The sequence below is a fragment of the Malus sylvestris genome, chromosome 8 (genome assembly GCF_916048215.2).
Source record: "Malus sylvestris chromosome 8, drMalSylv7.2, whole genome shotgun sequence".
NCBI classification, from domain to species: domain Eukaryota; kingdom Viridiplantae; phylum Streptophyta; class Magnoliopsida; order Rosales; family Rosaceae; genus Malus; species Malus sylvestris.
Genome location: NC_062267.1, coordinates 21383374 through 21527552, shown reverse-complemented (window position 1 = coordinate 21527552; position 144179 = coordinate 21383374). Strand labels below are relative to the sequence as shown.

The 144179-nt window shown below is 37.4% G+C and overlaps 9 protein-coding genes and 1 long non-coding RNA gene across 23 annotated transcripts; 6 read left to right on the top strand and 4 right to left on the bottom strand.

Moving 5' to 3' along the window:
* Positions 1-8127: 8127 nt before the first annotated feature.
* LOC126633377 (uncharacterized WD repeat-containing protein C2A9.03-like) lies at positions 8128-13276 on the bottom strand. Of its 7 annotated transcripts, XM_050303956.1 has the most exons (10): positions 12755-13269; positions 12519-12671; positions 12271-12436; positions 11748-11836; positions 9522-9656; positions 9324-9434; positions 9132-9223; positions 8954-9059; positions 8776-8862; positions 8128-8682 (listed from the first exon to the last, which is right to left on the bottom strand). In XM_050303956.1, the coding sequence occupies exons 2-10, from the start codon at positions 12663-12665 to the stop codon at positions 8269-8271; spliced, it is 1347 nt and encodes a 448-aa protein (XP_050159913.1). In that variant the 5' UTR covers positions 12666-12671; positions 12755-13269; the 3' UTR covers positions 8128-8268. The 7 variants fall into 7 exon arrangements, with proteins under 7 accessions (XP_050159913.1, XP_050159914.1, XP_050159919.1 ...); XM_050303957.1 differs by lacking the exon at positions 12519-12671 and having other exon boundaries at positions 12755-13276; XM_050303962.1 differs by lacking the exons at positions 12271-12436; positions 12519-12671; positions 12755-13269 and adding an exon at positions 10572-10622 and having other exon boundaries at positions 9522-9691.
* A 2475-nt stretch (positions 13277-15751) lies between these two features.
* LOC126631596 (probable beta-D-xylosidase 7) lies at positions 15752-21423 on the top strand. The gene is made up of 6 exons (XM_050301718.1): positions 15752-16210; positions 16399-16710; positions 17198-17367; positions 18379-18476; positions 19563-20327; positions 20667-21423. The coding sequence occupies exons 1-6, from the start codon at positions 15794-15796 to the stop codon at positions 21257-21259; spliced, it is 2355 nt and encodes a 784-aa protein (XP_050157675.1). The 5' UTR covers positions 15752-15793; the 3' UTR covers positions 21260-21423.
* Positions 21424-31851: 10428 nt separating this feature from the next.
* Positions 31852-39659, top strand: LOC126631925 (uncharacterized ATP-dependent helicase C29A10.10c-like). 5 transcript variants are annotated; one of them, XM_050302130.1, is made up of 10 exons: positions 31852-32022; positions 32832-34263; positions 34878-34916; positions 35403-35591; positions 35767-35862; positions 35956-36115; positions 36231-36363; positions 36441-38201; positions 38315-39022; positions 39160-39659. In XM_050302130.1, exons 2-9 carry the CDS (start codon positions 32904-32906, stop codon positions 38741-38743), a joined length of 4167 nt encoding a protein of 1388 aa, XP_050158087.1. In that variant the 5' UTR covers positions 31852-32022; positions 32832-32903; the 3' UTR covers positions 38744-39022; positions 39160-39659. The 5 variants fall into 5 exon arrangements, with proteins under 5 accessions (XP_050158087.1, XP_050158086.1, XP_050158085.1 ...); XM_050302129.1 differs by having other exon boundaries at positions 35953-36115; positions 39180-39659; XM_050302128.1 differs by having other exon boundaries at positions 35953-36115.
* A 7134-nt stretch (positions 39660-46793) lies between these two features.
* On the top strand, positions 46794-52482 carry LOC126632820 (uncharacterized). Of its 2 annotated transcripts, none has more exons than XM_050303316.1 (6): positions 46794-47097; positions 48796-48887; positions 49003-49179; positions 50728-50826; positions 51233-51475; positions 51899-52482. In XM_050303316.1, exons 1-6 carry the CDS (start codon positions 46809-46811, stop codon positions 52313-52315), a joined length of 1317 nt encoding a protein of 438 aa, XP_050159273.1. In that variant the 5' UTR covers positions 46794-46808; the 3' UTR covers positions 52316-52482. The 2 variants fall into 2 exon arrangements, with proteins under 2 accessions (XP_050159273.1, XP_050159274.1); XM_050303317.1 differs by having other exon boundaries at positions 46949-47097; positions 48807-48887.
* Positions 52483-53794: 1312 nt separating this feature from the next.
* On the bottom strand, positions 53795-57571 carry LOC126633403 (2,3-bisphosphoglycerate-dependent phosphoglycerate mutase 1-like). 3 transcript variants are annotated; one of them, XM_050303991.1, is made up of 9 exons: positions 57214-57571; positions 56282-56556; positions 55838-56061; positions 55391-55509; positions 55149-55305; positions 54901-55002; positions 54684-54803; positions 54297-54361; positions 53795-54193 (listed from the first exon to the last, which is right to left on the bottom strand). In XM_050303991.1, the coding sequence occupies exons 2-8, from the start codon at positions 56553-56555 to the stop codon at positions 54302-54304; spliced, it is 1056 nt and encodes a 351-aa protein (XP_050159948.1). In that variant the 5' UTR covers position 56556; positions 57214-57571; the 3' UTR covers positions 53795-54193; positions 54297-54301. The 3 variants fall into 3 exon arrangements, with proteins under 3 accessions (XP_050159948.1, XP_050159950.1, XP_050159949.1); XM_050303993.1 differs by having other exon boundaries at positions 57333-57571; XM_050303992.1 differs by lacking the exon at positions 57214-57571 and adding an exon at positions 56744-56802.
* A 10382-nt stretch (positions 57572-67953) lies between these two features.
* Positions 67954-73600, top strand: LOC126631618 (MDIS1-interacting receptor like kinase 2-like). The gene is made up of 3 exons (XM_050301740.1): positions 67954-68251; positions 69767-71323; positions 72995-73600. The coding sequence occupies exons 1-3, from the start codon at positions 67957-67959 to the stop codon at positions 73393-73395; spliced, it is 2253 nt and encodes a 750-aa protein (XP_050157697.1). The 5' UTR covers positions 67954-67956; the 3' UTR covers positions 73396-73600.
* On the bottom strand, positions 68853-69810 carry LOC126631619 (uncharacterized). Its single transcript, XR_007626418.1, has 3 exons — positions 69667-69810; positions 69235-69378; positions 68853-68946 (listed from the first exon to the last, which is right to left on the bottom strand). It is a non-coding gene; the product is annotated as an uncharacterized LOC126631619 (long non-coding RNA).
* A 23272-nt stretch (positions 73601-96872) lies between the features above and the next one.
* Positions 96873-97772, top strand: LOC126631437 (L10-interacting MYB domain-containing protein-like). The gene is made up of 2 exons (XM_050301565.1): positions 96873-97205; positions 97281-97772. Exons 1-2 carry the CDS (start codon positions 96873-96875, stop codon positions 97770-97772), a joined length of 825 nt encoding a protein of 274 aa, XP_050157522.1.
* Positions 97773-118029: 20257 nt separating this feature from the next.
* Positions 118030-119887, bottom strand: LOC126633291 (protein DOWNSTREAM OF FLC-like). Its single transcript, XM_050303868.1, has 2 exons — positions 119591-119887; positions 118030-118469 (listed from the first exon to the last, which is right to left on the bottom strand). Exons 1-2 carry the CDS (start codon positions 119742-119744, stop codon positions 118144-118146), a joined length of 480 nt encoding a protein of 159 aa, XP_050159825.1. The 5' UTR covers positions 119745-119887; the 3' UTR covers positions 118030-118143.
* Positions 119888-128800: 8913 nt separating this feature from the next.
* Positions 128801-132513, top strand: LOC126631112 (probable glucan 1,3-beta-glucosidase A). The gene is made up of 8 exons (XM_050301265.1): positions 128801-129142; positions 129253-129372; positions 129457-129654; positions 129738-129896; positions 130140-130309; positions 130656-130811; positions 131664-132016; positions 132139-132513. The coding sequence occupies exons 1-8, from the start codon at positions 128924-128926 to the stop codon at positions 132321-132323; spliced, it is 1560 nt and encodes a 519-aa protein (XP_050157222.1). The 5' UTR covers positions 128801-128923; the 3' UTR covers positions 132324-132513.
* The last annotated feature ends 11666 nt before the right edge of the window (positions 132514-144179 follow it).

Below are 144179 nucleotides of genomic sequence, written 5' to 3'. Positions count from 1 at the left end.
ACCTTTTGGATAATCGTCTACCAAAATCATTCTTTTTAGTGTCTAATTCACGCTTCTTTAGGTAATTAAATAGTTATACTCATACTCATAACCATTTATAAACGGTTAACCATACCCATAACCGTGTAACTATTTAATCGTAACCGTTTATCCTTTTTTTAACCCGTTTATCTCCTTTTTTTTACCAATTTACCTATTTTTTCATCCGTTCACATGTTTTTTTAACAACTTGAAAATTAAAAAAGAAAATTTGTTATAAAGTTCTTTTTCTAACAATTACACTGTTAACTTATAGATACATTTAGCATGCATTTCTGTATTTTAGTCTTTTAAGTTCTCATGTCATTCCAATAATCAAGTTAGTCATTATCTTGAATACTAGATAATTTCAAAGTTCCAAAATACTTCAAAACTAGACTTTCAAGTATGCTTTAGATTTTTTTTTTTAATTTTAATTTTACATATATTATGATAAATGGGAAAATGGGTACTCGTTATAACCACGAGTAACACCCATAACCACCTATTTAAATTTCACGGGTAAATGGTTATACCAATAACCGTTTATTTATCTAAACAGTTACTCGTAACAGTAAATGTGAATAGTTATCTAAACAGTTATCCATGACAATAAACATGAATTTTAAACGGGCAGGTAACCACGGTTACTCATACCCGTAGGTATTTTTAAATACAGAAAACTGAAAGTCGTTCCAGATGAAATTGAGAGGGAAATGGAGTTCAGAAAATTCTCGTGTTGTTATTTTCCCCACACATTGCCTCATATTTATATTGCTTTATCTAGGATTTAAGAGTTCTTTAGGGTTATCCATGACAATAAACATGAATTTTAAACAGGCAGGTAACCACGATTACTCATACCCATAGGTATTTTTAAATACAGAAAACTGAAAGTTGTTCCAAATGAAATTGAGAGGGAAAATGGAGTTCAGAAAATTCTCGTGTTGTTATTTTCCCCCACACATTGCCTCATATTTATATTGCTTTATCTAGGATTTAAGAGTTCTTTAATGATTACAGTAAGTACATAAGCTTGGAGCAGTTCCACCATGGGCAACAGCCCGGTGGACTGGTTCTTAAACAGAGCCAGAAAGCCCGAGCAACTTGGTCCAACGTGTGCTGGAGATGGAGCCCAAGCAGGCTCGAGGGAGAGGCCCAGCAAGAGTTGCCAGCCCGAAGGGCATGTGACCCAAAGCTGACGTCTGGGCGACATCAGGCACATGGTGGACGGACCTAGGCAAAGTCGAAGAGCGGCAAAACCCTGATGCGGTTGTGGATCAGCCTGGACAACTTTTCATAGAGGTCGATCTCAACGCCGGTGATGTCGATATCCCGGAGACGGAGGGCAAGCTTCTCGTTGACGCGAGAGGCAACCTTGGCGTCTTAGAAGGTTTGGGAGCGAGGGAAGCAGTTGAGATTGGATCGATAACGGGCGACGAACTCTTGCTCGAAGGAGGAGGCCATGGTTATGATTGAGGAGCTGCTGAGGCTCGTCACCTGTGCTGTGATTTTGCGGCATGAAAGCACCAAGCAGAGGACATGGTGGTTTTCGGACATTGCAATTTGTAAAGAGTGATAGAAACAGAGAGAGACAGAGCTGGGAACTATTCGATTCTATTCTGTTCAATTCTATTGAGTCATCACTGGGTGGCGTTTGGGTTTCTGTTTTACTTTTCTTAAAATAATTATTTTGTATTATTTTATAAATAAAAAATACTATTATTTTATTGCCTATTGCCAGAGTTATTCAGTGTAAGGGTGGAGATGCAAAAGGCAGTTAATGTTCACTGAGTGGATTAAATAGTGAATAGCCCTAGAGGGCCTTAGCAACAGTGGAGTTGCTCTTAGAGAAATGCTAAGGAGACTCTCAAAGTGGAACTCTATATGAACTCTCCGATAACTCATAATATAACGTCAATTTCTATACCAACATTACAAAACATTATGCAAAAAAATGAGATGATAAAGAGTTTATAGAGAGTCTCACTTTTGAAACAGTCTCCTTAACATTTCTCCATGAGCCTCATACAACAAACCATGTTAAACCCATACTTTAGTTTACACAATCAAAACTTAAACACTAGTAATGCTTACAACATAAGATGCTATTTTGAGTTTTCAAAATTTGGCTTCTTGTCTTTATTTATCTGAAAATTAAAAACTAAAAGTAGTTATCAAAGGAACTTTTAATTTTCAGTTACCAAACCAAATAATTATCAATTGGCCCCTTAGTATTTGCAATTATATTTTTTCTTAATATTGGAATCATAATATTAGATAGCAAGTGAGTCTTTATCGTAGTAACATATAATGTCTATACATTATGGTGCATGTTCAATCATCACTGATCCTCTATTCTTAACAACTAACAATTTAACACACTAACATTATCATTTGTAAAAATAAAAAAGAAAATCATAATATTAGATAAAAAGATAACACCAATTGCTATTTTATTCCTTTTTAGTATTGGATGGATCCAAATTTACATCATATCAACCATTTATCTAATTAATCTACTCCACTATGAAAGTTACTTTCCCATTTGGACATATGACTCCAAAGTCTCCAATATTATCCCTCAGCTTGAATAACACAAGCTCCAAATATTTTCCACACATTTAGTTATAGGTTTGTCACTTAGTGTTACAGTCTAATGACATTCTTCTTCATTTGTAAATAAAAAGTCTTAGGTTCTAAGTCTCGTCAACAATGAATTTAAATCCTATTATTACTAGCTTATTGTGAGAAAAAGTCTACCATTTTTAATGTTGTTTGTTTAAAAAAGAAAAAAAAAATAGGTTTAATTCCTCAAAAAAGAAGAAAAAAAAGAAAAAAAGAAAAAACCTAAAGAGTAACTGAAAAGAGAGACGCGTGAGAGTAGTAGGCCCCTCCCCCAGTGGGAGCGTTTTTAACGCGGTTTCGCGGGTCTTCTCTCTCACACAACGGTTCCTGCACTCAATGCAGCAGCCGTTAACACGATTTATTAATTCAATAATCAATTTGTTTTTTTTGGTCAAGTCAATAATCTATTAATTATTCTCAATGTCTTGTGAGCACCGTTTCTTCACTAAAATTCCTGGCAAATTTCGGTCCAACAAAGGATTACATGAAAAGGTTCCATGCATATCACGTGATAACATATAACCCTATTTCGAGATAAGATGAATGCTAACAACCTTATTATTTGAACTTTTTAAAAATACTTTCTTTTTATTTTAATGTTGTAAGATAATTAGAATCGTTTATTATTTGAGTCACTTTTAAACATCATTTATGCCAAAAAAAAAAAATTAGAAATTTGAAGTCATTTAATAGACGAACCAAGTTTTTAATTAGGTACTGAAATTATGGTAGCATTAATCGAATGAGTAACTAATTTTTTATTTGGACGATTTTGTGTAGAACCAATTTTTGAAGATTGACTAGAAAAATAGACGGTTTTGATCATCATGCAACATTATAAATGTATAAGATCGTAAAAGAAAACGAAAAATAGAAGGAGAAGTCCAAATAACAAAGCTAGTAGCATTCTTGTAATATAATTGGGGTTTTTTTTCCCTTCTCCATCTCTTCAATTTCATATTTTATAAAATCTTTTATTTTTAGTTTTTATTGATAAAAGAATATAGTAATTTTGAGATTTATGGGCACAAAATACTTTGCACAAAAAAAAAAACCAAAAACACCATATTCCTTGTTTGAGAAACACTAAGGGGATTCTCTCAAAAGTGAGACTCTTCATAAACTCTTTGCCTGTTTTATAATGTTCATGAGAATTGATGTTAAAATGTAAGATAACAGAAAATCCATAAAAAGTCTCACTAAGGGCGCGTTTACGTATCCGCACTCGGAATGAAAATATAGAATTGAATTCTAATTACGGAGTACTCCGGTGTTTACTAAATATCGAGGAATCAAAAAAGCAGTGGGGCCTACACAAATTTTGGAATTAAATTCCTTGTATTGGTGGAATTTGATTCCTTAGATGTAAGTGGTAATCCACTTCCTAATTGTTTGGGCAATCATAATGACATTGTTTGGGTCATCAGAATGACAGTTTTGTTCCCATTATGCACTCACTTACTTTTTTTTTTTTTCCAAGACTATCCTTTATAAACCCATTAACCCTAGTTTAATTATGCACAACTCCTTACTTTTTTTTTATTTCCATGCTCATTCACATTATGCACAACTCCATGCATATGTTGAAGAGAAGAAACTACAATTTGAGTGAGAAAATTTAAATAGTAAAGTAAATACTTAAATTTATAAAAAAAAATAAACAAAAGCATTTTAGTGTGTCTATAAAATAAAAAAGCAATTTAATTTTTTTCTTACTAATATATATTATATCAAATTTTATTAAAAAAAAGTATATAAAATATTTGATTTGGGACAAGGGCATTTTAGTAATCATACTTGTTTATATTTCGATTCTGCTGAATTAGTAAACAGCTTTATGAAATTAGTGTTATTTCTATTCCAATTCTAGAACATTTAAGTAAACAGTTTCAACATGAATCCGATTCTGACTTCTCCTCATTCCAACTTCTTCTCAATTCAATTCCTTCTAAATTCAATTCCCTCATTACGGTTACGTAAACGTGCTATAAGAATCTCTTAAGCATTTCTCTCTTTATTTTCACTAGAAGGGAAGGGGTGTATTTGATTACTTGAAGTAATAGCTAATGATTAATAAAATGAGAGTTTGTGCTTGTATATATGTAACCAAATTCCAAGTGGAGAAAAGATGCTTCTTTGGAGTTCAATTAGGTCGTCCGAATCACTTGCATCAATTAGGTCGTCCGAATCTATTGACCTTGTTCAAACTAAGCTGCCTCAAAATAGAATGAAATTTAAGGTTTCAATTTAGCCACCTGAGCCACAAAGAATTCCAACAAAAGATTTGGTTCACACTTACACAACTTTCCACTACATTAAGTCCTAAAGAAAAGTACAAGTGCAACCACCACCTCCTTTTGTCACAAATTTCAACCTAATCAAACCCATGATAGCTTCTTCTCGCAATTTCATGTATTATGCATAATGGTTTTCTGAACAGAATTAGTGTCGATTGTTTATGCATATATTTAAATTTTAACTGTTAATACATGTGACGTTTATAATGTATTGCTGATCAACATGCATGTACGAAGACGATTGTCGGTAACATCTTTGGGATTTCTTTGAAACTAGAAGCATAGAAGAATGGGGGAATGTAAGGGCCATCGAATTTGAATTTGTTTTGCGACTAAGCAAAGCAAAGTAATAGATAGTGGGATATATATGTTGTCATTTTCAAAGTGGTTTTCATGTCATTATAGCCAAAGATATTAGAAAGGATTTGGTGGGAGTCCTCCAATTTAACTTTTTCACGACAGTATTTGATCGTGACTCTTGACTCCTACATTGCTTATTTCTTGTAGTTTCTTTTTTGTTATACATGCTTTCAAAGTGTGAATTGCCCAACCTTGCGGGTACAAAATTGTGCTGAGTTTGGATTTTTAATTTTATAGTACGTATCATTGAGTGGTTCAAAAAATTAACAGTTAAATTTACATATAGAAATTTGATGAATTTTGCAATGATTACTTATTTCTTGAAGCCTCTTTTTTTATAATACATGCTTTTAAAGTGTGAATTGCCCAATCTTGGGGTACAAAATAGTACTAAGTTTGGATTTTTATTCTTCATGGTACGTATCACTCAGTGATTCAGAAAATCAACAGTTATATTTACACATAGAAATTTAATAAATTTTGCAATGATTGGATCTTATATAAATTTTGTACAACTAAGTAAGACGTAGTATTATAACTCAACTCCGAAGTTTGAATATGTATAGTGAGCATGAAAATTTATGAGTTATGATGGCTAGCATATCAAAAATGTTAAAACTATGAATGGTTTTAGTGCCATGGTTGGAATGTTGCCTAAAAGTGAGCATATGGAATTCCCCAGAAGTCTTGTATTTTCTTCATGCTTTCTCTTTCTCCTTTCCTTCTCGTTCTTCATTTTTTTCCTTCACCCCACTTGGACTTGGACTTGGATTTTAATTGAGCATGGCGTGCAATACACGGTAATAGTACTAAGCTATCAATTCTGTTTACTAAATACCGTATGAATACATGTATATGTTTTTAATGTCGAACCATAGAAAGTCATAAGGGTTTATAGTTGGTCCAAATTTAAATAAATAAAACACTGTTACGTATTGAACAAATTTGGTAGCTTTTGCAAGATTGAAAACCCATTGTTGTAGAAAGATTGTCCACGAGCTTATGCTTGTATCTATATGAATGAATAAAACTTTCTCTAAAACATTCATAAGCTTGTTAAACATGAATCTGTTTTATATAACATTTTGGGCTTGGGGTAATTATACCATATGACTGTGTTTTAGTACCTGACAATAATACTAGGCCAAATTTGTCATGCTGAACTGGATTGTTATACACAATTTGGGTTTACTTTAGTGCCATACAATAATTTCTCCCCGTCAAATTTGTGGTTTTGAATTAGATCATTAAATAGGTGCTTGAAATATATCCCCTTGAGGTTGGATTGGCACATACCCCTTCAGGTTTTATGTTGGGTGGTGTTATCCAAACATTTTTTTTCAACCTTACAGACACCTCTTGTTAATTCCTACTTTTTGATTATCTTCAAATCATTAGATCTGACGATTGGAAATTGAAAGAGGTGCGTGAAAGATAAAAAAGGGTGTGGGATAACACCACCCTTTATTTTATGTTTATATACTCTTTTGGATTAGGGAATCGTCTTTGTGTCCAGTTTTTAATTAAGCACTCATGTTCTACATCAAGTTAATGAGATTAAAAACAAAACAAAAAAAAAACCACTAACCCATGTTTCTTATCACCTATTTAGGTTAAAAAAAAAAAAGAAGATACAGATTACAGACAAAGAACAAGACATGAACAGTAAAATAAAATAAAATTGTTTTTACCTTTTTTTTAATCTAAAAATGTATGCATCTTCTTTTTTTTTTTTTTTTCTTATACGAGTGACTCATCTCTCTTGTTTGTTTTAGAGAGAGAAAAATTAAATACTAAAGCATCAGCACCAAAATTATTCTCCTGATACGTCCAATTCTTTATTTTTTTTGGTAATTGAAAATTCTTTTTTCTAATATTTAAACTATGTACTTGTAAAAAAAGGTCCTAACTACGCATCACACCCTTGAGATTTGACTTGGTTGGTGTGAAATGTTGTTAGTGGCCCAACTAAAACAAGAGGGCCAGACTCTTGGCCCAACCAAACTCAATTTAGGCCGCAACTCCGTTTTATGAAAAATAGAAAAGTTTTTTAGTACAATAATATATTTTACACTAAAGAAACGGGAGAGGTCGGCTAAGTTACATAATGGCCAAAGTAATTTGATATCGAATTCGCAAACCACGAGATTTGAATCTAAAACTTCTCAAAATAAAGAGGAATAACATCAAACCGTAGTACTGAGTGACCTTACGGGTTTTAACTTATAAAACTCAATTTAGTTTTTCCTAAAGGATATCTAAACAGAAAAGCCGCAGCAGCCTTAACATCATATATTTGAATAAGGACCAAATTATTTTGCTTGCTAGTTTAGAATGACTAGAATTGCTTTAAGAAGCACTTTGGATTTTCAGTAAAAATTTCGACGCTTTTGTATTAGAGACGCTTACACAAGAGTGCTTTCAAGTTACGATCAAAAGTTAATTCAGAATCAGTCTCAAACATGCTCTAATTAAACTTTGGACTTTTCCTTCCTCCATTCGACACTTTTTCCCGAATTCTAAATCAAATTTTATTAAATTTGTGGAGTATTTCTGTCGCTTCGGATAATCCACATGTTTTGAAATTGTTCTACTTTGTTCAACGCATCATCAAAGTTTCAAAATCCGACATATTACACATTCCAACTACTCAAACGTATCTCTTTTTTATCAATTGAAAGACCGAAACTTGGAAATCTTATGCATGAAACGCTGTGGTACGTCGAACATAAAGTTGAAAGGCTCGGCCTAGAACGATCGTGTTTGGTCCCGTGCAGCCAAAAACAAAAATATTATGCAACACTTAGAGATCAATGGCCCAGGATTTACAGGAACGAAAGATTGAATAAACTAGGAACCGTTTATAAATCCACATTTTGAGATTGAAATGTGCTTTACAAAAGCCGGAAGTTACTTTTCTTCCGTTTCTGCTTGCTCAAGAAACAACTTCATGGAGGCACTCTTACTAGAAGACTGCTTCCAGATACTGGTTACGATGCCTCTTGTCCAACTCCAACACGCTACCATATGTCCGATCAGCGATCCCAACAAACAGAGCTTCTGTGTCCGGGCTAAAGGATATTCCGGCGATTTCACCGAACAGGTCAATCTCTTGTTCCTTGACATACCCACACTGGGTATCCAGGATGTGAACAAAGTCTGCCGGCTCAGCCATGGCCATGAACCGACCGTCTGAAGTGAACTTTATGGCTCGTATTGCTCCCATTCTTCCCTTTAACACGGCTACGGACTCTGAGAGGTTCCTTATGTCCCATAACCTGCAAGTGGTGTCTTGATTCCCGGTGGCCAAAATTTGTCCGTTCGGATGCCACGCCGAGGAAAAGCAATAGTCCAAATGGCCTTTGAGGCTTCCGACAGCCTGTGCCAAGTAGGTAGGTAAACCATCAGATCTTTGCTTATGACTTGCATAAATCACAAAATGAATACGCCGCACCGCGACAATGCAACTTACTTTTCCAGACTGAGCATCAGCAATCAAGCAGTCCGTGCTATCACCGAGTACTGCAACCAGTTTACCATCCGGACTAACAGAGGTGTTCTGCCAAGAATCATAAACAAGAAAAGCTAAGATTGAGAAATATAAAATGACAAATCACTCGTAAGGAACAGTTTCAGAAGAGGGTTCTCACATTCACGGACCAATCGAACGAGAAGCAGTTGAGGCAAGTGAAATTCTGGACATCAAAAACTCTAACTTGAGCATCATTGTTTGCAGTCATTACCCTCATTGAACCGCTGCACAAAGAAAGTTCAGTTATAGGTCTTCAAGGCAAACAACCTATATCAGATAATGGCGGGATGACTTACGCGGGGTTTTGGAAAATGTCCACTGCATTTGTGATGGCATTGTCATCTGTTGTTAATTTTGAGCAGAAAGCAACTCCAGGTTGATTAATGTGCTGGCCGCACAAACGAAAAAGAAGAAGTTAGTAATAGAGAAACAATGGCTATGATGGATTCAGTAGTCTCAAAGGAATATTTGTTTGAGCACTTCCATACCTTGCAGATTAGTTCACCTTGGAATCCCCCAGCTACCAATAAATTTTCCTTCACAGCCATAGTGCTTATTTGCACTCTAGAGAGTGGACGAACCACCAACCCAGGTCTTTTCTGAGAGAACATACAACGTTAACATTAGAATGGCCTTTTGGCCCTTTTTCCAATAAAGCGTGAACGATCAATCAAGCCTTTACATACCTCAGTAGGCACAACTGGTTTCGCTACGTTCAGTACTTCTTTGCCTCTCCTGAGTAGAGAAGACCAATGCATTACTGAAAAGTTTTGCATAACGTATACATCGTGCTTTGATGTAGCCCATAACAGATTCCTCAGCTGCCGGGGGAGAAACAAATCAAGTTGAGAGGTACCTTAGTAACAACATTCAACAATCCAAAACAAAAACTAAGATTATAACAAATATATGTCTGCTTATGCTATATGACAATTATGAACTAACAGTTAAAATACTGCGACAGATATAAGGTTTAACCAGCCATAAGACAATAGAGAATTATAAAATCAAAATCGTTAAGGTCAGTGACCAGTATGTAAAAACCATGCAATATAGTCTTTGCTTTTCATGGACCGGGAAAACCACCAACCAAGAAATCCAAAATAAAAAATGTTTCGTACCAGACCGTTGCAAGAGGATTATATGAAAAAATTAGACGCACATGCAGTGAAAAAGTTGACTCTAGTGCCCTGAATAGATGAAGAGATTATTTATGCTATGCAATTTTTTAGATACATGATGAAGGAATTTGGTCAGTATTCCGCTTTGCTAAGACTACATCCATCCCCTTCATTAGGCACAGAAATTGGAGATTAAAATGATAACGCCAGTACATGACAAATGCATCCAACCAGGAATAAAGCACATATAAATGGAACAACATGACGACTCTTCGATGTTCAAAGCAAAGCAAAGAGCACACATAAGGCTGAACAATAAAATGATCATGACCAATCCAATGGCATTTCAAGGTCACAAAAAGACAGACAGTATCATGAACAAATATCCATAAGTAAAAGAGCAGATGTGTATGTAACCACACCACCATATACTTCAGGTGACAGTTAAAAAAATATGTCAAAAACATGCAAATTTGAAGGCCCTGGATGCCTAAAAAAATTCTAATAAAATTCGAAGTCTAAGAAAGCAAGAACTGTGTTAATCGGCCCCCTCATGACCAGAACGCATTGACTTATTAAGAGGCCGCTTAATGCTCAAATATCTTCCTATCATACCATATTAACAATGTCGCGCCAGCAGCTCTAATGTCCACCCTGCTGTAAAAGCTGAAATAAAGAGAGAAATAGCAGTCCTAAATGCAACAGATGGGTTAATGTGATATATTATATTCAACAGTCAACAGAAGCAATATATTTACCACCATAAATCAAAATGCGACTGATAGGCAAAAGAAATGGCATACTGGAAAATTCAGAAGGTACAAAATTAAAGTGAACCGATTACAAAAATACGTGAAAGATTATGTGTAACCGTGGTTAACGATGTAAAATCCAGCAATTTAAGAGGCCTAGTTTAGCTAAAGCTGAAACACAAGCCTCAAAATGTATGCGACTTGTAGGTGCAAGTGTTCACAACTACTCTTAATCTTACAGAAATTAAGGGTTAGTTATTGATTCAACTGTTATTCTAGCTCGTGTAAAACCGGTATATACAACTTAATTTCTAGTATAGTGTTTGCCTAACAAGAACCCATGACAACTGTAAATGGAAAAAACACAGCAAATTTGTGAACAAGATGGTGACATATTGCCTACAGTATTAGTGGGAAGCTTAATCAACTACAGGTTACGCAAATAAGTTCAGCGTTACATCTCAGATGGTACATACAAGATCTACAATATGAAATCCATACCTTCCAGTGAATGGTTGAGCACATAACGACAATCATAAATTAAAATATCCTTCATAGAGGATAAATAAATTAAGATATCCTTCATAAAGGATAAAACATATTTGTGTAAGACCTGCAAAACTACAAATTAATGATATGCATATAACTAAAAGTAAAATACAGCTATTATAAAGCTTATATCTAGCAACAAGGCACAAAATTCATAAGGATCATAAGTTTTATGCACACAACATGCCATCTATCTTCAGTGACAAAAATGAGGAAATTATCTTGACGAGCAATAACCTTTGGAAGATCGAATGAACTACATGAAACAATGAATACTGATAGGAGCGAACGGCCTAAATTATGCATATGATTGCGTAGTGGATGAAAGTTACGTAAATATTTCAACACCACATATGGATGAAGTTTTGAGAAAATACTTAAACAAAGTCAACAACAAAAGACTCTTATGTACTGGCGTCCAACAAACTCACAAACAAATTTCTTGAAAAACTATTTCCAAAGAGTTTACAAGCAAGAACAAAATCTCTACCTGGAAATGCACAATTGTGGACTTCACAATCCTTGTATTATAGTGAAAGTCATAGAAGGTCTTCCCCGTCTCTACTGGCAAGCACTCCTGTCAAGGCAGAAGATTCACAAACATGAAGGGAAGCATCAAAACAGAAGTAAAGATGAATTCTTTAAGACCAACAAGGCATTCTTTATATATGTTTATTCGAGCGATATTCTAATTAATCTAATAGAAGGATCACGCTAATCTAGCCAACTTGGTTACACCGGCCAATTAATCAGAACCTAGAGCAAAAACATAGAGGATAGTATCCATGTTATGATGGGTAACAATCATTTTGGTACATATTGCAAAAGGTGAAGTCTTTAAGACCAAAAAGGAATTCTTTATATTATTCGAGCATAATCTAATTAATCTAATCGGAGTACACTGCTCCAGCCAACTTGATTACACCACCCGCAATGCAATCCTGATGCATTAGAGCAAAAAAACATATGCAAATTCCACAAAAAACAGAGTGAATGGCACAAAATCGACTCCTTTTCAAGGTCCTGGCGCGGCCGAGAGAGGTTCTCGTAGTTCTTGTACTGCTTCAATCGGGTCTCACGGTACCTATCTCTGGTAAAATTAAGCCTCTCCCACGGAATCCCTTGGATGTCCTTCCCATTTCGAGCTTCCATTGCTGAAGTGTCTGTCTTCGCCTTGCTCTGCAAAAACCCCAAATTTTTTAATTCTTCTGGAAAAAAAAAAAACATTACCAAAGTTTTACAAAGAAACAGAGCAGACGACCTCATCGAAGTCGTCGTCGTCAAAGTCCGAGTCGGCATCGTGGCCTCCCGGGAGCTGGTTATCGGCAAAAGCGTCGGTGTCATCAAAGTCGACGACATCGTAATAGTCGTCGACGTACTCCAGCTCGTCGTTCTGAAACTGCGCCATTTCCGACTGCGGAAAAGTCACAGATAAACTGAAATCCGCATTGGGCACTGAATCGAAACCGAAAGTGAGAGAGGTAGCGAAGGGATTACCTGGAATTGGGGGAGGAATTCAGCTGGGCGGTTAAGAAAAACAGAGTGTGTAGAATTTTCCCGAAAACAAACAGAAAAAGCGAGCGTTTTTTATTAGGTGGGGGAGAGAAATGCGATGGAATGAGAAGAGGAGAAGGATCTTGTGCAGCTTATAGACTTATCCAGAGAGACGGGGAGTGCATGGATAGCGACAGCAAGTAGATTATTATTGCCTTATTTTTAGTTTCCCCCTGTTTACGTTATTTTGATTTTACTTTGCTATCTATCATTTTAAAATTATCATTTTACTTTTCAAATTTCAAAATTCATTTCATTTTTATTTGTGAACTCCTGTTTGTAACCGTTAGATTATTGTCGCCTTCTAAAACATATGTGGAACCTAACACAAATAAAACTACCACATGTGCATAAATTTGACTATAAATCTCTATTATGTGTTAATATTGAACAATCAAAGAATAATAAATTTAAAATAGTCTATGACATCCAAATTAAATCCACATAAGAAATTAATAGATTTATGGTAATGTAGAGCGAAGTTTTAGTTTATAGATCTGACTTTGAAGTTTTAGGGGGTAAGGGATCAAAATCAAATTTTAGAGGGCAAATGGAGCAAATTTTGAGTTTCAAAAAATATACTTTTGAGTTAAAGAGAACAAAATAAGATTAAAATTGAGTTCTAGAGACATGGCTATTTTTTTTTTTTTTAATGGATTTTATTTGTTCATAAACTCCCCTGTTTTGCAGTTAGTTGGACAAAGTGTAAACAGCAGAACGTCATAACAGAAGCTCCCACTCGACTTGTCCGAGGACTCTGAAACGGAATTGGATCCTTTCCGAGGCAAAGTCTCGGGATCCTCTTACCAGACAACACAGACCGTTGAATTTTAATCAAACGGCTACAATTATTATAATTTTAGAGGAACCTTATATTTGTAGCCGTTGGATCAAAATCCAACGGTCCATATTGTCCGGTCAAGAGGATCCCGAGGCATTGCCCCAGAGAGGATCCAATTCCCTCTCAAACACCCACAACTGTCAGGTACTTGCCGTGTTTTTATGTTAGTGGTGGAAAATTTTAATTTTTAAGTTATTAACATTTTAACACACATATATCACAATTTATGTAAAGACACGTGATGTATCATCTCATGTGACATTCACACTCATAAATCTCTTATACTAAAAATGCATGTGGGTCCCCTGCCACTAAATGCCTACAAAATGAGGTGCACTCCACGTGGTGAGCTCCTGGTGCGAGCTTCATGCTTTTGGCAGCCAACACGTGATTTGCTCAAGCTGACGGGTTCCCCATACCTCGATATCCTCGACACATACGATAAGGTCCGCTGAAGGCGTTGTTCCAAAACGGTTGTCGTAGTGTCCATCGCGATCAGTAGATAGACTTTGGATTTTTAGTTGGTTAGCTTAAAGCAACTCCACCGTGTGGAGTAGCCCCATGGACCGGTGATCAAACAGGGCCAAATCGCCCCAGCAAGCAAGTCCAGCCCATGCTGGGTATTGAGCCTGAGGGGGCTTGAGGGAGAGGCCCGGCACGAGTAGCTGGCTCGAGAGCCCGATGACCAGATGACACAAGGCTGATGTTAGGGAGACGTTAGCCACATTTCTGCCTTTTTTGTGTTAGGAGCGTGCACTTCAAGCCCGCGTGGTGGCGTCTCTCCGACACGTTTTCAGACGTGGGGCCCAACAACGCAATTTTTGAAACTTGCTGTTGGGGAGGCCACGTGGCTTCTTCATGTTCGTTGGATTTCAACGGTTACGTTTTATGGACGGTTGGATTTCCAATGGTAAAAAAAAAATTCAAACCTTCATTAATTTCAACCGTTGGATTTGAGATCAACGGTCCATGTTATTCTTTTGCAGCAATGATCTTTAAATTTTAACTTAATTAAATAATAGTTTTTTAATTTTAACTAATTTAGGTCTCTCAACTTTAACTAACTTATAGTGTTAGTCTCTTGATTTTAACTCAATTATAGCAATGATCTTGCTAACATGACTCATTTCGACCATAACTACACGTTTTGATGAGTTAAGGTACCAATGGTTACAAATTTTTTATTGATGAACCATTACTCTAATTAGATTAAAATTGAAGAACCATTACTACAATTTTCTCTCTAATTCAATGGGCGGTGGCAATGGGTCCCACTCCAAACTCGACTTAGATGGGGCCCACCATGGGACCTTCTCGTTGGCAGGAAAGGTAAATAATCACTAATCGCTAGGATAGGGTTATCTTAATATTGCTTCCAGATTTGAGGTCGTTTTCCATGTTTTGGGTTTTCAGATAATATACATTTCTCACTTTTTTTGTAGAAAGCTGCAATCAATAAGATTTTTCTAATCCTCCATTCCCGAAAGGAAGAACGTGAAATTCTTTTTCTTTATAAGTTATGTATAAGTTTCGGAATGACTAACTTGAAGTTTATTGTTGGTTTTCATATGGATAGTTTTAATTTTACATTTCTTTTGTCTGAAGCTTTGGTATATGTCTTGTAACTTAATTTCAACTTTGCATGGTTGAAACATCATAAATATATAGTCTCCAAGTTGTTTGCTTAAACTTTTGTGTGGATGATGACATATAAATGAAATTTTAACTAGTATTGACGTTGTTTAGTTCAAAATTTGAAAAATTATGTAAAATAAGATGTTATAAGATTGAACTCGATAAAGTTGAGCAAACCCAAACCAACCTATATAAACCCAAACCTGACTAAACCCGTATGAACCTGAATCCAACTCAAACCCAAATTCTAAAGGTTGGGTTAAAATTGGGTTGACCATCTAACCCATCCAACCCACTCGTGTTGCAACCGGCATGACTAGCCACCAAGAGGGATTGTCAAACCAACAGTCCATTTTTCAACAAAAAAAAAAAAAAAGAGTGGGTTCAGTCATGACTCATGAGTGAAAGAAACCTTTTTTGCCCATGCCCAGCTGCTACCCTATAAACTCTTACCCTCTTTCAGTCCATCTGCATTCAGTTCTCCATCTAACCAAACCACTCACACAATGAAACTCCATTCGCACACTCCTGCTCCCTCAGCCCTTATCTTCTTCTTCACCACCGCCCTTCTCCTCCTCCGCCCTACCGAGTCAACTCAGCCTCCATATTCCTGTGACTCGTCCCCACCCTCAACCAGCTCCTACCCTTTTTGCAAAACGACCCTCCCCATCTACAAAAGAGTCCGGGACCTCGTCTCCCGCCTCACATTGGACGAGAAAATCTCCCAACTCGTCAACTCAGCCCCTCCGATTCCCCGACTAGGCATCCCGAGTTACGAGTGGTGGTCCGAGGCTTTACATGGCGTCGCGGACGTCGGCAAAGGTATTAAACTTTACCCCACCATTAACAACGCCACAAGCTTCCCTCAAGTCATCCTCACCGCGGCTTCTTTCAACGACCATCTCTGGTACCGCATTGGCCAGGTGAGTCCAACTCACAGAGTAAAAAAACCCCAACTCGGCTTCGATCAGTTACCATTTTTGGTCGAAATAATTACAACCCATTACGGTTTTTTTGGTGGCAGATCAAAACCCAAATAGTAGTTATTGGGTTACTGTTAAAATCATTCAAATATAAATAAAGTTGTGTTTTTTTTCCTTCCATTTTTTAGGTGATTGGGACTGAAGCTCGAGCAGTGTACAATGCCGGACAAGCAACAGGGATGACATTTTGGGCACCAAATATCAACATTTTCAGAGACCCGAGATGGGGGAGAGGGCAAGAGACACCTGGCGAAGATCCAACGGTCGCCGGAAGATACGCGGTGTCGTATGTTAGAGGGGTTCAGGGCGACTCGTTTTTTGGAGGGAAGCATAAACTTGGTGCTGGTGGTCGTCTTCAAGCTTCAGCTTGCTGCAAGCATTTCACAGCTTATGATTTGGACAGTTGGAACAATGTCACTCGTTTTCGCTTCGATGCTCGTGTGAGTTCTTCTCCTTTTTTTTGTTTTTTTTCATCTATTGGTCAATTAATTTTCGAATATGTTTTCGAATTTGGAAGGGTATAAAAATGTTCGGGTAATAGGAAGATTAAAATTGTAGACAAAATTTTTCAAACTAAATGATATGAAAGTTGATGATTGAGTTATTACTTCAACGTTGATTAACATGTTTATTATTTATTGATGACGTATTATTTGATTTGTAAATTGAGCCTACACATTTAATCTACCTAGGTTTTGAATGAAAACATAGATGACAGGCAGTCCATCATATCTTATCTTGGTGTCATGTTCTTGGATAAAATAATGAGGAAAAATGAATTTAAGTTCTACACTCTTGTTTTTAATGCATTCTTTTCTCCATTTAAATTGAATAAATGAAAGGAAATTTGACTTAACTAGTAAATGTTCTTTTTATTGTACTTTTCTTAGATTTGTTTGTATAACTTTACGTGTTTGTTGCATGCAGGTGACACAGCAAGACCTAGCAGACACATACCACCCTCCGTTCCAAAAATGCGTGCAGGAAGGCCAAGCCAGCGGCATAATGTGTGCCTATAACCGCGTCAATGGGGTTCCAAGCTGTGCAGATTATAATCTCCTCACCAAGGTTGCAAGAGGACAATGGGACTTTCATGGGTACTTAACTATCACTATAAACTGCCACTTAGTACTACGGTCTAGTGATATTTTTTTTCACTTGTAAGTAAAATGTTTTAGGTTCGATTTTCGTCAAAGGCAAATTCGAATCACATTATTACTATCATATTGTAAGGTTAAGCCCACCCCCTTCTTATTATTATAGATAATATCATTTGTTCAAAAAACTATTACTACAAACTCATTTTTTCATCATCCTTTTCCTTTAACTATAACCTTTTTGCACTCTTTTCATTTAATTATGAACTTTTTCTGTCAATTATCGTTGGGATAGATATGCTAATACAGTTCATTCATGTAATAGTGGACGACTGTGAGTGGTTGATTGGTAGATTATAAATTGTAAGGCACGATTTAATCTGGGAACTTTAACGAAAAGCACCCGGTACTGTTCACTTTAACGAAAAACCATATTTTTACACTAAAAAGTCAATCATGGTACTATTCACTTTACCCTTTATTTTGTCCTTATCATTAAAACTCAAAGTTTTCAAGCCCTTTTCATTAGTTTTCTTTTAATCAATCGTCGATAATTGTGTCTATGTGAATGTGACGTGAGTCAGTTAATGACGAATCTCACATAATGTGTCTAGTCATTAGGGTTTTAGATGACTAATAGCTAAACTTTCATAACCATAATTTGAGGTCAGAGATTTGGTAGAAATGGTTTACCAAATATATGAAGAACCATGGTGCTAATTTTAGCATGAATTAACGAAATGCTAATAGAAGCAAAATCATAATAAAAGATTCATATCCATTAATACATGATCGATAGACACTTGATATTACGGTTTAGTGATATTCATGTTTACTTGTGTAAGTAAGAGGTCTTATATTTGATTTTCATTAAAGATGAATTTGAACCACATTATTGCTAACCTGGTGTGAGATTTATCCCACTTTTCCATTTTTTTAGGGCATATAATATCGTTTTTTTTTTTAAATCCAAATTTATTTATTTATTGACCGAATTGGGGGAATGATCAGGTACATCACGTCGGACTGCGATGCTGTGTCCATCATCCACGATATGCAAGGATACGCTAAAAAGCCCGAGGATGCAGTCGCAGATGTCCTCAAAGCAGGTATGGTGGGACCAATCCCCTTATCTATTATCCTTTCCTTTTTGCCTTTTTCTATATCTTGTTTACTATGTTCCTCACTTTTGTCTTTTTGTTGGGTAATTGTGCAATCTATTCCTTGTTGTCATGGCCCATTTATGAACTCACATGGGCCCCAACCAATTAAATCCACTTTTTGGGGTATTTTTTCTTTTTCAAAATTTTCCATCATCCACTTAGAACAACTCCGAATCTTATGTCGATAATTGCTTAGGTAATTGAATAATAGGCGATTATTAACTTAGTGAATAGTAATTGTTTGAGTATATTTCACCATCCCGTAAAGGAATTGTCTAAGCAATTGACTTTAAAAAGTTATTATAAAAAAAAAATAATAAAATGATAATATTATGCTTAATCTCGAATATAATTTTTAACAAGTTTCGTCACACCACATGTCACTATCCGAAATTACAACTTTTGTCAATAGATTTTCGATTAGTTTTTTAACTAATCTCGTAGCTTTACGTGATCGTGTAAGAATTTCTATATTTAAAAAAAAAATCTTTTTCTAATTGAATTAAAACTGTCGGATTATTATTATTATTATTTTTGCAATGAAGTGTCGGATTACTTTTTTTTTTTTGCAATCCCAACAACCTAGATTGTGTCACGTGAGCACAACGGATAGATTTAGATTTTTTCTGAATTTTTAACCTAAAAATATTGGCTAAATCGGAACGGTAATATGATATAGCCGTTACAAATCTAACGGCCTACATCGCGCTCGCCCTCATCAACCAACCATCCCGGATCGACAGGCATGCCCCTCGCCGTTGGGTTTAGTAATATTTATTTGGCCTATAAGGCAAACTGTCTAGAGCCAAGGACTATACATGAAAAAAAATCTTGGATTATGGAGTCTAATTAGTCAAAATTTGATACATTAGGCCTATAATAACATCTGAGATACGTACAAAATAAACCCAGTTGAAAACTTATAATAAAAATGAACTAGAGAGACACTGAGCAGAAAACGATCTTATTTTCAATATTAATCCAAGTTTGATTAAGAAACATAAAATTTGATATTTTATACAAATGTTGCAGGCATGGATGTGAACTGTGGATCCTACTTGAAGGATCACATTAAATCAGCAGTGGAGCAGAAAAAGCTAAATGCATCAAAAATAGACAAAGCACTCCACAACCTCTTCTCAGTGAGGATGAGGCTTGGCCTGTTTGATGGAAATCCACTGAAACAACCCTATGGAACCATTGGTCCATACCAAGTGTGCTCCAAACTGCACCAGGCTTTAGCCCTAGAAGCTGCTCAGGATGGAATAGTGCTTTTGAAAAACTCTGGCAGGCTTCTCCCACTCCCAAAAGCAAAAGCCATTTCACTGGCTGTCATTGGTCCCCTTGCTAATGCTTCAGAAGCACTTCTGGGAAACTACCATGGTCCTCCATGCAAATCTGTCACCCCATTAGAAGCACTTCAGGACTATGCTAAAGACATGATCTCTAACCCGGGCTGTGATTCGGTTCAGTGTCCCCAAGCTTCTTTTGATGAAGCTGTTGGAAAGGCAAAAGAAGCAGATTATTTGGTTTTGATTGTGGGATTGGACCAAAGTCAAGAGAGAGAGGGACATGATAGATTGCACTTGGAATTGCCTGGGAAGCAGCAACAGCTAATTACTAGTGTGGCTAAAGTTGCTAAGAAACCTGTTGTTCTTGTGATTCTTAGTGGGGGTCCAGTTGACATTTCTTTTGCTAAATTGGACAAAAAAGTTGGAAGCATCTTGTGGGCTGGATATCCTGGTGAAGCTGGTGGAATTGCCCTTGCTGAAATCATCTTTGGTGATCACAACCCAGGTAAAATTTGATGTCACTGCTTAGAAGAACCAATTGACAAAGTTCAATAGCGTTGGCTTATTTAATACAATTAACAATCAAATAACATAACATGTACGGGAGAGTTAATCTTGCACACAAAATGTTTGACAAAGTTCGATAGCGTCTTATTTTAGCTTTAGAAGAACCATTTGACAAAGTTTGGTACCGTTTTCTAGCTACTTGATATGTTGTTAGACTATTAATATGGATCACGTACTTAACACAAAACGATTTGATTGACAGTCGGATAACCTAATATGTTAGTTACAGATAATTTTACTAACAAAAAGTTTTACTTATTTAATGTTTCCTGTGCAGGTGGAAGATTGCCAATGGCTTGGTACACACAAGATTATGTCAAAATGCCAATGACGGATATGAGAATTAGGCCTGACCCAAAAACAGGCTACGTTGGTCGCACTTACAGATTCTATACAGGCAGAAAACTTTTTGACTTTGGCTATGGCCTCAGCTACTCAAACTATGTTTATGAGTTTGCCTCTGCAGAATCCCATAACAAGCTCTACTTAAATGAATCATCAATTAGTCCCACAGCTAGGTCATCGGACTCTGGCAGGTACCAGTTAGTCCAAGACCTAGGTGAAGAATTTTGCGAGAAAAAGAAGTTACCGGTCAAAGTTGGGGTTCAAAATCATGGCGAGATGGCCGGGAAGCATCCGGTGCTGCTTTTTGTGGGTGAGAAGAATCCCAAAAATGGAAGGCCAATGAAGCAGTTGGTTGGATTCCAGAGTGTGATATTGAATGCTGGGGAAAGAGCAGAAGTTGAATTTGTTTTGAGCCCTTGTGAGCACTTGAGCCATCCAAATGAGGAAGGTTTGATGGTGGTTGAAGAAGGTTCTTATTTCTTGGGTGTTGGAGATGTAGAGTACCCTCTTGATATCATAGTCTGATATATAAAGTAAGGGTTGCTTCTTGCAACAACCATATTCATTGGTTGCGAAATTATGAATGCAAATCTTAAATATGGAAGAGCCAACTTTGAGCTGTTTCTGGTAGTCTTGTGTTCCTTCGTTGCTACCGTCAAATCAACATTATAATTTTCGTGATCGATTCATTTAAGTTTATTCATCAAATGATGTGGTTATATACATATTGATGTTTTATTAAAACTGGACAAAACTACAAACTTATGTCTTTGACAATATATAATGATCAAGACTGAACCGATATTTTGAAACATGCGTTGACTCTTATGGTTACCAACTAATGGAGGAGCAACTGAGTTTGATGGCTTATGATTCCGTGCTCTTTTATTTTTTATTCCTATGATTTTTTATGTTTTAAAGGTGAGCATGTGTGTTAGATGAATATTAAACCGGGTGCCACTAACCTGATGTAATTAAGAACACGCGTATCTATATGAGATTGTAGCAAATAGAAAATCGGGAATATATTTACTCACCACCCTTGTGATGGTGATGTTCATTATCTTATTTATCATCGTAGGATTAGTTAAAATTTCGAGATCCGTGTAGTGGATATACACAAATTTTAAAATTTAAACTCATCCAATAATAATAAGTAGGGTAATGAACAAAAATGCACCCTAGAAAATCCTGGTTCTGATAATCCAGAAAGAAACACCTAGCATTAGACCTTTTTTTTTTTTTTGAAAAACGATAACATTAGGGGTTCAATTGTTACTTATTAGTTGTTACTTGTTACAAGTTGACAAACAGTCTGTGGGATGCCGAATCTATGAATGATATTCTCTTTCAGGACCTTAATGACTATTTCCTGAGTCACATTCTTCAAGGGTATGGCTTCAATCGAACGCATACAAGAGTTTATTGACATTATTGCTAACATGACAAGTTTTCTTCTTTTTGGGTCACTCAAACTTTTTTTTGGGTAGAAAAATAGATTCCATTGCATTGATAAATAGGTGCCAAATATAAAGATTTAGACCAAATTCAAGCACTCCAAACTGAGGAGGGTTCTAGTAATTTCACAATTATCAACTAATAAACAAATAGATTACATAGAACCAGTTTGCACTATAAAATTTTGAAAAGAAATTCCCTCACTAGAAGTCCAAAACGAATCGACCTGCCACAAACATGAATGATCAGTACCATTGGAGACCAAGATAGCAGAAAGCAAGATCAATCTGACAGACAGCTCTCGAAGGAAGACGAATGGGGTATTCGACAACTTAACAATTTGGAGCAGGCATATTTTCATTAGACAACTTAAACCGGATCATACAATACCAAATTGTTTCGGTTTAGTGGAGACTACAGTACCATTTCGGAATCAAAGTATTTTGAGCCAAAAATGTGAAAGCTCTAATTTAGTTAGAAATATGATTGTATAAATCCTTGTAGATTATGAATAGAAAGAGACGGCTACAACACCAGCATCCACCGTGGCCCCTTATCCCCTTGGCCTACCTATAAAGAATTGCTCCGAGAGGAAGAGACGGTTGGGCCTGCGGAATGCATGAGGAGAGCTACGCCTGAATTAAAAGGAGAAGAAGACCTTGAATTTTGCTGCTTGAAAGTGTGATGAAGGTCGACGAATGTAGTAAGATAGCCGTTGATGATTGCCGTATTGGACATCTGATATTTGAAACCAAGGCCACGAAGAACAACAAGAACAATATCTTTGTCCACGACCGGCTGATTGATGGAAGCAAGTTTATTTGTAATGGACTTGACATGTTGCAGGTAAACATCAAGAGATTGGGAGCCTTTGGACATGGCAAGAAGTTGGAAGTGGAGGCTGGCCTCGCTAGAAAGAGAACTCTTAAGAAAAATGAGTGAAGACACTTCCAGGCATCCTGCGCAGCATCATGGCCAATGGTGTGATGTAAAATGGAATCTAAGATAGCACTGGTAAGGTAAAGGTAACAAAAGGATAAAAAAGGAAAACCAAGGCCGATAAGGGACTGGGAAGCGTTGGTGAGACAAACCCTAGGACCTAGTTAGGCAGATACCATGTAAAAATAGGAGGCATATTATCTGCCCTTTTGTTTGGGTGCCCTTCCCATCCCCTCACCTATTTTGTGCGGTCACGATTAAGCCACATCAACATTTTATATTAATTTTTTTTATAGAGATAATAAGATAAAAAGCAATAAGAATATAAAATGTTGACGTTGCTTAACCGTGACCACACAAATATGAGGGGATGTGAAGGGCAACCAAATAGGAGGGCAGACAATCTGCCTATGTAAAAATATTATTTCTTGATCACATCGATACTGTGGATTGACACCAATTATCTCAATTTTTTTGTTTAAAAAAGATACATGTACTTATGCTACAAATGGAAATGAATAATTATATTCATAAGACTTGACCCTTGCTATGTCTAATTCAAGTTCGTCGTATTTGACTTGCAGCATAAAAAAACATAAATTAAAGAAAAGAATCCGGAGATGATTAACAATGGATTATATATTACTCTTACTTTGAGACCTCTATGAGACGAATTAGTTGTCTATATCTTGAACCATGCACTTTAGTAATTTATTATCTTTTCTTTTTTGGTATTTTTTAAGCTTGTGGTGTGGATATTGCATATGCAAGGAAAAGAATATATATTCATGCCAACCTAATGATAAACCAGCTACAGTAATATAGATATGGTTTGCAAAGGCAACTGAGAAAAAAAATGCAATTGTTTTAACCAAAAAAAGAAGAAGATGCAAATTCCAGCAGCCCATGGAGAGGACAAATATGAGGTTATGCTTTTAGTCTGAATGCAAGCAAACATTGTTTTGTAGCCACCAATATTGTTTGGATATTTAGGATTGAATTGGATTAAATTACTCACTACATTCAGTGAATGTTTAATATTTAAACAAATGTCAACTTGCAGACTTTGTCCATATTGAAGATATAAATTACATAGTTACGAGAGAAGCTTACTATTCTAATTCTCACAAAAATAGTAGGATGGGAGGGAAAACTTTTCTTCATGACCATTACATTTTCTTCTTTCAACCTGAACAAAATATGCAATTTGTTGATGCACAAAACCGGATGGTCTTGGAACAACGTAAATCTGACCGTGAATCTGTAAGAAATGTAAATGACACAAGATGTATCGTGGTTCACCCCAAGGTTTGGGCTACGTCCACCCCAAGGTTTGGGCTATGTCCACACTGATTGTATTATATTTCTCTGTTGAAGAGGGAGAGAGAGCTTAGAGCTTAGGGGATGTGAGGAGGTTTTTTTGTTTGTAAGGGTGAGGATGCCCTTTTATAGAATAAGGGCTCCTCCCCTAATTACATATTTGCCCCTTCCTTTATTACATAATTACATTTAAGTCCCTCAAGTATTTATACGAGGTCTAAATACGAGACCCTAAATATGGTATAAACAGTAGTCCCCCAAGTCTTCAGTCAAGAGAGTCTTTTGGCTGGAGACTTGAAATTCAGTCCATGTGTGGGCTGAAGTAACTAGATGTCGTCTAGAACTGGTACTTGACATGTGGCGATGCTCAACATGAAGTGATGGAGGTGAGGCTATTCAGCTAGAGGTGAGGGAGTCCCTTTTATAGACTAAGGGCTCGCTCCTCAATACATGAATAATGGGCTAGAGATGATGTTCGCGGTAAGGTGGTTGCTTAGTAGGCGGCGATGCTCTCTAATGAAGGTGAGGGAGTCCCTTTTATAGAAGAAGGGTTCTCTCCTCAATACATGAATAATGGGCTAAGTCCCCCAAATGCTTTCATGAGGCCCAAATGCAAAGGCCCAATGTGTGGTACTAAATGTGATGCATGTGGCGAGGCGGTTGCTCGGCTGGCAGCGGTGAAGGTGATGGAGTCCCTTTTATAAAACAAGGGCTCGCTCTTCAATACATAAATAGTGGGTGGTGCTCTCTCTAATGAAAGTGATGGAGTCCCTTTTATAGAATAAGGGTTCGTTCCTCAATACATAAGTAATGGGCTAAGTCCCCCAAGTATTTTTCATGAGGTCCAGTTGAGGCCCAATATATGGTACATAATGTAGTCCCCCAAGTCTTCAGTCAATATAGTCTGTTGGCTGGAGACTTCAAATTGAATCCATGTATGGGCCGAAATGGCGGTTGTTCAGATGCGGTATTTGTATACCCTGCACTGAAGCTTTGTAGGTGAAGCTTTGCAAGTGAAGCTTTGTAGCTAGAGCTCTGTAAATGAAGCTTTTGAAGCTAGAGCTTTTGTAAATGAAGCTTTTGAAGTTGGAGCTCTGTAAATGAAGCTTTTGAAGCTAGAGCTTTTGTAAATGACGCTTTTGAAGCTAAGGCTTTGTAAATGAAACTTTTGAAGCTGATTGTCATGAGTGATGCTCATGAATGTTTAATTGACATGAGTGGTGCTCATGATTGTCTTATTGACATGAGTGATGCTCATGGATGTTGACATGAGTGATGCTCATGAATGTTGACATGAGTGATGCTCATGAATGATGGTCATGAATGATTTATGTATGATTGTCATGAGTGATGCTCATGAATGTTTATGTATGAATGACATGAGTAGTGCTCATGTATAATTTGGAGTACTAGGCGTACTTTTGATCACCTGGTTGGTGGCATGAAGGAGAGTACGGGTTGTACATTTCATCACCTGGTTGGTTGCATGAATGACTAGTTGTCAAATTAGAGTACGGGTTGTACATCTCATCACCTGGTTGGTGGCATGAATGGTTAGTTGCCAAATTAGAGTACGGGTTGTACATCTCATCACTTGGTTGGTGGCATGAATAGCTAGTTGCCAACTGATATTAGAGTCCAGTTGTACATTTCATCACCTGGTTGGTGGTAATAGCGACAGGTTGCTGAATAATTGTGGAGTACTGGGCGTACCTTTGGTCACCTGGTTGGTGATAATAGTGGCAGGTTGTTGAATAATTGTGGAGTACTTGACGTACTTTTGATCGCCTGGTTGGAGCTAATTTGGGTTTTTGGGCCTTCGCCCTCTACACAACATTCCAGCCCATTTATTTTGGGCTTTGCCTTTTTTTTTTTTTTTTTTTTTTTACCCTCTGATGGGGTTTATACAGATGTCTCCGAAAGATAATAAAAATTACATCATTCTGGTGGAGTGTTTATTTCTTACTTTTGCAGTGTTTCCATGTGCCTCTCTTTTGCTTTCTCTTTATTTATTTATTTATTTGCGTTGTCCGAGGGCCTTTCTTTTTGTTGGATAAGACCGAATCTTAAAGCTTTTTCTAGATGGACGAAATGTTGGAATCCTTCTTTTCGGATTTGGACTCCAGTTTCTTAATTGTGGCGGGCAGATGGTAGACAGTCATCATATCATTAATAATAAAGAAAATTTATTATTAACTTATCTTCTGCCTGTCTTCCACTACTGTCTTCCTCATGTGCGCTCATCTTGAATGCCCGTTTCTTTTGTGGAGGATGAACAAAGTTTGATGCGGCAAATACTGTAGTTTTAACATTTTGCAAAGTATCATTCAAAAGCTCAGCATTCCCCAAATCCAAGCTCAATCTACGATCAAAAGAAGCTATTCTGCTCTCATCAATCATGGGTTGCTGCAATGCTCGACCCACAATCCCAGATCCAATCTCTCTGAGCTTCCTGTTGTCCGAGCTGCAATCCATGCTCGTGACCCACAAGTCACGTGCTCAACGCTTCCCTACAGTTTGAGCATTGGCATCTCCGCCTCTGAGAGTCTCGCCACTCCAGCCCCTTCGCAACTGAAGTTGTTCTTGTAGGGACGAGTAGGATAGGAAGTCAGTTAAGACGGTGCAGTCGCAGAAAAATGAAGAAGAAGAAGAACATAGAGACCAAGGTCACAGACTCGAACGCCGTCACCAGCGGCGAACAACGTCGTCCACGATCGACAGGCTCAGCTCCGGGAACCACTCCAGAAGCCTCCGAGACCGGAATGCTGATGTGGACCACCACCAAGACATTCTCTCTTGCGTCCACGTGTTTAGCGTCCTCACCCTTGTACTTGTCTGTCGTCACCCACTCGTACGACATGTACAGAACACCGGGCTTCAGACCCGGAAGGTCTCGGCATACACCTCATCCAGCTTCAGTGCGTGACATGTGTCGGTGCGTGACATGCATAAACTCTTGTACGAGTCTCTCAAGCTCATGGGAGGGCTCTGACCCTCGTACACCATGGCCGAGAAAAGATAGCTAGGTGTCGGTGCCGTCTAGGACTTCGTTCCCGGAGGTGATGAAAACCCACGGAGCCCTTCCGCCAGCGAAGGCGCTCGGGCAGAACAGTGCAGAAGATAGTCAATTGAGCATGACTGGACAGCTTCGCGGGTGATTTACTACGAAAAAGCTTCTAAGCTCGCCAATGGCGGTTTTGTGATGGCACCCGCTTGTTGGGACATGGGAGAAGTAGACATTAGAGCGGAGAGGGAAGAGAGATGGAAAACATAGCTCTGGATAAGGTGCGGCCGCACTGGGCTTATCACGGCCTGTCGTCATCCCCCATGTGCGCGTAATCTTCATGCTCCTGCTAGCCGCGATTGGGGACTTTGAAAAGCGTGTAAATCAGTGCCATGTCGGTGGTAATGGTAATACAAACGATGAAGAAGCAGGTTCTGTTGAGGAGTCATGTCGCTCATTCCCTCGCGATTTGAAATCAGGATGGAAGTTTATGGCACCCAAGCGGAGATCCTCATGGCCGTGAACTGTGGGATGTGCTAGAATTTGAATCTGCTTCTTTGAAAGACTTTGCATCGGGGGAATTTGGTGGCAGATTCAATATACTTGGGCACTCAGAGATTTTGCCATCAACGTCACAAGCTGAAGGCATCTGGAGAACTAAAGTGGTTTTTGTAGATTTTGCAGATTCGTGGAGGTGAAAAAATGAAAGAGAACCGACATAACTTTTTGTATCGATTCCCACAGACGGCGCCAAATGTTGATGCACAAAACCGGATGGTCTTGGAACAACGTAAATCCGACCGTGAATTTGTAAGAAATGTCGTGGTTCACCCCAAGGTTTGGGCTACGTCCACACTGATTGTATTATATTTCTCTGTTGAAGAGGGAGAGAGAGCTTAGAACTTAGGGGATGTGAGGAGGCTCTTTTGTTTGTAAGGGTGAGGATGCCCTTTTATAGAATAAGGGCTCCTCCCCTAATTACATATTTGCCCCTTCCTTTATTACATAATTACATTTAAGTCCCTCGAGTATTTATACGAGGTCTAAATACGAGGCCCTAAATATGGTATAAACACAATTTAACATTAATTTTTTATTTTACATTCATTGAATCTGATGATCTATCCAACTCCTAGATACCAAACAAGACCTAAAGATCTAGGTATATGGTTAGACAATATATAGGACACCCTTATTTAGACAACATTGTTGGAATTGTAACATTTTATTCTTTCTATAATTTGTAAGTAGTATACAGCCAAAGTGTATGGTTTTCATTGAAAAAATGAGCTGCAAGAGGTCACTTCATCAGCTTATTGTCAAAGTGGAATGTTCTATGATCAGTTATTCAAGTATTTATTGAAGTTCGGCTAAACTGCATATTTTATTTACAAGTCCTTATAGTTTTGATACCGATTCGACTTACTTATATTTTCACAAATATAGTTGAAGCTGCTGAACTTGGTTCATAAGATCCTGAATGTAGTAGTGATTTGCATCATCTTGTTTTTGAGTTATAGAACCCTAGACTGAGAACGTTCTTTTCTCGGCCGAAGTCGGTCGGTGTAGTAGTCAACAACGCGTTTCACATAACCACATTCATCTTATTCGCCCAATCGAGCTTGGTAGCGAGTTGGCATGCCCACATCAGCAATCAACCACTGAAGAACATAGTTAGCTCATTAGTTACTTGGCTTGCACGCCATTTAGGCATTCTAATTTTTAGGGTCGACACAAGCACATAAGGAAAAATCAAATGTCTCATTGAATCAATGTGCGAGATAAGTTATATATCTTTTTCTTGAGTGATTATGGAGTTAGCGAGTGATGATTGCCTTTCTCTTAAAGAGGTTTTCAATTTCAAGAATACATTTTCTCAATATATTCTCTGAACTTCTCATCATATATTTATGTTAACATGTCATTAACAACAATATATCAAAATAATAAGAAAATCACCCACCAACTTTTGATTCAACGCAAATCAATAAAATTTTGTAACCTAAAAAGAAAAGAAAACCAATTTTTTTCTCTTGAAAGTCAACATCATCTAACAATAGCTTTGACAACATTAAAATTTCAAGGCTAAATCGCGAAAATGGTCATTGGGATTTGCATAACTCCTCATTTTGGTCCCTGAGATTTCAAATCAATAGAAGTGGTCCCTGAGATTGTCCATCCTCTATCATTTTGGTCATTCCATTAAAAACTCCTAGAGCTCTTGGTTGAAGTTTCGGCAATTTTCAAAGCTTCGTAACTCAATTGTTTCTTAACCAAATTCGACCTATAATATATCAAAATGAAAATTGGAAAGCGTAGAATAAGATAATACCCATTTGGAAGCCCAATGGTTGCCAGAGATAGTCGTAAAATAGCCTCAAAGTTGACTGGTCCAAGGAAAAACTGGAAAACTCGCCCAAAACTGGATAAATTGTAAATGTTCATAACTTCTTCGATACTCAACGAAATCAAGTGATTCAAAAACGAAAATCATACTTCTCGACGAGACGAAGAGAATGTACCTTTTTCAGTGGTGAACTCGCTGTGGTTTGGCTGAAAATGGCTCTAAAGTGGCTGTCTTGATCTCGAGTTAGCCACTTTCGAGCCATTTTTCAGTCAAACCACAGCGAGTTAGCCATAAAAAAAAAAAAAGGTACCATTCTCTTTGTATCATCAAGAAGTATGATTTTTGTTTTTGAATCACTTGATTTCGTTGAGTATTGAAGAAGTTATGAATGTTTAAAGTTTAACCAGTTTTCGGTGAGTTTTTCAGTTTTCTCTCGGACCAGTCAATTTTGAGGCTATTTTCCGACCATCTCCGGCAACCATTGGGCTTCTAAATAGGTATAATCTTATTCTACACTTTCCTATCTTTATTTTGATATATTATGGGTCAAATTTGGTTAAGAAACGATTAAGTTACGAAACTTTGAAAATTGTCCAAACTTCCGGCCAAGAGTTTCGGGACATTTAATGAAGTTTTTAAATAAACGATGAAAATGATGGATGATGGACAATCTCATGGACCACTTATATGGATTTGAAATCTCATGGACCAAAGCGATGTGTTATATAATCTCAGGAACTATTTTCGCGATTTAGCCAAATTTCAATGACATACACATTAGAGTTTTGGTCACTACCAAAATAAATGAATATGTAACCATCCTCAACGAATGCCATCATGAAATGTAAGGCTATAATTGTCTTTCACAATAGACTTTTCCTCCTAATTTAGATTCTTTCCATAATTTCTTATTTCCATAATTAAAATATAAGTAATATTTTATGGCCTTGGGCCTCTAGTCATGATTCATGGCATTTTACACACGTTATCAAGTGACCTTAAGTAATTGCCAACAAACGAAGAATATAGGGGAATAGGTTCGGGATCATTTCATCGTATATGTTTATCTGTAATTTTGCAGTAAAAAGTTATTTTGTATTTTTTTATTTAAATTAAACATAAATAATATCTGATAAAAACTGTCTACACGATGCATAATAAATGAATACGATGAAGTAATCTTCAGAATTTTCACAAAAAGGATCTGGCTCCTCGTCCAAATACACGAGGTGGTTTTCTATTTCTAATTTCAACTAAAATTTAAAACAGTGACCGCATGCCCCACGCGCCTCGAGTTTGCGTGCCCCAAACGCATTCCCACAGCGTTGTTGTACCACCATGGTACTGTGTTCTTCCTCTGCTTTGAAAGCACGTGAGATCGTACCCACCCCTTTGTCCAAATGACGTTTCTACCCTAAGCATTTTGAAAGTATTACACCCGTTCCAAGCGCCACCACTAAAAAAAAAGGGAACTTTAACGAAAAGCACCCGGTACTGTTCACTTTAACGAAAAACCACATTTTTACACTAAAAAGTTAATCCTGGTACTATTCACTTTACCCTTTATTTTGTCCTTATCATTAAAACTCAAAGTTTTCAAGCTATTTTCATTAGTTTTCCTAAAAAAAAACCTTCATAAAATCCAATTAAGGAATCATTGATCGATCAGAAATCCTGTCCGTACACGTGGCCGTTTAGTGGCCCAGAGCCGAACCCGAGAGAACTGCCCATGGAGCATAAGATTCTCACTGTGAGCGTACTACACACAAAATTTCCCCACCAGATTGCCCTGATCCGCCGCTGCCAAAATCCCGAATTTACCCTCGTCCTTATTCCGGAAGCCATGCCTAGTCAAATTCAAACCCGGAAAACAGAGTCGGTTAAAAGCAGGAGGACGGGAGGGCGGTTTGGGAATTTCACAACCTCGAGAGGATAAATAAACTAAAATAATGGATAGAAATTAAATTCGCCGGGAATAAAATAACGGTGGCCGGAGATAAAACCGGCCGGCGAAGCCTTTGATATTTCCTATATAAACCCGTCAACACGCCTTGTTTTCTCTCATATTTTCCTCTCTCTCTCAAGCTTCGCTCGCCCTCTCGCTCTAACCCTCACCCTACAGCGAGTCCTCCGTCTCCCAAATTTATTTAATTTTGGTTAAATTAAATAATTATTATTTTTCCATCTGATAAATACACCACACGAAAGCTCTGAAAAGAGGTAATAATTCTGCCCAATATATTTTAAAATTTAATTTAATTTTTCCGAATTTAATTTTTGTTGATGCGGAGGATCAGTAGCATGAATAATGGGATTTGATTAGAGACTAAATCTTTAGGTGGGAGTAATTTGATGAATGCATGAACATTTGGGTGAAGGAATTGTGGATCTGTTTGGATGGGAGTGGGATTTGGGATTTTGAGATTTCGGATTTGTGTTGGGATTTGGAGTGTTTGGTTATTGATGATGAAACCCTAGAAACGAAAAGCTAGGTCAGCTGGTTGGGATTGGGATTGGGATTTCAATCTGAGTAGGCAATTTTGAATTTAATTGGATCAGGAACTGCGTTTTCAAATTTGGGGTTTTTTGTTTCCTTCTATTTTTTGTTAGGGTTTCGTGTATGCTTATTCTGCTAGGTTGTATATATGTAAATTATGCTTATTTGATTATGTGCTGTTTGGAAAACCAATTTATGCATTCTGAAGTAGTAATAATTTTGTGAAATTAATGTGTTGTATGATTTTGTTTCATGTTCTCGAAATCGTTCCAGCTTGATAACTGTTAATTTGAGCATGCTGTGTGTGTTGTGTGTGTGTTTTGTGGTTTAGTTATTATTATTTGATACTGGATTGCTTCTTGTAACGTTGTCGATTGATTGGTTTCCTTGATCTGGCATGTAGAATTGGCTGAACTTTTATAACTCTTTGATTAATGTTTTAATACCAATTTGTTCCATTTAATGCGAGCGTTTATCCTGTGATGTTTTCTTGTTTCCTAACTGTATGCATTTCGTTTGAATTTTTCCTTAGGAGGGAATCACGAAATTGACCAGTTCAACCTTTTTGGAAATACGGTTTAATTTGTATGTATTTACATATGAGATGGGTTCTCGAGGAAGGTTGTTATTTGATCTCAATGAACCCCCTACCGAGGATAATGAAGAGAGTGATGGCGCCGTCAGCTTCCAGCCACAAAAGGCACTTCCTTCTTCAAACCCCCACACTTCAGAAGTGCTTGCAGTAGCAGCCGTTGCACCAAGAATTGTTAATAATCATGCTTTTTCACATGCATCGTCTGTGTCAGGTTTTCAACCTTTTGTTCGGCCAAAAAATGCTCATGGCTTTGAAGGTGATGCTGACGAGAAATCAAGAGATAGTAATCCCAAATATACATCAGTATCTAAATCAAGTAATGATGAGGACATGAAACCTGTACCATGTTTAGCTTCTGCTTCTGCAAATGGTCCATCTGTGGAAAGAGAAGAAGGAGAGTGGTCTGATGATGCCGAGGGATCTGCTGAAGCAGGTGGAACTGGCAGTTTGCATGAACAGGGTACAAGTTTACAAGGACAATCGGGAGGGATTGTTGAATGTGCTTCTGGTGTTGCTCCAGATATTAGTTCTTGTGATATTAAAACTTCAGAAGGTCTCAAGGATAAGAACACCAGTCATACTTCTTTAGGAGTAGATGATCAGAATAGTACTAGTAGCCGCATTTCAGACAGCAATGTTAAAGGTCAGGCAGCCATGGATGGTCAGGATGAACACGGATTGGTTTTGAAACAAGAAAAAGTTAAAGGCATTGAAGCCAGCCATGCACTCAAGTGTGCAAATAATCCAATGAAGAGGAAGCTGAGCCAACAGAATGAAGCAAAGCTGGGAAAGAAACGTAATAGACAGACAATGTTCCTTAATTTGGATGATGTTAAGCAAGCTGGCACTATCAAAAGTTCAACACCAAGAAGACAGACCTTTCCCTCACCTGTTACAACTCGCACTTTGAAGGACGTTCGTACCATTACTCTGCCTGCAGATTGTGTTGGGGAAAAGCAGTCACAATCAATGATTAAGGACCAGAAACAAGTTGATGTTTTATGTAATGATGGAGGAACTGCCGCAGAGTCTAGTGATTCCAAGTCTGAAACTAACGGGGATGTTAGTTATGGATCACTGTCTAGGACCAGAAGGCAAAATGGTGACAATGATCCTTCCACAGAGGTCTTACCGCCAATTCCAAGGCAGAGTTCATGGAAGCAGCCCACGGATACAAGGCAGCTGAAGAATTCACATGTTGCTAATAGGAAGCCAGCTCTGATCACTCAAAGCTCCATGGATTCCAAATCTGGAAACAAGAAACTTCTTCCTGCCAAGAAGCAAACGGCAATCAGTAACACATACCAAGACACATCAGTTGAGCGTCTTATAAGGGAGGTTACAAATGAGAAGTTTTGGCATCACCCAGGTATAAAGTAATGTTGTATTTCTGTTTATGTTCATTACTGTTGAATAGTTGTAACATGTATCCCAGTTTTTTTTTTCTTTCTTTCTTTCTTTCTTTCTTTTTACTCTTGGGAACTTTAGGCCATGTGTGTTAACAGCTTTCCGAATTTTCTTATGCCAGTGATCCATGCCCCTCCAATTGTTACATTATGAGATTCATAGCACACAAAGATTGGAAGGTGATGACAATTATATTGTGAAATCGAGATTCCATGTTAACATATTTCATTGATTTTCTCAATTTCACTTTGTAATCCGTATCATCATCACATACCCTCTTGTGTGCAAATGTTCTCATAGTGTAATGTTCCTACTATCTTCAATCTCTTTAGTTAGTTTTTTTTTTTTTTTTTGGAGGGGCGGTGGTTGGGGGTGTGTAAATATTTCAATTGAAGTTTTACATGCTTTGATATATTTCTGCCCCAGAGCAGCAGCCGCCGGACAAGCTTTAGAAAAACACACACACACAACAGACCAGCATGCATTATTTGGTTTTTATTTTCTAATAAATAAGGAATTGGTAACTGTGATTCTCTATAGCTTGTAAATTGTAAAAGTTGATATTTTATTGCTCAGGCCCCCAAACAGTGGACAAGATCTCAACAGCTCCATTTGGTGGGTGTGCAATTATCAGGAGGGCCTATTGGGAGGATTTTCCTTCATAGTATTAATTGTTATTGAGCCAACATAATATAGTTAATCTGTAGCTAATACTAAGAGCAGCCTTCAAGTTTACATTTTCTGTCTGGAATTTTAACTGGTTATTGTAGGTTTCTTGTTTGTTTAAGTACTTGAAGTTTCAACTGTAACCTGTAATTTTGTTTTGGTAACCTATATTTCTGTGATTATTTGTTTATTTATTTTCTAAACCTTATATTTGCTGAAAGCTTGTACAGCTTCTAGTTCATGTGGAAGTTCTCTTTGGTTGGTAGGCTGCGACCAGGGTACATGTAAATGGTTCTTATATCGTTGCTTTTTATGTTATGTGTTCTCATAGCCTAGCAAATATACGTTTATCCTTTATTCCTTGTGGTTTTACCTTTGTCTTCCCCCTCAAAATCATTTTTCTTTCCACTGAATTTTTATTTTTTGTTGCAACAGGGGAGACTGACCTCCAATGTGTTCCTGAAAAGTTTGAATCTGTTGAGGAGTATGTTAGAGTATTTGAACCGCTTCTGTTTGAAGAATGCCGTGCACAACTTTACAGCACCTGGGAGGAATTAACAGAGGCTGTTTCTAGAGATGCTCATATAACTGTTCGTGTAAGAAGCATTGAAAGGAGAGAGAGAGGTACATGTCCAATTTGTTTCCTCCTACTTTAGTGATACATCAGGGTACAGATTTTAGAAATAACGAAAATAAAATAGGCTAGCCATTTATTTAGGGTTGGCCAGTATAGCTTACAGTACCTGTGCTTTTTTCGTGGTTCTGTGAACTGACTAAGGTGTAACTTTTGGTGGCTTAGGGTGGTATGATGTAATAGTCCTTCCAGTTAGTGAATGCAAGTGGACATTTAAAGAGGGGGATGTTGCAGTTCTTTCAACTCCTCGGCCTGGATCAGGTCTGATATGTGAATACTTTTCTGTGAAATCATTTCATTCGATATTGATGCTTTTGATATGTTCCTTACATTCACTCTTATTATGTCAAGCAGTCAGATCCAAAAGGAACAACTCTTCAGCTGAGGGCGATGAGGAGCCTGAAATCAGTGGGCGTGTGGCTGGTACTGTCCGGCGACATATTCCTATCGATACTCGTGATCCCCCAGGGGCAATCCTTCATTTTTATGTTGGGGACTCCTATGATTCTAACAGGTGGTATATTTTTTTCCTATGATTTTGGATTATTAGTTTGATTTCCTTTAGTATTTTTGTAGCAAATATGCTTACATTTTTTTTCTTTCCTCTCTCTCCGATATTATTTTTCCAGCTTGGTTGATGATGATCATGTTCTAAGAAAGCTACAGCCCAAAGGAATTTGGTATTTAACTGTGCTTGGTTCTCTAGCAACCACCCAGCGCGAGTATATTGCACTGCATGCATTTCGTCGTCTGAATATGCAGGTGACAAATTTTTGCATCAGTAATGACTATGTTCTTTTTTTTCCTGTGAATAATAATTTGAGTGAACAATTTAACAGATGCAAGCAGCAATTCTACGGCCCAGTCCTGAACACTTTCCAAAATACGAGCAGCAGTCCCCTGCTATGCCAGAATGCTTCACACCGAATTTCATTGATCATTTGCATAGGACCTTTAATGGGCCCCAGCTATCAGCAATCCAATGGGCTGCAATGCATACAGCTGCAGGTACAAGTGGTGGAAAGAGGCAAGATCCATGGCCTTTTACGCTTGTTCAAGGACCTCCAGGAACAGGTAAGACACATACGGTCTGGGGAATGCTAAACGTCATCCATCTGGTTCAGTATCAGCAGTACTACACTTCTTTGCTGAAGAAACTAGCACCTGAAAGCTATAAGCAAAATAGTGAGACCAACTTTGATAATGTTGCTACGGGATCAATAGATGAGGTTCTTCAGAACATGGACCAGAATCTCCTTCGTACACTACCCAAGCTCTGTCCAAAGCCTAGAATGTTGGTTTGCGCCCCTTCTAATGCTGCAACAGATGAGCTTCTTTCCCGTGTTCTTGACCGTGGATTCATTGATGGCGAGATGAAAGTTTATCGACCTGATGTAGCCCGAGTAGGTGTGGATTCACAGACACGTGCTGCCCAGGCTGTATCCGTTGAGCGGAGAACTGAACAGCTTCTGGTTAAGAACCGTGAGGAAGTTTTAGGGTGGATGCATCAGTTGAGAAATCGTGAAGCTCAGTTGTCCGTGCAGATATCTAATCTTCAAAGAGACCTTACTGTTGCAGCTGCTGCTGTTCGTTCCCAAGGATCAGTTGGTGTTGATCCTGATGTTTTGGTGGCTCGGGACCAGAATCGAGATGCATTGCTGCAGATTCTTGCAGCTGTTGTTGAAAACAGGGATAAAACTCTAGTTGAGCTATCTCGCCTGTTTATTTTAGAAAGCAAGTTTCGTGCTGGTGGCAATTTTAACTTGGAAGAAGCTCGAGCTAATCTTGAGGCAAGTTTTGCCAATGAGGCTGAGATTGTTTTCACTACTGTTTCAAGCAGTGGTCGCAAGCTGTTCTCTCGTCTTTCTCATGGGTTTGATATGGTTGTGATTGATGAGGCAGCGCAAGCCAGTGAAGTGGGAGTTCTTCCTCCCCTTTCTCTTGGTGCTGCACGATGTGTTCTTGTTGGGGATCCTCAGCAGCTTCCCGCAACAGTTATTAGCAAGGCTGCTGGGACCTTGTTATACAGTAGAAGTCTTTTCGAAAGATTCCAGCAAGCAAAATGTCCAACAATGTTGTTATCTGTGCAGTATAGGATGCATCCCCAAATACGTGATTTTCCTTCAAGGTACTTCTACCAAGGACGCCTCACTGACAGTGAAAGTGTTGCTAATTTACCTGATGAAACCTATTACAAGGACCCTTTACTTAGACCTTATGTATTTTTTGACATTTCCCATGGACGGGAGTCCCACAGAGGGGGATCTGTCTCTTATCAGAACATACACGAAGCACAGTTTTGTGTGCGCTTGTATGAGCATCTCCAGAAGTCCTTGAAAGCATTGGGTTTGGGGAAAGTTTCTGTCGGCATAATCACACCATATAAATTGCAACTCAAATGCCTCCAACGTGAGTTTGAGGATATTTTAAATTCAGAGGAAGGGAAGGATATATATATCAACACAGTAGATGCTTTTCAAGGCCAAGAGCGTGATGTAATTATCATGTCCTGTGTGCGAGCTTCAACTCATGGGGTTGGTTTTGTAGCAGATATCCGCCGTATGAATGTAGCTCTCACTCGTGCAAGAAGGGCTCTTTGGGTATGGATTTCTTCTATTTTGTCCTCCTTTTATACTAATTACAGACAAGTTTGCACCTTCTACCTGCACGTACATAGTTTGCATTTTTAATTTCAATCTGGATATTTTAACAGGTCATGGGGAATGCAAGTGCCTTAATGCAGTGTGACGACTGGGCTGCATTGATTACCGATGCCAAAGCCAGGAACTGTTTTATGGACATAGAAACTCTTCCCAAAGAATTTCGGGTACCAAAGGTACCTTCTTATGCTCCATTACCAGGAAAGCCTTCCTCTAATATAAGGGGTTTCAGGTCTGGTGGACCAAGGCATAGATCAATGGATGTGCACATGGAATCAAGGTCAGGAACACCGTCAGAAGATGATGAGAAGTTGGGTGTATCAGTTATTTCTAGGAATGGAAGTTACCGGCCTATGAAACCTCCATATGAGAATTCCTTGGACGACTTTGATCAATCAGGTGATAAATCTAGAGATGCCTGGCAGTATGGTATACAGAAGAAGCATGGTCCTGCTGGGGTTGTGGGAAGGAGAGACATCTAGCTATTGTTTCTGAATCCTCTTTTTGCGTCATTGGAGCTTTTTGGCATTCTATATTTTCCCTATTGTGCAGCTCTTGCTCGTCTGCCATAAGGCTTCTGGAGGACTAGCTTCCTGTGCCGATTTCTGAAGTTGATGCCTTAAATCTGAAAGGCTGAGCCTTGTGCTGCATATTCTTTCACTTACTTGAGGAGTTTGGCAGTAAGGGGGACTTGGCAGGGGCTGTCGGCCTGTGCATAAAGTTGCTTTTGCCGACGATTCACCACCTCACAATCTTCAGAGGTAAAACGATAAATCATTTGATGTGCTGAAACCCTGAAACATGTATTTGTAATTTGACCAATGCTTTATAGCTCTGTAGTTTTCCTTTTCCCTTCTAGTGTCATACCTTCTCATGTATGGGATACCAAATAACTCAGGAATCATATGGTGGTCACAGCAACGCTTTTCCTGTTACGGTAATGTCGCTCCTGTTTTGATTCAATTGACGACTTCAGCTACAGAGATACAAAGGGGAAAGCTTCTGGATGACTCAAAAGCTCTGTTCGCGGAAGCATACTCACCGACTCCTCCATTCTTGGCGCCGGTGGCAAGTTAAACGGTTTAATGTAGGAAGTTCCCATTTGAATGATGCTATGGACATTTTCGGACGTGCACGGTGACCAGATAGTAGACGAAAGGTGAATGTAAATTCGTGGTCTGGATACGCAAGAATATGTTGTTTTGTCCTCCTGTTGTTTGAAGGTTAGTTAGTGACATACATACATGCCAAAAGGTGGCATTTACAACAATCTTCTGTATAGAAATGGTGGAAGTACAGAAATTGCATTAGAAAGAAAAATCGATTTGTAGTGTCAACTAACATGTACATAACATCTTTCAGTTGTGGAATCGAGTATAAATTTACCTTTTATGCTTTTGCCTTTTGTTCCGTTGTTTGTCCTTAATTTTGGAATTTGACAGGCAGGGGAATTCCAACTTGGGACGTATTTTAACATGATGAGGAGTACTACTATTAGATTTAGAGCTAATGGCGAGTTGGTTGTTTGTTGTTGCTTCTCGAGTAATAGGACCAAAAACAATGGTGATCTTGGTCGCATAATCACATGTGAGGAGCTAACTAGGATAATGATGAAGCACTCATACAAATTCTAGTTCCATTGTTTCTCCTCAATTTTGGGGTTTGACAGGGGGAGAAATTCAAACTTGGGACGTATTTTAACATTAGAAAAACTAGTATTACTACTACTAGACTAAGGGTTGGTTTGACATTTTTGAAATTATTTTAAAGGTAATATTTAAAAAAGTTGGGCTAAATTTTTGTTTGGTAAATAAAAAAAAAGGTTATTTGTCAAAATTACAAGTTCAAAACAGCATAAAGCAGAGGTAGCTTTACTCCCGCTACTTTTAAAAACATTTTTTTTTTCACAACACAATCCAAAAACAGTGGTGATTTGATTACATCACAAGATGTGATGACCTAACTAGGATCACACCCTTGTTTTGTAAAGGACAGGAAATGTCACATGGCACATGCAAATGATTGCCAGAGTAGCAACATGCAGAGGTCATGAATGATCTCTACTTTGAATTTTTTTATTTTTTTGGGGACGTGTACTTTGAATCCTCTGGCTGCCTTTTGCTGAATAATCAAATCTCTGAGTTGTACATTGTGGGCAATTTGGGCATGGTGGCAATTGTGCAACTCCAACCAAAGCTATTTGACCAATATTACCTCCAAAATGATACAGATCAGTCTCCAACCAAAAGTTTTTCTTGCAAATGGGCATATTTTAGGCCTCAACTCAGCCGTCGGAAGGGTTTAAGAACAATTCTTCAGTTGCTTATTGTCTTGGGGATAGGCAATCCAATTCACTCTCACCCCTTCCCTAAACACTCCAGCCCACTCGGGCAATTGGATCTAAGGCGAGCCTGATGGAGAAGTCAGACAATAATCATCTAGCCTAACGCATTGCCTATGTGACATAAGGCTGACGAAGTCAGCCACCATTTGAATTATTAAAAATTATAAAAAAACAATTAAAAATATAAAAAATTATAATTTTTTTTCTATGAATATGTAACAATGTTCTTCTACTTTGCACTACATTTCAATATTTTCGAATACTTTCAACTAATCTTTTACTATTATTCAAAATTAAAAATAAAGTTAACTTTTACTATTTTATAACATAAAACTAATATTTTAGTATAAATTTGGGCAATTACTGTTCATTACAGGTAATTACTATTTATTTAAGAGGATTGAGTTGCCTATTATCTGAGAAGGCATTCCTACACTGGAAATGCTCTTCAAAGTGCCAGCCCCGACACTTGGCTTTTCCTTTTTGGGAAGCCCAACTAATGAGTGACTATATATATAGTTTCTCTTATTTTATTTTATTTTATTTTTAAGAGAAATATATTATTATTAAGGGGAAATGAAGGGTTTGAAAGTATTACAGTAATTTCAGAGAGAAAACAGTTTTAAATGTGGAATGTATGGGTATGAACCCAACACTCTATCATAGTTCTCTCAATATACTAAAAAGTAATAAAATAAAGGGTGTGATATCCACATATCCGTTTTTACTTCTCACACATCATTTTTTAATCTTTGTCATTTTATATTCTTCAATTCATTTGATTCGATGGTTAGAAATTAAGTGGGTGTGTGAGAAGTAAAAAATGATGCGTGGATAGCACATCCTTAAAATAAAAGGGGCTAATAAATAACATTCCATGGCTACAATGGAAAAAAATACCCTGAAACAATTGTTTAAAATATTATCCCTTTTACAACTATTAAATAGATCTGGATTAAAATTAGCCTTCCATGATTGAAGATGGACCTCAAGGCCTTTTCAATGGTTGGTGGGAAAAGTAACTGAAAATGGGATTTTTGTGTTTGAATTAGATAAATTATTGAGAAAGTAACAGAAGGAAAAAAAAAAAAAACTGTGATTGTATCTAGTATTTTTTTGTCAAACAATAGAAATTATTTTATTTTGAATATGGAGATCAGTGTTGATATTTTGTTTTACCACATATGATATTATTTACATTAAGGAGTTGAGTAGATCAAGCTTCACAATAAGTTACCCATAATAATTTGGTTCGATTTCGTCTTTGCTGAAAATCGAACCTTAGAGCTTTCTTTTACAAGTGAAAATAAATACAACAAAAGAATATCACTAAACCGTATTATTAAATTACATATCCTTAGTCACAATATTAAACTACCACTCAGGTTGAACACAATTCCGCCTATTTCCCTATAGGACAATACTTGGGTGTTGGCTAGGCAGTGTCTAATTTACTCACCATATTATGTGGTCCAATAAGATTGTAACACCTGTCTATTTAATTCTTTCTCAAACTCTTTGCTATGTTGACAAACAAACACCCACCTTCTCCTACCTTTACTCCTGCTATGGCCAATCTGCATATTCGAAGCCCTTGATCGGATCCCATCCCAACTCCTCCTCCTCCAACCTCCCCCCTCCGTCGAACCACCCTTGTCCGCTCCAACTTATCTTTTCCCTCGTTGCCCTTCCTTTGCAAATTTGACTTCTTCCTCTGCAAATCCGATCAAATCAACACCCGACTCTCGATTAAACATGATCTTCAATTAAATTTGGAAATTGAGTCACAGAGGATAAGTCTAGAAAATACTAGGGCACTGAGATTTGCTGCATAGATAGGTTGGTGGTGATAAGGTCACAGGACCATGAGAATTTGGGGCCCTAGGCAAACCTTCAAATTGGAGCCCTAATATTCTATGAATATCTTTAGTTCTTTAGACATTGATATGTATAAGAGGAATTCACTAAATACATAAAAAATTCTATTTCCACGTCAATTATCATTAAAATTAATATCAAAACTCAAAAGAAGATAAATATACAAATATTACACGTCTCATGTTTTTAGATGCAAATGTACTAAATGTTTGCAGCCAAGAGTCTAAGATTGAGAGTGAAAAATAATAAAACTTGATTGACGAGTATAATAACTTCAACAACACCAATTGTTTCTCTTTGTTTTTTTTTTTCTTTCGAAAATCAACATCACATTTGTCACATCCCAGATCGACTACATTATAGCATGATATTGTCTGCTTTGGGCCACGCCCTCATGGTTTTGTTTCTGGGAACTCACACGAGAACTTCCCAGTGGATCTGATGCCTCTACGAGGTATACCAGAGTTAGAACCCCCGTTGGTTGATCCAAGGCTATTTCCGCTTCTCTTAAAGTTCTGAGTCCTTCGTGGACCAAATGAGGATTGCCTCATGATACTGTTTCTTTGAGCATTCATGTCATCATCCTCATCCTCATCATCAAGAGCATTCTCTGAATCTTCAACCCAAAGTAAAACCTCAAAGAACTCTTAATAGGTAGCACAGGGAGTAGTGGTTGCCATAGAACGCAGTTTCTAGCGAGTTCCCCTCTTAAACAAACGAAGCATCTCCTGGGGATTAACAACAGTCTCGAGACAGTAACGGGATAAATTCGTGAACCTTTGATGATACTCAGTGGCTGACAGAATGGTATCAAAGCCACTCTGCCATTCGGTACGGATGTGCTGGCGAGAAAGCTGGGTTCCCCTTAAGTGGGGTGGATTGTAAGATCCCACATCGACCAATGGAGAGAGGGTGAAGTGTCTTATATGTACATATTCCCCTCCATATAGCATGAGGCTTTTTGGGAGCTCATGGCTTCAGATTCCATCAGAACTATGAAATTAAGCGAGTTTGGGCGAGAGCATTCCTAGGATGGGTGATCCATTGAGAAATTCTCGTCTAAGTTCCTAGAAACAAAACCGTGAGGGAATGGTAAGCCTAAAGCGGACAATATCGTGCTACGGCGAAGCTAGTCTGGGATGTGTCAACATTAACGAATCGACTATTAAAATAATCCATTGACTAAAAAATTAATGAAAAGCAACATATAAATTCATAGTTTTCATTACCTTAAAGTACAATCTTCAAGACCATGTGATAGTTGATTTAAACATTTGATGGAAATGGAGAGTATGGAAAGTTGAAAGAAAAAAAAAGATTGCAAGCGGACTTGAGTAAATTGGGAGTTGGACAGATGAATTAAGAGTAAATTTGAAAAACAAGAAAAAACTAGTGACTAAAAAGGTAGTTCCATGTTTCGAACTCAAGGCCCCCCCCCAAAAAAAAGAGCCGAACATTTCCACTACACCAACAAATTTCTGTATTTATATGTTAATTGCAGGACGTAAAAAAAATTTGGGGGCCTTAGGCTGGCGCTTACTTGGGCTACCCTTAGGGCCAGCCCTGTAAGGTCATATTCGATTTGGCCTTAATCAATGGAAACGTTGGAGGAAGAAGTGTGTGTGCTTGATGGAGGAGAAAGGGGGCTAGGGCTGAGATCTTTGATGTTGGCAGGAAGGGAGGAAGAAGAAAGGTTATCTTTGGTCACATGTTTAAAGGGAAAGTTTGTGTTTGGTTACATTGATTTGAGAAAGTATAAATGGACAGATGTTACAATCTTATTGGGCCACATAATATAGTGACTAAATTGGGCACCGAATAGGCAATACCTAAGTATTGTCCTTCCCCGCATTTAGAAGTACAAGATGCAACATGATGCGCTGCTCAATAGTATCATTCGATTAAGGTGAAACAAGTGATATTCTTTGTTGATTAAGGCATCTGTTAATTAGGTGAATCAAAACTAGAAAACTAGAAAATTTATAAAGAGAGATATACTTATTATTTAAAAAAAATGTGGTGTTATCAACACATTTGCTTTTACCTTCCACACATTCTCTTAAATTTCCGGTCATTGAATCAAATAAATTAAATAAAATCAAATAACATAAATTAACAGAGAGTGCAAGAGAGGTACAAAAAATGTGTGGATAGCCGTACCCTTAAGAGAACTCCCTTCATCAATATAAAATCTAAAAAGGTAAAAATGTCTAGTATGCTAACTTTTCAATTTCCATCATTAAATTTGTTTTTTTTTAAATGCAAAGGTATGATATTCATTAAATTTGTTAAGTGATATAAAATTCTAAACATATTTAAAAAAAGAAAAAGAAGAAGTAATCACTTTTAAAAAAGGGACCAAGAAACATGTGTATGCCAACACAAGAGTAACTGACTGATTGTTTGCCAACACAAGAAACACATGTTTTGCATTTGCCAATGATACAAGCATGTGATTTTGTTTTAGCAAATTGCTCATTGCTTAATATATAGTAAGTAGCATAACAAATTCTTTTGAAAAGTTGAAACCCTTTTTAAAAGTGACACCAAAGTTTTATTAGCAAATGATATTGGTGATTTGGCCTATCAGAGAGATTATATTTATTCATACTACATTAAACCCTATTTTTAACAAATATCTGATATATTATTATTAGTTGACGCTTCATCTTTTAAAATAGGGGTGTGATATCCACACACTCTTTTTTACTTCTCACACACCTCTTTAATTTTTGGCAGTCGGATCGGATGAATTGAAGAAGATCAACGGACATAAATTAACAAAGGATGTGTGAGAAGTAAAATGGGGCATGTGGATGACACATCCCTTAAAATATTAGCACACATGGTGGTACAATATAATAAGGGTAAATTACATAGTAGCCCTTTAGGTTTGAGGTCTATTACAACCTCATACAACATCTTTAAAGCATTTCACTTTCATACCTCACGTTCTATTTTATTTCAAAATAATACCTCCGTTACATTTTCTATCCATTGATCCGTTAAGTGCTGACGTGGCTGCCACATTTGTGCCAAGTGGCAAAAAAAATAATTTTTAATTTTTTTAAACCTTAATCTTCTAAATTAAATAAATAAAAAATAATAATAATAAAAACGTTAGAGACACCTCCCTGCAACCCCTACCCCCGCAAACCAAAACCCAGAAACTTTCCCACCTTTCCCCCCACCCCCCCCCCACCACGCGACCCCGCAAACAAAAACCCATAAACTTTCCCACCCTTCCCCCCAACCTACCTTAACCATCATCCCCCCACCGGCTCGACCCACCACCACCCTAGCCCAACTGGAAAAAAATTCACTGTCTTCTTCCCTCCCTAAATCCACCACCATGAACCCGAGCTCTCCGACCTCGTGCACTGGAAGCTTGCCCACACAAATGGCTACCCCCAAGGCTGCATCTTTTGAACCCCCTTCCTCTCGATCCGGTCACAGCATCCGACCCACTGCTCCTAATTTACTGAAGCTCGTAGGCCCCGATCCGAATAGACTGTGTTCTCGACTGGCTTGGGTTTAATTGGCGTTTCTGAATTTTTTTGTAAAGATGTGAAATTGGTGTTGCTTTTGTTTTGTTTGATGGATTTGGATAAACAAAGCAGGGGATTTGAGGAGGAAGACGGCATCGGCGGGACACAGGTGAACTAGAGAAGAAGGGTGAGGGTGACGGTTTGTAAGGGATGGGAGGTGTGGGTCTGGGGAGAGAGAAGGGATGGGAGGGTGAAGAGGGAGGAGATGGAGAAGTGGGTCGGGGGGTTTCTGGGTTTGTATGGTTTTTTTTTTTAAATTTATTTTTTTGGCCACGTGGCACACATTTGGCATAAATGTGGTAGCCACGTTAGCGTTTAACATATCAATGGATAGAAAATGACAGAAGTATTATTTTGAAATAAAATAGAACATGAGGTATGAAAGTAAAATGTTTTAAAGATGTTGTATGAGATTATAATAGACCTCAAATCAAGAGGCTACTATATAATTTACCTATATAATAATGATATTTACGAAAACTATAATGTACATCTCTGAATAAGCTAAATATGATATTTCTAAAAATTTCGAGTTTCTTACTGGAAGAAAACCACAAATATTTAATAATAAAATAATGTGATATCCTTCAGACACCGGCATTTGCTTAAACGTCTCACCCACCATTTCGGTCGTTTTTCACTTGTAAGAATTATACGTCTGCTACGATCCACACATAAATGACAAATGGGTTACGGCAATGAAAAATCCAGATCATATGTGCCTTCCAAGCCACAAATACATATATACATATATATATATATATATATATATATTATATGTATATATGTACAGTGTATGTATTGAAAGAGCACGTGTTTTTGGAAATTCAACCAGATGTCAGCGACACCCCTGATTCGATCCAAGTAATATTCTTCATATATAATCCAAAGTCCAAACCCGCTACATCTCCGCCCTCTCTCTCTCAGTGTCTGTTTTTACACGAAATAATACTGCCTTGTTTTTCACAGTTGATCAGTTTGGGACAACTGAGGAGCTCCGGAATAGCAGCTCCGATCATCACTTCCTGGGAAGCTCCGCCAAAATTCCTCAATCTGTTTGGTCAAGGTGCGATCTTGTCTTTTGTTTCCTAGATTTATGCTCCTAATATTTCTGGGGCGGTTTCGATTTGCAATTCTATTACTTGAAAAGGTTGTCTTTTTACCATGATGTTTGTGATTTGGTGTCTTGGGCTGGGTTGCATACTAAATTACTTATGTTAGTTAAAATGCGATTTTGTGATATTTAGTTGAATATAAAGATAACCCATGGGATTGAATTTTGATTGTTTTATGAATTATTTCACATGTAATTTGCTAAAATAATTGAGAAGTTGAATTGAGTACAAAAACCCACATGGTGTTTTATGTCGGCAGATTTCCCATTTGTTTGGGGTGTCGGTTGAATGTCGGTCGAAACATTATGGTTTAAGGTAGATTTGGATGATACTATGAGGAGAGTGGTGATTCCAATGTTGTCATGTAAAAGCTGTAACAGAAGGGATTATTAAGTTGATTAGTTGAGTAGATATAGTAGTAATTTGGATGGCAACAGATATAGTCTGAATGGCGGGATAGTTGCGAACAATTGCATTTTTAAGTCTGAATTACTAGGACTTAATAATTTGAAAACGAGGGTTTGGAATCAGACTGGTGGTTCCGAGTTAGATTTCGATGATTTGGAATGGTTAGGCAAACTGTTGTTAGGCTTCCCTGGTAATAGCGAGGGGTGTGCATATGCTGTTAAGAATGTCAGCGTAATCTCGTTAGTAGTGATTGCATATGTTGCTTGGTAAAGTTCTCGCACATCAATGTTAGGTTATACAATTGATTTGTGGACTGCCATAATTGGTGGAATCGTGAAAATGTCAAATGACAGAGGTTCAGTTTGTTTTGCTGATAAAACAATGTTTGATCCAAAAATGAGATGAAGATGAGGCATTCTATTTGAACTAACTTATGATCCCATGTACATCTCCTCAAAGGTGGGAAATAGAGGATAATCTCGGGAGAAGATATCCAAGGAATTTTGTGATCCTGTCAGCTAAAGATCCATGCTAAGTGACATAATCTTGTAGCAATCCAGAAGAAGTTTTATTTTTGAACAATTTGAAAGCAATTATTGGGGGCACAGAGTGAATTGTAAATCCGATAACTTGAGAGCAGAGAATCTAACTTTCAATAATGCAGCCACTGACATTATTGAGATCTTTAAAATAGGTACCTGAAATAAATTTTTCTCAAACTGTGGATGAATTCAAAAGCATTCATTTCCGTTGTGTCTTTTTCATTATGTAGTACTTGGATTAGCAGTTTTTTCCTGCTAAAAATGGTTGATTAATTAACAGAGGTAACATACCTCGTGATAAAACGAAAACATTTATTTAGTACTTGTAAGATGCAATACCTCCTGACAAAATTAAAACTTTGTGTAGTACTTGGATCAGTAATTTCTCCCCTATAAAAATGATTGAGTAATTGATGTAACTAGCTTGTAAAATGTAATATACCTCCTGACAAATTAAAACATAATATAAATGAGTTAGATCTCATACATGGGCAAATTTCTGTCAGAGTAGATACACGTGAGATGTGCTAGTCATTCTTGAAGCATGCATTCGTTTTGCTTTTCATAGGATAGAGAACAAGCTTTTTATTACAGATTTTGCTTGTTTATTCTATATGTTAAAGGATTGGGGAGAGGGGACTGAAATGGGTACATGACAGTGACACTAGTACTTACAGAGTCTTTATTTTTGATTTACCAAGTCTTCTCAGAAAACTATGAGTGCGGGAATAAAGAAATCCCCGTCAAATGGCTCTGAGAAGAAATTATCATGTGAAGAGCAGCAGGCAAAGGTATCTCCATTAAAAGTTCTCCTTTCAGCATTTTATAAGTGCTTTCTTTAATTTGTTTGAATCCTATAAGTCGGGGCATGATGATTCTACCCTGCAACACTCTTCATGTTTGCAGATTAACGAAGTGAAAAAGCTGATAGGACCATTGCCTGATAAGTTGTCCATCTATTGTTCGGATGCATGCATCTCAAGGTATCTAAGGGCGAGAAATTGGAATGTCAAGAAGGCAACTAAAATGTTAAAGGCTACCTTAAAGTGGAGGTCAGAATACAAACCGGAGGAGATTCGTTGGGTATGCTTCTTTCATAGCCTTATAGTCAGAATTCATCCAGATTGTACCTTTTCATTCTTCTTAGAACAGTATCCATCACTCCTTAGGTTTCTGTAACGTGATTATTCGCCACTCTGATGGGGGTACTAGTTGTCAAATAAAGCCTGATATAAAATTCTGAAGGTTGTTCCTTGACCCTATGTTTGGATGAGGGAATTTAAAGTTCCATGAAATTTAGGCTAAATTTATTAGGAATGCACTGCAAAAATTAGATAGAGGAACATGAAATTGACTAGATGCAGTACATTCAAGAGAACTTTCAGATGACACCTTTCAGGTTGTCATTTGAAAGTCCCTTGTTTCTTATGTATTGTTTTTGTAGTGCATTTGTAGTGTTTTATTAGTAGTTTTGTAGTGCTTGAGTAGTTCAATGGTGGTGTCCATGTAGTGTATTTTTAACCAACAACAACAACAACAAAGCCTTTTCTCACTAAGTGGGGTCGGCTGTATGAATTCTAGAATGCCATTGCACTCAGTTCTGTGCCACGTCTTCCGTTAGATCCAAGTATTCTTCAGTCTTTTCTTAGAGTTTCTTCCTAGGTCTTCCTCTACCCTTTCGGCCTTGAACCTCTGTCCCGTAATCGCATCTTCTAACTGGAACGTCAGTAGGCCTTTGTTTCACATGTCCAAATCACCGTAACCAATTTTCTCTCATCTTTCCTTCAATTTCGGCTACTCCTACTTTACCTCGGATATCCTCATTCCTAATCCTATCCTTTCTCGTGTGCCCACACATCCAATAAAGCATTCTCATCTCCGCTACACCAATTTTATGTACGTGTTGATGCTTCACCGCCCAACATTCTGTGCCACAAAGCATTGCTGGCCTTATTGCTGTCCTATAAAATTTTCCCATGAGCTTCAGTGGCATACGACGATCACACAACACACCGGATGCACTCTTCCACTTCATCTATCCAGCTTGTATTCTATGGTTGAGGTCTCCATCCAACTCTCTGTTCTTTTGCAAGATAGATCCTAGGTAAGCGGTCGCTCTTTGGTACTTCCTGATCTCCAATCCTCACCCCTAACTCATTTGAGCCTCCATTTGCAATGAACTTGCACTCAAAATACTCTATCTTTTACCGACTTAGGCGAAGACCTTTAAATTCCAAGTGTATTTTTAACCATTGAGTCTAAATTTCCTTGGCACTTTGAAAGTCCCTCATGCAAACATAAGGTTTTTATCTTTGTTCTGCAATGCATCTTGAGATGGCTTATTTGGTTCTTGTTCAATGCACGCAATGAGGGCCAGTTGACATCTCTGTATTTTGTAATAGTTCATCCTAGGCCCATCAGCAGTCCTTTCTGAATCCAACCCCACATATCATGTAACTGAAATAATTAATAGACCAATTATCAGACTCCAGCAGCTATAATTACTTCAAACCCAGATACTGCAATGGTCAACTGGAGTCTTCATGGTTGAGGCCGGTTCTTGCAGTATATGGTATTGGTTACTGAAGAGACTATGTTCTTACAAATTCATCATTTTCATTTCTAATACAGGAAGATATAGCTCGTGAAGCAGTAACAGGGAAGATTTACAGAACGAATTATTTCGACAAGCATGGGAGACCAGTTCTCGTCATGAGACCACGTTGTCAGGTTTTATCTTCTAAACTCTTCTGATACCTCCATGAATATTCTGTATTTCATAAATTAGGCTATTATTCTAGATTAGAATATTTTGTTGGTCTCTGAGTAGCTACGTCTGGGATCTTATCCTGCTGTAAAACTGTTTTTATCGTCAACTTATTTCATCTCACCTAAACAAAAATTCATGTATTGGAGCTGATACTTTTTGCAAAAATAACTTGTTTGACATTCCGATAATAAGCATATTGACGACGGTGCACCATTATTGGCAAAATCATTGGTTATATTCATCTTTTTGAAATCCTTTTTATGGGATCTGCTGTTTTATAATTTATAGGCATATCCAATGCTCTGGAGATCCTAGTTTCAGAAGAAAACTAATTTGCCTTGTTAACTTTTTGTATTTTTCTTGTAGAACTCAAAGTCAACGAAGGGCCAGATTAAATATTTGGTATATTGCATGGAGAACGCTGTTTTAAATCTTCCTCCAGGTCAGGAGCAGATGGTTTGGATGATAGACTTCGAAGGTTTCAATTTGTCAAATATTTCTGTGAAGGTGACACGGGAAACTGCACATGTTTTACAAGACCGTTATCCAGAACACCTAGGACTTGCAATACTGTACAATCCACCCAAGTTTTTTGAACCATTCTTTTCGGTAAGTCCCTTTGATGCTTTTTGTCTTGTTTTAACTTTTTCGCTACATCTATTATACTCCTACAGGATCATTTATAATGAAGCTGCAACACTTTCAGTTTGTCATTATACAGCTTTGGCCTTGTCATTGACAGTGTCTTGTTTTGGGAATATGAACTGCAAATAGCCACCTAACTTTGGCTACCGGAAGAGTGCCAATTTTTTTAGCCTGATAAATTATTAGTAATAAGCGGTTTCTTTGTATCTTATGCCATTCCAGTTTCCAAGGAGCTGGCCATTTGCTTTTCCCGGTTTAGAAAAGTTCCAAATAGAGAGGATCCTAGTCGCTTAGTACTTGTAGGTTTCCATTAACATGGGTGAAATCTACAGCCAAAATGTATCAGCTGGGTTCTTCTGATGCTAATAATATCTTTCTTTGTTGCAGATGGTAAAGCCTTTTCTAGAGCCAAAGACTTACAACAAAGGGAAGTTTGTTTACTCGGATGACGACAACGCCAAGAAGATAATGGAGGATCTGTTTGATATGGATAAACTGGAGGCTGCATTCGGGGGAAACGATACTTCTGGTTTCGATATAAATAAATATGCCGAAAGGATGAAAGAGGATGACAAGAAGATGTCCACAATTTGGACAAGAGGAAACCCTTCTTTGGCGGCCTCAGAACCTGGTGTTACCAGTGCTGCTCTTTCATTAGATTCTCTCAAGTTAGACTCAGATTCTGATGCTTCTGATGACGAGAAAACAGACATCTCTTCATCCCATGGGATAGAACCGGAAGTCTCAGACAATGATGAGACGGTGGCTGCTAGTACCGGAAATGCTACCGAAGGTGTACATTGAGTATAAGAATGGCTAAAGGTAGATGATGGTGACTTAACTGATGTATCGTCAACTCTACTTGTCAATTTATTTTGAGAAATTTTTGGAGACTCAATGAATGAATTCGCCTTTTGAAGTTAGTTGGAACTCGTGAAGTACACAATTCAAATAAGAGATTTTTGCATTTAGCAGTTCTTTGTTTCGTGTGCTTCATTCTGCAGAACAATATTCCAATTCCAGAGCGCATGAAGAATGGTGGTGTTTAAGAGCAGACAGGCGAAAGGTCGGTTTTCGAGTCGAACTCGTTTCCTAAAAATGCCCGTCGAGTTTGACTCTAACCAAGGTTCTAAACGACGTTAGGTGCTAGTTGGGCGGCGGGCTGGGGTCTAGAGCCTAGGCGGCTAGACAAGGCCTAGGTGGGCGCCTAGGTAGATGGATTTAAGTCTATTATGTTTCATGTAAATAAGTATCTGCTTGTACATAAAATATATGTAATTTCATAAAAAAAAACTACAAAATACATTAACATATATATTATGAAGTATTGAACCATTGAAAACAAGGGAACATAATGTAATGTGTGTTCATTTAAGTCTGCAACAATCTCTTACAATTTATTGAAAAAAATACAATGCAAAATGAAATTTATCTATTTTTTTGTTTAAGTGAGTCGTGACTTAGGCAGGTGCCTAGGCCGGTCTGGACGGGCTAGGCGGGCCTGGGAGGGCTAGACGGGTGCGTCGGTGGTTTAGATAGGTGTCTCAGCAGGTCTAGGGGTCATTTCTTAATTTTCAAACACTTAGACATTAATCGGGCCGGTGAGCAGCTGCCTAGCCTAGGTGGTGCAAGATGATAATTTTTAGAATAGTGACTCTAACCCGACGTGTGCGTCTCATACGATACGATCAATCGGTTTTAGAGTCGACCTAATTTCCTCCAAAATGCTCTACATATTCAACAGATAAACTCATTTTGCGCATCATGACATTTAAATCTTTCACATCGAAAAAGGGTTATAGGCATTTTCTCACAGCCAAAAGAGCTTATTCGAAAGACAGCTTTAGAAACGAAAGTAAAAAAAAAAAAAGTCACTAAATTAGGGTATGGTTTAAAATTGCTTCATGGAGGGCTAAAAGCGTTTTTTTGACAGCACATGTGGTGCTCAGTTATAGTCCATGAAGGTGCCACATCACAAGTTAACTGCTATTCTAACAAAAAACTTAACGGATGTATAAAACAGTCCAAGAATGATCACTTTAGGTACCAGACTGGGATGAAAAAAAACTTGATATATGAAATGTTGAAAACCTAAAAACTTCAAGGTAGTAAACTGAGATTTATTCTAGTTTTTAATTATTTTATTTTTATTTTTTATGTCCACGTCATCAGGTAACAGAGGTTTTAACGGAAAACATAATGGATATATAAAAGTATCCCAAAATTATGACTTTAAGTACCAGACTAAGACAAAAAATACTTGATGCGGGAAATGCAAGAGACTTTTAAGATAATAAAATGAGATTAACCCTAAAAATAAATTATACAATTTGAATGGTGTTGATAATTTGGCTTACAAAAATAATAATTCTATGAACAAAGATCACATGATGAACTACATATTCTATACGGGAGGGATGTTCCTCCATCTAAAATGTTTTTGTTTATTTCAATCTATCATTACACGATTACAAACTGGGAGGAAAAAACAACATACACAACTTTCACTCTCATATAAGACATTGACTTTAACCAACTTTGCTTGCTAAACACATACAGAAAGTACACAGAAACGAGTAACCAGGTCTGCGAGCTTGAGAACCGTACCAATATATTTCATATACACGTAAAAACTTGAACGAAAGCAAGCAACCGGTACAAGACTGCCGAAAGATAAGCTCCCTGAGAAGAGCAAATGAATGTGCACAAGCAGATTTAAGAATTCGAAAGCAGCAGAAAACCCGCAATTTAGGTTCCCTACTTGAGAAAATATTTATGGGGTTACCTATACTAGGAAGGAGCACACCAATGAACCATCTCATCTAACTTCTGCCTGTAAAGAGCCAAACTCTGCAACAAAATTCAAATAGCGGACAGATTAGATCCTTGACAGAAGAACTATATTGAATGCCAATTTGAGATGATTAGGGTCTAATCAAAGCTCTGTATATAAGTTACAGCCTTCCTTGACAGAAGAAGTTGAATCTTTTAAGGGAAGAGCGGGGTTCCAGTTGCTATGACTTGGAAGCTCCCTTTCTTTCCTCACCAAGGGAAGAGCGGGCACATTATTTTTCCCGGCTGAAATACTAGGAAATTTTTCAAAATGCACCTAACTATCGATACCATAGAATTGAACTATGGAAAAGTTGCAAGTATACAAGAAGTTGCATACCTTAGTGTGGGCATAAACCCCAGCCTCAGCAGGCCCCGCAGGACATCCCCTCCGAATGAATTTTCCCTCTTTGGAAATGTAAAGCATGGGTATTCCAGTTGATAGTTCTAAACTGATAACCTGCCGAAATATAACAAGACAACACACTAATTTTATCCTTTTCCTGCTCCGTTCCGACAAATTTAGTGCATATCTCAATAATAAAATGGTCTGTTACCTCTTGAGAAGTCAGTTTGTCAAGATACATGATTATGGATCTCAACGAATTCCCGTGGGCAGCAATCATAATATTCTTTCCAGCTAACAGTTGGGGTTCAATCTGCAGTGTTATATATATGCAGTCAGATATTCAGAATGCCGTACTCTCACTTAAGACTTCAAAAACGACACAAAACCCTTGCATATTGGATGTAGTACAAACAGTTAAGAGGACAAAGGGATAGGTAGGCACATGGTCATTCTTACTTGATCTTTGAAATAAGCAACAGCTCTTTGAGCACACATTTCCAAACTCTCCCCATTGGGAGGGGGAATGTCATAACTCCGACGCCACTCGTGAACTTGTTCCTTCCCATATCTGTCTGCTGTTTCCTGCTTATTAAGACCCTGTAATTCCCCATACCTAAAAACAAGATCCATGTCATGCAAGTACAGGGAAAAATAAATAAAAGAATAATAATTCAAAAATGCAGAGATGGAATGGTTACATTCTTTCATTCAATCGCCAATCTGCAACGACAGGAATGGTTTGCTTTATTGTGTCTTCACTGAAAATCTGACTCCATGCCCTAGCCTGGTCACTCTCGTTATGCATTATAACTGGGACCTGCAGGAAAACTGATATAAAAAGGCTGCCAAATGGATATAAAACCAGAAGAGAGTGAATGGGAAATATGGAAAACTAAAGGATTTCAGACATTAAAACAGTTTTGAAAATGCAGCTCAAATTAATAGCGTAATATTTATTTTTCCTTTTAGGGTACGAACACTTGTTTTGTCTGCGTATCCCTGCTTAAATACGATGAATGGTATAAAACCAATTCAATCGTCTATGAATATCATTTTCTAGTTTCCAGTGCCACTGCGTAAAGCCTCCAAATAGCTATTCAAGTGGTTCCTACTAACACTCAACAAGATGTTTTGCTCCAAATTACCTTCTTACGACGGTGCTGTGTCATGGCAAGCATGGCAGTCATCTGTGCACGAATCAGTGCAGATGTATAGATCATGTCGACAGGTATGTTGCTGATTCTCTTGCCAGCTTCAATTGCCTCTTCTACACCCTTCTTGCTCAGAGGGACATCAACACAGCCTGTGAACAAGTTCTTTTCGTTCCACAATGACTCGCCATGCCTAATCAAAATCAAAGCTGCTTCATCTGCAATGCAGGTGGAAACAACAGTTGGAAATTTTACAAATACAAATTTAAACTTCAAACTCATATGGATACGGCATATCAATTGTATAAAGAATAAAGTTCAACCATTTTGTTTCTAGGAAAAGGAATTATATGACCATTTTATGGGTTAAGCAACAACAAACAATTAACATGAGCATATTTACTAATCACGGATCGTTGAATGGTTAAAGATGCTTACTAGATTTCTTTCGAGAATCATTGGCTTTGGTATGCGATGGGGATGAAACCATATCAATCACTGAAGCCTGGGAAGCCGAGGCTCGACTTACACTAAGGTTTCTCTGGGAAGAGTTATATCCTCCTGTTTTTGATAGTCCAACATCAACCTCAAAACCCTTTGAAATCAATCTCACTGAGCTTTTCGCAAACTCTTGATGCAAGCCGGAATTATTGACATGGCCAAGGGAGTGAGGAGTCCCAATGCTTTGGTGAAATGCAGTAGCAGCAGCCATTCTGAAAATTCGTAACATAGCAGGTCAAGACACAAGTACACAAATTATACAAATTAGAGGACAAAAATATCTTAAAATACAAATTATCAAAGATTTTGGGACAAAAACAGGGATGCAAAATGAAGGAAAAAAACGTTATAAACAAATGACAAAATCGATATCGGGGAATGAGAATTTGAACTCAGGACCTCGGGTGTAGGAGCAACCACTCTTAACCTCTTGAGCTACAGTCCCCTTGCAACAAAAACGTAGTTGAACTTTTGTAACTTGACATGCTTACAAACAAATGGCAAATATCATTTTGCATTCCAATATCAGATCAATCCTCACATTAGATGAACCGTTATAAGGTTGACGGAGCTCAGGAAAACATGTTAATCCCATCATAATCCACCCCATTTGACTACGTGGAAATTAATTACCAGAAAACAATTAGAATTGATTATGTAACCAAAAAAAAAAAAAAACTCTATACAGAAAAAAAAGATGTAAATCCAATGCTGTTGCTCAAATCAACTATTTCCCAATGAAAACTAGATCCAAAAAACACAGAAAGGAATGCTTTTTTGTTTTTATATTTTTCCATATTTTCTCGGATATTCAAACACAATCTAACCAAAATCTAAAAAACAAAAAAAAAAGTAAAAAAAGCACAGACCTTTGCAGAGATTAGGAGTATCAGAGAGAAACCCAGAAGCCAAAATCCCCCGATGGAAATGCAGAACCAATCAAATTTGAAAAATACAGAAAGGGTAGTGGGTGCATTTAGCAATCTACCTGGTTAAATACAGGAAAAGGCGACAAAACCGAGGCAGAGAGAGAGAGAGCAAAACAGAGTTTATTACGAGAGAGGTTGACGGAGAAGAAGATGGCTGATGAGTTGTTTGCAGAAAGAGAAAGCTAATACCTACAACATAATATCAATGTCTCTCCATCCCATAAAACATTTCATCTCCCATCAAGTTTCAGGAGGAGGGGGAAAGAAATAAACTTGAGTTTTATTTTACGTGTATATATAATATAATCACTATATATATAAAATCAATATTTATATTTATAGAAGAAATGTTGTAGTTTGTCGTCGTCAATAAAATCGTTCTAAAGCAACAGTGTATTGACAAAGGGTTTGCCAAAGTTGTCAGCAGATTGGTGGGCGTTTGTAGAGAAATTTTTAATTGTGACGGGAATACAAGTGGTATACCACGTGTTTTAATAGAAGTGGTGATAAATTTTATTTTTTAAGTTATTAACTTTTTAGTACATGTATCCCACAATTTATATAATGACACGTGGTGTACCATCTCATGTACTGATCACACTGAAAAATCTCTCAGTGTTTGTGCCTCTGACTATGTTGTGTAGGTTTGACTTCAATCCTCAATTCTCATCATTTTATAGTAATAGTTGTTGCAGTCCTAACTAAGTTAGAAATATAACAGTGTAAATTTTAGAAAATTCTTATGAGATTCTATCATATCTTAATTTTTAGATAGTATCCTAAAAATAATATCCTGTTAAAAATGTAGTACCTGTTGGGTCAAGATTTTATGTTTCTTACTATTATAAATAGATGCACAATATGAATTACATCAAACTCTCTCTTCTCCTTGCCAACGCGCCATCTATTTCCCTCACTATATTCGTCAGTTAAATAGACTCTACAACACAATTTTAATTTTTCTTTTTGGTACAAATGTTAGTTTGGATGATAGAAGTTGATTACATGGTTTTTGACTAGGATAAGAAGATTTGAATAATAATTTGGATAAGGGTTTTTATCACAAATGGTCCCTGACATTGATCAAACACATCATTTTGGTCTCTGACATTGAAAATCAATAGAAATGGTCCCTGACATTGATCAAACACATCACAAATGGTCCTTCCGTTAAAAACTTTTTGGGCAATTTTCAAAGCTTCGTAACTCAAAGCTTCCACGGGACAAGTTTTGGATGATTTTTCGTTCCACCTTCCCCCCCCGGAACAAACTCGTTCCACATCCGTGGAACACAAAATTATAACATTTCTGTCTCCTTCTTCTTCCTCCTCACTTCCATCCGAGGGCATGGGGAGCTATAGGAACCTTCGTCCCGTCCCGTCCCATCCCATCCCGTCTGCGTACCAAACGCACCCTGTAGGATGACCAATTTAGGTTGGCCTCATTTACCACTAGAGGGTTTAATTTTCATGGGGCCATACTTGAAAGAGCCAGATTATGGATGGGTTAATCTATTTTTATTTATTTATTTATAAGACAAAAATGATTTTGTCTTTTGAGTAGGTAGAAGGGCCATAATATGGGCTCTAATTAAATATTTTGCTAAAAAGATTTAAGTAATAAGAATATACCAAACAAAGCAACTCTTCTTCGAAATCACCAAATTTATATTAAGTCTTTTTCTAAAAGGTTTAATTAATAAAAATACATTAGTCATTTATTTATATGATTTAGTAGTATTGCTGCTTACTTGTAAGAAATTTTAAGTTTAAATCTCAAAAATTTTAAGTTGGAAATTAATTTATACACCAAACAAAGCAAACCCTTCAAAGTCACCAAATTATACTACCTACCTCCAATGCTACCAATTCCACACCACCTCCCTTGTGTGAATATTTTTTATAGAACACGTGCTTGTTTATGCATTGTTTGTTGCATACCAAATACATGCATCCATTTGACACCTAACTCCTCCCTCTACATTTCTTTTTGGTCAAACAAACTCCTCCCTCTGCATTCAAATGTTTCAATATTGAACGTTCAGATTTTTCCACATGGAAAATCAACGAGGAAGGAAAGGGAGGGAGAATACTAATAATTGTAAGGGTAAACTGTTATTTGGCCTCTTGAACTATTACCTAAGTTGAAATTGACCACTTGAATTTTTTTTTTGGTAAATTAATCCCCTGAACTATTTGAAATTAGCCAATTAATCCCTTCTAGGTAGATTGGATCCACTATTTCGTCAAATTTAAGGGCAATTAGTCTTTCCATCATCAATTCTTACTTGTCAACTATAATCACCAATAAAATTATGACACGTGGACACAAAATAATGTGTAATGATAATTTGAAATGGTCTGTTATGTAAACGTTCAGTTTATTTATTTATTTATGTTTTCTTATTATGCTATATGTTTTACACATTATTTTGTGTCCATGTGTCATAGTTTTATTAGTGGTTATTATTGACAAGTAAAAACTGATGATGAAATGACTAATTTGCCCTTGAATTTGATGGAATGGTTGACGAAATCTAACAGCAAGGGATTAATTGGATGATTTTAATTAGTTCAGATGATCAATTTCGACTAGGATGATAGTTCAGGGGGGTTAAACCGCAGTTCACAACTACCCCGCACCCTTGATTCCCAGATCTACACCTGCGCCACTCTCTGATCATATCCTCTCTCTTTTGGTTCTCGTCCAGTTTCGAATAGAAAAACTTCTCCTAATTTAGGTGACTTCACTTAAAGCTATGCACTTGTGTTAGGCTTAGTTGGCTTTTGCAGTACGCTACTTTTTGAATCCAAATTTGAAATTTTCTCACAATAAATTATTATAATTTAGAACAGGATAACGTTTTGTAAAAGAAATATATTAAAAACTATTATAGACGAGGTCATAATGCTTAAGCTCCTTTTAGGTGGGTGGAACTCAAAGGCCCTTATTGATGCTTCTAATAGGACCATTACCAGTACCACCCCCTAGTATTTGAGCGCCTTGATGTTTACGTTCAGAAACTTATTTGTAGATTTCAAGACATCTTGTTTTGTCATATTTGTCAGAAAGTTAATTTTGTGACGGATGTGGGTCACCCTTCTCTCACTATTGTTATTTGCTTGCAAAGCGAAAACCCAAATTGCCTTGTCTTCTTCATATCTGTTAGCGCCTATATGATGTAAGAGCTGATGATTATAATCCACTTAGCCTAACTCAAATGAGATTAGGATCTTGATAATCTCCGTAACCAGCAGAGTGGCATCATACATAACTCAAGTCCAATGGACTATCTTGATTTGGTTTGGCCCGTTGTTATAAAATGGTCTGGGCTTGAAGCTTTAAGAAAAAACTTTTCCTTTCATAATTTGGGGCTTTGATAATTTTAGCACCTTCATGATAAAACCCAAACATTGATGATTCTGCTTAATAACGCTTCTCTTATTTTGATATAAAGATATATTTATACAGAAGAATGAAATTTCTTCATTTGAGTCCGAAAACAGTACAAAGGAGAAGAAAGACCCTGCAACCTCAATCCAACTTTCAAAATGAACACAAATAACACAAAAAATGTTCTTTTTCTGTTAAACATAAAATTAAAAATAATTAGAAGTAGTGTTTTCAACAAGAAAATCAACGTAAAATTTCACAGTCCTGCTCCTAAGTCCTAAATAGGGATAGACAATGGTTATGTCGGTGAGTAACCGCAGTTATTTACCCACAATCGTTTATGCATACCCACATAAACGTTTATCCGTTGTGTAATAATTGTCATAATTTTCTTTTTTGATAATTGAATGCATGTTTTTTTTTTTGTTAAACGATAGATTTTGTTAGATTAGCCACCTATGGGATTTGAACCCACGCCGTTATGCAAGAACTCAACACATTTCCACCCCTGTGATAAATGACCACTTGCATAATTGAACGCAGTTATAAGTACATATATATTATGCATTTCTCTATTCCAATCGTCTAAGTCCTCAAATCACTTTGGAAATTAAAATAATAATGGAAATTAAAATAATAATGTATGGACAATATTTTTAGAGGAAAACTAATAAAAATGACTTCAATTTTTTGCATTTTAATGAAAAACCATATACTAACTTTATTTAATGATAAGGACAAAAAAAAAAAACATTAAAAAAAAAAATTCGCCACCCAAGTTCCAACCACCCAATACTCTATCAGACAACTTCGCTTCTGCAAGTTGCATGTTTACTTTACATGGTCTTGTCAAACTTGCATCCGAACCCAAATTTAATTCAAATTGACTTGCTGCACATCAACTACAACCTATGAAACACTGAATGAAATCGACCAACCTATCGCGCTTTCGCGCAAGCATAGCCACAATGCTAAATGCTTCAAGTTCAAACTATCTAGGTAATTACAAGTGGAGTTTCAGATGAAGGAACACTGATGCTTTATCTTACTTGGCAGACAAATTTTTGTTTGATTTTCAATTCGGTGCTTTAATTTTTGGCTATGATTTTTTATGCATTGGACATCGACATGTCAAGAGGAGAAATTTAAATACGTCATCACACTGATGTTTGGCGACAAAAGGATAAATATATGTGTATATTTTTTTTAAGAAAACTAATGAAAATTGCTTTTAAATCTTTGTATTTTAATGAGTATCGAATAGAATTAGAAGAATAAGATGTGCTTGGAAAGTGAGAATGTGCTAAGAATATTCAAGAAGAGGAGAGAGAAGAATGTAGTATCGTTAAGTTTCAAAATAGTCTAGTAAGTTTCATAAACAGTGTCGCAAGTTTTCATAAATAGTGTCGCAAGTTTTCATAAACAGTACAATAAGTTTCATAAACAGTGTCGTAAGTTTCATAAGCAGTGTAGAAGTTTCATAAAAAGTATGAGGACACATGGGTCCACGCATCAGATTTTTTTTTAATATTAAAATTATGTCTTTTTCATTAAAATTTAAGTTCTTTTGTCATTTTTATTAAAATTTAAGGGTTTTTCATTAAAATTTTAGGCTTTTTAATTAAATAAAGTTATAACATGATTTTATATTAAAATAAACTTAGTCCAAGCTCTTTTCATGAAAGTTCCCTATTTTTAGCTATTATCAATAAAGGTAATATAATATATATTCTAATGTTGCAGTCCTATTAGATTATGAATATGATTGTGTAAATCCTAGTAGATATGAGAATGTATCTTATATTCCTATTAGGAGTAGATTACCTATTAAATGTTGTAATCCTAAAGAGAAAGGTTTTAACCTATCCTACTACTATAAATAAAGGCACAATGGGGTGGAATATAACACACCCACAATTACACATCTCTCTCATTCTCTCTACCTATTGCCACACCCATCTCTCTTTGGCCTCCATAATTGTTCAGTAAATTATGCCTACAACATGTTATCAGCACGCTCTTGACGCTGCGCTAAAGAGAGTTTGATCTTCAATATGAGGAGTATTACGTTTTAATCATTATTTTTATGATTAATTTATCATTTTATTGAATTGATCAACATGCTATTGATTCAATTTATTTTATTTTTTTTGTGTTGAACGTGATACAAGTTGTAGAAGATCTTGAAGAAAAGTAAGATATTTGAGATGCAATTCCATCTTTATGAGAATGATCTTCTACAAGTTCAAAGGCTTTTGTTATTTTCTGCCAATCAGGTACGCTTAAAATAAAGTAAGATATTTGAAACAACCGTGAAGCATGAAAACAGTCCTCATGATGCATGAACCCCCTATGTTTATATTTTCCTTCTGATATATATATATATATATATATATATATTGTATATGTTTCATATATTTGTTTCATGCAATACACAATTATGCTATGTGGAATATGTGAGTCAAAGAATAGATTGTCGAATGTTCTAAACTTTGATACTTATGGATGATTCATTCCGACCAAATCACGACGAGTTAGCCATCTAAAAAAGGTACCATTTCACATTCATATTTATGTATACAAAATCAATGCCAAAGATGAAAATTTCGGGTTTTTGGATTTCCATGAATTCTGTAATACATCGCAGAAAATGTGAAAAGAGTCAAATCAAAGAACAAAAAAGCATCACAAGCATGCATGCTCCTAAGTCCTAAGTCAATAAAGTTTATTAGTACAGATCATGGTTTTTCGACGTACACGCATGTGCAAATTTTTAAGGCCAAAGCACACGCCATTTCGACGTTCACATAATTCCCTTAGAGCAAGTCCAGTCTTGCATGTAGGTCGGGGGACAGGGGAGAAGAAAGGGCCCGAGGGCCTGTCAATCAGCTCCAGTCATGAAGAGCCCGAGCTCGTGGAGAAGGCCCGAGCAAGAGGCCTGTCAATTTGTGACAGCCCGGTAGCCCGAGCTCCCAGCCCTTTTTCTGTCAGGCGCGTGCACCCCACTCACGCGTGGGGGCGCGTCGCCTGACAACTTTTTAGAAAAGCAGTCCGCTTTTCAGAAGGTCTCAGTTACCGTTGGGAGGCCACGTGGCTTCCCATGGTCCGTTCGATCTCAACGGCTCCTTCATTTGGACCGTTGGATTTCAACGGTAAAAAAAAAAAATCTTATTTAATATCAACCGTTCGATCTAAGATCAACGGTCGATATTAATATGCTTTATAAATAAAGAAAAATAGTTTTAAAATTAAGAAAAGTTACCGTTGTGACACGTGGCACAATCTGAAGTGTTGGAATTCAATTTTTTTTAAAATCCAACGGCAGAGATTAATTATGTGAAAAAAAAATTAAAAAAAATGGAAAAAATCCGAAAAAATTGTAAAAAATTTGAAAAAAAATTTGTAAAAAATTGTTTTTACTTTTCTATAAATACCACTTCTTCTCCATCTACCTTACACCACAATTTCATATTTTCTCAACCACTTTCAATCAAATTCCTATCTTTCTCTCAAAGTTTCAATCCAATTTTTTTCCACAAAATGACTACTGATGCAGGTACGAATTGGTCGCTTCTTGAAGACGTGGCACGATGACATTGGATAAAAATCTTATCGAAATCCATCACTAAATAATTGTTTTTTTTTTATAAAATGACACGTGGCGCAACGAGAACGATTTAAAAAATCTTATCTGAAATTACAAATAATTTTATTTTGTATTATTTAAACAAACAAAAAAAAACTAATATTTTATTGCCCATTGCCAGGGGGAGGGCTCCAAGGGTGGAGATGCAAATGGCAATTACTGTTCATTAATGGTAGTTACTATTCATTAAAGGCAGTTACTGTTCAAAAGGGTGGATTCAATAGTGGATTGCCAGGGGGAAGGGCTCCATGGATGGAGTTGCTCTTATGCAGTCAATTCTTGAATTAAACCCAAAGCACACGCCAATTTTTAAGGCCACTCCAACTGTTAGTAGCCTTTGAAAATTAATCTATATTCTTAACTAAACCTCGATTGTTTTCTAATGTTCAATTTTGAGTAAAGTATGGCAGTTTTATTTGTGCAATTTATCTATAACTAGTGAAAAAGAAAATAAGTTTTGTAAATTTCAATTCATCCAATAAACGAGAAAAATGCAAAAGTTCGAATTTCTTCTTCGAAGATGACTTTGACTCGTAAAAGAAACTGCAAGCCTTTGCAAAAGGTTCCTTCCCCTTCATTCAAGGCAATTTGCAAAACAATGCCAATATATGTCTATGTCGAGATCTAAAGAAAATCTTTTGTGAGTCATATGAAATAAACAAAGGAGAATACTAAAAATTAAAAAAAAAGAAAAGAAAAAGTAGTACCAATTAAGCATCATTAAGCTCTTAGTCTTTGAGGAAAAAAAATTTGATGACAAATTTCCAAATTGCATTTGACTTATATATAAGAGATAAAGACTTTGATTTCGAGTAAGTTAATTTATGAAAGACTCCAAAGTCATAAAAGAGAATATTAATTGGAAAAACTTTTCCATCATCTAAGCCATGAAGATGTCATTTTCTTGTGGAGACCAGAAGAGTATGCAAGTCTTTATTATTGTTCTTCTCTTCCACGCCTTTTTAATCAGTGCGGATCGAATTAAGGCTTATTTTTACCTATACCCTATGAAACTTGATTTTAATCTCAATTTGCTCTCTGTAATTCAAAAGTTATCACTTTACTTCCTAAAACTCAAAAGTTACCACTTTACTTCTTGGAACTCAAGGTTCGATTAACCTTGTCCTTGGAACTTGATTTTGATCCCATTTTGCCCTCTGAAACTTGCAAGTCGTGTCTATAAAACCTAAATTTTGCTCCAAATTACCTTAGATATGTTAATTTCTTATGTGGGTTTGATTTGGGTGCGCTAGGCTAATCAATTTATTTTTTATTTTTTTCATTTCTTCAGTTTCTTTTAAACTTAATATTATGTGATTGTTGAATATTAACGCATAATGGATATTTATAATCAAATTTATTGTACATGTGACATAGTCTTATTAGGCGTTGGGTCCCATATATATTTTAAGAGACGACCTATAAGTTTCTGGGAGAAGAGAGAGTCCACAAGTCAAAACGGAACAAATTTTTCAAGAAAAAAAATGATAACTTTTAAGTTACAGAAAAAAAATAAAATCAAAATAGAATTCTAGAGGCGTCATTGACAATAAGCCTCGAATTAATTACAATCTAAATGAAAAACCATTGCTCTTAAGCACGGTAAAAATACTAAAATACCCCTCTTCAAATTTTCCGTTTCTTTATTTTAATCTAAATGGAAAACCACTGCTCCATCCGACGTCGTTCCCTTCGCAGTTCTCTCACTCTCATCTCTCATCTCTCTCTCACTCTTGCGATAACTCTTGTTGTATATCCTTTACGATTTCCCAATATACTACGTGTACCAGGATAAAAAATGTGTGATCGTCTGCAAAGCATTGCACCAAAGAGAGGAATATAATGTATAGGTATGCTTGGTTATTCAAATACGAAATTTTTTACTTAATTGCTACAATGGGACTTACAATTACAATTAACCGAATGTTGACTGGTCGGGCTGTCCAGGTTTAGTTAGACTTAACTCCAAATCATGAGTAGCACTCCAACCAGATGAGCAGGCGTGCGATGGGAGCTTAGCTTTCTTTATATTTGTGAAGCATTAGTGTATTTTGTATTGAACTTTTAGATTCTGTTGAGTAAAATCTGGTCAAGCTTGGTTATAAGTTTTCCGTCAGTGGTAATCTCACTGTTATACAAAGAGAGAAGTAAAGATTCAAACAAAAAGAAATTTAAAAATACAAAAAAAAATTATAAATAACTAGAAGTAGTGTTTGCCACAAGAAAACCGACGTACAATTTCACATTTATATTCCGATATGCAAAATCAAGACCAAGATAAAGATTTCGGGTTTCGGATTTCCATGATTTCTCTAGTATCGGAATATAAGTTTATGAGTACATATACATGGTTTTTCGACGGGCACGCATGTGCGAATTGTTCATGGTTCACAAAATTCAATTTTGCGGTAAATTCTTGAATTAAACCCAAAGCACACACTCAAATTTAAGGCCGCTCAAACTTTTAGAAGCCCTTGGAAATTAATCTATCCTTAATGAAACTTTGACTCTTTCTAATGTTTGATTTTGAGTAAAATATTGCGACTTTACATGTGCATATTTATCTATAACTAGTGAAAATGAAAAAAAGAAGTTATGTAGATTAACGAGAAAATGCAAAAGTTCGAATGTCTCCTTAGAAAATAACTTTGACGCGTAAAGAAAACCTGCAAGCCTTTGCAAACGTTCCTTCCCTTTTATTCCAAGGCAGTTTGCAAAACAATGCCAATATATGTCTACGTCGAGATTTAAAAAGAATCAGTTGTCATAGTCATATGAAATAAAAGAGAATACTAAAAAAAAAAAAAAAAAAAAAGTATCAATTGAGCATCATTAAGCTCTACAAATTGCCAAGTTTTATTTACCTTATATATATAAAAGACAAAGACTTTGACTTCGAGTAACTTAATTTATGGAAGACTCCACAAAGTCGAGAAAGAAAAAAAATTAATTGGAACAACTTTTCCATGGTCTGAGAATCTGAAGCCATGAAGAGGTCATTTTCTTGTGGAAAACATAACATTCTGCAAGTCCTGTATTTTTGTTCTTCTCTCCCACCCTTTTTTTCGGTGCGGGTCAAATTAATTGCAATAGCTCATGAATGCCATTATAAATGAGATTATAATATGTACACGAAGTTAAACTAAACAATGGCCATGACATCTTTAGCTTTTCATAAAGTATGCCTTCTGGCTTATTGCCTTGTCTTGTACGTACAACTTGTTTCATCACCAAGTAACGCCGCTTTTATTTGATATAAGTGTGACACCAAACGGAATAACTTTAATGAGAAGAAAAAAATATAAATAAATGAGATGTGAACGAGAGGGCAGGGCTGAGATGGTGATATTTGAGAAGAAAGATCGACAATTACACACATTTGGGACTAAGTACATTGTATATTATTGGAAACAACCGTTAGAAGGAGTGGGGTGGGCCCCATAAAACAATTACACACATTTGGGACAAAGACTGACTTATCTTGTACGTACAAAACATTTTGCAAGGCCTGTATCTTTCTACTCTCCCATCCCTTTTTTTTGATGCAGGATGAATTGAATTAATTACAATAGCTCATGAATGCCATTATAAATAAGCCCTGGGATTAGATTCTAATACGTACACGAAATTAAACACTAGTGGCCATGACATCTTTAGATTTTCTTAAACTATGCCCTCTGGCTTATTGCCTTGTCTTATTCGTACAACTTCTTTCACCGCCAAGTTTCTGTGCTTTTGCTTATGCTACTTCTACTACTGAAGCAGAAGCACTTCTCAAATGGAAAGCCACCTTTCAAAACCATACCCGCCTGCAAAATCTCACCTCGTGGACTTACCTACCCGCTCATACAAAAGTAGCCCCATGCTTCTGGACTGGTATTTCATGCAATGCTGTTGCAAGTGTCAGTGTGATAAACCTTACCAATTCCGGTATACAAGGTACGCTACATGAGTTTTCATTCTTGTCTTTTCCCAATCTTCAATACCTCAATCTCAGCTATAATAATCTCTTTGATGCCATTCCAGCTCAGATCAATTCCCTCTCCAAACTCATCTTGCTTGATCTTTCTAACAATTGGCTCAGTGGTTCAATCCCAACATCTCTCGGTGATCTCACAAACATTACATTTCTCTATCTCTACAGAAATAATCTTTCTAGCACAATTCCAAAAGAGATAGGTAAATTGAAATCTCTTGTGGACCTAAGATTGTCTTTTAACCAGCTCAGCTGTTCAATCCCAACATCCCTCGGTGATCTCACAAACCTTACAACTCTCTATCTCAATAATAATAATCTTTCTAGCACAATTCCTAAAGAGATAGGGAAATTGAAATCTCTTGTGGACCTAGAATTGTCAGAGAATCAGCTCAGCGGTTCAATCCCAACATCCCTAGGTCAGCTCACAAAACTTACCACTCTCTATCTCTATAGTAATAATCTTTCTGGCACAATTCCTAAAGAGATAGGGAAATTGAAATCTCTTGTGGACCTAGAATTGTCAGAGAATCAGCTCAACGGTTTAATTCCAACATCCCTCGGTGATCTCACAAACCTTACCAGTCTGTATCTCCACCGTAATAATCTTTCTGGCACAATTCCAAAAGAGATAGGGAAATTGAAATCTCTTGTGCACCTAGGATTGTCTTATAACCATCTCAACGGTTCAATCCCAACATCCCTAGGTCAGCTCACAATCCTTACCATTCTCTATCTCAATAATAATAATCTTTCTAGCACAATTCCTAAAGAGATAGGGAAATTGAAATCTCTTGTGGACCTAGAATTGTCAGAGAATCAGCTCAATGGTTTAATTCCAACATCCCTAGGTCAGCTCACAATCCTTACCACTCTCTATCTCCACCGTAATAATCTTTCTGGCACAATTCCAAAAGAGATAGGGAAATTGAAATCTCTTGTGGACCTAAGATTGTCTTTTAACCAGCTTAGCGGTTCAATCCCAACATCCCTCGGTGATCTCACAAACCTTACCACTCTCTATCTCAATAATAATAATCTTTCTAGCACAATTCCAAAAGAGATGGGGAAATTGAAATTTCTTGTGGACCTAGAATTGTCTTATAACCAGCTCAACGGTTCAATCCCAATATCCCTAGGTCAGCTCACAATCCTTACCACTCTCTATCTCGATAATAATAATCTTTCTGGCACAATTCCAAAAGAGATAGGGAAATTGAAATCTCTTGTGCACTTAAGATTATCTTATAACCTGCTCAACGGTTCAATCCCAACATCCCTCGGTGATTTCACAAACCTCACCACTCTCCATCTCAATAATAATAATCTTTCTAGCACAATTCCTAATGAGATAGGGAAATTAAAATCTCTTGTGAACCTGCAATTGCATGATAACCAATTAATAGGTTATTTGCCCCAAAATATTTGCTATAGTGGACAACTCCAAAACCTTTCAGTGGGCAATAACCATTTGACAGGTCCAATCCCCAAAAGCTTGGAAACATGCAAGAGCTTAATTAGACTTCGTCTTGAAGGGAACCAATTCACAAGCAATATATCAAAAGACTTTGGTGTTTATCCAAATCTTGATTTCATAGATATGAGCCACAATAAGTTTTATGGTGAAATCTCACAAAAATGGGGACAATGCTCACAATTAGAAACCTTCCTAATTGTGGGAAACAACCTTATTGGTAGCATACCTCCTGAGATTGTCAATGCTCATAAAATCCATAGACTCGACCTTTCTTCAAATCACTTAGTTGGGGCCATTCCAAAGGGATTCGGGAGAATGACTTCTTTGCAGAAGTTGATGCTAAATGGAAATCAATTTTCAGGCTGTATACCTTCGGAATTTGGATTACTAGTTGATCTTGAATACCTCGACTTGTCATCAAACAAATTCAATGGGTCAATTGCAAGCAGTTTAGGCAACTTTCTCAAACTGTACCATCTGAATTTGAGCAACAATCATTTTTCCCATGGAATTCCATTGAAGTTGGAAAAGTTAGTTATGTTGAACGAACTTGATTTGAGTCACAACTCACTTGAAGGTAGCATACCGCCAGAAATCAGCAATATGGAGAGTTTGGAGACACTCAATCTTTCTCACAACAATCTTTCGGGTTTCATACCACCAAGCTTTGAAGGCATGCACGGCTTGTCATACGTGGATGTATCTTACAATGAATTGGAAGGCCCCATTCCCAACAACAGTGCATTTCGACAAGCTCTGTACTTACAAGGGAATAAAGGATTGTGCGGCAACGTCGAAGGTTTGCAACCTTGCACACATGGCCCAAGAAAGGATTGCAAATGGGTATTTGGAATCACATTCTCCTTTATAGCAGCAATTTTACTTCTTTCTGCTTTCTTTACAATTAAGTTTGTAGTGGAAAGAAAGGAGAAACATCCAGATAAAGCAGAAAAACACTTGCATGAAGAAATATCGTTTTCGGTTTTAAATTTTGATGGAAAGTCAATGTATGAGGAAATCATAAGGGTGACAGAAAATTTTGATTCCACATATTGCATCGGGAGCGGAGGACAAGGAAGCGTCTACAGAGCAAATTTGTCAAGTGACAACATAGTGGCTGTGAAAAAATTACATCAATTGTGGGATGGCGAGAAGAATTTGGAGATGGCATTCTTGAACGAAATAAGGGCACTATCAGAGATAAGACACCGAAATATTGTGAAGCTTTATGGTTTCTGTTCACACCATCAACACTCGTTCTTGGTGTACAAGTTTGTTGAAAGAGGTAGCTTGGCTGCAATTTTGAGTAAAGATGAAGAAGCTAAAGAAATAGGGTGGAGAAAAAGGGTGAATATTGTTAAAGGTGTAGCTCATGCCTTGGCATACTTGCACCACGATTGTGTGCCACCAATTGTGCACCAGGACATATCAAGCAAGAACATTTTGTTGGATTCTGAATATGAGGCCTTTGTTTCAGACTTTGGCATTGCTATGTTTTTGAATCCAGACTCAACTACTTGGACTGCCGTTGCAGGCACATATGGGTATGTCGCACCAGGTAACATGTTTTCTTCCTTTTAACCTTATTAATTGAGTGCTGTTTATGATTAATTTTTTGGCCAAATTTATTTCTTTTCAACTTTAGGACGGATTAAACATACCAGGTTACATGCTTTGATTTTGAAGAGAACATTCACATTAAGTATAGGCGATACTTGGGTTCATTGTAAGTTTTTCCAAGTCAGCGCTCTCTTTCCTTAAATCTAAAACATAAAAATAAATTGGAAAAAAAAGCACTTATAAACACGCAAATTACAGTATGCATCTAATTTACTAAGTAATACCAATCAAGATGTTAATGAACTACTACAAACTAACTAATTAAAACAACTTGCAGTAAACATGGAAACTGTAGTGAGAATACAAATACCACGTAAGATTTACCTCTTTTACCAAAAAGCCAATCTCTAGTACATAACAACGCTTGAACGGTTTAAGGCAATAAACAACTGAAATATTGATCGATCACTTTACCACCAATACTAAATACTAATTCTGAGGTGACAGTAGAAACATGAATTGTTAATACATCAGAAGCCAAACTGTAAAACCATAGGATAATGAAATTGTTCCATTTTCCATCAAGAAAAAATATCTAACTGTTGTTTTTCCTCAAGACTTTAATTCAGTTTTTATAATTAAAATTGAGCCCTTTTTGTAACTTTTATCGAAATCCTGCATATGAAAAGTTAAAAAACCCAAAATATAAGACTAGCAAAGATTATTGTGATGTAAAATAACTATGATATAAGAAATTCAAACAGTAGTTTCTCAAGGAAAAAAATTGTCTCGCATTGTTTTCAATTAGAGGCTATCATCAACAAGGAGAAGCAGTCACATATCGAAGAGAGCCCATGTGTCAAAAAGTTTATCGAATAAACTCGGTCTTAACATGCCCTCCACACTACAAGATGAGTTAATAAAATCATTCAGCAAACTTTCATATATATATATATATATATATATATATATATATATATATGAAATGTAAATTCCCAAATTTTGAAGAAAAAATTGCCAATCGAATATGAAGACGATCACTAAGAAGAAATCCCTAAAACCCAAAATTCAATTATAGTCGAAAATCGAAATTGAGTGAAAACGAAACCTTGACTACCCAAATTAAGCTAATAATCCACTAACCCACAAAAAAGACAAAGTAAAATCACCACTAGATAACTGCCATTAATTCAATGCAGAGAGGGCTCGTGCTGTTTCATATTGTTATGAAATTAGAGAGAGAGAGAGAGTGAGAGATCGTGAGAGGACGGAGGGCCGAATGGCGGAGTGAGAGATCGTGAGCGAGCAGAGGATGGAGTGGCGGAGTGGCAGAGTGAGATCGTGAGAGTGCGGACTCTCAGTGAATAGGGCAGTGAGTCGGCGGATTAAAAGAGCCAGATCGCAGACCACTCAGTATCCCTTACATAGATTTACAAAAATATGAAACTGACCCTTTTTAAGTCTTTGCCCATTAGTTGAAATTTTGAGAGCAAATTGGGTTGTTTGTCTGGGTCCATTTTGCCAGCTCTATAGTCATTTCCTTTTGTTAAAGTTGATTGTAAATTAGTTGTCCAGTTTTGTTCAAATTTTTCACCCCTTATCTTCAGTTCAGGTAGTATATATATACAAAATAATACTCCCAATATTGCTATAATCTTATTTTGTGCAGAACTTGCATATACCATGGAAGTGAATGAAAAGTGCGATGTTTATAGCTTTGGAGTGGTTGCATTGGAAACAATCATGGGAAGGCACCCCGGAGATTTTTTCTCATCTTTCTCATCGGTGCCTTCTTCATTCATGTCGTCATCAACATCTACATTACCAACCCATCAAATGTCAATTGTGGATGTTCTGGACCAACGCATTTTGCCTCCAATACATCAAGAAGCAGAAGAAGTACTCTCTCTTGTGAAGATTGTGTTTTCATGCTTGAATCCTAGTCCGCATTCTCGCCCTACAATGAAACAAGTTTCTCAACTCCTCTCAACTCAGAAGATGCATTTGTCGAAGTCATTACGTATGATAACTTGCGGTGAATTGCTTGCTATTGATCCTTTGACGGCCTGAGAAGTAGATAATGTGCTTGTTTCCAATAAATAAATTTCGAGACTTCCTTTTTGAAGAAAGATTCTTCATACATGTTTCATGTATTGTAATTTATTTTATGCACTTGTTTGCTAGGGCTCTGTTCACTTTATGCATAATGCTTAATGTTTTTCAGTTAAAATTGTGTTTACCCTTGTGAGGAAGAAACATAAGTTATTAAAACAAAGACTTGGTTTTCATGCATAGGGACAATGACTAGCTAAGATGAGAATGCAATGGCCACACTTTATATTACTATTTCTATATATGTATACGGACAGACATAGAATCATAGACAGAGAGAGAAAGAAAAGTGTTAAGTATTAGGTTTAATGTTCGGTTTTTCTTGTAAAAAATTGTAAATGTTACCGCACATGCTCATAATTTAAGAGTTAGGGTACAATGCTGATATGAGATTACCGCTAGAATTGAATTTGTAAAAGCACTAGTCATCTTCACTAAGGTCTGATTCATACATTTGCACATGGATATGAAGCTTTTTTTTTTTTTTTTTTTTTTTTTTGAGTTCATTTTGTTTAGTGTAGTTGTCTAGTCAGAAATTCCTTATGTTGTCCAATTGTCTAGGCACACAAATTAAGACAGCCCACATGGGCCAATTGACACATTTTCCCGTGTGAATTTCTCATCCTTGATCTAAAAAGGTCTCTTTGGCTTGTGACACGTGTCTCCTTGTTCCACTTGTCTAAAACATCTAGCTCTTCCATTAAAAGAGGTTTCAAGGTTTCATTTGTCTCTTGGCTAGGTTATTTACATTTCAAGAAAAAGAGTGCATTTAGCCTAGAGCTACATCTTAAGCTTCCAAACCGAAACCCTAGCCACAAAACCATCTCATGCACAAATACCCAATCACTGCTGATTAGGGTTGCATTGTATTAATGGTTTTGCATTAAGTTCTTGGTCTAAACTTTAAGTTTCATATCCTTCATAGACCAACCCTTTGGATTCATGTTAGGTTCTTCTTCAACTGTTTGACTGGAGAATCTGACTGGTTGTTTGAATCCTCATTTCATAAGCATATCATAACATCATATCATTGATCGTGTTGATCTCGGTGCCACAAGGTAAAGAGCTTAGTTTGACTAGTCAGTACAGTTGGTTTCAAAGTTTTTATTATAGGGTAATCTGCCTTGTACAAATTTCAAAGAGCGACCAACCCAATTTAAGATTATTGATCGACCAATCTCATTTGACCGATCCGATTGTTAGTGTTAAACATGATGGTAATGAACTGGTAATGAAAAAAGGATCGTTTTTGTTATTTTGTTCTGGTAATTCTCTCTGTCTCTCTGTCTCTCTCAATGATCAATGTTGCTGATTCAAATCGGTGTTTGTTGAAGAATTTGAGAATCCCGCATTGGAGGGTTGAAAAACTAAATATGATTTCTTGTGCAATTCTACTTTAATTATACCCCCGGTCTTTTGTGATAAAACTCTCACACATGCCCGTGTTGTGGAGGTGGTAAGATACAAGTTGAGGGACATTATATATGTGATTAGTAGTGGGCCTCTAAATTTAGACAACGTTTATTTACATGAATTTGGTGGATTGGTGAAAGGTCCATATGAATGCAATTCTTTGCTTTTGTAAAAAAATTATGTACTGTTAAATTTGTATCAGTAAAAGATAATGTGTATGAGATTATTTATCTACAAAAAAGAATAGAAAATAGAGGTATATATAGGTTTTCTGAAGGTTTTGAAGGGTTTGATTTGACATGAAAAATATAGTTTGAGAAATTTTTTAGGACGGATGAACAATCGTCGACGATTGGAAACCATAAGGATAAGCTGCAATGGCAAATTCCGGAATGATTTGAAACAGCTCTAATCCTTATAGCAAAACGGCTTGATATTGGTTACAAATATAGCCACTTTCGAAAGCAAAAGGCCATTGAAGCAACAAATAAATGGACCAAAAGCAATCAGGTCCTGGCCGAAATAGCCTGCAGTAGGCCTTCACATGAGCCGCCAAACATCATATTCTTCTCCACTGTTGTCAATCCGGAGAGGACAGTTTCGTGTGGTCAATGATTTTGGGACACCTTTTTTTATTTTTTTTAACAAAAAAATATTATCTATATTAAGGAAAGTGGTGGGTTTAGCCTCATAATAGGCTATCAATAATGTAATTCAAATTCGTTTTTAACGATAATCAAACCTAAGACCTTTCAGTTACAAGTGAAAAGAAATATTATTAGACCGTAGTATTAAGTTGAATGATCTTAGGACGCTTGAAAAAAGCAAACATCCAAAACCCCAGGTCACACTGACATTGGATATTGCCAACTGAAATACGATGCCGTCAATGATTCAATAATGTCATCGATACTGCAATACGACGCCATGGCTTTCCATTTCGCTGCTAGGCTGTGCTTGAGCAATTGCTGATTTTGAGGCCTAATACGACGCCATGGCTTTCCTTCTCTGTTTGTTGGATCTTGGAACCACTAACCGAGTCGAATGGGGAGCAAATGGCACCAAATCTGAATCAAGCTCCTGATGCAAATCAAACCCCAATCAGAGTATCCCCTGTCATACCCTTTTAAATCGATATTTGGCATACCAAAAAACGAAAACTCAAGAAACCAAAATATTGATACTACTGTGACAACCAATGTATTAGGACCTGCCAGCTGGGCCTCACACCTCTCTTTCAGCACCGGCCCTGTTTGTGAATAAATGCCTAGTCCTGTCTTTAAAGCCCATGATACTTAGCTAGGGTTTTACTCTTTATTCTAGATATAAATGTGTAATGATCAGCCTTTTGGGGGTACGAAATGAATGAATGAAATCCCTTTTCCCGTTTGCCTCAATTTCCTCCCTTATTCTCCTTATCTTTCCTGCACTGCTTGCAATTCTCTCTATTTTCAGCTTTTGATCCGACTTGGTCGTACCAATTGGCATCAGAGCCTATCGACAGATGGGCAAAAACACACCATCCGCTAGCTCTGATCCTAACGCCGTCGCAGCTGCGGTGGATGTTCGTCATGAACACCTTCGTAATTAGGTTGAGGATGTCTGCGACACCGTGGCAGTTTTGGAAAATCAACAAGCTTCATTCCAGAAGTCGCTCGACCAGCTCAGCGATTCCAACATGGCCTTCCAAAATACCATGACCTCCCAGTTCGCCACTTTCTAATCCCTTTTGCTTGGCGAGCTGCGCCTCCTAAAATCAGCCCTTCCATCGACTTCCACCCCGGCCACCACCATACAATCCACTGCGACCCCCATTCCCCTGCGATCCTCTACACCCACCCTCCAACCTTCTTTCCACTCCTTATTTCCTCCATCGTCCACCACCCACACGGGCCTAGGCCTTTCTAACCCACCTACTTTACACTCCCTACCCACTTACACTCCCTCCACCCGGCCCACTCCATATCCTCATACCATCACAACCCGGCCCAACCACTATCAACTAACCCCACCATCTTCTTCCAATTTCTCACCCCACCCATACACCCTCGGCCCATCCTTTTCCCATTCATTCCATGTAGTAGCGACACCCACCCCTATCTTTACTAACCACACCCAACCAACACCATATAACCACCACCCACCTCCCAATCACGTCAAATCCATCAAAATGGAACACCCTCGTTTCAACGGAGAGGACCCTTATGGGTGGTTAACCATGGCTGAACGCTATCTTGACTATTATGAGCTTCCCCCACAACAATGGGTATTTGTGGCAACATATGTAATTTTGGTGCTGATGCATCTATTTGGATGAGAGGTTTTGAACAGCGATATGGCCGCAATAATTGGGGTTTATTCGTTGACCTGTTGCTCCAACATTTTGGTGGCGGGGATAGAGCCAATATTGAATCCCAACTCACCCACATTCAACAAATAGGCAATGTGGATGAATATATTGTTGATTTTACTAAGCTATCGTGTCGGCTTATTGATTGGATTGAGAATCAGTTGAAACATGTCTTTTTGGGGGGCCTCAATGAGGACATTCGCCATGATGTCCTAGCATTGGAACCAGATTCTTTACACCAAGCTCAAAAATTAGCAAAAATTTTTGAAACTAAGAATCAAGCCAAATGAACGTCCCGTCCGGCATACTCTCGGCCATACCCTTCCTCTAGTTTTTCGAGACCACCCTATACCACAACCACACCCACCCTTCCCACCCCTAAACCACCACAGCCCCTTCTTGGTCCATTTAAGAGGTTAACCCTCGCTGAGGTCCAAGAAAAAATACGAAAAAGGGAATGTTTCAATTGCTTTGAACCTCACGTTCCGAGACATAAATGCAAAGCTCCCATGATTGTATTACTAGATGCAACCAGCCCAGAGAAAGACCCCACAGAGTTTCATGATTGCCAATTGGAGGAAAACCCACCTCCTGATCCTACTTGTCACATGCTGGAGCTTTTTTCGATACCGGGTCTTACCATGGGTCAACCTATGCGACTAAAAGGCTTTATTCACTCTCACCCTATTTCTGTTCTTATTAATTCAGGCGCGGCTTGCAATCTGCTCCACCTTGATATTGCCCATCAATTAGACTTGCATACTGAACAAGTTGGCCCTATTCATTTCACCATAGCCGCCCATAAACAAGTTACAGCGACCCAGAGAGCTCTTAATGTCTCAGTTACACTACAAGGTTACACCCTTACGGGTTCATTCCTCATTTTGGACATCCCTGGATATGATCTCATTCTGGGCTCAGAGTGGTTAGAATCCATTGGGTTTATAGGGTGGCATTTCAAAAACAAAACCATGATCTTCAACATTGAGGGCACAACCCAAACACTTCAGGGCTTGCTTTCTGCCCCCACACCCTTCCAAGCTTGTTACTCGTTCCAACCACCTTTCCAAAGTACCCCCCCAGCCACCTAACACACACCACCCACCGAACTATCACTTTCCCCACCTCCTAATACCCACCCTGCCATTGTATCTCTCCTCACACAATATCAACACCTCTTTTCCATCCCCGCGGGTCTCCCTCCCCAACGCCTCATCAACCATAAAATCCCTCTATTACCAAACACTACCCCAGTCAATGTACGTCCATATCGGTATCCTCATTCCCAAAAAGCTGAAATAGAACAGCAAGTGCATAACCTTCTTCATTCGGGAGTCATCCGGAATAGTAGTAGCCCTTTTTCATCTCCAGTTCTCTTAGTGAAAAAAAGGACGATTCTTGGCGTCTTTGTATTGATTATAGAGCATTAAACGCAGCCACTGTCAAGGACCGTTTTCCAATTCCTGTGGTAGACGAGTTACTTGACGAATTGCATTGTGCTGCCATATTCTCCAAGCTAGACCTCTGGTCCGGCTACCACCAAATTTGGATGTGTTCAGAAGACATTCCCAAAATAGCTTTTCGCACGCATGACGGTCATTTTGAATTCTTAGTCATGCCCTTTGGTTTGTCCAATGCTCCATCCATCTTTCAAGCCTTGATGAATTCGATATTCCGACCTTACGTGCGTAAGTTTGTATTAGTTTTTTTTATGATATCCTTGTGTATAGTCCTTCGTTGGCTACTCACCTCTCCCATTTGGAGACTGTTTTTCAAGTTTTGTCTTCTCACAGCATGCAGGTCAAGCTTACCAAATGTTCTTTTGGGCAAGCCATCATTGATTATTTGGGACACTCCATTTCGGCACAGGGGGGTGGCAGTTGACAATTCCAAAATACAAGCCATTGTCGATTGGCCAAGACCTTAGTCCATCAAAGGTTTTCGCGGCTTCTTGGGTTTAACGGGCTACTATCAGAAGTTCGTCCGTCATTATGGCATGATTGCTAAGCCTCTGACCAACATGCTACAGCAGGGCAATTTCTCTTGGACACTTTAATCCACCGCTGCCTTTGATAAGCTTAAACAGGCGCTTGCTACTACACCAGTTCTTGCACTTCCTGACTTCAATAAAGAGCTCGTAATCGAAACAGATGCGTCTGGTGTGGGTATAGGTGCTGTTCTATGTCAAGAAGGTCACCTCATAACTTACCTTAGTAAGGCTTTGTCCGATCGTAATCTCGACCTCCCTACATATGACAAAGAGATGCTCGCCATCGTCTTCGCTGTGCAAAATTGGAAACATTATTTACTGGGTCAACCATTTTTTATTGTGACAGATCATAAACCCATCAAACACTTCTTATAATAGCGTATTTCAACGCCTCAACAACAAAAATGGCTTGTCAAACTGCTCGGATATAATTACACGGTGGATAATCGACCGGGTTCGCTAAATGGTACCCTGGATGCCCTCTCCCGCCGTCTTGAACTGCTGCCTATTATGGGTTTATCCTCCCCTGTTTTTGATTGCATTCTGACACTCCAGCAATCGTATGCGACAGACCAACAAGTTCAACATCTCTGGCCTTCATTAATACAGACACCAAACTTAAGTGTTCGTGGTTTCTCCCTGGTTAATGGTATCCTTCATTACAAGCAGCGTGTCTTTGTCCCTCTTTCATCATAGTGGCGTACAAAAATATTAGATGAGTTTCACTCTTCACTGTAAGGGGGTCATTCAGGTTTCCTTAGAACTTACCACTGTGTCTCCCGCAACTTTCTTTGGCCAGGTTTGCGAAAGGACATCAAGTACTTCGTGTTTACTTGCCTGGAGTGCCAACGGCAGAACAATGAAACGATTCACCCGCCGGGTTTCCTGCAGCCTCTTCCCATTCCAAACGGCATTTGGCAAGACATCGCACTTGACTTCGTAGAAGGGTTGCCACCATCTAATGGCTACACATTTATTTTGGTCGTGGTTGATTGTTTAACCAAGTATGGCCATTTCATACCAATCAAGCACCTATATACGGCTACCTCCATTGCGGACACCTTCATCAAAGAGATTTTTCGCCTCCACGGCATGCCCAAGTCAATTGTATCTGACCATGATCCCACATTCCTTAGTCACTTTTGGCAAGAATTTTTCAAAAACCAAGGCACCAAACTTTGTCGCAGCTCAGCCTACCACCCTCAATCTGATGGCCAATCCGAAGTCCTTAACTGTAAATTGGAGCATTTTCTCCTATGTTTTTCTGCTGATCGTCCTCACAAGTGGGCTACCCTCCTTCCATTGGCTGAATGGTGGTATAACACCACATTTCAGTCGGCCATTAAGATGTCACCATTTCAGGCGTTATATGGCGTTCCACCACCCTCAATTCTTTCCTACATGCCTGGGACTACGGCTGTGCACTCAGTTGATGAAGTTTTGCAGGACCGCGACAAGGTGCTACATCTCTTGCATGCAAACTTGCACCTTGCTCAGAACCGTATGAAACAAATATATGATAAGGGACGCACAGACCGTGAATTCAATGTTGGTGATTGGGTTTATCTCAAAGTTCAGCCCTATCGCCAGTAGTCCGTAGTAACTAGAACATTCAACAAACTTGCACCAAAATTTTATGGACCATTCCAAGTGAAGGCTCGCATCAGTGCCGTGGCATACCACCTGAATCTACCCCGAGACTCCAAAATCCACCTTGTCTTCCATGTCTCCTTGTTGAAGAAGAAGATTGGTGATGCTATCACTCCAACCCTGAATCTACCCCCTATTGACTCAACAGGTCTATTGCATTGGCAACCAGAGAAGGTTTTGGATAGGGGAATGTTCAAGAAGAAAAATGCTGCAATTACTAAATGGCTCATCCAGTGATCTGGCCTTCCAGCTGAGGATGCCACATGGGAGGAGGCCGACGAAATCATCACTTGCTACCCAGACTTTAAGCCCCGAGGACAGTCCTCGTCTCAAGAGGGATGGGTTGTTAAGACCAGCCAGCTGGGCCTCACACCTCTCTTTCAGCACTGGCCCTGTTTGTGAATAAATGCAGGGTCTTGTCTTTAAAGCCCATGATACTTAGCTAGGGTTTTACTCTTTATTCTGGATATAAATGTGTAATGATCAGCCCTCTGGGGGTATGAAATGAATGAATGAAATCCTTTTTTCCTTTTGCCTCAATTTCCTCCCTTATTCTCCTTATCTTTCCTGCACTGCTTGCAATTCTTTCTTTTTTCAGCTTTTGATCCGACTTGGTCGTACCAGTATCAATTAATAGAGAGAGCGGTAGGTTGGGTTTGGCTGAAATATGATTCAAATCCATCTTGAATTGCGTAGTATCCCTTTTGCTTTTCTAGAGAGATTGCAATTTGTTTTCCCTAGGCGACTGAAGACGGAGTCCAGCAAGAAAGGATGGAGTCCGGTTTTTTTCTTTCATTTTTCACTCTTTTTTTTCCTATTTAATAAATGCAAAGGATAAATGAACCCTTTTGCTTTTCTAATTCACGTGGCATTATAATATTGGAGTAGATGCCTATTGTGCCACGTCAGCACACTAACAGATTTTTTAACAGAACTCAAAAGAAATGACGACATTGGTTTGTATTATCTATTTTAAGGGACGACATTGAAATATTTTCAATTTTAAGAATCATTTGTAATAAAAACCATTTTTTAAATATATATATATATATATATATATATATATATGTATGTATGTATGTATGTATATGTATATATATGTGTATAAAATCCCATTATGATTGCCCAAATAGAGTTTCCATGGCTAAACTTAGCACGTTTGAGAATCTTAATAATCAATTGTTTGAGGGAAAAATTCCATTTGATTTCAATATGCTTGATATTTTTTAGAATGGGTCGAGAAACTGATTGTGTGATAAACTTATAGAGTAGGAAAATTGAGAAACAAGAAATTTGCAAGATTTTCCTACCCCCAAAGCGAAAGGTCCTTCCCTTTTTTACCGGTTGTGAGCGAGCAGGTATTCAAACCCCTTAAGAACTCTATTTTATACAATTATGCATAGCAGGCAAGAGATTACATTGAATTGAACTCTAATTATTATATGTTTAGTTGGAGATCGAAGAAAGAAAATGAGTTTGTGGACCAACACACAATTTATTTTTAAAACCAACTTTGTGGGGTAAAAAGTAGGGAACTTTAACGAAAAGCTCTCAATACTGTTCACTTTAACGAAAAACCACATTTTTATACTGAAAAGTCAGTCCTGGTACTATTAACTTTACCCTTTATTTTGTCCTTATCGTTAAAACTCAAAGTTTTCAAGCTCTTTTCATTAGTTTTCCTTAAAAAGTATGGGGTGTGAGTGTAGTATTGAAAAATATGTGGGGTACTTTAAGATAAATTGTAATTTAAAATGTAGGTGTAGAGTGTATTGATGTATACTCAACACAGTATGTAGGGTGTGAATAAAACAACCTTTGGGTTTGTTTGAGCTTCCCTAGCTTGGGAACCCCTTGGCCACGCACACCACTGCTGATGTTCTTCTGCATTACTTTGGCATTTAGCATATCTTATCGCACTTGCTTTTGTCCGTTTTTTATTGCAGTTGCTCATGAAAAACTGATGAAAACAATAACAAATCTTCATGAACAAATTGTAGAGAAAGACAACTAGCACACAAAAGGAACACACAAGCATGAAATAAAAATGTTAATTTGACTTCAATTCTTTTGCTCTTATTTTTTTTCCTCTAATAATAGTACAAGCTTAATTTTCTTCTCTCTTTTTAAGTACAAAATGTTAATGTTGATGATAGAAGTTGACTACATGGTTAGTGAGAGGATAAGTAATGGGTAACTGCAAAATCCTTGTGCTAATGTATGTGTGTTTGTTCCTCTATTTTTAACTTGGACAAGAAGATTTAAATAATAATTTGGATAAAGAGTTAGTTAGAGGTGATAAGGATTATTGATCAACGGATTTAATTGATAGATTACATGTTAACTAACAAGCTTGTAGTAAGATTTTCTAGATACAATAGCTTATAAGTTCGACATTAACAAAACTTTGTGAGTTTTGTTTGGGTTAATATTTGAACATTGGGCTACAAATGTGAGAAAGCCCAGAGATGCCAATTAGAGGAAGACTTGCCCGAAGCCCAGCACCAGGTCCATAGACAAATTGGCGCCTCCCTATTAATGCATAGACCATGTGCCTATGATTTAAATGACAAGTGATGGAGACTAACTCACAATCAGCCAAAAAGCACCTTTCAGTGGCAATACAAGTAAAAAGCTGATGACTCACTACCCTTCAGATGCTTTCAGGCAAGAACAAAGTCACAGCAGTCGGGCTAATTGGCCTATAAAAGGAGGAAGAGGCCCCAGAGACAAGGACACTCAACCAATCAAACAAACAAACATACAAACTCTGCTATTAAGCTAGATTTGCATCCAAAAGTTGTAATCAGCCCAGATCTCAGATCTTTTTAGCGACCAGCTATCTTTTTCTCTAGTTTAAAGCTCTGTTATCTCCCTTAGTGGCGTAGTATGGATTCCCTTGTGTAAACTTGTTTACCATCCATCCCTTTTTAGCATACAAACCCTTGTAATCACAAAGAGAAGTGACTGCAAGAAGTTCAACCTTGACAGACAAGGTGAAATCTTACCCGAAGCTCTTTGTTTATTTTCTGAATTTGTAGATCTATTATGTAATGCATTCCCCAGTATGTATTCAACTCATGTCCAACTATTTTCCTACTTTAAGAGTCCCATTTGCATCTGGATTTGGTTAGTTTAATGGATAGGCTATCATTAAAATCAATCAAGAACCAAGCCGACGGCTAAATGGCTTAAAGGGGATCCGAACTCTCATCATTCAAACATACAAGATTATGAACTGAAAGTCCTTGGTCACAAGGCAAGAAAAATAACTTAATGTGGACTTAATCCATCCACGACAATCCTTTGATAATAAGAAGTCCGAGTAACTTGGGGCGCAAGTAATCGACTAAACACACTCTTGTTCTACATCTGATATACTGAGATAGCAGTGGCATGCCTAACACTCAATTAATTTTGATTGTGAGCCTCAAGGCCTACACCTAAGGCCCCACAAAGGCACATTTTAGAACTAACTCTATCCTCTTCTTGCAGCACATCAGCAAGCAAGAGCCCGACTACACATCCAAAGTGCCAATCCATTGGGGAGCTGTGCTGAGGTGCCGATGAGCCCTCTCCGGAGAAATCTTCGCTCGACCATAGTTTTGGCACGCTCAGTGGGACATTCATAGTCTTGTATGCTAAGAAGAAGAAAGAAGGAGAAAACTTTCAAGTGGAACACAGAATACGGGCCACCCTAGTGCCTACCAAGATCAAGCATGATAGGTCAGCTAGAAGATTTCCCCATCTCACAAAGATCAGCTATTATAGGAAGCCTGACCCCATCCGAGAAGTCAGAAGGGAAGGTAACCAATGAAGATTTGCAAGCCATTATGATGCAAGTACTGAAAACTATGGAGAGTATCACTCTGGAAACCAGAGGAGAAGTAAGCAGACTATGTTCCTTAACAGGGAGTCTACAAAGAAGATTAGATCTGGAGTTCTCTACTCCAAAAAATGGTTATGCCAGGGAAATGACAAGATGAGCTAGTCTTGAGAACGAACCAGTTATCCCTTTATTTCCTTTACTTGAGGAAAAGAGGGATAAAGGAAAAAACAAAGAAGGATCTAGTGCTAGTCAGCCAGTGTTGGAGGAAATCCTAGATGCGGAGTTGCCCGACCCCTACTATTTTCACTAGATAGTAGAGGCAGGGCGGGTAATAAAGAAGGAAGTATGGGATGCCCCAGTTGATAGGGGAATCCAGTGGAAAAGGTGAGCCTACTAAGGTAGATAAGCCTCCTCCTTATAAGCCCCCACCATTGGCCAGTAAAGGAGGGGATGCCAAGTGGAAAAAGCCCGAACCAAGGAAAGAGACTTTCTCGGGCAATAATCACAGCCCGAAGTGGGAAGCCCCACATACCCTATACAACAATACAACTAACCAACAACTTAGAGACGAGCTAGCCGAGTTAAGGAGGATGGTGGCCCAAAATGCTCAACCCCAAGCTTGCCCGCTGTTCAGGATTACTTATCAGAAGCTATACCCTGAGCATATCGATGAGCAGAATCCTTTTCCCCTCAACTTTCAGTGGGGAGGATGGCAGTGTGTCCTCTAGAGACCACATTTTCAAATTCTCCAACCATTGTGTGGCATTTGAAGACAATCATAATTATAAGTTAAGATTGTTTGGGAACTCGTTGGTGGGTCTAGCATCTCAGTGGTATTCTCTTTTGCCCCCTAATTCTATTGCTGACTATGGGCAAATGGATGTGGCTTTCCATGAGCAGTTCTATAGGATGGAGCCCGAGATGTTTATCAATGACTTAATGGAGGTAAAGTAATATGAACATGAGTCTACAAAAGACTTCATGATGAGGTTTAGAATAACAAGAATGAGGTGCCAATTCCCTATTAATCATGCCCAACTCATATCCATTGCTCAGAAGGCTTTGAGACTGCCTTTGAGGAAGAAGTTTTATGATGTACAATTTAATGAGTTGCAAGAATTGGTGATTGCTGCCACAAAGTATGAGAAGTTGTTACTTGAAGAACAGCATGTAAAACACTCATCTAAGGTACCTCCGTTCTACAAAAGTAAAGTTGCCATTCACCAAGTAGAGTTTGAAGAAGCAGAGCCAGAAAAAAGTGATAACCATAGAAGAGAAGGGATGGACATGTGTGCGGCGGAGATGACTACCCTTTTCAAACCTTTAATAGTGAAAGGGTTAGTCTAACCCGTCAAAGATCAGAAAGTGGTGATGAATGCTGGTGGATTTGTCCCTATGAAACCCCCCAAATACCAGAGTTACTCTTCCGATTTGACCAAAGCCTCCGAGATCTATGAAGAGTTGGTTAGGGCAAGAGTGATCGTGCCCGACAACACTAAAAAACTACCTAAACCAGAAGAATTGAGAGGGAAAAAGTATTGCAACTGCATTATACTTTCAATCACTACATAGCCAATTGTGTCCAGTTCAGAGATTAGATACAAAACCTCATAGTCAAGGGAAAGTTGGTATTGGAAAAACCACAAGCCAATATGATGATTGCCATGGATCTCTTCCCCAAAGCCCCAATAAACATGATCAACTTTGAAGGGAAATAATGAGATTTATGTGGGATTTCTAGTGACTAGCATGCATATACAATTCAAAATTTATATACATAAGCAACGGAAGCATCTTATCACATCATATCAAAGCTATAGTCATGCAAATCCCCTTCAAGAAGCATAGGTCTATATTTGATGCATCTAAACATTTTATTGAAGAACAAAGTGAAGGTTTAGTTTTATACCTCTTAATCTAGACTTGAGACCAAGGATGGACCACCTCCAAGCTCTTTGTTCTTGGAACTTCTTGAGCCTAGCCTCCTTCCTTGCTTCCTCCACTTTGTTAGAATGACTGCTCCTTGGTTCTCCTTTAGTCTCCAAGGTAGAAGACCTCTAAAGATCCACACCCACTAGTGTAGTGAGATGGATGGAGGAATAACCAAAAGGGAGAGAAGATGATTTAGCTAAAATCTCCCTATGGTGGCCCTTTGAGTGTTTTTAGAGAGAGAGAGAGTTGTTTTCCTTTTTGTCAAATAAACTCACAAAAAAACCTTAATGAAACTTTTGCTATAAAGTTCCTTTTATAACACAAAGAAACAAGTCAACAACTTGACTCATTCTCTCTCTCCTTTGGCCGGCCCCCTTTAGTGTTGTTTGGGCTTTGGGCTTTTATTATTTCAAGTCATCCTATGCTTAAATAAAAGCCCAATGGGTTTGGGCTTAATGGGCCCATATTAACCCGAACTTTTCTTTAAGCCCAAAACGATCTTTTATCGCTTTTATGATTTTTTTAGACTTTCTAATTAATCACAACACTTAATTAATCCAATTAATTATTTCCTTCATCCATTAGTTGTCTCACTACAAGAGTGTATCGGTGTACAATCATTTTAGGTTCTAATTAGCAAGGCAGTGAGGTGATTGGCACCAATCCAATTGATTATATTTAATCCAATCACTTAGTGAATTAAAACTTACTTTTAATTCTCCTTCTTCTTTGACGACTACTTATTTAATCATCTAGAAGAACTCACAAGCCATGAGTGATATCTAACCATATATCATGGCTACCCAAGCTATTGTAGAATTTGTTCGGAGAACCTATTCAGTTGGAATTACAATGTAATTCGATCCTTCTCTAAAGCAATACTCTCAATCACACTATTAGGGTATGGATATATTATGTCAAACCCCTAATGCGATTATTCCATGTTATATGATTCAATTGAGTCATATAGGAGCGCTTTCCTTTATTACGCTCGATGTTTCGGCCGAAGATTCCCGAATCATATCTTAGAGTATTCATCCTCTCATAACGAGGATTAGAGATCCCTTGTTGCGCATTTACTTGCCTCCATGGCTAAGTGGCTTAACCCTAACTATGCCGTGGACACCTGCGGATGGAGTGACTTTGACATAATCAAAGATCAAGGACCTAACCACAAGACAACTATGATGCCTCAGGTCAAAGGACTACTTACATTATTCCAACCATTAGAGTTACTTGCTTGACATGTGAATAGACCTCCATGCAAGTACTCTCGTTCGATTGTGTTCAGTGAACTCATTCCCTTAATGAGCACCTACATACTTGTCTTAATGTCACTACACGAATGGGATGAGACTTTCCATCATTCCAATTGAAGGGGACATAGTATGTACTGGTCTTTGCATTGTCAGTATCCCTCTGACAATCATATGACCAGGAACCTTTTTGGACATGATGGTTATGTGAAGAAGGTCTCTGTAGTCTAACATCATTAGATTACTTCTTACATCGATCCATTGTCCATGGATTCACCATTTATGACATATATCGTTTATTGAGATAGTCCTAACTAGTATCTTTGCCTTTTGATGTATAAGAGTAATCTATACATTCATTCATTGTCCTGAAAGTTTTCTTCCAAAGATTGACTTTCAGGGCATATTTCCAACAAACTTGACGTGGGCTGAGAAAGGGAAATGGAAGGCTACCTAGGAAGTCAAAGCAGAAAGGAGGCAAGTTGACAGGCCAACAGAAGGAGCTATCAAGTTCCCCGAGAAGCCCAAAACAACCATAGTCAATAGAGTGGTATTATGCAGTAGGTATCAATGTGAATATGAGTTGGAAGTACCAGCATCAGGAGCTATCATTGATCATGAGTTGATCAAAAGAAGAGAGAAAGAAGAATAAGAAGCCCGTAGAAGTATCTTACGGACAGCTGAGAAAGAGACATCCAGAAATGTTTTCCAGAGGTTAGGAGGAGATTCTCAATCAAAGGGCTTATCAAAGGTATTCAAAAATTATGAAGCCTTTGAAGAGGTGGATGACCGAAAAGCCAAAATACCAAGATGGGTGGATGTGAGGCCACCCTAGCCAAGCTATGCCGGTGGAGATGTCAGAAGAAGGGAAAGGATAGTGAATCTAGTCACGAAGAAGAATCTTGCCCAACTCGGGCAGAAATGGTATGTGGTTGGAAAGGATGGGAGACCCGTCAAATAAATGGGAGCCTCTATGATTAGGAGAGTTCAGAGGTAGCACAAAACCCACATGAACTCATTAAAAATCCCCACTGCCTTAGAAACCTTTGAGAATGTGAAGTTTGAGAAAGTACCTCAAGGGGGAAGAAATCAACTTCAGTGGAAGAGCAAGAAGGAGGTAGAAAAGGCAAGTAGTAAGACTGAAAGCGAAGGAGATCATGTGCCACAAAACCCTCATCCAGGAAAGTACAGAATCTTGAGGATAGCTCAATAGGACATGGTAATGATGCCAACACCAAGATGGAGCCCGAAGCCAATATGTTTTCAAAATATCTCGCTTAGGAGAAGGATACCCTTACCTTTGTTGATTGACACTCTTTGCGAAGTTCTAAGACAAATGCCAAACTTTGGCATAACTCAAGAGGAGGTGTTGCCCGAGCTGATGTTGCCCGAAGAAGCACATACCTGGTTAGATGAATTCATAAGCCACATCGGGGGCAAGAAGGACTTACCTGAACCTAGCAACTTCCACGTAAACATGACATATGTTTTATTTGCCATGTTTTATCCCAAACATGATCAACCTACCACAATTAAGGGTGATTACTTGGCAACAGAACCTATGATGGCACATGTTAGTGTTGAAGAGGCAGGTGATGTGAGAATTACTTGACACACAAATTAAACCCTCTTTTTGACAATTGTAGTATAGATGTAAGTAGGGTATCGTTCTAGGCCGGGGATTAGGAGGGATTGCTAATCTATTCTAAATTAATTTAAAAATATTAAACAAGACTCAAGGACACGAAACTAGGCTAAAAACTCTAATAACTCGAAACACACTTAGAATGACTCAAAATAATGAAAACAATCAAATTAGACACTAGGAACTGAAATGGACGGAAATTGAATTAAAAGACTAATAACAATGAAAACTAACTAAATAATATAATTTAATAATGGGGGGGTTTGGTTTTTACGAGAAGTAAATTAAACTTAAATAAATTACAGAATTGACAAAAGCATGAATTAAGGTGAAAGGATAGGTGACGGACTAGCTAGAGGGTTCTTCTCCACACATGACACATATGCAACCTAAATTGATTTTCAGTTGTTCTTTCAATAAATTGTGAATGACAATGTTCCAAGTTAATTAGGTCCGCTTAAATTAACTCTTTAGATTTCCCTAGATTCATTGGATTGAATGGAATACGCATTACAACCAAATTATTCCTCATCAAAGTCCCTAACTATGGAATACGCATGATAGAGACATTCAACAAAGATCATTAAGTTCAACGGAAATCATAAACATTGACTAGGCATTCATAACTATGGAATACGCATGTTAATCCAGCCTAGAACTCACTTAACACGATTGTGGATAACAACCTTCACTACTTGTGAATATAAGTTCATAACGATTAGGTGAAATTCACTTATATTCTAGCATCAAATTCATGCATGTAAATTAAGTATGCATTCTTAATCGACATACAAAAATAAGTTATCAATCAAGCAGTTAAGCAAATTAAATCACAACTCAGAAATCACAACTGAAGGTAATCAATTCATATTACAAATATATTCATGGCTTTGAATTAACCTCTAGCCAAAATAAATTTAGTTACACATTATTAAAACAGAAATAAAATATAAGTTTGGAAAGATTTAACCGAGAGAGAAGGCAGGTTGCTGCTTCTGTTTTTCTCTTCCCCGAGGCTCACGCTGCTCGCCAGTCCACCCGTGCCTCTGGTCTTCTGCCCGTGTGGACTGTGCTTCTGACAGTCTCTCTTTTCTCTTCCCGTTCTCACGCTGCTCAAAGCAGCCTCCTCCTGCTGTCTCTCACGTCAGCTCTCCTTGCCAATCTGCGTCTGCCAATCCTCTCTCGCCTGCCGTGCCTCTGCTGCTTCCGTGTCAGTCTCCCCTCTGCCCTTACTGCTCTTTCCGCCTCCTGTCTCTCACGCTGCCAAAGGCAGCCTGTATTCCCCCCACCTCCCTTACTCTCTTCCGCGCCTTTTATTCTGTCAGTGTTTTCTTTCTTTTTTTCTTTTCTCCGTGACTTTCTTCTTTTTGGTTGTCATAATGATGTTTGCCGTGAGTGGCCTGCAAGGTGAAGTGCCAGGTTTTGGTACAAGTGAGAATATTTTTCTTTGTCTGATTGAGAATCTGTGGTTCATTTGTTTTCTGAACTAATTTCGTCCACTCCCTGCCTATTTTATTTCAGTCTGCCCTCCACTGCTTCTTATTCTTTTATTCTTTTTTTCGTCCGTGCTCTCCCACTGTTTTATTTTCTTATTCTTTTCCATCACTCCATCACTCCATCACTCCATGACTGCCATGCCATGGATTTCTTTTGTTTCTTTTATTCCTCCATCATTCCATTATTTCTGTGAAAACAATGCTAACACAAAATTAACTGTACATTAACACAAGGTAAGGTAAGTTACTACAATTTTAACATAAAAACATCACAAAAACTTTAGAAATGGATGGTATAAATGCATGAAATATATGAGTGATCAGCAGGAAAAGAGGAGTCGGGCAGAATAGGTTTGCCTAAGCTCACAAAGAAAGAGCCCGATAGAATATACTCAGATAGAATGGTCTTCAGTTGCCCGAGTTTGATCTTAGCCAACCATCTTAAGCCTATTTAAGTAACTGCCCATCTAAAGGAAGTGTCATTCAAGAGGGTTTTGATTGATGGAGGAGTTGCGGTCAATGTGTTGTCGTACAAGCAAATGAAGAAGATGTGTAGAAGTGAGGAGGATCTCATCCCCACAAACTCATGGGATATTGCCCCTGGAGGTTGACTTGGGTTACAAGCAAATCATGCTAGCCTTCTTCGTGGTGGACAATACTTCCACCTATGGAGCTTTACTAGGCCAAGATTGGATTCATCAGAGCATCTATGTGCCTTCTACCTTACATCAACAAGTTGCAGTTTACCATGAGGAAGGAGCCATGGGACCAAGATTTTAGGAGATGGTAGAGGCCGAGTCACGGCCATTCCTCCCCACTGCTAATGTTGTAGAAGCTAGCTTTTACAATCCCAGTGTTGGAATTCTACAATGCATAAGAGCTGACAAGAATGACCGCCAGACTAAGGTGACGGCCCAAAAGCTTCTATAACAAAGATTATTCCTCACCAAGGAAAAATGGGATAGCCCCCATATTGTCCCAACTCCCCAACACCAGTAATGACAGAACAAAGAAGAAATGACCAAGTAGTTGTAGTCAGGTCCTTAATCAAAAGATTGTCGGTGTATGGAAGAGAGAAGAAGCAGGAAAATGAGAGTTTGCCCAACGAATAAGGAGGAAAAGCTTCAAGCAGCCAGAACCGAGGTGAAGAAAAGTTTTTTGGAAGATAGTTGGAAGCGGCCATATAAATAGACGAATGTATATATGACCTGGATGGGCCAGAAGACTTGCCTGAGAATCCAGAGTTAGTCGAGTTTTGGTGTGCAGAACCTGACAAGCCACCACCAGAGGTGCAAGACCCCTTAGAGACATTGATTTGGGGACTAACGAAGATCCAATGCCTATACAAGTTAGTGGCCTGTTAGAAGTGGAAGATCGGGCAAAGATAGTTAACCTTTTGCATGAGTTCAAAGATTGTTTTGCTTAGCATTACACTAAGATGCCAGGTTTAGATCCAACCTTAGTAGAATCCAGGATGCCTATTAAGGAGGAATATAAACCTGTAAAGCAAGCACCACAAAAGATGTCAAAGGAGATCGAGGAAAAAGTCAAAGAAGAAATTGAAATATTGGATTTATTAGGCCTGCCAAATATGTCGAGTGGTTAGCCAACATTGTACCCGTATTGAAAGCTATAACTAAAGCAGTTCGATGTTGTGTTGACTATAGAAACATTAATGAAGCTACGCCTAAAGATGAATATCCCATGCCCATGGCTGACTTATCCATAGATGCAGTTGCCAAACACAAAGTCCTATCTTTCATAGATGGGAATGCCTATTATAATCAGATAAAAATGGCTAAAGAAGATATATACAAAATAACTTTTAGGTGCCCAGGTCATGTGGGAGCATATGAATACTTAGTCATGCCATTCGGGCTCAAAAATGCTGGTGCAACCTATCAAAGAGCGATGAATGTCATTTTTCATGACTTAATCGGTCATAGTGTGGAGGTATATATTGATGACATCGTTGTGAGTCTAAAACTGAAGAACAGCACTTGATAGACCTCATACAAGCTTTAACAAGAATGAGGATCCACAGGCTAAAAATGAATCCAAAGAAATGTGCTTACGGGGTAAGGTCAGGCATCTTTTTGGGATTCATCGTTCATAAAAAGGTGTAGAGATTGACAAGAACAAAGCTCGGGTAATAATGGAATCACCTTCTCCCACCAATAAAGTACAAATGCAAAGGCTGTTGGGAAAAATCAACTTCTTGAGGAGATTCATTGCTAACTTGGCGGGCAAGATTCAACCGTTAACTCCTCTATTAAGATTGAAAGACAAAGAAGTGTTTGAGTGGAGCCCACCACACCAAGAGGCTTTTGACAGAATAAAGGCTTACTTTACCTCTCCACCAGTGCTCATGCCACCTCAAAGGGGGAAGCCTTTAAAGCTTTATATTTCTACCTCTGAAAAGTCAATGGGGAGCTTGCTGGACCAAAACAATGAAGGTGGGAAGGAACAAGCAATATACTACCTCAGTAGAATCCTTATTGAGGTAGAGACAAGATATACACCTGTGGAAATGTAGTGATTGGCTCTATACTTCACTGCTTGCAAGCTAAGGCATTACATGTTACCTTGCCACATCCACTTCATCGCCAAGACAAATGTGATCAAGTACATGCAGTCAAAACCAATGCTAACTGGGAGAGTTGGAAAGTGGATTCTAGCACTATCAGAGTTCAGCTTTCAATATGTGCCTAAAAGAGCGATCAAGGGACAAGCAATTGTAGACTTCTTGGCTGAGCACCAAGAGTCTTAAGAGGAGATTATTAACATCCCAGGAACTCTGGAGGTAGCCAGTATGTGGACCCTACCAAGCAAAGCCTTATCGGGCAGAGAAAAATGGATCCAGCAAGAGATAAAAAGAATAAATAGCCTCTTGATCACTCCTTGGAGACTATATTTTGATGGTTCTTGTACTCAAAATGTTGTTAGAGCTGGGATTGTCATCATTGATCCCAAAGGAACGCACTATTGTTATTCATTCCTCCTGGATTATCAAGAGACTACCAACAATCGGGCAGAGTATGAAGCATTGATAATCGGCCTGGAAATATTAATAGAGTTGGGAGCAACTGAAATTGAGGTGTTTGGTGATTCAGAATTAGTAATCAATCAGTTAAATGGAGAATACAATTACAGACACATCACCATGGCAGATTACTATGTGGCATCTACACAACTATTGAGCTACTGGGGCAATGAAATATAAGTCAGCCATATCCTTAGAGAGTCAAACGCAATTGCCAATGAAATGGCACAATTGGCTTCTGGAGTACAGATCCAAGAAAGAAAGTTTGAAGGGGATATATGATGTGAAAAATAAGTTAACACACAAAATTAAACCCTCTTTTTATCAATTGTAGTAAAGTATGTAAGTAGGGATCGTTCTAGGCCGGGGATTAGGAGGGATTGCTAAATCACTTGGAAACTGACTTGAAAACGTAAAAACAAAGTTTAAAACACTAACTAGACTCAAAGAATGCAAAACTATACTTTAAAACACTAAGCCCCAGTTTGGTAGTGATGTGCTTTAAAAAAAAGCTAGGGTGAAAAAAAGCTAGAGGGATTTGAGGTGTTTGGTAAATTTTCCAAAAGCAGCTTTGTTTTAAAGCTGAGGGTGAAAAGAAGCCTAAAACCGGAAGCTGCTATTTGCAGCTTCCCAAAAACAGCTGCGGCTTCCCAAACCAAAAACACGGGTGAACAGTGTAGGTTTAATGAATTTTTCAATAATACAAAATTGCCCTCCTTCCTTATACAGTCTCTCCTCTCCGCCTCTCTCTCCTTCTCGCCTTCCTCCTTTCTTTCCTTCAGTCTACTCTCCTCTCGCATACTCGAACCAAGAAACCAGATCTCTCTCGTTCTCTCGTTCCAAAACCAGCGTTCTCCCTTGTTCTCTCGTTCTCCAGGTTGGTTTGGTAAGTTTCTCTTGTAAATTTTATTTATTTATTTGTTTGGATTTTTAACTTTGGGGATGGGAGAGGGAAAAAGGGGTGGGAAGAGCAAAGGGATGAGGGTATGGGTGTCGGGAAAAACAATTGTGGATGGAGGGTGGGGAAAAATTAATTGGGGAAGGTGATATGGGTGGGATGCTGAGTTCTTCAACCAGATGTCGGAGATGCTACACCAGCGTCTTCAACATAGGAGCTCGCGAGCGAGGGAAGTGTTGACCCACCATCACCTTGATAACCACACACAAGAAACACTCCCCGCCTGAAAAGTTACCTGCGATAAAACATGTACACTATTATAGGATCTTTGTCACTCACAAAAGAGGGAAAATGTGATAGGTAGAAAATTTTGTTTTGTGGAAAAAAATAATTGGGAAAAAAATAATTGGGGAAAAATTAGGGTTTGTGGAGGAAACAAGAAAAATTGAGAAGGTCTGCTTCTGATTTGGGTTTAGGTAAAGGATAATTTTTTATAAAGCTTTGCTCTGGTTCTAATCTGTGAACTGTGCTTCTGATTTGTCATCCCTTTGTCAGTGTTCGTATCGTATCTCTCTGGAAGGAAGTGGGTTTCTTAGGACATCGCTGAGGCTGTACTCGAACAGGTGGATTATTTTTGTCTTGGTACAAAATTCGGTTTTCATGTTTTTGATAAATCTGTTTTGTGATTGCATTTAAATGGTATTTGGTTTATGTGTTTACGTATTAGTTTGCACTTGAAATGAGTTTTCTTTCAAGCATTTTGTAATTTTCGTGATTATATTCGATTAGTGGTACATATCCTCTCGTGAAACCTAGGGATTAAAGTAGAAGACCAAAACTTGAAAGAATGAAATTAGGGTAGCTGATTTCTGTTAAATTTGAGCATGGAGTGATTGAATGATTCAAAAACAAATTAAGCAGGAGTAAAGAGAGATAAAGAATGAAATAGGTAGAAGTGGTTAGGTGTTTGTTGGTTAGGATTAGATAAAGAATGAAATAGGTAGAAGTGGTTATATGTTCTGGTGTGTTCATCTTCTTTTCTTTTAGGTTTTTTGGTGTTTGTTGGTTTGGCTTTCAGCTCTTACTTGAAACAAGGTTTTTCAGAGATTAGGATTAGATAGACTACTTGTTTCATTTCTCAGTCTTCTTGTCTACTAAAAAAATAATAATAGTCAAGTGAATATTTTTATCTTATTGATCGTGTGAATTTTCATGTATTTTTATGGTTGATCTATGTGTTAATGATTTTTCATGTATTTTTATGGTTCATCGTGTGAATTATTCAAGTAGTCTATATCCAAAAGAAGCTTTATAAAATAACTGCAACAATTCATAAAAACAGCATTGTCAAAACATTGTCGCATACAAGGACCTTCTCCTTTTATAATAACGAGAGTACTTCCAAACTGACCAACCATCAACTATTTAAATTCATTATATTGAATAAATATCACGTAAGGAAACTGATTGTGCTTTAACAAATATCTTCTTTCTTTCAAACTTTTATCGGCACAAATCCACCTATCTTGTAACCGCATACTCTAAGAGAAGTTATGTCTATTTCTTTCAAACCATTTTGGAAATACTAACTGCTAAATGGTTTACCTCGTTGTGCCACAGTACTTCATTTCTGCAAGCTTCATTAATGCAACACTGAAAACACATCAAAAGCATGTATCAGAGATCTCCCTAAGATGGATTATTAAGAACATTAATGAACAGTATAAATCTGTGCAATTTTTATGTGTTAATGTATTTTCATGTATTTTTATGTGTTGGTAAACCTGTGGGGTATCCATATAAATCTGTGCAATTTAATCTTATGATTAATGGTCCAGTTTTTTTCCCAAACTGTGATGTAATATTTTGTAGTTGTATGTGGATCGTTTATTGGTTATTTCTTGGTTATATTACAAATCAGTAGTTGGTATCAATGGCAAAGAATGGGGCATCTTCTTCAAATCCTATTGCTACATGGAATGCCCACAATATATCTATATTTTGTGATATTTGCATCAAGGAGGTTGAGGCCGGACATCGTCCGGGCACTCACTTTGACAAAGATGGATATGCAAATATTAGAGCTAACTTCAAGGCAGAGACAGGGCATGATTATGAAAGAAAGCAACTGAAAAATAAGTGGGATGCACTTAAAAATGAGTGGAAGTTGTGGAAAGAGCTAGTTGGTAAAGAAACTGGCCTAGGGTGGAATTCGAGCAAGGGTACCGTTGATGCCTCTCAGGAGTGGTGGAATAATAAAATTCAGGTTTGTGTATTTATTTTTTAATATGTATTATGATATCATGCAATATGGCTTAACCATATTCTTTCTTATTTGTAGATAAACAAAGAATATGGAAAATTCCGAAAAAAGGGCATTAGTCCTGAGATGGAGGACAAGTTAGATAGGATGTTCTCGAATACAGTTGCTACCGGTGAACATGCCTGGGCACCTTCCTCTGGAGTACTACCACCAGATACAAGAGATGAATCTATAGGACAAGTTGATTCAGATGATTCAGATGAAATTGAGACCATGCAGGATATAAGGCAAGCTAGTAGGAAGGGAAAAAAAAGAGTGGCTAAGCAAGGAGAATTGCAAAACAAGAAAGGGAAAAAAATTGGAGGTGCTGCAAAACTTTGTGGTCAAATTGACCGTCTTGTTGAAGTTTATGAAACTAGGAGTTCTGCAAACTCATTGATGTCCAAACTTCATATAGGAAATAGTATTTCAGAAGTGTTAGCGACTGTTGCACAATTGCCTGGTTGTGAGCCACCTAACGAGTTATGGTTGTTTGCTACATGTTTATTTTGTAGCGCAGAGAAGCGATAGGTGTTTGGCACGATAAAAGATCCTGAAGTCCAGCTAACTTGGTTGAAATATATGTTCAACAAAGAACAATAGGGAGGTAAAAGCCTAAAACTATGAATTAGGACTATATGTGTGGTTGTACTTTGCATTAAGATTATGTATTGAATGTTACTACATGTTTATTGAATGTTGGATTATATGTTGAATGTTGAATTATGATTTCTTGTTAAACGTTGGATTATGACTTGTTCTTGAATGTCGGAGTATGACTTCTTAGTGATTGTTGGATTATGACTTGTGGAATGTTGAATTATGTGTTAGGTTACAGGTGTATATTCAATATGAATACCTCTGATGATGATGTTCAGGATTTGGAGGATGGTGTAATTATATGCACTGTAGCGAGAGCTGTTGAAACATATTATTTAAAATATGTCCACAAAACTCCGTGTATGAATTCTTCCCAAACAGGTAATATTTGGTTGATGGAAGTACTACAAGGAAATCATGTGCGATGCTATAGAATGTTTAGGATGAACAAAGATGTGTTTTATAGATTATCCAATGACTTGCAAACTAATTATGGGTTGAAAGGTTCAAGGAAAATGAATGCAATTGAAATATTAGGAATGTTCTTACATATGTTGGGACATGGTGTGAAAAATAGATTAGCTCAAGAGAGATTTCAACATTCTGGTGAGACTGTTAGTAGATATTTTGGTGTTGTGTTAGATATCGTATGTAAGATGGCAATAGATATTTTCAAACCGATGGATTCTGAGTTTCGTGGCATTCCCCAAGAAATAAGGAGAGATACAAGATACATGCCTTATTTTAAGGTAAATTTTGACTCGTCTTCTAACTTATTTGTAAACTATAAGTGTTTGCAAACTATAAGTGTAGGTTGACGATTTTCTTCTATGTTATTATTTTTAGGATTGTATTGGTGCCATAGATGGAGTACATGTTGAGGCTTCAATACCACCTCCGGATCAAGTTCCATACATTGGTAGGAAAGGAATACTGACACAAAATGTTATGGCTGCATGTAATTTTGACATGCAATTCACATTTGCTTGTGCCGGATGGGAAGGCACTGCACATGATACAAGGGTTTTTTTATGCGTGCTACGGAATCCAAATTTAAACTTTCCAAAGCCTCCAAATGGTAATCTTCATACTTATTTATAACAATTTACATGCTTGCTTTGTATAATTATTACAATACAAAACAAAATTTTCAATTTTCAGGAAAATATTACTTGGTAGATGCGGGGTACCCACAAATGAGAGGTTATTTGGGACCATATAAAGGTGAAAGATATCATCTCCCGGATTTTCGTAGGGGTCCCAAACCAACGGGTCATAAAGAGGTATTCAACCACATGCATTCTTCTCTAAGGAGCATCATTGAACAAACTTTTGGGGTATGGAAGAAAAGATGGGCAATTTTAAGGGATATGCCTAATTACCCGTTCAATAAGCAAGTGAAGATTGTCATTGCTACAATGGCTCTTCATAACTACATACGGAGGTATTCTGAAAGTGATCGTCATTTTGATGACCCCAGGGACTATTGTGAAGAGAGCGATAGTAGTGATGATGATGATGAAGAATACCAAAATTATCAAGTTGAAGGATCCCATGAGATAGAAGCATTAAGAAATAGAATAGCAGCAAGTTTGATGAATGCATCTAATTAGACTACTTTCAAGTACATTAACAATATTGTACTAATGAATCCTAGCTATTCAGTCTAAAATATTTCAATTGAAGTACTTTGTCATACTAATTAATATTTAAGATAAAGTTTATAAATATTTCTTTTTTTAAAAATAAAGTATATTTAATAATTCACTTTTATTTGTTAAGAAAATTAAATTAATAGCGCATATAGTATTATACCCTTTTTGGTCATTTCACACAGTCACAGCTGTTTTACATAAAAGTTTACCAAACACCTTTTTTTCCAAAAGCACTTTTACAAAAATGTTTACCAAACACTCTGCTGGCTTTATTTCACAGCACAGCCGCTTATTCTCACAACAGCTTTTTTTCAAACCACAGCAATACCAAACCAGCCCTAAAACAAACCAAAAGACTCAAAACAGCCCCTAAACACTCAAAACTACCTTAAACACACAATCTGGGCAGTTTTTGGACTCTAACACAAACTTGGACGAATTTTGGTTTTCTAATGAACTAAAACACTTAAAAACATAATCTAAGACAAGTTCTAATTAATATGACTCAAAGAAATAAGATGGGGTTGATTTTGGACGAAAATAATTAAATTAAGACAAGAACAAAGTAAACAAATTCTTAGACAAATTTAAGTGAATCAAAACAGATTGTAAAATGAATTTGAATGAAACTTATGGATGGAAGGCTAGCTAGGAGGTTTTTCTCCACACATGTCACACTTGCATACAAAACGATTTCCAGTTGCTTTTCGATAAGCTATGAATACTCAACGCCCCAAATTAACCGTGAATTGCACTAATTAACCCTCAGTTTTTCCACAAGTTATTGGTTTGGATGATTGCATACGACAACCCAAAACATTCCCTACAAGTTCCCTACATGAATTGCATAATAGAGATACAAGCAAGAATCATTAAGTTCTATGAAAAACATAAGCATTGACGAGGCACTCGTTACTATGATTTGCATGAAACTTATGCCAAGAATTTACTTAACGTGATTGTGACTAGCAACCTTCACTACTTGTGAATATAAGTTCATAATGATTAGGTGAAACTCCCTTATATTCTAGCGTTAAATTCATGCATGAAAATTAAGCGTGCACTCTCAACCAACATACACAAATCATTTTTTATACGATCGGATAAGTAAATTGAATTCACAACTTATGAATCACAACTGGATGTAATCAAATCATATTGCAAGTATGAACATGGTTTCGAATCACCCCCTAACTAAGAGGGGTTTAGTTCCTCATACTCACAAAGCAAAGATACATAAAATTAGACATTAAAATCAAAGGAAAGAAAACACCTAAAATGCTCCAACTTGGGTAGCAAGTGCATCCAAGAATTCTCCTTTGCTTGCTTGCGGCAGATTGCTTTGTGGACGGATTTTTGGGTAGTTTTATGATGTAGAATGGATGGGGAATGGTATGGAAAGGTTTAGGGTAAGTGTGGAGGAGTGTTTGAGGGTGGTGGAGAACTAGGCAAAGAGGGTGGAAGAAGGTGGAGTGGCTGTTTTGTTTTCTAGGCACTAGAATGGTGTTTTTGGGGTGTTTTGCTACCTAGGGTGAGTATGGACGAATTTCTGTGATGAATGGTGAATATGAGAGTGTGAACCCTTTGCCAAGGGGTGTAAACATGTATATATAGGCCCCAAAAACCTTAGAGAATCGGGTTAGGCTAGGGAGAATGCATGGCAAAGAGTGTATGTGGTGTGCAATGGTCCAAGGGTGAAAATGAAGTGATGATGCAAAGTGTGAAGGGTAAAATGGAGTGGTCTTGTAGCTAGGGAGCATGAATGATTGTGTACATTGCATAGAGATGGAAAGGGAGGTGAAAATGTGTCAATAAATGGGTCAAAGTTGCAGCAACATGTGGTACACAAGGCATGGGATTCCAAATGTGACTGATGGAGCATCAATTGGTGCATGTTATGGTTATGAAAGTTGTATAAAAATTTTTGGGTGAAGGGAACAAGAGGTATCAAGCAATTAAGTGTAATAATTAAATGAATTGAAGCATGAAATCAGAAATTATGTAGGGGACAAGAGTGATCAAGCATGGCATGGGAATCCAAAGGGAATTCTATGTTGTTTTGCATGGCAATGAAGGCAAGTTGGGGTGACAAATTTTTGGGCTGAGTTCTTCATCTTTTGGACCATAATTCTTCACATTCTTGGCCTCTTTAGTTCTCAAATTCGTCCATCCACTTTGGCCCAAATATGTGACATACATTCCAAGTTCCATTTTGCTCCAAAATGCTCCAAAATGCATCTTCTTGCCTACTTTGTCCATAAAATCTGAAAACACACGAAAATGACTTTAAACATTAAAATAACTAAGGAAACACGACATAAATGCACAAGAACAAGCCAACTAAGTCGCATAAATATGCTCCTATCAATATAGAAGTGCAGCAAAGATATCTCCCTTTTATCTTTGAAATGGGATTTAACTTAAATGTGATGACTGAAGAAATGGAGATAGAAAATTGGAGGACACCTATTGTTCAGTATTTGAAATATCCATCCTTCCCCACAAGTAAGAAGAATAAACGACAAGCAACTAAGTATATTTTGTGCGGTAAAGCTATGTTAAGAAAGACTCCATATGGACTTTTGCTAAAGTGCTTAGGCCAAGAAGAATCAATGAGGGTAATAGCCGACGTACATGAAGGAATCTGTGGGGCACATCAGGCTGGAACTAAGATGAGATGGTTGGTTAGAAGATATGGCTATTTCTGGCCTGAGATGGAGAAAGACTGCAAAGCTTATGCCAAAGACATGGACCTCTACAACATGTGCCCTCAATACCTTTGAACCCCATGGTCAAGATTTGGCCTTTCAGAGGATGGGCAATGGACTTTATCGAGCAAATTTATCCAGCTTCTAGTAAATGACACACATTCATAATTGTGGCAACAGATTACTTCACCAAGTGGGTGGAAGCTTCAACTGTGAAGACCATTACTTCAACTGCAGTCAAGAAGTTCATTGAAACCAAAATCATACATAGATTTAGGGTGCCCGAGACAATTGTCACAGACCGCGGGCCATCTTTTATTTCAAGAGAAGTTGAGGAATTTGCAAGTAAGTTCAAGATAAAAATGATCCAATCTAGTCCTTACTACCCTCAGTCAAATGGTCAAGCAGAAGCCAACAATAAGGTCTTGGTGAACATTATCAAAAGAATGGTGGCAGATAGTCTAGAGAAGTGGCATGAGAAGTTGGGAGACACTTTGTGGGCTTACAGAACCTCAAGAGGGCAGGAACTGGAACTACTCCTTATGCCTTAACTTTCGGGCAAGATGTTGTACTCCATATGGAGATTAATGTGAGTTCTGTTAGGATTCAAAATCAGTTTAGGTTACACAATGAAGAATATATTCAGGCTATGTGTCAAGGAATTGAAGCTCTATATATAGCTTGAATTGAAGCCCTAGATAAAATTCAAGATGGGAAGAGAGATGTTGCCCGAGCATACAACAAGAAGGTAAAATTAAAGACCTTCAAGGAATGAGGGTTAGTATGGAAATCAATTCTACCTTTGGGAGCTTAAATAAAAGGCTTTGGGAAGTGGAGCTAGACTTGAGAGGGTCCTTTCATTGTTAATCAAGTACTAGACAAAAGAGGATATTACTTGGCTGATTTAGAAGAAAGCTTGCAGAGGCATCCAATCAATGCTAAGTTTTTAAAGAAATACCACATAACCTTGTGGGATGTTAGGGATTGCTACATTGAAGAAGTGTAAATATTGTGAGAGATCTAAAGTCAGTGTATATATTCATCACAACTGATTTTCAATGAGGAAATGCAAGCTAAAGAGGATTAAAGAACTCATTTTCATTTCATTAAATGTTAAAGTTACATAAGAAACAGCTCATTAGTTTTACATCCTTGGCTAAGGTAGCTATCCTAGATTGGCTAAATGTGCTTCAGCATCTTCAACTTCAACATTTATTTTCTTGACCTCTTCAATCTTTTGGTAAAGACTGGTTGGTTTACTCATCCAACCTCTCAATGTGAAAAGACACCTTTGTAATCTTTGCCTTCATAACAGCGCATTCCTCCACAAGTCGTACCAAAGTCTGTGACATTGGTCCTAAAACCAACAAGGTCATGGTAGTTGATCCCGAAGCATACATATGTGATGATGAAGTGATCAAGAAGGCAAAAGCTATAGAGAAGTCTGGGCTTGTAGATATCAGTGCAAGGGAGGATAGCTTCATGTAAACAAGTGGGATCTACTAGTGCGATTAAAGCTGCTTGGTTACTTCTCAATGCCATAGAAGTCCATACAGAACCAAGAAGTGCAATCCTCCATCCTCGAAGAAAAAAGAAGTATGCAGGCCTGCCCGATGGTGATGAAGGCCATTGAGCAAGCGGCACATGGTGGAAATCCCCTCACTAGTCTCACAAGAAGATTGAATTTGAGCAACTTTAGGTGCCATTGAGGATTTTGAGAAGAATATAGGAAGAAAAGTTGGGATTGATAAAGTAAGGAGGATTTTCTGGAAATTATGAAGGTTATGAGAATACTGAGAGTTCTGGAAATTGGAAGGCTTGAAACTGCTAAGGTATTCAGCCAAAAGGGGTTTAAGTGAGGATTATATAGTGAGTAGTTAATTAACGATAGAATTCATGGGTTCGTGGGTTAGTGCAAAGGTTTTGTTAACCAACGGTTGCTTTAAATGATGCGAGTCCCGAGTGAAGGCATGCGGCGACTATTTAATCATTATTATCATATTGGGTTGCAGACTTAACAAATGATTAAAGGGGGCACTATTTGGGTTAATATTTAAACATTAAGCTGCAAATGTGAGAAAGTCCAGAGATGCTAATTAGAAGAAAACTTGCCCGAAGCCCAGCACCAGGTCCAGAGACAATTTGGCACATTCCCATTAATGCATAGACCATATGCCTATGATTTAAATGACAAGTGATGGAGACTAACTCACAATCAGCCAAAAAGCACTTTTCAGTGGCAATACAAGTAAAAAGTTGATGACTCACTATGCTTCAGATGCTTTCGGGCAAGAATAAAGTCACAACAGTCAGGCTAATTGGCCTATAAAAGGAGGAAGAGGCCCCAGAGACAAGGACACTCAACCAATCAAACAAACAAATATACAAACTCTGCTCTCAAGCCAAATTTGCATAAAAAAGCTGTAATTAGCCTATATCTCATATATTTTTAGGGACTAGCTATCTTTCTCTCTAGTTTAAAGCTCTGCTATCTCCCTTAGCGGCGTAGTATGGATTCCCTTGTGTAAACCTGTTTACCATCCATCCATTTTTAGCATACAAACCCCTGTAATCACAAAGAGAAGTGACTGCAAGAAGTTCAACCTTTACAGACAAGGTGAAATCTTGCCCGATCTATTACGTAATGCATTCCCCAATATGTATGCAAGTCATGTCCACCTATTATCCTACTTTAAGAGTCCCATTTGCATCTGGATCTGGTTAGTTTAATGGATAGGCTATCATTAAAATCAATCAAGAACCAAGCAGAAGTTAAATGGCTTAAAGGGGATCCGAACTCCCTTCATACGAACATATAAGACTATGAACTGAAAGTCCTTGGTCACAAGGCAAGAAAAAGAACTTAATGTGGACTTAACGCATCCACGACAATCTTTTGATAACAAGAAGTCCGAGTAACTTGGGGCGCAAGTAATCGACTAAACACACTCTTGTTCTACATCTGCTATATTGAGATAGCAATGGCATGCCTAGCACTCAGTTAGTTTTGATTGCGAGCCTCAAGGCCTACACCTAAGGCCCCACAAAGGCACCTTTCAGAACTAACTATGTCCTCTTCTTGGAGCACGCCAGCAAGCAAAAGCCCGACTACACATCCAAAGTGTCAATCCCTTAGAGAGCTGTACTGGGGTGCCGAGAAGCCCTCTTCAGAGAAATCTTCGCACGAACAAGTTTATTGCTAATAGTGAATTTATAAGAGCATGAAGTTATGTTGAATGCACTACATTACGTTCATATAAAAGCAGCAGTGCTTTTATTTTTGTGTAAAAGAAATTGATGGTTTTTTTTTTTTTTTTTTTATCATTTAGTTACACCTTGGTAACATAGGTTCATACTTTGGAGGTCAAATACAATAAATGACTTGTTGAATTATTAACTAAATAAAAAAAGAGTGGTAGATTGTTCTATTTGTCATCATGCTCTTTGTAGGATGACCAATTTAGGTTGGCCTCATCTGTAACAACCTGTCTCTAATTTTACGATTTTAAAAGAGTGAATTGACGAAAATGCTCCTTGAGGCGAGATGATTGACTTTCGTTGACTGTCATCTCATGACGCGTATGAGTTACTATTTTACCGCATTCTCGAAGTATTCGATAGTACAAACATGTAGGCGTAAGCGGAATCGACTTCGGAGTTACGATGGAGATTTTACAGAACTACGAATTCGAGAAATAATTTTGTAAAAATTTCTATTTTATGTTTTATATATTTTTATGATTATTATATTAATATATTATTATTTTAATGTTTTCTGCTAAGATATTTTAAATTAGTTTATTTTATGAATTTATTTTGACTGTGGGGCCCACACAGCAAAAACTCTCCACTCTCCTTATGCATGTGGCAATTTCTCCCCCATATTTGGGAACACTCTCGAACTCTTCCCGTGTCTCTCTCACTCGATATCTCAATTCTCTCACCTCTCTCCCCCTCTAAAAACTCTCTAGACTCTCTCTCTTTCTCGACGAACCCAAGACTTCTACACCCATCACTAAATCTGGCAAACTCAACTCCCCCAAACACCCTACCATTTCTCCTCTATAAACAAACCGCCACCCTCGAACCAGGACGCTGAGCCCTGACCTCCATGTTTTCTGGTGAGAACCTCGAGAATTTTCATGTGGGTAAGCTTGAAAACCCTCAAAATCTTTGTAGATCGTGTTTAAGAGTACGATTAGGATGTTTTTGAGATGTTTTAGTGTTGTTTGGACGTAGAAATGCCCCAAAAGTAACAAACCCAGTTTTCCGACTGAGATCTGGTGGCTTTCGAGCCGTTTTCTGGCCAACTCCGGCCACGAACGAGGAAACCAAAATATATTCCGATCCCTTGTTCTCTGAGTTTCGATTTGATATATTGGAATGCTAGGTTTAGTGAAGTTTTTGGTTGGTCAGAGCTGGGATTTATCCTGGTCATCTCTTTTGTAGATTTCGGCTGTTGTAGTGGCAACCGGCCGGAGAAGAAGAAGGAAAAAAAAGAGGGAAGCCTAGCTCCGGATCCGAACCTGGGATCCAGCTCGTCCTGGTTCTAAAATGTATATGAAATGTTCTAGAATATTCCTGGAATATTCTCTGGAATGTTCCTTGAATATTCTCTAAAATATTCCCTGGAATATTCTAGAGAATATTCCTTGTGTTAACTTTTATGAAATTTTCTCGGAAACCCTCCTAAGCTAATTTCGACGTCCCAAGTTCATTTTTGACGTCCATTTAGGGAAATGCTGAAGTTTTAACATAGTTGACCATCGGGGCGTCTCGGTAGACTTTTTAGGATTCACTGTTGACTTTTTACAAAATTTGCCCGGGACCACTCTTAGAGTATTTCGACGGTCTATTCTAAATCCTTACTTCGTTTTCTCAAATCTGATCGTTTAAGTTGAGTTTTACTAATGGGTCCCAATATTATGCTTAGGTGCGATTACTATTGGAGACTCTGACTTTCTTTGCTCGAAAGGATGTGACATTGCAAGTACCTGTGAGTGGGTCTTTTCTTTTATACAGTACCATTCTTAGAATATTTCGACGGTCTGATTCTAAATCCTTACTCCGTTTTCTCAAATTTGATCGTTTAAGTTGAGTTTTACTAATGGGTCCCAATATTATGCTTATGTGCGATTACTATTGAAGACTTCGACTTTCTTAGCTCGAAAGGATGTGACATGGCAAGTACCTGTGAGTAGGTCTTTTCTTTTATATAGTATGTGTGTGTGTGTGTGTGTGTGTGTGTGTGTGTGTATAGCTCGAAATGATGTGACATCGCAAGTACTTGTGAGTGGGTCTTTTCTTTTATATAGTATGTGTGTGTGTGTCTATATATATATAGGATACTCTGACTTTCTTAGCTCGAAAGGATATGACATCACAAGTACCTGTGAGTGAGTCTTTTCTTTTATATAGTGTATGTATGTATGTATATTAGTTTCCGTTTATATATTTGATAAAGAATTTTTTATGTTACACCTAGATTAGGGTAACATATATAAAAATTAACGTATTGATGGAATTCATGCAATTATACTACGTCTTACGAGATACGCAGGTATGCATATTAGTATGGATGCTTTAATAGTATTTATGGTTATGAGTAGTATTTCATTGACTAGGGTTATTGAATTATCGAATTATCGATTTACCATTTATTTGCATTATCTGATCATCGTGTGCTACACTGGTGTTAGTACTTGCCCGGGCAGGGCCAATCTTTCACGTGTATGTTCACATGGCATCGTACGCTCACTTTGGATCCATTATAGGTGCCAGTCCTGTCCTACATTGCTATAGGCAATTAGGACTTGTATGTGATGCGCATAGCGCCAGTGTTCACGTGATTGTAGTACTAGAACGTAAGTCAGTATTACATCCAGTCTTGTTCATGTCAGAATATCTCTACATGAACTCGTGTGTCAATATATGTCGATGAGCACTCGGTTTGATATGTTTATTTATGCGAGAATATGTGATTATGGACATCATGTGTTTATTTACAAAAGTTTGTGACGTATTGCATTCTTGAGATACTGATGGCTCTGTAAGTACTTTCATACTATACTTAGTATGTATATTTTGGAAATTATACTTGTTTTACGACGAGGGGTTATTATGTTTTTGAAAAAGTTTTTACAAACCTTTATTTTTAGGTCAACTCACCCTTGTTTTTCACCCCTCCAGGTATTAGTGGCAGAGCTTTCGTCTTGACGAGACGAGGAGTTTTTGCAAAATGTTGTTGTGAGAATACTACCAACAGTATAATTCCTCTTTTACCTTTACTGTACTTTACTTATGTTATGACATCACGTGTGAAATGGATTCATTCCCGCTCACATGCGCACTCTTACATTTAGGCACTTTAGGTTTAAATTTACTCACATTTTCCACATCACTACACGTTATGGCTTCGTCACCTTTTTGGTGTCGGCCATCACAGCTCGATTCGAAGTCCAAGTGGACACTCCGAGTCGGAATGTGTCATCATCTACCACTAGAGGGATTAATTTTCATTGGGTCATACTTGAAAGAGCTAGATTATAAATGGGTTAGTTTTTTTTTTCTTTTTTTTTTCCATTTATAACACAACAATGATTTTGTCTTTTGAGTAGGTAGGAGCATAATGTGGCCTCCGTAAAAAAAAAAATAAGTATTTTGCTAAAACGATTTAATTAATAAGAAATAAAGCAACCTTCAAAATCACCAAATTTATATTAAGTTTTTTTCTAAAAAGATTTAATTAATAAGAATACACCAATCATTTAGTACTACGGTTTTATAGTATTCATCTTCACTTATAATTAAGAGGTTTAAAGTTTGTTTATAAAAAAAAAAGTTTGAATCTCAAAAATTTTTATGTTCAAAATTGGTTTATGCTTCCACTTGCTTAGGGTAAATAATAAGAATGCACAAAACAATGCAAACTCTTGAAAGTCACCAAATTTTATACCACCTACCTCCAATACTACCAATTCCACACCACCTCCATTTCTGGTGGGTTTTATTATTATTATTATTATTATTATTATTATTATTTTATAGAACACGTGCTTATTTATGCATTGTTGCACACCAAATACATGCATCCAGATGTCACCTAACTCCTCCCTCTGCATTCAAATGTTTCAATATTGAATGTTTCCAAATTTTACCACGTGGAAAATCAACGAGGAAGGAAAAGGGAGGGAGGGGTACTGATAATTGGAATGGTGTGTGATGAGAATATTCTGTCATATGAGTCCCTAACATGCTTCTCTTAAACGTGTTGGTTTATAAATGATTATAGTTTGTTAGACCACTTTAGAGTAAAGCTTGAAGCTTCTGAACGTGATCCTCAACAACGGCTCTAATTCACGACACAAAAATTCACACCTACTTCATGCCCTTAATTCTCAGGTCCACACCTACCCCACTCTCTGGTCATATCCTTTCGCTTTTTGGCTCTAATCCAGTTTCGGATAGAAGAACTTCGCCTAATTTAGGTGACTTGACATAAAACTATGCACTTGTGTTAGGTTTAGTTGGCTTTTGTAGTATGATATTTCTTTCATCCAAATTTGAATTTTCCTTGCAACAAATTATTATAGTTTAGAATAGAATATCGTTTTGTAAAAGAAATTCTTAAAAACTATTTTAGACAAGGTCATAACTTTATTCTCCTTTTCAGTGGAGGTGACTCATAGGCCTTCATTGATACTTCCAATAGGACCATTACCACCCTCTAGTATTTGAGCACCTTGGTGTTTACATTCAGAAGCTTACTTGTAGATTTTAAGACACCTTGTTTCGTCATATTTGAGCACCCTTGGTTCGGCCTGTTGTTGAGCCTTTTAGAAAAGGCTTTTCCTTGCACAATTTGAGAGCTAGATTTGATAATTTCATCACCTTCACGATAAAATCAGCATATTGGTGATTCTACTTGACAATGTTCTTTTTTGTTTTCATATAACGGTATAATTATACTAAGGTTTTGATGACAAGAACGAAATTTTTTCATTCAAGTTCGGAAACTGTACAAAAGAGAAGAAAGACCCCGTAACCTCAATCCAACTTTCAAAATGAACTCAAATAACACAAAAATCGTGTTTATATACACACACACACGTACCATATGCAACGATTGGGTTGACACTCAAATTTTGAGTTTTAAAACCCCCCCCCCCCCCCCCCAAAAAAAAGGCGTCTTCCAATCATTGGGCCAAACTATGGATAAATGTTAAAACTTGTTTTTGGGTCAAATTCCACCCCCTCCACAACCCACACAAAAATGAGCCGAAGATGGTGGTGGCCCCCGGTCCTGCTTGTGAACATCCACCTACAAAGTGCCTAGCTGCAGCCCAGCGACGCTCCAGAAGCCTTTCCTGCGACAAGTCAGCAACTCCTTCGTCCCAACGCTGACGCCCTCGTTGGCCACTACCACTAGCCTAACAGCTTTTTTTGTGATCCAACGATTGGAAATGATGGGCATTTGGTTGATCCAAAGGTCCAAATTCAATTTTTTTTTAAATTATTTATAATTACATTAAATCAAACGGTTGAAATCGAATATGAGAAAATTTAACAATAAAAAAGTATCCATCTGCCCAAAATTAAATTCAACAACTAACACAATTAAAAGAAATTATTTAATCAAAATCCACCCAAAAGCTCTATAAATACCTATATATTTGCTCAAACCGCCACACAAAACACTTTCCTCATACAATTCTTCCATTTTTTTCTACCCACTTCCAAAAGTATTTCTTCATGTATACAACTTTTTCAAGATGGCAAAAGATCATATTAGAATGAGGACCCTAACAACATGGCATTGGCTTTTGATGTAATGAGGAAGGACCCCAACAAATACACTTCAAATATGAAGAGATTATTCCTTGACAAGCAAGCAAAAAATTATAAGAAGGAATGTCACAAGGAATATCTTTGAGGATGGTGATCCATCTAATGTCAAATACACAAGTCCACCACGAAATCCACCACAAAGTCAAGAACCAAGTCAACCAAATGGTGAGGAATATTATTAGTATTAGTAATTGTTGTAATTTTTATCTAGTATTTTAATTATTGTTCATTAATCTTTATTTAGTGTTTTAATTATCGTTTGTATTAGTAATTGTTGTAAGATTGAAGCATATTATGTAGAACTATTTCAAGTTTCAAATTTTTAATCTTCGTCTTTATAAAAAAAAAAAAAAGTAATTGTTGTTCCATGACTTTCTGATACATCATTTATACCTCCATTCCTAGTCTTTTTGTGATATTTTTGAGTTAAACTAGTTATACTTTACCCTATTTTGTGTTCGTGTGCAGTTCATCATATTTTAGAGTCAATTTTGGGCAAATGAGGCAAAATGGTGTTGAAATTGGAGAATTGAATACATATGTTGATGTAAAGAGAGAATTAAAAGTGGACAATTGAAGATGGAGTTGAGTTGAGTCCAATTAATCATTAAAGTTGAATCTGGCCCTTTAGAAGACTAATAGCAGAAGAGAAAAAACGTCTGAAATAAATGTTCAATTACTGGGATGTCTTAGCATTCTGTAACAGCCTTTTTTTACCTTAAAAAGCTAGGCTTTCAATTCTGGACAAATTTCACAACTCTAGCCAATATTTTTCTCTCTTTTCATCCACACTCAAAACTCTAGCCATTCCATACATTTCTACCATCATCGAAGATTCATCCAAATAGGCTGTTCTTTGAGAAGTTGAACATCATAATTGCTTCAAGGGTTTCATCTCTTTGATATGTATAATCCTTTTGAATTGCCTGTCAGTCTGAGGATGGAAAACGGTGTTGTAAAGTAGGCGAGTACCTATGGTTTGCTAGAAAGCCCTCCAAAACTTGGAAGTGAATCAAGCATCCCGATCCAAGACTATGGTAACAAGTACTTCTAACAATATGGTCGATGAATAATTGAGCTAATTTGGAAATTGAGAATTTCTCTCGCATCGGAATGAGTGTGCCGATTTCGTGAGACAATCCACAATCACCCAAATACCATCATGTTTAGGGTTCTCAGTAACTTGTAAAGAAAATCCATTGTGATCTTTTTCCACTTCCATATAGGAATCGGAAGAGGATGAGATAAACCAGCAGGCTTCTGTAGTTCTGCTTTGACTTGCTGAAAAATTAAACACTTCTTCACATATTCACCAATATTCCTCTTCATACCCAACCAGTATCAGAAAGGCTTGATAGTATGACACATCTTGGAAAAAACCAAGATGCATAGCATAAGTTGAAATATAAGCCTCGTCTAGAATTTCCTTCATCAGCTCTTCATTCTGAGGAACAAAGAGTCAGTTTCTCGAAACAAGCATACCATCTCTCCGAAATTTAAGATCTTGTCGTGCGTCGTTCGCTACTTTTTCTATTAATTTTTTACACAACAGATCCGTTTGCTGAGCCGAGTGAACTCAATCAACAAGTATTAGTTGAACTTGGAAATGAGCCACCAGATCTCCATCAACACCCAATTCCAATCAAACGTCGGTTTTCCTTAACTCAAAGAAATTTAGAGTATGCACTTCCATAGGAGGAGATATCTGACCATACGACTTCCAACTAACGCATCAACTACTACATTCGCATGACCAAGATGGTAATCGATCATACATTTGTAGTCACTAATAATCTCCATTCACCTTTGTTGCCTGAGATTTTGTTATTTCTGGTCAAAAAGATACCTCAACCTCTTATGGTCCATAAAGATACGACATGTATCATTGTAGAGATAGTGTCGCCACAACTTCAATGCAAAGACTACAGCTGCCAATTCCAAGTCATAGGTAGGATAGTTCTGTTCATGACGTTTAAGTTGTCGAGAAGCATAAGCTATCAGTTTCCCATGTTGCATCAAAACACAACCTAAACCTTGGTGTGATGCATCAATATAAACTTCATATTCTCCGTTCTCATCGGGAAGTACCTGTACTGGAGTGTGAGTGAGGCGATATTTAAGTTCTTGAAAGCTATGCTCACAGTCCTCGTTCCACTCAAAAGTTACCCCCTTTCAGGTTGATTTAGTAAGTGGGCGACAATTGAGGAGAAATGTTGGACATACTCTTGTTCACTCTTGGAATACACCAAAATATCGTTGATGATGACTATCACGAATTTATCTAAATAAGGTTGGAAAATCTTGTTCATTAGGTCCATGAAAGTTGCATGTGCATTTGTCAAACCAAAAGGCATGACAAGGAATTCATAATGATCGTACCGGGTACGAAATGTAGGCTTAAGGACATCCTTAGCTTGAATCTTCAACTGATGATACCCAATCTTAAATCAATCTTGGAAGATACCTTCGTCCTTTTGAGTTGATCAAACAAATTGTCTATCCTCAGTAGAGGATACCGATTCTTAATAGTCACCTTGTTCAATTGACGATAGTCAATGCATAAACCATGCTGCCATCCTTCTTGCTAACAACCAGAACCAGAGCACCTCAAGGCGAGATACTCGGTTGAATAAAACCGTTTTCGACAAGTTCTTGCAGTTGAATTTTCAATTCCTTTAAATCGGCGGGTGCCATACGATATAGAGTAAGGGAAATAGGATTGGTATCTGGTAGAAGATCAATAGTGAATTCAGCCTCCCGATTTGGGGGCAATCCAGGTAAATCCTTCGGAAATAATAAACAATGGGCTAAAATAATTTGACAAAAATTGAGGGTATTTTTGGCATTTTTCCTTATTTAACGGAGATTTTTCACTGAGTGACAAAAATGATTGACGGTGGACAAACTCATGGATCACTTCTATCGATTTCAAATCTCAGAGACCAAAGTAAGGAGTTATGTCAATTTTAAAGACCATTTTAGCTAAAGCCTTGAGATTATCCCAACAAAGTCTACCACTTGGGTCTTCAAAAATGACAAGTCAAAGTCGATAATTATTGCAATACTAATAAAAACAATTCTCCGAATTTGTTAATTATGGTATAATTAGGTCTGGTTCGATGAGAAACTGGGAAGCACATCATGCATATTAGTTTCTTTTTAAAGTAGACCATAAATATAGTCTACTGAAAGTGCACCACTATGAGTTTTGATTGAAAGCAGAACCAAAACAACATGTTTAAGTGAAAGTGCACCACTAACAGTCTACCAATATGAGTTTTGTACTTTATGCTCATCTTTACTTTGACCAATTTTGCTTCGTTGGATTCACATTTTCCCTAGCCAACTTTGCTTCTAGAATTAATTTGTCACGCTTCAAATACATGAAATTTGTGGAGCCAAAAATAATCAAGAAAATTATGGAGGTGACTCGTGGACTTTTACGTTAAAAGGACACAATTATCCTCGAGACACACCGGGATTCCCACACGCATGCAACGAACAATAACGGCTCAATCAAGGCAGAGTCAAAGGTGATCAAAATGGTATTTATTCAAATCTCTCTCATCACTCCTCATCAAATCCTTATTCAAAAGGTAACTCCTAAAACTTTGTATTTAATTTGGGATTAATTACCATGCTAATTGCAAGATATTATTTCACATAATATCTTGCAATTATTTTCCAATTACACCATATATGGCCGGCCACTATTCTCCAAATAGGGCCAACCACAACCCTATAAATAACCCTATTATCCCACTAAAAAGCTAAGTCATTTACTACCCACAAACTCCAAAAATACATTCTTTTCAGAATTCTAACTTTAGCATCGGAGATTCTTCGGCCAAAGCCACCACCCCCCACCCCCCAAAAAAAAAATCATCATGGGTATGTGAGGCTTTTGGCCTTAATCTTAGGTGTTATTATTTTGCAGATGCATTTTCGTCAAAGGAGAAGATGGGGGGAATTTGTATCCACAAATTGGTTCAATCATAGAGAGCTTGATTCACACGTTCTAAGAAGACTCTTGCATTCAAAGTTTCTCATTTCTCGTTCATATGTAAATTTTCATACGTTCTTATTCCTAAAATTTTTTTAATTCCTTGAATAGACATAGGAGAAAAATACAATGGCGGGAAATTTGGAAACCACGACAAATGGAAATTCAAAGATCTGAATCAAATGATGGAGATTGCGATGTAGCCCCACCATGACGATCCACGAGGCTCAACATGACGACAAAATGAGTAACTTCGCCACCACATAGTACCATTACCACGGTAACCACGGCAACCACTGTGGCAGCAGGGAGTGGGACAGCTCAATGGCAGCAAGCCCACGAAGCAATAGCAGTTGCCACTTTGCAACAACGAGCCCAGGCCCGTGCCACAAGGCAGCCTAGATCTAGTAGGCCCATGATGCTGCTATAGCAGCTAAGGCCCAAAGCACGGCTCAAGTACCTGCAGTTGCGGCAAATAGGGCAGCCCAACACTCACGGCCCAAGGCCAGCGCAAGCCCAATGCACCTCGGCCCAAGGCCAAGCAGGCCAGACTGCACCATGCCCATATGCCCGCACGTGGCTCAGCCAACTTGCTCCCATGGTCCATTTAGTGATCCCAACCGGTTCAACTGTCCCGACTTCAGATTTCTGGACTAACGATTGAACTAGGGGCATTTTCTTCCTTTTTTTTTGTAGATTTGACATATCCCAACTCAAATCTCGCGCCCGAAGTCCATTACACTTATACCGGAAGCTCTGTTGCCCCAACAGAGGCAAATTCGGAAGAAGTTGAGATGCCCTCGACCGCAGGATTTCCAGCGCAATGAAGCTACTAACGAAACACTCCGACGAGATATGACCAACATAAGCAGGTCACTTTTCATTGACAAGTTCTAGCAGACGGAACCATCCCACATACACAGCATATACAATGATTACTTTTGTTCCGACAAATGCAGCAACTTAGCCTAATCGCGAGTCGGGGGCAGACAGGTACCAGAAGGCAAGAACTAGGGGCAGGTCTTGTTTTCATCACAATTTCGCGCTCAAAGTTGTGCTTACATGCTCCACAACTCCCGCCCCCTTGATCTGTCACCATGGCTCCCAACCATGCCGATCTTGCACCATGGCTCCCAGTCGTGCCATCTTGCGGCTCCTATCTGCACTGACCAAGCCCACAACACTTCAAACTTCAAAGCATCCAACGATGGAGCAGAATACGAGGCTTTGCTAGCAGCCCCTGCTAGCGAAAGATTTAGCGGTGAAGAAGTTTGCAATCCATTCAAATTCTCAGCTGACCACCAACCAAGCCTTAAAAGAATATACAATGGTCCAAAAGCAACACTGTACGCTTTTGACTTACACCCTTACGCGAGCTCTACAAGCAGTTCGAAGTCTTAAGCAGATTGCCAAACAATACCTCATAAGCTGAGGATTATTTTAATTGTTTAGAAGTCCAGCTTTCCTCAATTGCGCTTCCGACAACGACTTCCATGCTCTCCAGTGCAAGAAGGTAAACCAATCCGTTGATACCCATCTGGCTAAGCTATCTAGTGCGAGAGGGTAAAGTAATTACTCTTCAGTGCGATAGGGTAAACCAATTCCCTGACACCTATCTAGGGTATGCTCTCCAGTGCGAGACGTAAACTAATTCTCCGACACCCATCTGGGTAAGCTCTTCAACGCGAGAAGGTAAACTAATTGCTCTCCAGTACGCTAGGGTAAACCAATTCCTCGACACCCATATGGGTATGCTCTCCAGTGTGAGAGGGTAAATCAATTCCCCGACACCTATATGGGCCTGCTCTCCAGTGCGAAAGGGTAAACTAATTCCCTGACACACATCTGGGTAAGCTCTCCAGTGCGAGAGGATAAACCAATTCCCCGACATCCATCTGGGTAAGCTCTCCAGTGTGAGAAGATAAACCAATTCCCCGACACCCATATGGGTATGCTCTCCAATGCGAAAGGGTAAATTAATTCCCCGACACCCATCTGGGTAAGCTCTCCAGTGCGAGAGGATAAACCAATTCCCCAACACCAATCTGGGTAAGCTCTCTAATACGAAATGGTAAACTAATTCCCCGAAACCCATCTGGGTAAGCGCTATAATGTGAAAGGATAAACTAATTCTCCAACACCCATCTGGGTAAGCTCTCCAATGCGAAAGGATAAACCAATTCTCTGACACCTATTTGGGTCTACTCTTCAACGTAAGGGAGCAAACTGCCCATGAATTTCCACACAACTACTCATTTTGATGTGATTAGTTAACTACTTTCATATTCCACAAATCTTTATCATGTTGTGATGAAGGCCACATAGCTCAAATGATCGTATACTCGAATACCAGTAAAGCAGCAAATGGTCAAGGACATTTTGCTTTATGAAATGATTGAGTTACGAAGCTTTGAAAATTGCCCAAACTTCCGACCAAGAGCTCCGGGACACTTAACGAAGTTTTTAACAGAATGACCAAAATGATGGATGGTAAACAATCTCAGGAACCACTTTTATCAATTTGGAATCTCAAAGACCAAAGTGATGAGTTATGCAAATCTCAAGGGCCATTTTGACGATTTACCCTCTTCTGAATTGCTGAATTGGATGAAAGTATAAATTGATGAATTTCAGTAGAGGCATTGGAGAAGTTGATATTTGAGCTATAAATTTCACTTCCCTTTACCAGAAATTTGTAGTGCGAAGATTTGCTTCATGAATTTACCTAGCTTAGGAGATTAACTGATATTTACTTAATTTTAATCGCTATACTTCAATTATACGTACAGTGCAAGACACAGAGAAATTTGCAAAACTTGTAAATTTTTCTAAGAAATTTCTATGCAATGTATGAAAATCATTGAGAAAATCAGTTTTAATCAATTATTAATATTATTATATAACAAAAGAAACCCTATTTTCAAGTCCAGAAGAGACCATGAAACATAATCTAAAGAGTCTATTGGCAAATAAAATCAAGAAATCACCAGGTGTTGAGATAACAAGCCATCAAATAATAGCAAACATTACCAGCGTGAACCAAGCAAGGTTTTAAAACTAGACACATACTAGGAAACTCAAGCCGACATCTACTTGTCGAGCTCCTGCAATTCCTTGAGAATCTGGGTGCAGCCAGACAAGGCTTCGGTCCTCATGAAACCCATAGCATTGGCAAACCGGTTGTACGAAGCAATACCATTGTTGGCGGTGAGGATGACACGCGCACGCTCGCGCCCTGGGGAAACTGTCGCACAGTCCTTCTGAGGGCTGCTAACAAGGACTGCATCACAGAATTGGTCCAAATGGTCCTCTGCGACTGGGATCTTATAGCAACCTGCTGAGTCGGTTGTCCCTTCTTTGGTGTACAGGAGTGCCATGCTAGTCTTGTCTCTGCATTCCAGTCTAACCTTGGCACCTATAATGAACATCACCAGATAAACTTGTTAAACAACATCTTCAATCGAAACAGTTTCCACTATTTCCTTCCAAATTGCTAGTTTAAAGAACCAACAATACTGAGTATACACATAACCAAACCCAATATGACACTAGACCAGTAATCTAAACTCGTTGTCAATTCGTCAAAACCTATTCCAAACATGAGCATAAGATTCAATAACTGTCAAGTCACCAAAGTTCTCCTAAACTTGTCACAAACCAACGTCACGAACGACATAAATTGGTGTTAGAAAAAAATGAGCAAAGAGTCGATGTACATATGAACAACAAAACATAAACAGATAATGTTTAACATTCTCGAAACAAATTCATCGGTTCAAAATATGTCAAAACATGATCATAAACTAGAATCAACAACCACTCAGCAAACAAAACTCATCCTAATTATTTATCTGCAAAAGGAGGTCACGAATGATCACGAATGGCATAAAAGTTTCGAAATGTATGCATTCAAAGTTGACCTAGATTTGAGCAAACAATACCCTGCAGATAGGATGTCCTTAAGACTTCTCAGAACAAATTTCTGGGTCCCAATTTTCAATGAAAATTGCAAGCTTGCTTTCTCTACATATGATGATAAATTCAATGTCTCCATGTATTAATTTAACCTCAATTATTCTTTATCAGGCACTAAAAGTACACACAACAAAATAATACACATACCACTTAGTCATACGATCTAGTGGTATTCTTCTTCACTTGTAAGTGACAGGTCTAGGTTTGATTATCGTCAAAAGTAAATTTAAACCACATTATCACCGGTCAATTGTAAGGCTAAACCCATCACCATCCTTGTAATGTATATAATATCGTTTGGTAAAAAAAAAACAAAATAATAAATATAAAAACCCTAAAAGCATCATCATTTGACTATACAGTCCACCCAATTCAAACTTCAAACCCAGTCAGATCTGAAAAATTAAAAAAACCAAATATTGCAACTAAATTTACAAACAATAGAGGCAACATTTCCAGATCTAGCAAATCAGATCCAAATTCCACATCTACAAAAATTACCCAAAATCCCTAAACAAAATTAGAGTTAAACATAAAAGTTAAGAGTTAAATATTTGTTACCAGCAATGTAGGTGATGGCTTTGGTCTCGTACCCAGCGCGGCAAGTGTCGCAGTATACCTTTCCCTCCACCGTGAACGGGGTCCTCATGGGACGCGTGGCGGCGGCCAGAGCCGGAAGCATGCACAGAGCAATTAGCAGAAACAATTTCGCCATTGAAGCCGTTTTCTGTCTTTTCACTTCGTTTTGGCAGAGAGATTTGAGAGAGATAACAAGATTGCGGAAATGAAATGCAGAGGAGTGAGAGATATGAAGAGAGAGAGAGAGAGTGTGTGTGTGATGATGCTGGTGGGGAAAAAGCCTCAGTAATAATCGGAAAAATTGATTGCCCATACCGCGTAACGGGGCTTCTGCCTACATGCTTAGGGCGGCGCACCGTTTTGGGAAGCGAATTAAAGGATGCCACGTGGTGAGATGTGGGTTTTCGGTCATTTCGATTGGGGAAGTTTGGGGGATTTGTGGAGGTTGCAAGGGGGATATGGTGAGAACGGGTGCAGGAAAGAACAGGGCTTGTGATTGAGTGCAGCTGGCGATGAATAAAGAACAAAAGATAAAAAAACAAAGAGAAAGATAGTAAGATACAGCGGTTGGAATCGGTGTTATTCGGTGCAGTTAGTATTTTCAAGAAAATGTTAATAAAATTAAAGAAAAATATGGAAATAGGGGTTCAATTCTAACTGCACTCGTATAGAAGAAATTATTAAGTTTAGGGTTAAATCAATATATATCGTGGATATTTCTAACACATAATGTTTGACAATCCTTAAAGTTTAATTTTAAATTTTCATCATTTTCATCGAAAACAATTGATATCGGTATTCGATATATCCGTCGATTTTTTCACAAATTTGCATATTGATTTTCCACCGATACCAATAGTTTAAACATTGGTTGTAATGTGCTGTAAAAAATGTTGTCTAGGCTCTGGAATGTTTTATTATTATTTTGGATTAATTACATTTCACATCCTCCATGTCTCAAATAACTTTTAAAATGGACTACGAATTTTTTATTTTCTCACATTAACCTCTAAAGTTTTTGAAATTGAATCAATTTACATTTTTTTATCAAATGAATTATTTCAATCTTCATTAATTGATGACATAGTGAGCATGAACTTCGAAATCGAGTTCACATGTAAGTGACATTTTCACTACATAATATAAAACTCATAATTTTAATGCACAACTAGATGTTTAAATATACAAAAGGTGTAACTTTAAGGGCAATATTTTCATTTTCACTACATAATATACAACTCATCAATTTAATGGACAATTAGATGTTTAAATATACAAAAGGTGTAACTTTAAGGGCAATGTGAGAAAATTGAAACCTAATCAATTTAAAAAACAGGTCGAACATGGAGGGTGTCAAATGTAGTTGGCACTATTATTTGTTCAAAATTGATATTAAATGGATCATGTTTTTAGACTATATTTTGTTAGTTATCCAACAGACTTCTTTCTCTTTTGCCTGGTGACCCAGTCTTGTTGTGGCCCGATGGAACTATTTAGTCCCACTGGACTATTAATTCAACTCCAAAAAAAATTCTGAGCTTTTTTATATTTGCCCGACTGGGCTTGTTTCTTATTTATCCGATTGGGCTTTTTACTATTTTGCCCGACCATGTTTTTTACTATCTTGCCCTTGGGTAATTAAGTAGAAACAAAAATCAAGATTAAATAGAGCTGTGTAAGAAGAGAAAAATTACTCGTATATAAACATATAAATGAGAGAGACTAGTTTTCAACACTGCTAGTGGTGGTGATGGTGGTGTCAATGGTGGTGGAAGTGGCGGTGATACATGCAATTCATTCTGAGTGCAAGTGGAAATCGTGGTGGAAGTGTCGGCTACTACTAGTTTCTGGGAAACTGCGGCGGGTCATCTTTCACTCATGCTTCAAGGGTTAGCCACCTCGGGGACTCTATTGTTTGTGCCCATGTGGAGGATTTTTATTGGGTTGTAATCCCTTTATGTTTTTTGTATTTGCTGCAGGGAAAAACCTTTACGCATGCTCCAATTGCATAAGTGGGTCTTCTTTCTATATGCTGGTCCTTCCTAGAGTTGTCAGCTGTATACGTTGGAATCTGTGGTTATGAACTTCGTTTTAAAAATGTTCTCTACAATTTGACCCAAAATAAAAAATAAAAAAATAAAATTGAATTGCTTACCAATTCCTCAATTCATTCCCAATACAAAGGATGCTAAGGCAAAAGACATAGGGGCACTCAATCAAACAGAGAACACTTGCTCAAAATCCAACGGGCCGGATTAAACTCTTGCTTCAAGAAAACCTATCTCATTCCGTCACATGTTGAAGTAACAGTAAAGTTTCAGAAGGATATACAGAGGATCCTTGTTCTTACGTTTTCCCTGCTGACCCCGAAAACTAAGAGGCTGTCTTACTTTTCGTCAGTATTGTAACATCTGTTCGTAACTTCATAAAATTGCCTCTTCCCATATTTTGAATCTCTTGTTCTAGCAATTTGTTTAACTTGTTGATGATGCTATCGGCTCCGTGGATGCAATGGCTAAGACCTCCAAGTACATTTTGGAATTCTTTTTTCGGGGTCACATTGAGATTTCATAACAAAGTCTATATGGACATCGAATAAAGATTCAGATGCAGAACTCGATTAAAATGCCTAAAATCAAAGAAAGGACAATGGTGGACAATTGGCAAGAGACAACGTAAGAAAGTAAACCCAAGTTCAACTATCAAGTATTTTGTGATACAATATGAAAACGCATATCGTTTGAATTTTTAGGTTGCTTGAACAGGTGATAAGATTTTCACCACCTGTAAGGTAGGGATAAAAACACTTGAAAATATTTGCAGGAGTACAAGGTAAATGTAGTATAGTCGGCTCTAGTAAGATTGTTCTCCACGGAGATTGAATGAATAATTTATGTAAAAATCAAATCTTAATTAATTATTTGAAAACAAAGTTTGGAAAAGGTTGATTTTGTGACTTAAAATAATAAAAACGAATTTAATTAAAATTATTAAAGAAAATCAACAAGAAAACAATTTTAAAGAAATCCAATTTGAAAGAAACCGGTTTTAGAAAACAATGATAAAAAGGCACTAGGATTCTGCCGTTACCTTAACAATCCTACGTAGTTTTACTAATTACTTATGAATTATATATGCATGACTCATTACGCTAGAACATATATTCCACTTTGAAGGTTATGTTTTCTGAATGCATTTTCTACATGTGGCATTCAAGCTAGAACGTATATCAAACATGCAATCTGTATGTGGCATTTAGATCAAATGTGTGCATGACTCATTACGCTTTGTGAAATCTCTTTCAAAAGCCATGCAACCCTTAAGACGTGACATTCATCCTAAGTGAACTTAGAATTATTAACCACAAGAAGCATTCCTCAATTTCAGGGTGACATTCCAATAGAAATTGCATCTGATTACTTATCTAAACATCCTAATGGTTGCAAAGTATTAAGATATAAAGACAGTTTAAATACAATGATTAATAATTCAAAATACGCATACATAATATCATAAGCAATTAAATAAAAACCTACATATTCATGCTAAGACTTGTGGCCTCGCCCTAGCAAAAGGAATTAGTTACGCACAACAGTATATTAAAAAGCAAAATATTATTAAGAAGAAAATGATTGAAAAGACCTTGTAAGTTAACTTGAATTGTCAAAAGCTCTCTAAGCTGAATTTTCCAAATTGTGCGTTTAGAACCCTGATGGCTAAAATAGCCTTATTTATACTACTACAAGTTAAAATCCTTCCTAGAAAAAGTCTTAGAATAAAACTAGGAAACAAAATAACTTAAAAGAAACTAGGAAACATAATAGAATAAAATAACTAGGAAATACATTTCTATTCCAACTTTGGGAAATTTGCCCGGCCACAAAGACTCCTAAGTTTATGGACTCAAAACAACTCCAAAACAGACCCAAGATGACTCTTTTTAAAACCTTGAGATGTTTCGAACATATTTCCAGAAGGCCCGTTGTCAAAAGACACCTTTTGGGATGCCAAAAAGCCCAAATAAACTCAAAATACCATTTTCACAGCTGTAACATCCCACATCGCCCAAGGGAGTGGATCATGTAAGCCTTATATGTATATTCTCATCTCTACCTAGCACGAGACTTTTTGGGAGCTCACTAGCTTCGGGTTCCATCAGAACTCCGAAGTTAAGCAAGTTCCTGCGAGAGCAATCCCATGATGGGTGACCCACTGGGAAGTTTTCGTGTGAGTTCCCAGAAACAAAACCGTGAGGGCGTAGTCGGGGTCCAAAGCGGACAATATTGTGCTATGGTAGTGGAGCGGGCCCGGGATGTGGTGGACCCCGGGGCGGGATGTGACAACAGCACTGTGTGCTGCTCCTTTATTTCATTGCTATAAAATAACCGTTTGGTAGAAAATCTGAAACTTTGACACGAACAAGTTGAAAGACTCATAAACATCCTCCAATTGGAATCACTCCAAAATTCGTCTGTGTGATCACTTTTTACATAAGAGGATGTCACATGTCCTACATTGAAAATATAATTACCAAAGAATACTAAAAATATGGTAAAATAAAGGTTCTAAAAGACGCTAGGCGCTAGTTAGGCGGTGGGCTGGGGCCTAGCGCCTAGGCGCTTAGGCAAACTAGGCGGATTTAAGTAAATATATTATATTTTGTGTAAATAAGTGTATGTTTATACTTAAGATATATATAATTTCATCATAAACTACAAAATAAAATGACATATATATTATGAAGTATTGGAACATAATGAAAATATGGAGAATACACATATAATGTGAGTTCATTTAAGTATTCAACAAGTCTCTTACAATTTATTGAAAAAATAAAATGCAAAATGAAAGTTATCTGTTTTTTTTTTTGTTTAAGTGAGTCGCAACCTAGGCAGGTGCCTAGGCGGGTCTGGACGGGTGCCTAAACAGGTCTAGGCACCCTTTCTTAATTTTCAAACGTCTAGACATTAATCGGAACGGTGGCCAACCGCTTAACGCCTTGACGACACTAAGTGGAGATTTTTAGAACAATGGGTAAAATATATAATATAAAATCGATTCATCAATAGATTTTGGAAAATTTCATCTTTCCTTGTCCCATAAGAATTTGGTTACCTTTTGCCTAGTTAATTAGGATTTTCTTTTACGTTTCCTTTATAAATTCAATTTCCAAGTCGAAGTAGGATTAAGGTTTGATGCCGACACAAAGGTATACAAGGAGATGTTATATTATTATCAATCAAGGTCAGGAGTTACTCCATTTTATGGTGGAGCCCAAAATATTGATGAATTTCAATTTATAACACTCGTCAATCCTTTTCTCTATTTCCGCTACGTCAAGTGGTACCAAAGTATGGTTGTCATTTAGAGCAAGGATTTGCCTCGCTTCACGGCAAACGACAATGGGAGACAAAAATATTATACAAACGATGCTGGTTGTTTGAAACTTCAATAAATTTGTATGCAAAGGCTACAAAAGATGATGATTTAATTGACCATATGAGCAAACCAATTTTTACTAATAAGGGAAGCATTGTGGGAATTTCTCAAGGCCTATCACGTCAAATTAATGTTGGAAAGATTCTTCGTTTTCAGGGAAGTGAATGCATAGAAGACTTTCACGATTGGTAGTTGTAACGAGAACATATATGATATACCACATGTTTTTATGCAAATCGTGGAAAATTTTAATTTTTAAGTTATTAACCTTTTAACACACATAACCCATTATTTTTATAAGGACACGTGGTGTACCACCTCGTGTGATGGTCACACTGAAAAATCTCACGTAGTTGTGGAGCAATTCTTTGATGAAATAATAATACCGGAAGAGAAAATGGTCAAGATAGCTACTTACCGTTTAATTAAAGGGAAATCTCGCTTTTTGGTGGGATCGATTGCAGAAGACACAGATTAACGAAGGAACAAAGCCTATCCAAAACTTGGAGTTGGATGAAGCAACTTATTGGAATTTGGGAAAGTTTTGGAATTTATTATGGAATCTTTGCGCGTTGAAATGCTTCGTCTCCCCAAGCCCATCTTCGTCGCCTGCAAAATTTCTGCAATTATTGTTCCATCTAGCTTTTTGGGGTTTCGAGTGACGGAGTCTGAAAGACTTTCATCACCCACTATTTCCAATGCGATGAAACTATTCGCCGCGCAATAAAGTTCTTTGCCTCATTTTACCGTAATTTTTTTTTCAGATCTTGCAAGATGAATTTTCTCGTCACGCAAAAGTTTTGATTTTTTTTTTGACATAGACATTTTGTACGACGAAACATAATTTTTGTCAGCCGCAAAAATTACTTGAGTGACAAATTTTCTTCGTCGTCTAAAGTTTTGTCACAAAACTTTTTTTTTTCTTTTTCTACTAGTGCATTGAACTAGTAATGATTTATTTTAGGCCAGTTGTAGATCTTTCTTGTTTTAGAGGTGTTTCTGTCTTTTTATTTTCATGAAGCCTTGTGACTTTAAATAAGGGGCCTGGCTTAATTAATTGTAGAGACCTAATTCCATAGTACTCTACAAAAGTATATAATTAAAAGTTGGTGAAATTTTGTTGAGTTTCTTACTACTAGATGATCGTTTAATAAACTATATTTTTAAAGTGTCATGAGTATGGAAAACAATGTAAAGCATTTGATGAATTTTAATGTATAAGTGATATAATTATATATAATGGTAAAAGTTTTTTTTGGGGGGGGGGGTGGTGTTGGGGTGGGGACGACTGTGGCGGCGACGTCGTGAGGGTGATGGACTGATGGTATGTTGGTATTGCCAATAATGTTGTGTGGTGGTTGGGGTGTAGGAGTAACAATGGTGGTAACGGTGGTGGTTGTGGTTGTGGTGGTAACGATATTGGTATTGGTGTTGGTGAAAACAATGATGCTAGTAATGGCGTTGGTGATGTAATGTTAGTGTTTTTAGTTGTAAGTAGTGGTGATCACTTTGTTCTACAAAGGGAAAAACAATCTGTAGAAGGATAAATAGTGTCATTTTTCACAAACTAATGAGGGTGCTACAAGAATTGAAAATATTCATTAAAGGCTCAACTCAGTTTTTGATGAAAACAGTTTCAAAAAGCAACCTATTTACTGCTTATAAAAGTTACTGTTAAGAGGCTATTGCTTTTAAAATAAGCAGAATAATTTAGTTTTTTTTATCAATAATGTTTTATTGCTTAACCTTAAAGTAAAACAACTTTTGGTAATAAAAAGAAAAAAACAATACTAAACAGGGCTTTAAAAAACTCTACAAAATCCATATAAAATACCCTAGAATATATGTGAATATCCTAAACTTAAAATCTTCCATCGATGCTTTGCTTGAAAAAGGTTGGAATCATATGATTTGGTTGGAAGCTTCTTAATCCAACTGGAAAAGGTATGGAATCTTTGTGAGGTTAACAAAAAGAGCTTAGTGAATGATATCTATGTATCTATATACTGTGAAATATGAATCAAGATTCAAGAGAAAGCCTTTGTCAATTTTTTTTTTTTTTAAAATCTCATACAGGTTTTTGTTTGTTCAATTTTGCCCTTAATAACTTGAAGCTTATAAAGTTACAGAGAAGATCAACATGATTTGTTCTATAGGATGGTACCTATGTATCCTTGATTATCATGGATATTTACATCAAACTACAAAATTCATTTATTTAAAAAGTTTAAAAATTCTCACCACTTTCTCCTCTCTATCTTCTCTACGATAACTCTCCTCAGCTGCTCACATTTGTTTGACATGTTTACATTGTTAGTTATTATATCTTGGGCTTTTTTTTATTTTTTATTTTGTTTGGATAAACGATATTATCTTCATTAAAAGGGAGGGGGTGGGGTTAGCTTTACAATGAGTTAGTAATAATGTGGTTCAAATTCATCTATGGTGATAAATGAATCGAAGACCTCTCACTTATAAGTGAAGAGAAATAACATTCGACCATAATACTAAGTGACATCTTGGACTCTTCTTTAATGCGAAAATTTGCGCTTAACATAAAAGTTTCTTAAAATTATTCGGTTTTGTAAAATACACCACCCGTGTCTCCAACGTGAGACTTTACTCCCATAAATGATTTTCCTTCAAGCTTTCGAACCTACTCACACCCTCTATTTAGAGGGTATCAAAATTGTTCTTAGTTAAGATGAGTTCGTGTGTGTGTTTTTTTTAATATTTAAAAAATCGACAAATTTGTGTTTTTGTTGTAGAAGATCTGAATGTGAGGTACTTTGGGTAGGTTAGATGAGTGTTTTAAGGTAATTCATTAACTTAAAGCAAGTAGGGGGTGTTTCCAATAGGAAGGATGTGTTCAATAAATTATTCAATAAAAGCACAGATGGTGGATAGTCCTTAGTGCGTTCAATTTGTTTTGGTGGTTTGAGTCTTTCTTTTCAATTCATTTCGTCTCAGATTCAAACTCTTTTTCCTACTCTTAGAATATGTAAAATTAGTGTAGAATATCATTTGCATTCCAGTAAAAAGTAATGCTATTGTTTTCGAACTATTAAATATAAGGAAAATTAATGAAAATGGCTTGAAAATTTTGAGTTTTAATGATAAGGACAAAATAAAGGGTAAAGTGAATAGTATAGGATTGACTTTTTAGTGTAAAAATGTGGTTTTTCGTTAAAGTGAACAGTACCGGGAGCTTTTCGTTAAAGTTCCCTTAAATATATGACATAACAAAGTAGGAATTGGTACAAATTGTTTAAAAGTTTTTTTTAAGGTCACATAGGCACTTGAACTGTTATTGAAAAAAAAAAGTTGATGTGCTACCTTATGGAAAAAGTGGTTTAGGTTGAAGTTTTAGAATTCAATCTTTAATGATAGTGCTATGAGAATTAAATTCAAAATGTTCGAAAGTATAACTGCAAACTCCTCTAAAACTAGAAGAAGTTTAGAGTAAATGCATCTAATAGAAGCACGAATCCTACATACAACTTGTATACGAGCTGACATTAAAATTTATGGGAAACTCCGGCGCTGACTTTCTAGAAATATGTGTTGAGGCACCGATATAGAAGACTTTCTAAATTGTGAAAAGTTGGATGAAGTCTAATTTGATAGCTGTGTAAAATATAATGCATCGTTGAATTCTGCAATACCGTTGAATAATCCAAAATGCGGCATTGGATATAGCACCTTTTACAAGATTAAATGTATCAAATACTTCCTAAGATTCTTGAGTTGCACCAATCATATAAAAGAAGAATTTTCTAACTCCACATGTTGGTCAAGGCTTCTTGGCATTGGCTCCCTCTGCCTATCCATTCCCGACTCCCCAATCTTTTCTTTATATAAATCTGGACAGCATGGATGCAACAACAATACAAAGCAAAGCATAAACGAATGTCTTTCAACTCAAGGGCATGGCTTCTAGGCATAGGGCTCCTTTTTTGTATGCTGTCCATTTCTTTTGGGAGAATGCCTCAGAATTCCGGTCGAGTGAAAGCAGTTAATCTTGGAGGGTGGCTGGTTACAGAAGGCTGGATTAAACCTTCTCTTTTCGATGGCATTCCCAACAAGGATTTCTTGGTAATATAATTTACTTCATTCATATGTTGGTAATTTAATTCATATCTTTCATATGATATATTTTAGCTTTTCAACTTTAGTTACATATTTTTCATTTTATACCGTCGTAGGATGGAACTGGACTTCAGTTTAAATCTGTCACAACTGGGAAATATCTTGCGGCTGAGTTGGGAGGAGGAAGCATCATAGTTGCAAACAGAACGTCAGCTTCAGGCTGGGAAACATTTAAAGTAAATTTGATTTGCATTTATCGATATATAATAATGTAGATTGTTTTCACTAACATTTACATGGTGCTTCTTAATTTGTTGCAGTTGTGGAGGATCAACGAAACCACGTTTAATTTCAGGGTCTTCAACAAAGATTTTGTGGGGCTTGATGTCAATGGCAATGGAACTCAGGTGGTAGCTGTTTCGAAAACACCGGGTAGTTTGGAGACGTTTGAAATCATAAGAAAACCTGATGATTTGCGCCGGGTTCGAATCAAAGCACCGAATGGATTCTTCTTGCAGGTGATGATTAATGTTCCTATTCTTGTTTTAATTTGTGAGATAAATTGTGATGGTTTGATTGTGAATCTGTATATGTGCTGCAGGCAAGATCAGAGGTGCTGGTGACAGCTGATTATGCGAGGAGTACTGAATGGGGAAACAATGATCCATCTGTTTTTGTGATAACCTTTTCTGGAAAATTGGAAGGAGAGTTTCAAGTAACCAATGGTTATGGTCCAAAAAAGGCTCCACAAGTTATGTGGGTAAGAGATTTTAACATCACAAAACTTTAGCAAGACCTCTGTTGTTAGACCTGTTTATTTTGTCAAACTGTAAATCTCAGTCACATATTTAAGAATTAACATAATCAGTGGTCAAGATTCACAGTCTGGCAACGGAAAGATAATTTGGCAAGAAACATGTTACCTTACTAGTGGTGCATGTTTAATGGATATAATTCACATATATCTGACAAGATACATTGCTTGAAATGTGGTATTCATCAGGAACATTGGAATACATTCATAGTTGAGGATGACTTCCACTTCATATCAACAAATGGGTTAAACGCTGTGAGAATACCAGTTGGTTGGTGGATTGCAAGTGATCCCACTCCTCCACACCCTTATGTTGGAGGTTCATTACATGCACTAGACAAAGCCTTCTTGTGGGCACAGTATGTATTCACTTTTATTATTCTGCATCTTATACGTTAACACATTTGCCTCCACTACTTTCACTTTTAGAAACGAGTTAAAAATAAATGTGTGGTCCTAGGCCTTTTTAGCTGAATAAGTCGAGGGCAATTGCAATAAAACAAAAACTAGGTGGTGGTTGAGTTTTTAGATCCAACCCAAAATCCAACTTAAGCATGTTGATATATAACATTTTTTGGGACCAGTACCACTATATGAACCACTTCCAAAGTTTGAGAAAAATCATAAACTAAAACTATAGCTGACTTTATTAGTTTTGTTTTTAAGAAATCTTTTTATAATACATACATATTTGTATTTTGGCAGGAAATATGGATTAAAGGTAATAATTGATCTCCATGCAGCACCAGGCTCTCAAAATGGTTTTGAACACAGTGCTTCCAGAGATGGCTCTCAGGAATGGGGACAAACAGATGAGAACATACAACAGACTGTTCATGTCATTGATTTCTTAACCTCCAGGTAAATAAATATGTACACTTGAAGCCAAAAAAAGAGACATCATAAGCCACTCCTACTTTAATTGGAAAATTAAGTGGTAGAATCAAATTATTTGTACAATCTTAATTATTAAGAGTAACACTTGACTCCTTACATGTAAGAAGTCATTTTATCTTTACATGACGATATGACATTAGAATCAGAATCGTTCATTATCATTATCATCATCTAAAGATCATCCTTAAAGAAAATTTCATTCGATATGGAAACTGTATAGCAAGCCATATGTGTCGAAAAAATTGATAGCTCATAACATAATGAGGATTACTAAAATATTCTCCAAATCAAATAAATATTTTTAGACATGATCGTTAGATGATGATAATGGTAATAAATATTTTTATAACGCTTGTACAATATAATAATAATAACATGCCGTCACAAAGAAAATGACTTTTTACATGCAAGAACTAAGAAGTCAACCAGTGTTCTTAATTAATGACCATTTTCTGTACAATCAGTAATAGTTTTGCCGGATTACTGTACAATCAGTAATCAGTACTCCACGTATCATGAAAAAGCTGCTCTTGCCGGATTATCGGGGTATATGTTGTCCTGTGAGCACTAATCAAGTTAATTCTTGCTTAAATGTATAACTCGAATTTACAGTCTAGAAATATAACTACTTGAATAGCAACTTAAATCTTGCCAGAGAAATTACTCAAAACATCACCCTCTTAATTCTAGGGTTCTTCTTAATTGTTAAATCCAAATTTGATGGCACGTGCTTAGGTATGTTAGGAGCCCAAAAATTCTATGTTCCATTCATTAAAATTTTAAATCCCTAAATTTGGTGGTGGTGTACTATTGTAGGTATGCTAAGAGCCCAAACCTATATGCAGTTGAGCTCATCAACGAGCCTTTCTCACCAGGAGCGTCCCTACAGAACGTGACCAAGTTCTACAAGGCTGGTTATGCTGCAGTTCGAAAGCACTCCTCCACAGCATACGTGGTGTTGTCAAACAGGCTAGGACCAATGGAGCCCAGGGAGCTTTTCCCCCTTGCCAAGGACTTCAAGCGTTCTGTGATCGATGTCCATTACTATAACCTCTTTGTGAGCACCTTCGACAACATGACTGTCCAACAAAACATAGACTTCATCTACACCAATCGGTCCCAGCAATTGAATTATGTCACCACATCGAACGGCCCTCTCACTTTTGTTGGTACGCGATCAACTCCCCGTTTTGTTTCTGACATATAAAAGTTCAGATTTCTTTACATAAAAAAATTCGGGAGTGTGAAATCATTACTCTCGACCTAAATACCATTCGTTAATTATTTGTAGGTGAATGGGTGGCTGAGTGGAATGTTAAAGAGGCAACAAAGGCGGATTACCAAAGATTTGCCAATGCTCAATTAGAAGTTTGGGGGAGAGCAACATTTGGGTGGGCTTATTGGACTCTTAAGAACGTCAATAACCACTGGAGTCTTGAGTGGATGATAAAGAATGGTTATATAAAACTTACTTAGATTGGTGACATCAATACGCATAAACATTTCTCTTTAGTCATCACAATCTATATACTGTAATCTTAGTTCAATTGGGTCCCTTTTCTGATGACGTCCAAATTGTTTCGATTTAATATGAGACGTCTATTAATTCTGTAATATGACAGCAATAAGGGCATTTTTATAACTAATGTATCCAACTTGGCCAGAATTCCACTCACTTTCCATCATGTATCCAACTTTTGCAAGGAGTCTAAAAAACCCATTTTCACAAGCAGGTTTCAAAGTGATCTAACATACAAACATGTTGCAAGTGGTGGATTGGTCTAGTGGTAAGGGTTTTTCTCTTTAACTCACTGCGTTCCAGATTCAAATCCTACCCTCTCTCCTTAGTGTATATTAATTAGTATAGAATACCGTTTGTATTAACAAATTCTTGAGAATATCAAACACATCGAGAAAAGAAATGACATTGTATGTATTTATAAGTAATAGGGCTACTTCTCATATTGCTCATTAGTTTTATGGTGAAACATCAACTTTGTCTATGGTACCAGAGCATGATGTCCTACATGTGAAGCCCAACACCACACATGCTCAACATCACCCCATTTGTGTTATCCACGTGTTAAACTTGAAAATTTATCCCACATGAGAAGGCGTGTTGAGAGTATCAATCTTATATTGGAAAAAGAATGGGTATTGCATTTACTTATAAGTAACTAGGCTACTCCCCATATTATCAATTAATTTTATGGTAGAACCTCAACTTTCTTAAAAAACATGCAAAACTGTTACTTACAACGAGGGTTTTTGCCTTAGGAAGTTAATCATTGTAATGGAATAATCTGCAATTGACATCTATTTTGTTACTCTTCATCACGGCGTCTGAAGAGCTGCTGGATAGACCTTTAGTGTTGTGAGTTATAAGATTCCAAACATTGTGAGCATTTTTCAATAAATTCCCCCCATATGAGTAAAAGGAAGAGTCAATTGTATCAGCATTAGTTTCCGTTCTCTACAAAAATGGACGAACATATATAAATAAGTCTGGAGAAGAAGAAAAAAAAATCACGAAGAGAGGAGTGAACACATCCAAAGCAATAACACATGTGCATTCATCAAACATGAGGATTTGGATAAAAATACTTAAAAATACTTGCAAGAGTATAAGGTAGTTGTAGTATGAACAACTCAAGTAAGGTCATTTCCACAGGGATCGAATGAATAATTTGTATTTAAACTAATTCTTAATTAATTACTTGAAGGAAAGTTTTGGAAAATGTTGATTTTGTGACTTAAAATAATAAAAACGAATTTAATAAAAAAACAAATTAAGAAATCAACTAGAAAATAATTTAAAGAAAATCAATTTAAAGAGACACTAGGGTTCCGCCATCACCTTAATAATACTACATAGTTTTTCCAATTACTTATGAATTACTCATGCATATTTTAAGGTTAGGTTTTCCTAATATATATCCTATTTGGAACCTTCAACATAGAACGTATATCTAATATGCAGCCCGTCTGAGTGTTCGGATCAAATATGAACATGAAAGACTCATTAAGTTTTGTGAAAACCCTTTGAACCATGCAACTCTTAAGACGTGGTGTTCATCCTAAGTGAAATTACAATTATTAACCACCAGAAGCCAACGTCAATTTCAGGGAACATTCCGACAAAAATTGCATCAAATTACTTTTCTAAATATCCTAATGGTTGCGAATCACTACGACACTTAGATAGTTTAAACACAGTGATTAACAATTCAAAACATGCATGCATAATATCATAAGTAAATTGAAAAGAAACTACATATGCTTGCTAAGGCTCGTGACCTCGCCCTAGCAAAAGAAATTAATTACAAACAATCATAAAACAAAATATTATTAAGAATATAGAAAGAAAACACCTTGTAAATAAACTTCAATCGTCAATACAAAGTAGTGCGTCTCCTCCTCTAAATCCTAATGTCTAAATAGCCTTATTTATACTATTACAAAATAAAACCCTAACTAGAAAAGGTCTTAAAATAAAACTAGAAAATAAATTAAGATAAACTAGGAAACAATCTCCTAGTCAAACATGGAGAAATCTGCCACGTTTTAGACCTAAATCTCTTCCAAATCCGGCCCATGATAGTTTTTTTTTTTTTTTTTTTTTTATCTTTTGTCTTTTGAACAAATAATATTATTTATAAGCTAAGCCTTACAATGAGTTACCAATAATGTGGTTCAAATTCGTCTTTGGCGAGAATCGAACCTAAGACCTCTCACTTATAAGTGCAAAGGAGTATCATTAGACCGTAGTACTAAGTGGCATGATAGCTTGTTTTAATGATTAGAACAATCTGAATACATCTTCAGAAGGGGCCGAATCCAAAATAGGCCATCTTGTGACACACCTCGACCCGGAATGTCCACTAGGACTCCGAATCGAGTTGTGCTGGCCGACACTTGGAAGGTGACGAAGCCATAAAGTGTGATGATGTGGAAAAATGTGAATAAATTTAAACCTAAGAGTGCCTAAATACCAGAGTGCACTGGTGAGCGGGAATGAACCCACTTCACACGTGATGTTAGAGCATAAGCAAGTACAGAAGAGTGAATTAAGAATCATACCCTCGAAATAATCTCCAATACTAAGAATAGTCATGAATTTTCGACGATAAGGAAGCTCATTCAATAAAACCTGGAGGGTGAAGACAAGATAAGGGTGAGTGACCCTGTAAATAAAATTTTGATAGAAACCATATAAAACATTATAACCCATCGTTACAACACCTGTATAATTTCCAGAAAAATCATAAATATACCACAACACAGCATCTCGTCAGCAATATCAAATAATCATGTGATTAAAAACTCATACTAGTACGCAAGTCGGAGTCACCTATGGTGACCTGTACGACTTACCCATATCTCATCACATATACTAGTTCATCACATATGCTAACTTATCACATATCTCATCACATATGCTAGCTCGTCACATATTCATCACATATGCTAGCTTATCACATATTCATCACATATGCTAGCTTATCACATATCTCATCACATATGCTAGCCCATCACATATTCATTACATATGCTAGCTTAGCTCATCACATATTCATCACATATGCTAGCTCATCACATATCTCATCACATATGCTAGCTTATCACATATCTCATCACATATGCTAGCTCATCACATATTCATCACATATGCTAGCTCATCACATATCTCATCACATATGCTAGCTTATCACATATCTCATCACATATGCTAGCTCATAAGTCAGAGTCACCTCTAGTAACCTGTACGACTTATCCATAGCTCAATAAGTATACCTGCAAACGAGTCGAAACCACCTAAAGTGGTCTGTACGACAGGACTAGGTGTAAATAAATACGCTCAAGTGCTACGATCACGTGAAGACTGTGTGAATAATCGCAGGTCACCTACAAGTCGGAACCACCTATAGTGGTTTGTACGACAGGACTATGCACCTACCTTGGATCCAAGGTGAGCGTAAGGTGCGGGAGGTGAACATCACGTGAAGGATTGTGCCCTGGCCAAGGGCGGGAGCACTAACATCGGGGTGCAGGTTTATGAGCTCTCAATGCATCTCAACATAACATGTACGATTCATGAGCAACTCGTACGACAATGTCGGGGTTGCTTAAGACATAATATAGTCATGCCATAACCCCATCATGTCAACTAATACCATAAACTCACCTGAACTTACATGGGTGTCCTGAGTTCACCTTCGCACTTCCAAGCATTTAGAATGATTATGTGCAGGCAATATACATATGAATATGCCATGATGCAATCAAAATTCAACCATAACATAGTATTCCTAAATATATATGGCATAAAATGCATAATCCGTAACGCCCTACTCCCGAACTACTTATTTTCGGAAATAATTATCGATGATATGCCCAACTAGATGCTAGTTTAATTATCATTACTTACATTTCCTTACTTTAAATTCCTGATTCTTCACACATTGATTTATGACCAATATTTAACCACCAAATCATAAGGTTAAATCTTATATTTTCCACCAATGTCCCTCACATTACTCAATTCCCTAAACAAGGCTATTGTCTCAATTATTTAGTCTCATTTATTGTATGGATGCATCTAATGTCTGGTTAGACTGCCTACGTAGCCTAAATAGGGATCAAGCCATTCGTAGTTCACACATTACTTCAAAGCATTCACAGTAATCGTAAGCCATAATCAATTTATAAACGTTTATGGAATTATCAATCATATATATATATATATATATATATATATATATATATATATATATATATATAATATACGATGGAAAGGAAAAGACCCACTCACTTGAGGTCTGTGCTACGACTCCCTAGCACGTATATTGAGACATCATGAACCATTGTCGCCTGCGGCCAAGTCCAATTTGGCCTGGAAGAGCCCCAATTTTGCTAAAACCTGTCGGAAACCCTAGAATGGGTGTTCTTCAATTTGACATCCTCAGTGTTCCAACGTCTTCACCACTGCTTGGGCTTTGTTCCTGGGTTCTAGGGGAGTGTTCTAGTGGTGGTAATTGAAGGAAATGGTTTCACAATTGATGGATTTAACACATGGTTCCCCGCGGCACCCACGGGTGTTTTTCACCAAATTACAATCAAATCCCTTCCAAATTTGGATGGAAATGGAAGAGGAAAGGACTAGGTGATGATTGGGAGTGGTGCCTTGATCCAATTCGTGAGAAATCCGGTGGAAAACCACCGGAAAATATAGAGAGATGGATGCACGGGTCACGCGGGTTGGGGAACCCGTTTCTCCCTTTCCCCCGTTTCTCCCTCTTTCTCCTTTCCCTCCTTTCTTGCTTTCTGATTGGCTAGCCCTTCCTCTCTCCCCTCCTGATTCAGCTAGTCTCTCTCTCTCTCTCACCAGTTGGGCAGTTCTGCCCTTCCTCCTCCCCTCCAGTTCTCCCATTTCTTTTTCCTCTCTAATCTCAACATCCTCCTAATAATAATAATATCTTTTATGCCAAGATATAAAATAGCAATATATATATACACACAAAATTTTATCGAGAACTTCAAGAATACACTATAGAAATATTTCTTACGTCTCACTATACGTTGGTCCACGAAAGTCAATACCCTCGTCTCAAGGGTATTCTCGTGAATTCACATTTTAAATTTTATAAAATCATAAAATTTGGGATGGGTTGTCACATCTTGGGCTCCAAAATTCGCAATTAAGCCCAAAATGTCACATTGACAACACTGGGCGCTGCTCCTTTATTTCAGTGCCAGAAAATAACCGCTAGGTGGAAAAATCTGAAATTTTGATACGATCAAGCTAAGCGACTCATGAACGTCCTCTAAATAGAATCACTCAAAAATTCCACAATTTGATCATTTTTTCTCATGAGGAAGTCGAAAGTCCTTCGTTAAACATATATAACAAAGTATCAAAATTTTCACAAAATAACCAATAAACTATAACTGAGAATAAGGTAAAATATATTGTATAATATCAACTCATCAATTACTGTTAGCTCACACTTCATCAATGTGTAGTAAATTTTCAGTCAATGTTCACACTATGCCATTTCAGTTAGATAGCTCTACACATAAGTTTCCCGAAGAAGGGATTGGGTCGAGGAGTTTGATACCTTGCAGTTTACCAAAAAACCAAAAAAAAAAAAAAAAAAAAAAAAAAAAAAAAAAAGTAGAAATGTTTGTAATATGCCAGAAAGGAGTCAAATTCCAATGCTAGTCGGAGCCGTGACAAACCTCATTCGCTTATCTCACCACTACAATGTTCGATCTTCTTGACAAGACGCATATAGCTGGTGTGCGACCAAGTGGTGGCAGTGGCCAACTGGGATAAGAATGAATCACACAGTGCATATACAAGTGTTCCCCAAAAATATATTAATAACAATAGTAATAAGAGCAATTTGTTTGGGCTCACTGACTCCGGAGTCCACTTTGAAATCCTATCTGAGAGCTCAGACCACCTCACTCCATATCTTAACATGTCTGAGGGTTCAGGCCACGTAGACGATCAGATCCGGGAATACCTCTTCCTCTTAAATGCCTAGGTACGCATCATTTGACATGCTAATATCTCACTACTATGATCGTGTGAACCACCACAAGACATAGTTGAAAGGCCACCTACCAACAATTACAGTCACTGTAATCACCAAATGATCGATCTACCCCTACTTCATCTCAACGATATGACTGAGGTTGCCTATTCTCCACTGCCTATAAATAGAGCCAAAGGCCTTCAAACTCAGGACCTTCGTCATATTCAATCTCTACGATTCAACAAAACCTTGAGTGATTCTTCAATCAACCCAACTGCTCTTCAACACAAACCCAATTGCTCTTCAGCAAAACTCTTTTAGCTCTTTAGCTACAATCTGAAAGCTTTCCTTTAAAGCAAACACTACCTATGATCTCTCAGATCTAAAAATTTTACAACTCTGCCACCCCGTAATGATTTGGTTTATGTGTGCAATTCTAACCACCATGATTCCCTCTCAGAGGCGTACGTTTTGTACTAAGTCCAATCCTATACCAGTTATCTCGGTGGATCCTCTAGCATTATCTTGTCATTCATGATTTGAATCTTACTAGAGTTTTACTGCTTTCTTTACATTCCGGTTAGTTTACATTTCAAGTCATGTAGTTCGGCCCATCGTCTTAGATTTCATTGTTGTAAATGTTTGTAATCTTGACTCCATTATGAAATGATTACATTTTGTTTTTCACTTTAGTTTCTATTTTCCTTTCATTTATTTTTTTAAGCAAGCATACACACAAAGTTACATTGAATTTTAATTCCTCGTTCACTCGAGACCCAAAAAAAAAAAAAAACCTAAATGAACCAGCATCCCACTCGGTTCACAATAATTTGGTTAAGAAGTAATATTTACGCACAACTTCCACACACATTCAAGCACAAACACTGTTTGTTGGAAGCCTCCAACAATGACACGCCTTCTCTCTTTCTCTCGGGCCATCTCGTGACCCTAGACAGAAAGCAGCACCCAAGACAAATAGTCGTTGAACACACTCCAAACTCTATGCCGAAAGCGAATGTGAATCAAATTTTTATAGCTAACTCATTTGAGGTTTAACTCGCTTCCCCACCTCTTAATGTAGATATAATTTATTGAAAAAAAGGGTTTAGGAGTGCTAAGTTGGACTGAAAATTTTCATTCTGCCGTTATAATTTTCGATGAAAAAAAAAAAAAAAAAAAAAAAAAAAAAAAAAAAAGGATGAAATTAGACTTCATTGAAATGGATACAAGAAAAAACCATGAAGAAATCATTTCATTGATAACTTTCACGTAATGACCATGAGAAAAAAGAAAGTCGTAGATACATCATAATATACAAATACTGCAGCAGGTACATTTTCTTTCCCACAATTATGCCTAAAAGCCATCGGTACGAAAAAATAAAAACACCTTCATGCATGTAAATAATCACCCACATGAGTACAACCGTACAAACCAAAAGCCATAGGGAAAGAAAGTACTCGTAACAAATATTCTATGTAATTAACGGTATACAAGTGCACACACAACACAGATACGTTGTTCTTCTTAAGAGTATTGTATGAGAACACATTTCGTTAAACAATTGCAAAAAAAACATATGGAATACTGTCTGTTTATGGTAATGGTTACTACATATTTGTATGGTAATGGTTCACCCGAAGATCTAGAAATTCATTTCGAACAATTGAACCTTTTCGAACTGTTTCTTTTTAAGAGCCAAAATAACAGATGCTAAGAAGTGCAAAAGACACATATCCCAAAAAAGTGCCGCGTCTTTGTTAGTTACTTTTTAAGTAATTTATACGCTGTCAATGTGGGCTTGGTTTTGATAAATAAAGTGGGCATTTATTACCAAATTAAACACACAAGTACTTCTATTTTCTTGGATTCATTTTAATAAGAAAATGATTGTATTAACTTTTACCTATAATCCATGAGTGCAAATTGATAAAAGAACTAAAATGAATTAAATCTCACCTGAGAGAGTAAGGCCCCGTTTGGGATTGAGGTGATTTTAAAAAAAGCCACTGTGAAAAAAAGCTGAGGGTCATTTTTGTGTTTGGTAAACTGAAAAAAAGGGCTTATTTTGGAAGCTGCTGTGAGAATAAGCTGAAAATCAAAGGAAAAGCTGAAGCTGCTATTTGCTGCTTTGAAAAAAAGCCAATTTTTTCAAAGCACACGGAGCTACAGTGCTCATTTAATGAAAAGACACACTATCATCCTGCTTTTTTTTTCCAAAAGCACTTTCACAAAAACGTTTACCAAACACTCTACTGGCTTTATTTCACAGCCGCTTATTCTCACAGCACAGCCGCTTATTCTCACAGCAGCTTTTTTTCAAAGCACAGCAATACCAAACCAGCCCTAAGTAGGTGCTGGTGCATCTTAATTGGTCTCTAAGTAGGGTCACATAATAAGGGGGGGAGCACCGCTAATAATCGCACATGACGCATGATGAGATACTTATAGGTGCTTCCAATGATGTGTTTATTGGGCGCATCAAAGCTTTTACCCCACAAATGGGATTTAAGCAACAAATACAAGTGGTGTACGCATTGCACTAGCAAGTGACAGTAATAAGCAATCAAAGTCGCATGCCCAACATGTTGGTGGGAAAGAAAGACATCTTTTATTAATCTGAACAAATAAACTTTTTATTTATTTCTGTTTAGTTGTTGATGGAAATAGCAAATGTGCAAAACCAATAATCCATAAGCACTAGATTTCTTTAGGTAAGAATGAAATCTCATACTCCGCCCTATTTCCTGTCGATCGGATGTGGGTGAACTCAAAATACGTGTGATTGATACACATGTATTCGTAAGTACTTGGATAATAGAGATATAGTATGTTCACCATAAAACGAGAGATAGTATTCGGAATGGTCGGTCCCCTACTATCGTTATTTTAGGGAGGATATTTTTGGTTGTGATGGTGGGAGCTCTACTCTTACTAGACATTGTAAGAGAAGCAACTTACTTGTAAATGCCCACTTGAAGATATTCGTAGGTGCTAAGAAATCTCTTTGCTTAAACAAGTTTTTAGGCCAATTAATAAAGAGGACAAAACTATGAGCATATGGACGTCTCAACTTTATGTGAGCTGTTCACATGTGTAGGCTCCAAAATTTTTGGAGGACCACTGGTATAATCGGTCCCATTCAGGAGGCTTACAGGCTACAGGTATACGTTCATAGTGATTGCTATATCTAGCAATGATTAATGGTCAATTTGGGACACATCCAGCGCTGATATTAGCAGCCATAGAAAATTTAGGCAGAGAGGGATCGATAACTTTCTTCCACCATGAAGTGATAGTTACCTCTTTTGGCTGCACTGCCTTTCAATTGGAGTAGGATTCTCTCCCTCCTATTTTCATCCTCTTCCCTCCCCTCCTTTCACCGTTTTCTTTTTGTTTTTCTCTCTATAAAAAAAATCAATACAAAATGTTGATGTAGTTTAATCGTACTCGTTTAAATAGGATGAGAGGGAAGGGGAGAGAGATTAGGAGGGAAGAGAATCCTCCTCCCTTTCAATTTCCCTCATATATCCAACTTTCACGAGGATTTGGTAATCTACAAACCATTTTTCACAAGGTGGTATTCAAACTATTAAGAGATAATGCATGTGGTTAAATATCCTAATAGATAGGTTATTGAGTTTTTATTCATCTGTCCCGGGTTCAAAACTCTCAAATCTCCTAAAGTATTGTAATAATTCTGAATACTCTCCTCCTCCTCTAGATAATAATAAAATTATAAAAAAAAACCTTTAAGAGATAATGATTTCATACTTTTTTTTTTGTGGTTGTCTATATTCCGTGAAGTATTACTTTTCTTTTTGTGGTTGTATAGAGAAACCAATTATTTTTTTTTAACAAATGATATTATCTATACTAAGACCATCTCTAACATTTGGGGATAAAACTTAAAAATTTAAGTCATAAAATTTTAAGTCATAACCTAGAAATTGTTTTTCTCCTCAAATGCTTATGATTTTAAATAATGATTTTAGCCTTTTTTTTTTCAGTGACTTTTTTTGTAAATAAAATTTATGTAGATTATCCTAATTTATTTTTATGAACATTTTAATATAAAAATATTCAAATACGTCAAGAAAAACATGCGACTACTGCGTACTTGGTCAAGATAGTAAAGACCCAATATACGTGCTAAGATAATTTTGTTAGGTTTTTTTCCCTCATTATATATAAGGCCTCCAACAAAAAGTACACGTAGGTTCGAATTACAGATGTGATTCGTGAATGAAATGAATTGAGGATTACTAGAACTCTCGGAAATAATGCAAGACTAATAGGTCAGCTTCTACCTCTCAAGCTATTCCATAGAGAACAACTTGTATATATTAAAATAGTTTACTATAACGTTACTTTTCAAATAACACAATAAAATAACGTTATGTCAGAGAAAAATTTACACATAATATTACATTATTGGACTATTCTTATAGAAAATAATCCTCATATAACTCGAACTAATACCTAGTACTTCCTATATTAGCCCATTTTTTGGTATAAAATACTTCCCATATTAGAGCCAAAAAAGTAAGTGCACCGCACCTTTTCGCATCTCTATCTCCTAGGTGTCAAAAATTGAAGTGAGTATATATAGCTAGGTTAAGCAAAACATTGGACATTATAGACAGAGCTAGTATGGAACAGTATCTAGTTAAAAAGTAAATCCTAAAGATTGTAATTCCATAAAAATTGACCATATAGAAAATTATAATCTCCCATATCTTCCTCTGTTGCTAATAATAATTGATTCCTGCTTCAGACAATTAGCTCCGAGATGACATTAATTTATAACAAATAAAAGATGATGGGTTTTTTTCGACCCCGAAAGGCCCAAAGGAGCACAGACCCAAAAGAAGTCAAAATCCAAAGGGAGGTGGATCTTCTTTGCCCCCCCCCCCCCTCAATTTCCATACTCTTCTCATCCCCTCCTATTTGTGTGGTCACGGTTAAGCCACGTCAACATTTTATATTGATTTTTATTTATAAAAATAATAAAACAAAAAGTAATAGGAATTCAAAATGTTGACGTGGCTTAACCGTGACCACACAAAACAGGAGGAGATGGGAAGAGTATGGAAATGGGAACGCAGACAATCCACCTCCAATCCAAAGAGCATGGAAAAGTGAGGCCGAGCGATTCAAGGAGCCTAGGGCTTCCGAGTCCCTTGTCAGCAATCATGCTGAGCACTTCCTCGGAAAGTACTCTCTAAGCAAAGGAAGGTGAGGTAATCTCTGACAACTTTTAGGCACGAGGCCCAGGAATAGAGGAGGCATGCTTACTCAGATGTCAACTATGAGCCACGTGATAACTAAACGGGGAACAAAAAGGACATAATGGCTCACATGTGGAGCTCTTGGGTTTGAAATCTTACCAACTCTTAGGCCGAGCAAGGCGGTCAGCCATCTCGTCCTAAGACGGGGCACAAGTGGATCTGTGAGGAGGTCATCTTGTTGCCATGTGTCGGCCAAAGAGGAGAAGGACAACTCGCAGGTCAAGTCAATGCATACGACACTTACTTTAAAAGTAAACAAAGTATTAAAACTCTAGTAAGATTTGGGCCATGAAGGGAAAGATAATGTTAAAGGAGTCCATCAAAATCACTAGTGTCGGATTGGACTTAGTACAAAACATACACCTCAGAGAAGAAGGCTTTGTTGAAGAGCACTTGGGTTTGTGTTGAAAAACATTTTGGTTGATTGAAGAAACACTAAAGTTTTTATTTTTTTATTTATAAATCGTACAGATTGAATTTAACGAAGGTCCTGAGCATGA

What these genes read in the sequence shown, in the direction of transcription:
- LOC126633377 (XM_050303956.1), bottom strand. Translation starts at nt 12,665, where the DNA reads ATGGCGCAGTTTCAGAACGACGAGCTGGAGTACGTCGACGACTATTAC. An exon ending in AACCAGTTGTGCCTACTGAG is followed by an intron (nt 9,435 to 9,521) that starts GTATGTAAAGGC and finishes ATGTTCTCTCAG; the next exon opens with AAAAGACCTGGGTTGGTGGT. An exon ending in CTGATGCTCAGTCTGGAAAA is followed by an intron (nt 8,683 to 8,775) that starts GTAAGTTGCATT and finishes TACTTGGCACAG; the next exon opens with GCTGTCGGAAGCCTCAAAGG.
- LOC126631596 (XM_050301718.1), top strand. Translation starts at nt 15,794, where the DNA reads ATGAAACTCCATTCGCACACTCCTGCTCCCTCAGCCCTTATCTTCTTC. An exon ending in GGACAATGGGACTTTCATGG is followed by an intron (nt 17,368 to 18,378) that starts GTACTTAACTAT and finishes GGGAATGATCAG; the next exon opens with GTACATCACGTCGGACTGCG. An exon ending in CGCAGATGTCCTCAAAGCAG is followed by an intron (nt 18,477 to 19,562) that starts GTATGGTGGGAC and finishes CAAATGTTGCAG; the next exon opens with GCATGGATGTGAACTGTGGA.
- LOC126631925 (XM_050302129.1), top strand. Translation starts at nt 32,904, where the DNA reads ATGGGTTCTCGAGGAAGGTTGTTATTTGATCTCAATGAACCCCCTACC. An exon ending in GATCTCAACAGCTCCATTTG is followed by an intron (nt 34,917 to 35,402) that starts GTGGGTGTGCAA and finishes TTGTTGCAACAG; the next exon opens with GGGAGACTGACCTCCAATGT. An exon ending in AACTCCTCGGCCTGGATCAG is followed by an intron (nt 35,863 to 35,952) that starts GTCTGATATGTG and finishes TATTATGTCAAG; the next exon opens with CAGTCAGATCCAAAAGGAAC.
- LOC126632820 (XM_050303316.1), top strand. Translation starts at nt 46,809, where the DNA reads ATGTATATATGTACAGTGTATGTATTGAAAGAGCACGTGTTTTTGGAA. An exon ending in CCTCAATCTGTTTGGTCAAG is followed by an intron (nt 47,098 to 48,795) that starts GTGCGATCTTGT and finishes TTTGATTTACCA; the next exon opens with AGTCTTCTCAGAAAACTATG. An exon ending in TCATGAGACCACGTTGTCAG is followed by an intron (nt 50,827 to 51,232) that starts GTTTTATCTTCT and finishes TTTTTCTTGTAG; the next exon opens with AACTCAAAGTCAACGAAGGG.
- LOC126633403 (XM_050303991.1), bottom strand. Translation starts at nt 56,555, where the DNA reads ATGGCTGCTGCTACTGCATTTCACCAAAGCATTGGGACTCCTCACTCC. An exon ending in TGATTCTCGAAAGAAATCTA is followed by an intron (nt 56,062 to 56,281) that starts GTAAGCATCTTT and finishes CCTGCATTGCAG; the next exon opens with ATGAAGCAGCTTTGATTTTG. An exon ending in TTGCTTATTTCAAAGATCAA is followed by an intron (nt 55,003 to 55,148) that starts GTAAGAATGACC and finishes ATAACACTGCAG; the next exon opens with ATTGAACCCCAACTGTTAGC.
- LOC126631618 (XM_050301740.1), top strand. Translation starts at nt 67,957, where the DNA reads ATGACATCTTTAGATTTTCTTAAACTATGCCCTCTGGCTTATTGCCTT. An exon ending in TACCAATTCCGGTATACAAG is followed by an intron (nt 68,252 to 69,766) that starts GTACGCTACATG and finishes ACCATTTGACAG; the next exon opens with GTCCAATCCCCAAAAGCTTG. An exon ending in ATATGGGTATGTCGCACCAG is followed by an intron (nt 71,324 to 72,994) that starts GTAACATGTTTT and finishes TATTTTGTGCAG; the next exon opens with AACTTGCATATACCATGGAA.
- LOC126631437 (XM_050301565.1), top strand. Translation starts at nt 96,873, where the DNA reads ATGGCAAAGAATGGGGCATCTTCTTCAAATCCTATTGCTACATGGAAT. An exon ending in GGTGGAATAATAAAATTCAG is followed by an intron (nt 97,206 to 97,280) that starts GTTTGTGTATTT and finishes TCTTATTTGTAG; the next exon opens with ATAAACAAAGAATATGGAAA.
- LOC126633291 (XM_050303868.1), bottom strand. Translation starts at nt 119,744, where the DNA reads ATGGCGAAATTGTTTCTGCTAATTGCTCTGTGCATGCTTCCGGCTCTG. An exon ending in AGCCATCACCTACATTGCTG is followed by an intron (nt 118,470 to 119,590) that starts GTAACAAATATT and finishes TGTTCATTATAG; the next exon opens with GTGCCAAGGTTAGACTGGAA.
- LOC126631112 (XM_050301265.1), top strand. Translation starts at nt 128,924, where the DNA reads ATGCAACAACAATACAAAGCAAAGCATAAACGAATGTCTTTCAACTCA. An exon ending in AAAGCCTTCTTGTGGGCACA is followed by an intron (nt 130,310 to 130,655) that starts GTATGTATTCAC and finishes GTATTTTGGCAG; the next exon opens with GAAATATGGATTAAAGGTAA. An exon ending in CGGCCCTCTCACTTTTGTTG is followed by an intron (nt 132,017 to 132,138) that starts GTACGCGATCAA and finishes AATTATTTGTAG; the next exon opens with GTGAATGGGTGGCTGAGTGG.